General features: G+C 39.2%; 1 protein-coding gene across 1 annotated transcript; it reads right to left on the bottom strand.

The window, feature by feature from the left end:
* Positions 1-10,836: 10,836 nt before the first annotated feature.
* LOC131072465 (membrin-11) lies at positions 10,837-125,181 on the bottom strand. The gene is made up of 4 exons (XM_058008632.2): positions 124,742-125,181; positions 101,697-101,817; positions 53,365-53,514; positions 10,837-11,212 (listed from the first exon to the last, which is right to left on the bottom strand). Exons 1-4 carry the CDS (start codon positions 125,005-125,007, stop codon positions 11,051-11,053), a joined length of 699 nt encoding a protein of 232 aa, XP_057864615.1. The 5' UTR covers positions 125,008-125,181; the 3' UTR covers positions 10,837-11,050.
* Positions 125,182-131,046: the final 5,865 nt, after the last annotated feature.

Raw genomic sequence — 131,046 nt, 5'->3', positions numbered from 1 at the left:
TGGGTGTGTGTATGGGTGTGTGTATGCGTGTATGGGCGTATGCACATGCGCGTACACATACATGTGTGTATGCATACATGTGTGTGTATGTGTACATGTACATGTACGTATGCATGCATGTGTATGTGTGTATGGGTGTGTATGTGTGTATGGGTGCAAGTATGTGTACAGTTTAGGGTGTAGGGTGTGCGTATGTGTGTGTATGGGTGTATGTGTGTGTAGGGTTTAGGGTTTATGGGTGCATGCATATGTGTGTATGGGTGTGTGTATGTGTGTATGGGCATATGTGCACATGTGTGTATGGGTGTATGTGTGTATGTTTAGGGTTTCTAGGGTATGTGTGTATGGGTGTATGTGTGTCTAGGGTATGTGTGTATGGGTGTATGTTTAATTTTGGTAAGTTTGATTTCGATGTATATGTGTGTATGGTGTTTTATGTGTCTATGTGTCTATGTGTCTATATTTTTTTAATTATAACTACACTAGCAAAAAAAAAAAAACAATAAATAAATTAATATTTTAAATTATATCTACAAATTAAAAAAATTTAAAACAATAAATTAATTGATTTTTTAAATTATATCTACAAAAAAAAAAAAAAAAAAAAGCCTACTTGGCAAGAAGGGGGCTAGAGTTAAGCTCTTCTTGTGTTCGGTTGAACTCCCAAGCAGCTCACAGTGCAAACAAGGGGGGTCGACCAAATTTTGGGTTGATAAAGACTTTTGTCCGACCGAACTCAATTCGGCCGAACTAAGTTTGGCCAAACAAAAGGGGCCACACAGTGACACGTGGGTGCCACGCAACGCCCAAGGAGTTCGGCCAAACTGAGTTTGGTCGGACATGCCCGAGTTGGCCCCAGGTGTAACAAACCTTTGTGCTTCGACCCAGTTAGATTCATGTTAATGTTAATATGCAATGAATATGTTAATGAGCTCAAGTTAGCATCATACTATAAAGTTGAAAAAAAAAAAGTTTTTTGTTATACTAATTCACCACCCCCCCCCCCCCCCCCCCCCCCCGCACCCCTCTCAGTATAACCGTGTTCTCAATAATTGGTATCAGAGCGAGTTTCTTTGAAAAAATCTAACCACTTGAAGGTAGATCAAGAGAACACTATGGGAAAGAAAAAAGGTAATAAAGGAAAAAGTGCCAAGAAAGGTATTGTTAATAAAGCACCTATCACAAGTGTTGAAGGGATAGAATATTAATGTCATCTTGTGAGTAAAGAAGAGGAGTCGAAACAATTTGATGAGAATAATGACATGAATCTTGAAAGTGATGATGAAGATAGCTTGGAAGAGGAGCTATATCATGCCATAGATGAAACAGAGATACTTAGGAACAAGGTTCTAAAATACAAGCACATGTTTCAAGAAGAATTCAGTAAGACCAAATCTTTTGAAGAAGTAGAAAAGGAGATCAACAAATTAAAAATTAAAATTGAAGAGGGAAAAGGATTGAAGAAGAAATTAAATCTCAATTAAAGATAAAAGAGGAAACTTGTAAACAACTTGAATCTGAGGTAGCTTCTCTAAGAAATGAATTAGATAAAACAACCATAAAAATGAATAAATTTGAGAAAAGATCCAAAAGCTTGAAAGATATTATTAACAACCAGAGAAAATCATCTAACAAAACAAGGCTAGGATATGGAGAAAATTCAAAACGCTATGTTGATACACTCAAAAGTCCCATCAAAAGAGAAATTAGCAAAATGAGAGAGCCATATAAGAAATCAAAAGAGGAAACAGAAAAATATGTTGAAGTCATGATAAAGCCTATCAAGAATAAAGAAACCAAGAAGAGTCAAGTTCCACAAAACTCAAGAAGTTCTTCAAAGGACAAATATTTTGTTATAAAAATATATACTAATTCAAAATATTTGTAAAGATAAGATTATAAATGATTTTTTGGTTTTAGAATATTTTAAATATTATCTTAAATATTTTTAATTTCAATATAGAGAGTTATTTTCAATTTAATAGCAAATTTAAGATTTTATGTATTGTGTGCAAGTATTTTATGTTTATCATTTTATCATATTTATTAGAGAAATACATACTAATTTAAGACTATGGTTTTCATCCTTTAACAATATTTTAAATATTAGATCATGAATATATTTTAATATTTTAATTACATACTATTTTTTTCAATTTAATTGTAAATTAAGATATTCCTTTTGTGTGCAATTTTTTATATCATTTTATCATATTTATTATCTAAAAAACCCATACTAAATTGCAATATTTTAAAGATAATATTACAATGTTTTTTCCTTTTTAAAGATTAGATTTTGAATATTTTTTTATATTACTTTAAAAACTTATCGAAATGATCTAATGACAATCATCTTGCAAGTCTAGATTTTTTATTTTGTGTAAGTATTTTATGTTTATTATTTTATCGTATTTATTAGAGAAATGCATTCTAATTCAAGACTATGTTTTTTGTCCTTTTATGATATTTTAAATATTAGATCATAAATATGTTTTAATATCAATTTAGAAACTTATTTTTAAAATGATCCAACTTTAATGTAAATATATATATATATATATATATATATATATATATATATATATATTTTAATTTAATAGTAAATTAAGATTTTTGTTTTGTGTGCAAGTTTTTTCATATCATTTTATCGTATTTATGGAAAAATACATACTAAATTACAATATTTTAAAGATAAGATTCCCTTTTAAAATATTTTAAAAATTAGATCTTGGATATTTTTTAATATCAATTTAGAAACTTATTGAAATGATCCAATGACTCTAAACATTGCAATCATCTTGCAAACATGGACCATTGATCATAGAAATTAAAGGATTTAATTCATAGAGATAACGCTTTCGATATAAGTATCAATTTGTTATGCAAACAATAAGAAATCAATTTTATTTAACTTAACCGCAACTATCAAATGATAACCACTTTACAAAATGATAATTTACAAAATGATAATCTAATTTGATAATACTATGAAGAACAATAACAACTTAACAACTTAATACTATGAAATATGAAAATAAGATGTAGCTATGGTTGAACAAAAGTAATGCACAAGAATAACCAAAGAATCAATGGCCCCTCATGGCCATAGCTATGAGACTTTGACTTAATAGAAAAAAATAGATTGGCATCTCATTATCTTAATCCATACTATAACGTGAACATGTCCGTGTCAATATATAATCTAAAGTGAGTCCTATGAACGCATAATGTAAATGGAAATCTTTAACTTGTCCGATATAGTCCTGATAGTCATGCACGCGACAAATTGTGGAAGAAAAAAGGAATGAGGTCTCAAGGATTGCATTTATAGCGGTATATGAACAAAACGGATTTGCTGGAAAAGGGGTTTAGAAACTTTCATGCAAATGTAATTGGTAAGTAAAAACTGATTGATTCAGACTTCCTACACAAATATCCTCTCATAGAGAAGCCATGCAAATCGTTTGACAGAATGCTTCAAACAGAAAATGCCTCATCAGTGCAGTGATCGCACGAAATGCACAAAATGGATTTAAGAAACTTTCCCTCGTCCATGGTGAATTGGAAGCTTTTGAACAGAAAATGAACATCCATGAAAGGAATTCCGACAACGTATTTACAATTACCTTGTTGAAATCTTTCTCCCATCCTCAATTGGCGTTTTCAGTGTCTGCCCGACCTCCTCTTTTGGCACCTAAACTCTGGTGAATAAAGAAATGCAACACAATGCAAATACCCGTGATTTCTTCTGAAAGCAAACACATCTCACTTCTCCAGTGTATCGATTCCAAAGACATGAAACATTTCTTCTCGCTTAATAGGGCATTTATTCCACTCCTTTTAACTATTTTATCCTCTGCCTCATGCACCATAATGGCCTCTCCGCTATCTTGCAACCATTACAATAGAATAACGAAATGCATATGAAGATTATAGATGAATTAAAGAAAAAAATAGTTAGGGTTGTGACACATTTGATCAAAAGAGTGTATGGAGAAGACGGTATCGTTAGTTTTGCACATAAACCATCTTAAAGACATCCAATTGCAACGATGAACATGAAATCTATAATAAAGATTACTTCAAGCTGACAACTTTTTAGATCTAAGCTTTTGGAATAAAAGAAGTGCCTGGTGAAAATTTAGATGATGGTAATGTCATCATTTGAAGAGTTGTAATTTTTTTATCTATTTTAAAGATAATTTGGTCATCGGCTGATCAATCCCTCTTCTTCGGACATCCAGCTTTTCATTGGAAAGGTTCCGGGTAGGTATGGATTGGATGAACACTCAACTGGACGTAAAAGGCTTGATTCTATTCCTTTCCATCCACCGAGAACCAACTCAACACCCTACCATTCGGCTGGGCTATTGATTCTGGCACCTTAGAATAGTAGGGCCACCCTTTCATCAGAATAATGGCTTACTCCCCCCTACCCCCTAGAATTGTAGGGGGTTGGGGGTTCCTCCCCCTAACATTCTATGGCAGTGCATTCGTAGGGCTAGGTAGTTGGCACCCGCCGATCTCTTTGAGAATCGACGCTCACGGATCGACAACTAGTTCCTTTCTCTCATGGTGGGTCGACCTCTCGTATCTGAATGCGATCCGTCGAAGCACCGGATGCCCAGGTGGATGACCCCCTTAAACTCCAAACCTGGGGAGATCCAGTTTATACTCATATAGTAGCTGGGCTCGCCGGTTCCGTTGAACCCAACCCACCACAGATACCCCCTAGAATAGTAGGGTCATCCCATCCCACTCCATATAGAATAGAGGGTATGATATATTATATATGTAATACAATAGTCGGACTGCTTGCTGACCTTTGACCCTTCACTGAAACCTCTACTCGACGGCCCCGCGTCCCTTACCTGAATGAAATGAAGGTAAGCGATAACCTACGCAGACTTCGATGCCTATTCTGATGCGGAGGGATCGCCCGCTTCGTCCGACCCATCAGGCAAAGCAACTTCCTTCTGGTCTTGACTTCGATGATGACACGATCTTTATTATCAAATTATTTGGTGACAAAATCTGTGGGGTTCCCATTCCTGTAGTTAAGGGAGGAGGGTGAACCCCACTCTCCTTCTCTATCCTGAACTGCTGGAGCTAATACCCGGCCACCCTTCGACGAATATTGATTGTTCGGTTCCTCCTCCTATAGAATGGTAGGGCACCCTCGGTAGTAGAAATGTTATCTCCTCCAGGTTGGTATGGTCGCCCGCAACTCCTGGTATGATCCTGCAATTCCTCCTGGTTGGTATGGTTTCTTCCGTTCTCATAATAGGGGCCGGCACCCTACCTTTAGTTGATCAAAAGTCTGGCTCATATGACTGTACCCGCCCCGGGAGGTGGATTATCCGACCCCCCAGCCGAATTGTAGGCAGCGGCCCCCTATCGGAAGATGAGTTGCCGGGGAATAATAGAATAAGCTGTCGAGGGGCTATGGTTAATAGATTCTATTCGTAACATGTGTGGGCCCCTCTCTTTATGCCATTTAGGGTGGGCCCATACACTTTTAAGGATATTACTTAATTATGTGAATTCAACAAGATAATTATAATTGCAACCTTGGAGGAGGGGCAGGAGTGATAGAATATTTATTTTGAAGGACTATATCGGGAAGGGAGACAAGATATTCTTTTTTATGGAAGGACAAGTTGGAGAAGATTAATTATTATTGAAGGCTCCCTGGAACAAGGGGGGCGCGAAACAAGGGTGGGATATTCTTAGCGGATTACTAGAATCACTAAGCACCGAGTCCCCGGGTCACAACATGGGGGGAAACACCACGGGTTGAGATACTCTTTATGAACCTAGTTACATTCCCAAGCCCCCCGGTGAGAGATGGCTATCATCATATTGGATGATAAAAGTTCGCCAGTGTATTACGTTATAGATTAGTTGGTCACCTATCGTATGGGTTCGAATCCCATGTAATCTCAATAGGCTCTCCAGAGCGCCCTTTTTTATATAGTTGACTCCAAGGAGAGGTGGGAACGCCCACCCAAGGATAGTTCTATGTCGGTCTTTCTAGGTAGCAGCTTCCCGCTCAGGATAGTAACGGGAAGTGGTTATCGGTTATCACCTAGAACAATTCCGCTACACCTAGGCATGCCCGGCTGCTAGTATAGGGGGGGGGCTACTATTCTAAAGGACGGTTGATGGCACCGCTGCGTGGGTCAAATAGCTAACATTGAAGAGGGGGTCAAAGCCCTCATTTATCTAATAACCCATCTAATGTTAGGGGTCTCCTTCTGCATGCACGACTATGCCCCCCACAATTAATCTACCTCTTTTGTGCATGCATGCAAGGGGGGTTGGGGCCCTCCCAATGCACCGATGGAGTGCTGGGTGAGTGGGAGGCCCCTACGATAATATACCTCCTGGGGGGCGGCTGGCCCTTACAATTCTATGGTAGTTCATATGGTCAAGTGGATGATCATGATAGGCACTGACGGGGCAGCATGGAGCTGAGTCCAATGCTCCTAAAATCTCTGCGAGATAAGAGGATGGGCTGGCGAAGGGTCAGGGACTTGACAGGCCCGGGGTTCATCAAGACAGAGGTGTTGAATGCCAGCACGGAATCAGATCAATGCTCAGATAAGCAGCCCTCCACCTACCCTTAAAATAGTGGGGGAGCGGCCCAGTACCGAATGGAATGTAGCTGGATCGCACGAGAACGACATTGGGCTATGAACCAACCGCACCCATCGAATTCTCTCTGCATTGAGGAGCGTACGAACAAGGGAACACTCTCACTACATACTTGCCTAGGAGCGAGAGAGGTGAGACGGGACGCTCCAGAAGGAGGAGTTGGGAACCCGACCTCATAGCGAAACATAATTCCCACTGTAAATTAATAAACCTGCTAGAATAATTAATCAGTGCCTTACTATTCTAAGGATCCGTGAATTAATAAGTGAATTAATCCGGCAAATTAATTAGTGCCCTACTATTCTATGGATGCGGCCCCCATAGAATTGTGGGGGTAAATTAATAAACCTGCTAGAATGACGCTATTATAAGGGCTAGAATCAAGCTAGATTAAGCAATTATAGTTGCTAGAAAACTCCGAGCTAGAATAAGCTAGAATAAGCATGCATCCCATCATGAGGAGATGGAACTTACTTCTATGATCCCAAAATTAGGAAGAGATGTCACTGACTTCTATCCATCATGAGGAGGAGGAGGAGATGTTACTTCCTTCTATCCATAATGAGTAGGAGTCATTACTTCCCCCGATGCTTAACTAACCTGCTATGCAGAAGTTTCTAGTGGTGTACACAAAGATGAAAATGTTAAAACTTATGACATTCCTCATCTTCATATAAGTCATCATCCCCTCTTCCTCTCTCGCAGTGAGCAACGTTCTCTTTCCAAAGAGCCTCCATTGGTGTAGAACCCCCCTTCTCTTTGGTAGGCTCCTCCTCCACTATGGTAACCTCTTATTTCTAAAACTCCATCTCCTACACCTCAAGAATATCCAAGGATTCCACCTCAAAAATCTCTTTTGACTCCATCCAAAAGGTAAGATCTTTTGTTATTACCAATACTCAAGACATAAGCTATGTTGAAATTGATACTCCCTTTGTGATAAGAAGAAATGCAAATATCTAATTATCAAGTCACGAAAGTGACACTCAAGAAGAAAACAAGTGTAAAATATGGTATAGACATAATGACACAAAAGATAGATAAGGATAAAAAACTAAAGAGCAACTAAAAGAAAAGGTAAATTAATTGACATCTTGGTTGCAATATTTAGTGGGCCCTCTTTAATCTTGATCTACAATGTCGAATCCATTTATTGATGTTGCGCGTAAGAATATGCCTCCTATTGGCAATATCTATAATATAGAAATGCTACTACATCTTGGACTAGAAACTTGATTTCACGAATCCAAACTTATTGATAAGGTTTTTATTTTATATCATCGTATCCAAGATGTTTAAATTCTACAAATGATTGGAAGCAATATTCAATGATGAGTTGCAAACATATAACAAATATTTCCTTAAATCCTATTGATAGACAGAGTTGATTTTGATGTTGTCAAGGAAATTTTTGATGGTGTCATATTAGAAAAAAAAATTGATTGGACAAATCTTTCCCTACATATTAAATGGAAGGAAACTATTCAATAGAGAATATAAATTTTATGCAAATGAATTTGAATTCAAAGGGGCTAATAATTTGGCTTATAAATCTTTTAAGGATATTAGGGTCTTACTAAAAAAATAATCATGCAATTTCTACAATAAACTAAATTCCACCAACTTGACAAATGGCTTGAAAGAACAGCTAGAAGAAAACTTATTAAATAAGAATCATCCAAAGAATCCAATTGCTAACGTGTGTTGACCTATAAACTCATTAAATTGAAAATATCGTGTGAAAACTTGAGAACGAACAAAATATTTTTTACAAAATGCCTCGTATGATGCAAGATATTTATATATCTGATGACATGTTACAATTAATTAATTTTGATGGACCAAACTTTAAAGTGGTTGAGTTAGTGCTAGACAAATTCAATTCATATCAACAAAACGAAGGGCAAAAAAAAAGGATTATTACTATTGAAAATATCCTAGAAGGCATTCATGGATGAAAGATTGAGATTTCTAAATGAACGTCGAGTTTTTGTGGAACGAAGATTTTGACATAAAATTACTTTATAATGAGCCACAAATGTATCTTTCATATTTTTTATCTTTATTTTTTGTCAAGTTCAATGTGAATAGTTAGCCGGTTACTAGAATGGTTAATGGATTTCACCTATTTATTGTAGAGCTCAAACAATGTACAAAACTTTTGAAGAAGAAAAATACTAGAGTTTGTACAAAAAAACAAATGACATCCAAGAAATCAATAGAATTATTTGAGAACTTTGCATTTTGGATGCTTCATGTGGATATAAAACATTCTTGTGTCTACTGTGAATCTGCATTTTCCAATCATTCCTTTTAAAATCTACAAGAAATGTTCATATGTCGACTTCACAAAACCTTACTTTTTCCTTTCATTGAATTAAATTAATCTGTATTCTTTTTTATTTATTCACACATTCTTTCTCAACATTTTGAAATATAGGTTTCCATATTTATTTTTAGTATTGCATACCCTAGAAACCTCCTTAACGATTTGTTAAGTGTAGATGTACGTTTTCTGCAATTTTAACTTTTAATAAGACAGTCTCACCATACCCGAATAACTGTTGGTAAATTGATTAGTGTCAATTTGCATAGAAACAAATCTCATATTTGATTTTGTCATCACTGTCCTTTTTCTAACCCAAGTGGTTTGACCTCTGCTTTTTGTAAAAATTTATTGCCTCCACTAAAAGATTACAAATTTTAATTATAAATCGACAACTTCACTACTACTGTTGCATATTTGACTCTACTGTGATAGTTTACGGTCTTTAAGCTCTTTGTTTCAATCCATTTTCTTCTTTGTTAGGCTGAATCCTTATTCATTGTCAAATTGATCCTATTCTAGCTACACAGTGAAGGTGTTGAAATAAGGGAAGAGGAGGCTCAAATAGCTCTTGAATACAACTGACCCAAGAAGTATGAATCTCCCCATCCTAATTAAATTATTGGTGATGACCTATTCGTGGAGATCCTAATTCACCCTGACCATCTTACTTATTCTCGATCAATCCATTAATGATCACCCCATCATGAACAGATTGATCCGCTATATGCTTGATCTCTCCCTCCTCCCCGTTCTTCTCTTTGGATTCCCAATGATGAGGGAAAGGAAGAGGCTCACAAATAGGAATGGAACCACGGTGGCATGTTATAGGCCCCACCCAGACCGTGTTAAACATGATACAAGAAAGCATCAGAAAGCCCCTTTCAATGAAAAGTTTAACACTCCAAATTTTAAAGTATACCCTCTCCTTCCAAAGATAATCCAATGTCTATTATTTTCTCTCCTCTTAGATGTAGGAAACCTTCTCCACCTAGAATCGAATGAAGACACTCACCTCCTAGAGATCACTCGGTGGCCCCATGAAAGATTGCATTGATAGAGATGTCACTATCATATTGGAAGATTTATCCCTTCTTCCAATCCATTACTATTTCTACCTATGAAGATTAACATGTTTACTATGATAGACACAAGAAGCATAGAGATATTGACTATGTCGATCATTGGCGTATTGATGAGCAGAAAAGACCATCTCCTAGAATGCCTCCCTCCAGAAGACCTCTTAGACATCTTAGAGGAGTGTCCTCCACTTCACCATAGAATCTATAGAGATGAAACTTCTTATCATATATCTGCTAGGGATAATCTCCTTTATCATGAGAATGTGGATAGGAATTCCCCTTTTAGAAGCCCCAATCCTCAGTATTACTACCCTAAGGGTGAATATGATAATTCATACAGCCACTCACTATCATCAGCAATATGACAACTTACCTCAAGGGGATGGCGTATGCCATTGATCCAAATGATAGGTGTTATATTGATATCAACTAACCTTGGGATGATTTCACAAAAATCACTTGGCTCCTCACATTAAGGATATACCTCCCTTCTGTTTCCCTCCCAAACTTCCAAAGGTCAATAACAGTCCTAGAAAGAGGCCTTCCAATCAAATAAATGCCTTCATGATGATGGATTGAGAGCGTGATGATAAACTATTGCTTAAAATATCTGCTCTAAGATGCTCTCATCATAGTGGTTGCCTATATTTTCATAAGACAAGTACAACAAACAGTATATTCAAACCTGGATCACAATATTAGGATACAAATTTCAAAATAGTTTATTATATCAAGAAGCCAAAAGTCTAGTGAACTTAAGAAAGGGGGAAATAAGTTAAGCATAGATTGCAAATTTATTACCTAGGAAACATAGTAAGATTCAGATCACTATCCACAATAAGTAGTATATTTGAAAAAACTTTAGATTATTTAGTTAACATTTTCACAATAACATGTCATTGTCAATTCTACTGCTTCTGCTTTATGCACTTTTGCTGCCCTGCAAGTGCTTCAGTGATCAAAGTCACAGCATTTAGCTGCATCACTAGTGGGTCCATCTCCAAACAATTACAATAATTACAACTGTAAGGAACATGCCAATATATATTATCCACTTATCCATTTGATGTCGTCTTTCAATTATTTTCAGCATGGAATTAGACAAGCCAACAGTATTAATGATATCCAAAGCCTTGCGCTGTGCTTGCTGCATCAATCAAACGAAAGAACCAAGTTAGCAATAACGCATAAGAGCATAGATAGTTAACTGCATGGGCTGGACAAAAATTTGGTAATATTGAGTCTCCAAAAAAATTACTTGTGAAAATTCAGACAATGAACATGGAAACTAAAAAACATTTTGAATGCCAGTGAACCATAAAATTTAACCAGTGAGATTTCAGACATGAACTCAGTGAACTATAAACTTTAACTGTTACCATAAGAGCATATAAACTTAGCATTTGTATACACAGCACCAAGTTATACCTAATGATGTAGCATTTCAATAGGTATGACTCCTTTCAAGGCACTCTACAGTTATGATGCTATCTCATTCGTGGATTTGATTCTTCCAGATAGTAGAGTCCTTGGAGCTAGAAATTCAATTCAAGAAAGCCTAGATATTGTGCATGCACTCAAAGATAATCTATAGTAGTCCCAAAACCAGCAAAAGATGTATGTTGATCGTCATCGAACAGAGGGTTTTTGAGGTGGGAGAAATGGTTTTCTTGAGGTTGCATCCCTATAGACTCTCTTCCCTCAAATGAAGTGCTGCTGAGAAGTTGAAGCCACGGTTTTACAGACCTTACAAGATCATAAGGAGGATTGATGAGGTTGCATATGAGTTGGAACTACCAAAGAACAAAAGGATACACAACATTTTTCATGTGTCATGGCTTAAGGATGACCTTGGACAATGGGCTATTACTTCATTAGAGATGCCACCACTAGATGTGAAGGGAAATTGATTTTGGAACTGGGAGCCATCATTGATATGAGGGAAAAGAAGCTCAGAAATAAGGTCATACCAAAATATTTGGTGAAATGGAAGAATTTGCCTCGAGGACACCACGTGGGAAGGAGCTGAGATCTTTGATCATCTGAATATGAAATTGCTCAAGGATAAGCAATATATTGGGCGGGAGGACTGTCATATCCCCTGCACTCCAATGCCATGATACTGTTTATTTTTAATAATAAAGTGTTTTTAAACACTGTCATGATAATAATTTTAATAATATTGATTATTTTAATAAATTATAATAACAAGTCATTTTTTGGGCTGACCTAATTTTGTATTTTGTTTGGTGCCAACTTCCTTTCATTTGTCAAAGTTCGCTTGGTTTTGCATGGGCACAATCACATATAAATGCAACTTGTGTAATTCAAGGAGATCGAGGAGATTTGACATTTTAAAAAACTACAAGCTGCTGTTTGCAAACTGAACTAACAAGGATGAAAAGCCCCTTGACTTCACCCAGGTGAGACAAAACCCTTACCTAGTCTATTGTTCTACGATCATAGTTGTTTGTTTAAGCATGAGCCTACGTCATTGTTTGTTCAAGCATGAGTCTATTGTTCTGGGTCGTTGAAACCCAAATGATCGTTGAAGCCCAGCTGTCATCATGTTTGTTTGTCTATTGTTCTATGATCATTGAGATATGTGATTTGATTATGATTATCTCATTCTGCACCATGTGTAATATTGATTATCGATGTCTCCATTTATGTTCTAGACAAGGTGGCTCAGAATGATTATTAGATGATGAAATTTATTGATGTTAATTCCTTTATATTATATTATATCACATTGGTTTTTTATAATGTGCTTCAACTATCTTGTATGGAGCAAGTATGTTTGATGTTTTAATGAGTGTGCAGGGACAGGTTTTAGCCCCAACCATGATTATTTGGAGATTATTCAATTTTAATAACTATGTTGTGTATATTCTCCATCTCACTTGATTGAGTTATGGGATGTATCTTGTGATACTTGTGACACCAACATTTGAATTGATGGCAATTCTAAATCCACATGTTGTGAAAAAGCGAGTAATGTGTGTGTTCTCATTGCATGTGTTTTGTTGGGAATGGTAAAAAATGGTAGGTTTAGGGTTTTGTTTTGTCCTCTAAACCCTTTTAGAACCTTGGTGGTTTCCTCCTTTGGCTTGTGTTCTAATTTGTCAATGATTTGTGATCATTGGTTGCAGGTTGTCTTAATCGCAACTTAGGGGTTCTTATACTGTTTGTGTGACTAGCCCCATGTGTTAGCATTTCAAGTTTTATTCAGTCATTACCTCTTGTGTGTGCGCTATGGTCCTTTAAACCCTTTATGTTCCTAATCCACAACCCTTTCCCCCCCTCAAGTCCTTAGTGAGGACCAAGTGTCCACATGTGTAAAAGTTTCCTTTAAGTCTTGGGCCTCGTCGGTGGAGCTTCCACTGTCGTTGGGCGCCCTTTCGGCTCCTAGCAACCTGAAAACATAAGGCTCTCAGGTCATGTGGAGGGGGAACCTTAGCAGCTTTCGTTGGAGACATAACTATTGTTGGGCGCATTTTTTGGCCCTAGCGACCCAATGACCATGAGGTAGGCAGCAAAGGATGTTCATGTGGGCCCGGCTTTCAATGAGAGTTAGATTGTCACTAGGAACCCTTTCGAGTCCCAACGATGTGATATTTTTGGTGGGCCCGAATGAAGTAACAACAAGGCAGTGACGTGGCAGCAGATGTGTTTGTAGGCCCCTACTATCATTGAGGTTGTAACTGTCATTGGAACCTCATTTAGGTTTCAACAACCTATAGATAAAGAGAGAAATAATGACAACTGGGCTTACGTGCCAGCTCGTGTGGACGGTGAGTGAAGATTGAATGGTCAACTCGAACAAGGTGTTGACTGCCAAGGCATCAGTGGAACGTTTATGCATCATTGGGAGCTCTTTCAAGCCCAAGCAACCTAGCAAGCTATTTATGAGGAAAAGCCACATCGATGAGAAACTTCAAACCTAGCCAACAACTGTTGATTCTTCTTGATCGACGGTGGAAAGTCAAACTTGGCAACAACCCCACTACCAAATTTGAAGTTCGCATAGTTGAGCATTAATGCATGTTGATAGGTGTTTTATGAGAAAACTTATCAAATTGTGCTATAAAACAGTTGTGAATTATTCATAGCCCTCGAGAAAAGCAGTAGAGAGATAAAAAGCTTCCTATGTGATGTAAGGCAAATTTCAAGGTAGTTTTTGTTGGTTCCCAAACCAACAGTCTCCGAGTTCTAGAGGAATTGCCACTAACTCATCAACAAACTCGGAGAAGGATTTGGTAAACGAATGAGATTCAATCACAATGACTGAGATCTCCTGCACTTTTGGCTCTGCGAGACCAAGGCGGGTGAACCTATGCAATGTCAGAACAACTAACACCTTCAAAATACTCAGGACATTACATTTTCAGCAGATCGTTTTAATGAAAATGTACTAAGGAAGATGGGTGAACTCCCGATTTTGGCTTTAACCTTAGTTTTTAAGCATATATGCACTTCATTGAGGGGGGTTTCTACACTAATCCTACTCCTAATGAAGAAAGGAAAGCAGAAATGAAAAAGCTTTGAATAAGAAAAATGATTCTAAAAACTGAAAACAACAACCATGACCAGTGCCTTGTATGGGCAGCAGAGTCAACTTCACAATATGCAGATTTGGTATCCAAACAGGATAACATGCAACCATTGAGCTTGGAATGCTAATGCATTACACCAACATTCTCCCTTCTAGTTTCATCAACAACGATGCCTGAGGGTCTCACATACACAACACTATTTCTCTACCTTGTAATAAGCAAATTAATCTCTTCCTTGAAGAGAAGCAAACAACAAAGTAAACAGCTGACTTGTAGAGACACAACAAAAAAACCCTTGGTCATTTCATTCCATAAAATAGTGTATGCATAAGAGAGACATCTACAAATGAAACCTTTAAATCTATTTGTATTCAAATTACAAACTGTTTGGAACACCAAAAACTACAAACTGAAAGAAAACTAACTCTAGTTGTTATAAAAAACATACACTCTATACATGGAAGTCGTGCTTCCGGAATGATGAAAAATTAAATTCAAAATCCCTTTAAACTGAGAAGAAGAAAAAAGATATACATTCAAGAAGAAAACCTAGAAGAAACCCTAAAGGCATCTTGAGAATTGACTTGTCTTCATCTTGAGATCTGGAACTTTGAAATCTGCACCCTCCTACCAAAATTGCCAAAAATTTGCACTTGCATCCCTGCTAGAAAAGTTAAAAAATCTGAAAATACCATCTCTAGGCACATGTCAAGTCAAAATTCTGCACTTTGCCAGTGTTTGCTATATTAGCTCACTGTCCACCTCTGACTGAAGAAGTTCACTTTTCCCTCTTTGATCTGAAAACTGAAAAATGCCACAATGGTGAAAGTCAAAAACTGACTCTCAGCTGCACTTCTCTTATCTGACCGAAAATAGCAAAACTCTCCTTTGACTGAAAATGCCCTGTCATATCACCCTTCTAACTGCAAAAGCTCACTTTCTGAACATTTTTTCCTCCTCAGATGAAAAACACACCTCCAATATAATAACCATATTCTCCATAAGGTAAGAGCAACTATAACTTCATTATCATCCTTGGACTGAGAATAATACTTTACTTGAACCCATTAAAACATTTCATCTAAAGTGAAAATCATGCCTCCTAGCAGAAGATGATAAGTTACTGCATATCATTGGTTTTCAAAAATAATTACCAATGCATCCAATTGCAGCCAATACTTCACTATATGCAAGAAAATATTATTACCTTTGAAGAAATAATAATACTTTCCCGTTACTGCACTCACCTCACCTTTTACCCTTTCACTCACATATCCGGTAAAACAATTTCAATCAATGGGTTATCCTGGTACTACATCATTGTCCGAGTATGAGGTCTTAGTGAGAGATAATTAATTTAGTCCCATATACCATCTTCATACCATATGGGAATATTTGTGTGCAACATTTCTCTATCTAAATTCAATACCCTGCCTTTGTGGTCTACAAACACCTTACATGGGATATCTCACCTTTACTAACTGTACTGCATCTAAAATCCTTTTAATCATTCCCTCCAATCCAGTACCTTCTGTGAACAACCCTGTTAGAATACAATCATAACCACAACGTTATTATTCAAATGGAAGATTGCCCATGAAGGATTAGCTATTTGCACCGTGACAAGCTCTCCCACACATACTATCCCTCATAGGAGAGCTTTTGACTTGAAGCTGCAACCCATAATGGATATTTATTCATTCCTAGTATCAGTAGAGCTCATCCCATTTAGATGCTACCCATATATTCTCTGATCTATATAAACACCACTGGCCATATACTATGCAATCTTGCACTTCATTTGATGATCACAAATAGTGGTATGAGCACCCCTCATCATGTCGCAAGATTTAAGTGAATGCTACGAATAAAACTGACATCTCGATATTGAGACATCCAGAGGCTCTGCCCATCAGTCGACTCATTCATCGGCTCTTCCATGTCAACAGTTGACATCACTGCGTGGAAGCTAATACCCTCCAATGCTTTCTATCGTGCTTGCAAAACAACTGCAATTACAAGATTTGGCGAAATTCCTCTGTCTTTCAAGATTTTATGAATGTCGATTTCCTATCACTAGGCTCCCATGTTGGCAGAGAAAGGTGTGAAACTTGGGTTTTGAACCTGCCAGACATTTTGCAAAAATCCCTTTATGCTTCGGTGGATGTCGCTGGAAACAGAGCTAGCCACGCCCTCAAAACCTTGGTGGATGCCCATATCCTGCGTATGAACTCTCCTCATACAGCGCAAAAATGCTAGAAAAGGATGCGGAATCTATTCTAATGCCTGCCAAATCCATCTGCACGACCCATATCATGAAAATGTGTCTTCAGCACAACAGGTCCCCTCCGCGCCTCTGAACACTGTTGATGCAATACCCACAAATATGGATATGATTTGTGAGGAAGTCTCATCGAAACATTGTGACTTCCGCCCTTATGCCCGTTCACTACACCATGTTCCTATGAAACTATTATCAAACTTGCAGATGCCAAAGATTTGCAACTTCACAGGGAAGCCACGTTTGAGAGTAATTCCTCTGACCATTCATGGATGATCTCGTTTATCCCTCAACATTCAATCATCTAGGTGTCGTTCAAATACCTTTCCTTTAAAGAGAATTCAAGCCCTAAAATCTCATTAATTTCTGAAAACATTTTTGCCCTAATTCCCCTTTGCTTCACCCGCTTTGTCTTATTTCCATGCGCTTGAACTTTATCCCACATGAGTTTTATACTTCCCTACGCGCTTCACAGGATGGCGGGAATGTTCTATCTTCCTCACATTATCGCACATCGCCTTCCCCACAGGTCTTCCTATGCGACCATGTTCCTCGTGCGAGTTGGCGAGGAAGTCAAACTTCCCTCCACTCTGCCCTTCCCATGCCGCTGCTCAACCGACTTTATACACTGTGCAACTTGGTGGGGAGGCTAAGGCTCCCGCTAGCCCGCACCTCCTTCTGTACTGTCGTGGATGATGCACGAGATAAAAGGAGAGAGGATAATTTTCTCCTTCCCGCTATCTCGCGGGCTGTCCCTTTGAACTGAAAAGGGCCCACAGGTGGCTTGACAAAAAAAATGAAATCTATAAAGTAATAAATTACTTTACCCCACTTTATTTAAATCATTTGAAATGCTCTCTCACATAATCAGTTATTTGGGTAAATAAAATGATTTACCAATCTTCATTTCGCCCCTCAAAACCAAATGAACCTTGCTGCAATTTTATTTAAATCAAATTGGTTTAAATAATATACCTTTTCCTTCAACGGATCTTAGCTAGTCGAACTGGGTATCAGCCTTAGTCGAGCCCCAAAGTGGGCCCGGCTAAAAAAAAATTCGTTTCTGGACATCTGAACCTGGGGGAATGCTCAGACACACTGATTGAAGGTGTTGTGAACCTGAGAAACTGGCTAAGCAGTCATTAATTTTGAGATTTCACAACTTTGAACTTTTGCCAAGAACACCTAAGTAGCCTCTAAAACAGGCTTTGAAAACTGAGCAAAACATCTGATTTAGGGCCTGAAACCTGGCACGTTGATAGACTATTGTACATAAAATCCAGGGCATCAAACGGATCGTCATTACGACATCCGAGGCAAAAGTTATTAATCCGCAAAGCTACTTACTCAAGCTTCTCTGAAAAATCTGAACATGCTGCTCATGAAACCCTGCAAAAGTGTGTTTGGAATGGGTCTTGAAAACTGATCATATGACGAGTTGGGGGGCTACAAACTGGGGATCTGGCAGATAATTCTATAGAGAATCACGGGGTACACTTGATTTGAATTGCAGATCAACTGGGCGTGAAATAAAAATACACAAAGAGGGCACCAAACTGCTGTTTGACACAGTCCAGTTTGCAGAACTGAACTTTTTGCAAATGAATTTAACTTTGAAAACCTGTCAAACGAATTCATGGGGCTAAGCCACTTGGCATGGGGCTTCAAAAATTGCAGGGAATCACAAGAAACTTTCCATTCGGCTTGATCTTCAACTGGCAAAAAGATACAACTGCTCAAAAAGGGCTACTCAGAAAAGTGCAGAAGGTGCAAATCAGCAACCTGTTGACGTGTATTTTATACACCATCATACACAGAATAAAATACCAATAGGCATCTTATCCTCTCTTGAGAAAATAGTCTCTAACTGCTGAAGATCTGCATAAAGGATCAGTTAGGTAGACTCCAAGGTTCTTTTAGTAGGGTCTCTACGTGTGGACAAGCTTTTTAGTGGTATGATGTGATTTGTTGTTTCCTCCAAGGGGCCTTACGTATTCCAAAAGTTCAAAAATTTTCTAAACTAAAGAAACTTTCAAAAATAGCAAAAGGAGTAGGGTTTAAAAGAGGTCTAATCTAGCCTAACCCTATGAATGACTTAGTATGGATGAGACTTGGCAAGATTCAACCAACTTCAATTTTGCCATAAGATAACAACTCAATTGAAATTAGTGCGATCTTCTAAGGTAATAAAATGATACTCAATACATCAAAGATCAAGGACACTACTACGAAGGTACATATCCAAGATACAATAATGATTGAAGATTAAAGGACTCAATGTATTCTCCAGTCGACCACGCAAGGCGTTCCTACAATCAGCAAGAAGCTAGTGGTTTGGATTACGAATCCTACCAAATATCAAATCTCACACTTAGTCTTTCAAATTAACAAACTACTTTGATTGAGCACGATTCAAGTAGATCAAACAACCATGAAGATAACTCAAGAAATTTGCAACAAAACACCATAACTTCAATATTTTATTGATTTCCAAGTCATCATATACAACAATTGCTTGAATTTCTTTCTTCAAAACTCAATCTTGCTACAAAATAAAATTACTTCTAACTCTAATCTCTCTTACATCAACTATTGACTATTACTCTATTCCTCTATTACACTATTATCCAATGAAATGAAAAATGGGGGTATAAATAGCATCCCCGATTACAATGAAAGGTCCAGATTGAAAGTAAATCAACGGACAAGATCATGACACCTAAACCCTAATTAGGGTTTGTTACAAATGACCTCCCTTTTACTGAACAATATTAAATACATAGCCAAATATTAAATTTGGCACAAAAACCTAGGAGGTATCAACCAATGAGAAATAAGATGTCATGTCATCTGTAACAACCTTTCATCTAGAATCTTATTCCCTTTCCAATTCTCTTTCTTAGCATATGCAATGAATTTTGTCACGATTCCTTCGATTTCTGTGATTGGAATCTCGAGAAGATTCTTCATACTCTCTTCTAAGTGGATGACCTGATCGAATGCATCTAGAAGAGTTGCGTCCCATGAAGGTTCAAGTTCCTTCGTTCTGTCAATCAGGAGCATGGTGGAAAACATCTGATCATACTGCTCATCTGTAACATCTGCGTCCTTGCAAAAGATGATCTTGATTCTATCCTCAAATTCCTGCATATCCACATCTGTCTCGACCTCGATCCTTCTGCCAAGAATGGTACGAAGTACCTCAAATACTCTGTCCTGGATCGGATTAATCACCTCCTCAACTTGGCCACATCTAACACTGATGTCTTCAAAGAAAACATTCTTCATATGGAGTAAGGTTGACCACTGAAACAAACTGTGAGAATCACCTTCCAAGATCTTCTCCTGCGCTAAAATTCTCCTCGATGTATGTCTTATAACTTTCAAGACAGGAATGATAACGTCCTTGGTATGGGCAAATGCAGCTACTGTTATCATCAATTTGTGGATTATCTCAAGAACTTGGATGGCCTGATGAATGATCTTCATCATCCTTGTAACAAACTCTATAGCCACTGTATGAGATCTATCCATCCAACTACATGTACGTTGAACCAGGTTCCTGAATCTTTCTGCTTCGTTGATTGATTGAAGTGGCAATGCTTGTACTGGTGATCTAACTGGATCTTGACGTCCCAAAGGTTCATTGATGTGACTGAAATACGTCCTCCATGCACCGACCTCTCTCTCAAGCTTTCTATTTTTTTCTACTTCTTCTCTAAGCTTGTCCTTCAATGCCTCAAATGTGTCGGTGGCATCATCCATTGTCTGCTCTGCAGTGGATGGTCCTAACTCAATTGTCTGAATATCATAATCCTCTGCTAGGATCTCACCCTCATATTTGTCTGCTGCCGGTGTAGCTATCTGCAGTTTTCTGGATCCAGTCTCATCTCGAATCATCTTGGACATCTTTGTAGCCTTCTTCTTCCCTGTTACTTCATGTGAACATCCAACAAGGCTCTCTAAATCAATTGCGTTGTCTTAGTCCTCTACTACGATCACCTTAGTCAATCTTTCCTTCAACCAATCTGGGATATTCGATCTTGTCTCTTGAACTTGAATCTCTTTATGTACCATTTCTTCTTCTCTGGGAGGAGATGTCATTTCATTATCTTCTTCTAACTCATAGTCCTAGAGAGATCCATCTGACGAACCATGCTGTGCCTATCCTTCTTCCTGCCTGTCATTTTGTACCATAGACTCCATGGACTCTTCCACTTGAATTGTTCTATTCTCTGGTCTAGAAGAAGTACCTGGTGTTCGATCTTTGTTGGCACCTTGCTTTTTCTTGGAAGACTCTTTCTTTTCTGACCTTTCTTTTCTCTTCGAACCTCTTGGATGGAGATTGCCTTCACTGGCACATCGAAGGTTACCTTCACCTGAATTCCTAGGATTAGGATTGCCTTCACTCACACTAGCTCCACCTTCGGCTGATTTCTCTTCCAAAGTAAAAGACATAGCTATGCCTTGCTCTCCCAACTTCTGATGCTGAACGTCTACCCATCTGCGAGTACAAGACAAGACTGGTGCCATCAAAGCATCTAAATCCACGACCTCAGGCTCATTCCAATCCAACCTTATTGTTTTGCTTTCTCTATCATAGGAAGACTGGATATGTTTGCCATTGTCCTGAGCTTGGTCGGCCACTCTGTAAATCCTGCATTTCCTGATGAAATCCAAAGGCAATCTAGAATGCATCTTTCGCTTCACTTCAAGATCATCTAGGAGGTTCATCATAAAATCTTCAATCTGGTGCTCATGTCTAAATCTTCTGCCGACTGTCTCCTCTAAATGTCCATGTGGATCAAAGCTTTCTCTCCAAGCAAAAGATGAAAAAGAATACAAGGCTAACTCCTTCTCTGCGTCATCCATGGTTAAAACATTAGGACATACCTCAACTGAATTACCCAAAATAATAGGTACTTGGACTCCATTCTGATGTCTGTGTCTGAATGCCTTCGCATATGCTGCTAACTGCCTTGTTACTTCAAGTAACACAATTCTGTCTGTCATATACCTCGGCAACATGTATGGAGGTAAAGGACATCCATGCACTCTAATGTAAGTGAACTTGGGAAACTGAATGAACCAAGCACCGTACCTCTTGATGAATTCCTGGGCATCCTAGGATAATCTGTTGTGAATTCCACCTTGCAACGTCCTCGTGATGTTCATCGTGAAGGTATCATTAACTAACTTGTAGTTTTTCCCTGGCGGATGATGCAAGTAGGCATAAGAATCACAAGCTCTGACCTCGCCGGGTCCTCTTCCAATCACTCCTCTGTGAGGTAGTCCTGCGTACTCAACACTCCTGATCAAAGCATAGATGACATATGAACTCATGTGGAAGGACTTAGTAGCCCTGAGTCTCCTCAACTGTACGTCTAAACAATGGCTAATCATCCTAGCCCAATGTATCGTACCTTTACCCTGAACAATCACCTGGATGAAGTAAAACATCCACTTCTCAAAATAGAAGGCATGAGGTGCTCCTGTAACTCGGTTGAGCATGGTAATCAAATCTCTGTACTCCTCCTGGAAATCAATCCTGTGCGGTGTGTTCGGGATCTTGCTTAAACGGGGACGACTCTTGAGTAGCCAGTTCTTGTTGATTATGCTTAGGCAAGCATCTGGATCATCATCGTACATTGATCTGGCTCCTTCTATGCTCTTGTATATCATGTCCCTGTGCTCTGGAAGATGGAAAGCTTCACTTATAGCTTCCTCTGAAAGGTACGCCAAAGTGTTTCCCTCATTGGACACGATCGTCCTGGACTGTGGATTATAGTGACGGGCACACTCGATCATCAACTCGTGGCACTGAACAGCTGGAGGAAAACCGGCCGCCTTAATGATGCCACTCTCTATTATTCTCCGGGCGACAGGTGATGGCTTGCCGATGTAAGGGACCTCTCGAAACTTCTTTGTGCTAAAGTTCCCCAAGTTGGTATCTCCAATGTTGCTCCACTTTGACACGATCTTGGTCTCCACTTCTTCGGTCTTCTGATCTTCTTTCATGAGAGCTGAGCGACTGGTGGATGCTCCCGCCTTTGGGGTCGCCATACCTACACAACATTTCATTATGAGAATAGATTTTGCAATGAATAACATAGATTAGAGAGATAAATTTTTAGGAAACCTTATGATAAGTCTCTAGAGTTATCATTTCCTAAAAATAACGATTGAGCTAAGAAAATTCAAAATTCAAAATTCAAAATATGACGATCAACAAATAAAGCAATAAAAATCAAATCGCCATACCTCAATAGAGAGCTAACTCTAGAAAAAAGAATAAAATTGCCTAGGCAAAATTGAGGTATAAATGATCTTCAACGTTATCTCCTCAAGAAATCAATTTCGCCACCTTTGTCTTCAACGTGATCTTTCAAGTTCGCCTTTGGCGTGACCCTCAAGTCTTGGCAAATTCGCTCTAATGAAGATCTTCAAATATCGCACCACCTTGGAAGTATTAGCGCCACCTTTGGATTGAATGGAAATTCGCACTTCTTCAAACACACTTCGCACTTTCTTCGTCTTCCTCAATATCGCATGTAAGATAAGTAAAATGATTATGTGAAAATGACAATTTCACCCTCCATATATAGCGCTTGCACCTCTCCATTTATCAAGGCCGACTTGGAAAATATAGCAATTTTAAAATGATTTTTTAATTAAATAATAAGACCGACCTCCATATCAAAGCGCCCCAATCGATTTTTTTTTTTTTTTATGATTAATTAATAATTAATTAAATGCCTTTCGTTTTTTAATTAATAAATTTCGATTTTTAAACCAAGGCAAAATAATTAATAAATGCAAAACGCCATATTAAATGCCAATTAAATAGGATTTTAAATTTTATCGAACTTCAGCATTAAAATGAATTCAAAGAGGTTAATTTGGCGCCAAAATTTTGAAAATGAAGTGGACGTACCTCATCGCCCTGGTCCCTTGGAGAGGGACAGGAGCGATTCACCATTTTTGTCATGATTCTTGCGTTTTCAACGTTCAACTCCTTCATTTCCACGTTCAAAATCGATCATCTTGTTGGGTTCTTCAAATTAGATTGCCTTGCATGTGTGCATGAGTGTCTTTAGATGTATCATCGCCCTTGTCCCTTGGAGAGGGACAGGAGCGATCCTAAGGTTTTCGCTTGAAATTCTCCATTTTGATACGATTCTTTCCTTGTATCATCTTCCAAATGCCATTTAAAACCTTGTGCGTCTTTGTCTTAACGTGATTTTCAAAGAATATCATGTGTTTTGTCTAACATCGCCCTAGTCCCTTGGAGAGGGACAGGAGCGATCTCCATGTTTTCACGTTCATCTTGCATCTTTGATCTTCGAACTTCCATTGCTAGGCGAATAACATCGTTGCTAGTCCATTCCACGCACGTCCCACTTGCTTTCATGAGGTGTTTGGATGTTATAAGGATCATCGCCCTTGTCCCTTGGAGAGGGACAGGAGCGGTCCATGTTTTTTCTCCGTTTTGAGCTCAAGTTGGTAACATTTAACCTTTGTTCATCGTTTATTGCCTTCGAAATAACGTCTTTTATCTCGTCCATCCTCGCCTTGCCTTGACTTTGAAGGAGTATAGAGTGTTGTTGATGAAATCGCTTTGGTCCTTGTCCAAAGGACAGGAGCGATATGGACTCCTTAGCTTGATTGATAACGTTTGGACGTTCAAAACTCTTGCATGTCATTCTCAAAAGACGTCTTGAACCCTTTACAACCTTGTGAAGCCTTGACTTGGCATGAACTTGAAGCAAAATGAAGAGTCTTAAGTAAATCGCCCTGGTCCCTTGGAGAGGGACAGGAGCGATATGGTCTCTGTGTTCAATTTGATGATCATTTTACGTTCGAAATCCTTGTATATCACCCTCCGATCATACCATGGACCCTCTACGATCTTACAAAACCTTGACCCTACGTGATTCTTGCATGAGTTGGCCAATATACCTAATATCGCTCTGGTCCCTTCCTGGAGGACAGGAGCGAACTGGGTCTTAGAGTGCAAATTTCTTCAATGTGATGACCTTGGTAACTTGTGCTCGATGAAGATGCCTTGAAACGTTCTTGCCACCCTTCGTCTTGACTTGGATCGGTTTTAAACTTGAGTGAGAAGCAATATAACCACTGTATCGCCCTGGTCCCTTGGAGAGGGACAGGAGCGATCTTGCTCTTGTGGTCTTCATTCCACTTCGTTAGCTTCCAAATTTATATTCAACGGATTAGTCATGCTCCACTCCATTCATTCATGCCCTGGGATCGATTGAAACTGGACAAGAAAATCATTTATAACAAAAATCGCTCTGGTCCCTTGGAGAGGGACAGGAGCGAACTAGGCGTTTCGGGACCCTTATGGACATTTCAAAATCTTCAATTTATATTCAATGAGTTCATTTCACTGTCTTCCTTGCCACCAAACATGAACTTGACTTGATCTTGGCCTGGATTTTGCCCAATGAAGAATATCGCTCTGGTCCCTGGGAGAGGGACGGGAGCTATAACATACTTCGCCCTGGTCCCTTCCTGGAGGACAGGAGCGATTTTAGCATTCTGGGTCATTCTTCTTCATATTTGCACTTCAAATTATATTCATCTGATAAAACATCTCCCTTTGGACCTCTTCAAATCGTCAAGTCGTCGAAATCTCGCAAGGACAAAGCAAAATTGGGTTTGTAGCTCCGGTCCTTCACTGAGGGACAGGAGCGATTTTGCTCCTACAGGCCAAAATAACATGATCTTTCACATTTTAACACTTCACAAGGCGAAAACAAATCATTTCCAATGCTTAGGATCAAAATCAAAAAGGGTCAAAATTTGGCCAAAAATATTCAATCAGAGAAAAATTCACATTTCATCTTCAACACTTAGACAAATTAAAGCTCTGCATCAACATTCCAATTGAAAATTAGACCATTCTGGCGAATTCATTGCATTCAAAATTTGCATCCTTCAAAAGGAAGCTCAAAAAGCTCTCAAAACGACTGGATTTTGGCCTAAAAAGACAGAAGTTAAAACCCTAAGGCTCGACCCTAAATCCAGACGACTGACTGACTAACAAAATCCTAAAAACAAAAGCGAAAACAAACGAAAAACGAGCAAAAAGAGGGGGTCCCCATTTGCGATGGGGCGATGTGTGAAATGGTCACAACACAACCCTAACCTCAAGACCTCCAAAGGAGACTTCACAAACGCATCATAATTGATCCAGGAAAGCTGCAAACAGGTACATAGCATCTCTACAAGGTGTATAACAATCCCCCAAAGGGATTTTGCATGACAATTCTCCGTTTTAAAAATACGAGCTCATCAACTGAGCTACTCAAGCCTATTCTAAAAGGCAATTCTAAATGCAATCTACAAAATTTTGAACCTGGGACCTCAAATTTGGACAAAAATTTTGAAGTCCCAACAGTTTTAAAGCAAAGTTGTGGCACATATTAAGCAATTTGTTACCTTCAAGCTTGCTTTATTGTTTTTCTTGGTTTATTGCTTCCCTCAAAGAATATTGGTGTTGCAAATTACGGTTTGTGATAGCGTATGCTTGTCAAAGTTTGAGCCTTAGTTGTTGTAGATTCATATAGGTTAAGAGTGAAGACAAGAAAGCATACTCCTTTTGTGCTAGATAGAATCCTCTATGCTCTGCTGAGTTTCTTGAAACCCTAGTACAAATGGCTAGCTTTTCCCAACCTAAGCCCAAGAGGCAAAAGAAAAAAAAAGATGCCAACCAAGACCTGATCGAACGAATGCTTGACTCAATCTCAAGGCCAAAGCAATCACAAGGGATTAACACTCATTTGGAATGGTTTGATGACATTCAAAAGGGACTCAGAGACCCTTGGACTCCGGACCGAGGGTACCTGTTGCGACGTTTTCACACATCGCCCCATTGCAAATGGGGACCCCTACTTTTTTGCTTTCTAGGGTTTGTTTTCTAGGTCTTTTAGGGTTTTGTCAGTTAGCCTTTGCAAGATGAGTGCTGTCGGGGAGATCAATAGGATAGCAGGTCCTGCTAGAGTGAAGTCCTGATCCTGAAATTTGGCTAAGTCTGGAATGTCCTGATCCTGAAATTTGACTAAGTCTGGAAACTGAAAATCCTCAAAAAACTAGATTTTGCAATATAACTCCTAGAGGTCTGAAACCACTCTCAAACACCCTGAAAGTATATATGGAATATAACTTAAAGTATAATCCTTCTTCTTTCTTATACTTAAATGTTATATTCCATAAAATTATCCTAATAGAGAGTTCAAAAAGTCAAATTTCGCTCCTGACCCTCAAAGAGGGCCCACAGCGAAAAATCACTCCTAACCCTCAGAGAGGGTCCACAGCGATATTTTGATTTCCTTCGTTTTGCAATGGAAAAGAACTAAGTTTTGAGCATGAAAGGGAAATGAATGACTTTCTCCACCCACCTGAAGAAGTTCTGGCTAGAAATGATGAAGGACCTTGTTGAAAACGGAAAAATCGCTCCAGACCCTCAGAGAGGGCCCACAGCGAGAAATCTTATAAGGGTCATTGCTAGCCTTATTTGGTTGATTTGAGGGGTCAAAAGCATGATGAAGGATAGAATGAACATAATGAAGTATCTAGACTTGATCAAAGATGACAAATTGAAGGAGTTTTGCCCAGGAAAGGAAAAATCGCTCCTGACCCTCAGAGAGGGCCCACAGCGATTTTCTTTGTGTGCACATTTTTGGACCTTTCTTGGACATGAATTTTTATTCATAGCAAAGAACAAGATGATATCTTCCTTGGCAAAGTGATTTTTAGATGAAAAGTGAAACATTTTGGTCTAGGAAGCAAAAATCGCTCCTGACCCTCAGAGAGGGTCCACAGCGAGATTTTCAAAAATGCATTATTCTTGCAAGATCAAAGTGATTTTATGATTGGAGGGGATGAAGGAAAGCATGTTCTATCCATTGAATATAATTTGGAGGATCAACACAAGAAGAAATCAACCCAAAATGAAAAAGTTGCTCCGGAACCTCAGAGAAGGTCCACAGCGAAAAATCGCTCCGGACCCTCAGAGAAGGCCCACAGCGAGAAACCTAAAATGGGAATTTTTCATCCAAGTTTGAGGAAAGATAAGGTTAGGCATGGGTTTGAAACGATGTTTGAAAAGCCTTGAAGTGAAAAGAAATCGTTGAGAATCAAAATTTTGAAGGCAATTACAAAAGTCGCTCCGGACCCTCAGAGAGGGCCCATAGCGATTTTCCAGTTTTCTCTCCTTTGTTTGAAGAATTGAGATAAAATCTTGCTTGGACAGGAGGAGAACGTGATGTGTTATGCCTTGGAGGTGATTTGAAGATTAAAAGATAAAGGAATTTGCCTAAAACCAAAAAATCGCTCCGGACCCTCACTGAAGGCCCACAGCGAGATTTTCAAAAAATGCATGTTTTCTTCAAAATGGTGCTAAGGCAAGGTTTGGACAAGGAGAAAAGACCTCTAAGAGCAGGATGAATATTATTTTGCATTTAAAACTTGATGATTTTGGTCAAAAAATGAAAAATCGCTCCTGACCCTCAGTGAAGGCCCACAGCGAAAAATCGCTACGGACCCTCAGAGAGGGCCCATAGCGATATTGTTGAAAATCCTCGTTTTACCTTACAACAACAAAGAGAATTTGGTTGGAGTGGATTAAGGGAAGGCATAGCCAAATGATGAATGAAGTTTTAATGAAAAATGATGAAGAATCAAGCCTAAATTGCAAAAATCGCTACGGACCCTCAGAGAGGGCCCACAGCGAGAAACTTCAAAATCACGCCTTTTCTCCAAAATTGGATTGAGCTAAGTTTGCAATTTAGTGAAAGGACCTAGTTGAAATGTCTTGAAGAAATTTTGGAGGTAGAAAAGTGCTAAATTTGAGCAAGAAATGAAAAATCGCCCCTGACCATCAGAGAGGGTCCAAGGCGAAATCCTCAGGAAGTTTCATTAAACCTTGTTTTAAAAATTAATATTCTCCAAATTGCATTAGATCGCCAAAATTGCTAATTTTGAGGCATTTGAAAAAATTAAAATTAAATTGGCATTAAATAAAAGACATTTTGGCATTTAATAAATTAATTTTAAGCCATAAAAAAAATCGAACTTCTATCTTGTAGGCATTTAAAATTAATTTTTATTAAATTAAAATTAAATATAAAGCGCTTAAGGCCTTATTTTCATTTATTTTGCCAAGTCGGCCCCCCTTTTTTGGAATTTTTTTTTTTTTTTTTAACCTCTTTTTGCCAAGTCGGCCTCGAGGGAGCAAAGGGGTGAGTGCTCTATATATTGGAGGTGTTTTTTCACAATTCAAATCATTCAATCATTGCTTCAAGTGCGAATTTGGAAGGCTAATTGAAGGTGCGAAATCTGGTTTGCTTGGAGCGAATTTATTTCAAGTGTTAGAGACTAGAAGGAAGTGAAGTTGATTCTTATGAAGGCTAAAGGAGGCGCATTTTATCCAAGGGAGAGCTTTGATCTACATTTTGCTTAGCGAAATTCATCTATTTTTGCATCATTTCTTAGAGTTAATACTCAAGAGGAGGTATGGCGAAACTATCCTAGCATCCTTGTTCAAAGTTTGATTTTTGGACATTTGTTTTGGAAAATCTAAGTATTGCATGGTTAATTAGGAAATGATAACTCAAGATTTATCATGAGGTTTCCTAATTAAAATCTTAAATCTTCCTTTTAAGTTTAATTTCTAGACTTCAAGATATATTACTAATTTTGAAATGTTGTGTAGGTATCAAGATGGCGACTCCAAAGCCCGGAGGATCTACAAGTCGGCAGGTTCTCATCAAGGACGATCAAGCAAGGATAAGAGCGACCTCCTCTAGTCTAGCATCAACAAGGACGGCCTTCTTCGGTCAAGCATCATCAGGAATAACTTCTTCCAATCCAGCATTCCAAGGCGAGGTACATCATCATCCTGCACATCAAAGATAAAAGAAGTTAGAGCAAGGGTTCGTTGAAGAAGCCGATAATTTCAGAAGAGTTAATTAAAGCTAGCTTCTCAACAACATCAAATTGAATATCTACCAAGTTGCAAGTGTTAGACGAGGTGGCATCATAGTCATCACTCCTCCAGTTGGTGTGGTCCACCTCAACATGTCCAGATTCAATGTACCTAACTTATGGGAGGTGGCACAAACTTCGATGTACCTACCCCAGCTATCTATTGGTCGAATTTTCCAGAGAAGACATGTGTCCTTAAAATGTAATTTTATCATTGGTCAAGCATTAAATGTTATGTAATGGTTATAACAAACCCTAATTAGGGTTTTCATTGTTGAAACTTGGCCATTGATCTCAAATTGATCTTAGCCATCGAATTGTATTAAGGGCACTATATAAGCCCCGACTCTTTATTTTGTAAAGAGAGTTAGAATAGAAAATAGGAGATAGAGAGTAGTTAGAAGGTGATTAGCTAGTTGATAGAATAACAATTAGAGTAGAGTAGAGAGAGAAGGCAAAGATTGTTGCCAAGATGTTGTTGTAAAAGACTTGTAACTTCATTGAAGAAATGGTGAAATTTATGGGTCGATTCGACAATTTGCATGGTCTCTATACTTCTCATATTTGATTTCATGTTATTAGATGAGTGGAAGAAATGTGCTTGATTGATGGTGAAATTCGTATATCCATACTACTAGCAGTTTGTTGATTGCAGACTTGCCTTGTGTAGTCAACTGGAATCATTCAGCTTAAGCTTAACTTCAATTGTCGCTTCTTCATTGATATGCATCAGCCTGATGGTGTCTATGCCGGTAGTGGTGATTTGAACATCATAAAGCTTTCCTTCGAAGATCGCACTAACCTTGTGGAGATGTTCCTATGATGTCAAAACAAAACTTAGTTAGAATTTCATCAAAGATCATTCATTGCTCCTACATTCTTAGTATTAGGATTAGATCCTTTCCTCGCCCTCATCTTTTTTCCTTTTTTTCAAATCTAAGCCGGTGAAAACTTGTGATTCCAGCAAATCAGACGTTCAGTCATCAAGTGTAAGTCCCCTTGTGATTCCAGCAAATCACATCATACCACTGGTGCTTATCCACACGTAGAGATCCTACAGCAAAGAACCTTGAAGTCATCCCGATTGATCCTTTTCGCGACATCTTCAGCATTCGGAGGCTTTATTCAAGAGAGGATAAGGTACCCTTTAGGTATTTTATTCTGTGTTTGGCTGTGTACAAAATACACGTCAACAGTACCATTACAAAAAGATGTTCAGAGACATCCCGATCTGCAACCCGTGGAGACTAGGCCTAGGGAAGCTAGTGGTACCAATGTGTTTGTTAATGTCGAATTGATGAGGGTAATAGCTAGCAAGTATGTGCCTGAGAGGAAGACTATCCGTAATTCAATTGGGGAGGACTTCATAGTTATCGATCGAGACTACATATGCCAAGTCTTTACCTTGGACACCAATTGTGACATGAAGCTTAATTAAGGCACACTCTAGGAAGAATATAACAGGCTAGAGAATGACTACAAGAGGAAGTGGTTGCCTCATCATAGGCCCAAGTTGGATGGTAAATTGCGATAGTTTGTTGATAATGACAAGCCCCTATTCAATGTAAAATTGTTTGAAGATTATTTTGAGAAAATGTACTATTCAATTTGTCAAATCCTGGGTGTCGATGCTTCTGTAAACATGGATATAAAACAATGATTCTCATAGCTGATATTCAAAGCTCTGATGCGAGACATTTTGATTATGCAGAAGATCTTGATGATGAGATTAATAAAGGCTTAGCTTCTATCAGGAATAACAATGAAATCATTGCTTTTAAACACTTCATTATTGATGCATCTAATTTTGTATAGAGGTTGCAAATATGAGATGTGGAAAGACTCTTTTGTCCTGAAACCACATTATGATGATGGTGACCTATGTCCAACCAAATGTGGACTGCTATGTGGGACAGTAGGTGTGAGAAACCCCATTATTTGTTTTTTGAAGAATTCTTTGTGAAATAGATTTATATGGAAGTGCGCCACCCTTGTGATTATAGATTCTCCAACAATCATGAAATTCTTGAGGCCTCAAGGCTGTGAAGCCAGAGTGATGATTGGCCACAATTGGGGTGATTTCTATGCTTTTGAATATTGCACCAAGATCAGAGTTTGTGGATTTGAAGGAGTGCCAAATTTACTGCCAAGGACTGTTCCAAATAGTGTGCCATTTTTGGAGATAGTAAGACAAATAGCAGAATGAAACTATATGCATTTCATGGTGGCACAGTAAGCAATCATTTTTACCTGCCACTTTGCAATTTGGTGGTTTCAAAGACACAACATTTGAAGGGTACTCTCTTCTAGCAGAAAAGATCAAATATTACAAGCTGCCAATTGACAAGCCTTGAAGAGGATTTGATCCTGAACACTTTATCAGCAATGCCAAGGTTAAACAGGGCTTGAGTGCATACATGCATAGATATGACTTACAAGATGATCTAGTCAGGAATATAGACAACGAAGATTATCTGCTAAGGAGGATTTCTATCTACAATAAGATCATGGCAGCTAAGAGATGGAGGATGAGACGAAATCCTTCCTATAGAGGTGCCTGTCTGGATCAAGAACCTGATGAGATTACAAGAATTGAAAAGTTGTTTCAGCATGAGTCTGAGCTCTTAGCAAATGTGCAACATCATGTCTTTAAGGAACCTAGTGATAATGTACTAGGAGAGCAAATGGTTCAACCAACAGGAGTAGAAAAGGCAACACCTGTGAGGCAAAGATCTCCTCAACCTACCCTTGAAACTAGTTTCTTTATTGAAATTACTGATTTTGAAGATGAAGAAGATGAGGAGAGTGATGAGGAAGAAGATGATGAAGGGTATCAGGAGATACAACAAACAGTGACTAAAAAATATGTTCATCCAGATGACATAAAACACATTGTTAGAGCCACCTGATCATTGTCTAATGATGTCACACATTTGGCTGGTAATCAATTCATTTTTTATGATAATTTTATTAAGTCAACTGAGATTTGAGCCTTCATTCTAGAGTTAAGGGAAGGCAAACTAGAGAAAGGGTAAAGAATATTAGGCCTCATATGCACCCATAGATTTTCAAAGAATTATGGATTAAGTAGATTAGGAAATTAAAAATATGACTCCAAAGAAGGGAAGAAGACTGCTGTAGGAGGTAGGGGTGATGATTTTACCCAGATGGGATATTAGCTCAGCTGGTTTTTTTTATAACTTAGGGCCAATCAGAATATAAAGGTCAAACTAAGCATAGAAGCAGCTGACAGGATATACACTAGATCAAGGTTTAATCCTGACAATGTTTCTCTATCTACTTGGGCATTGTACCTATTGACTCTAAATTTCACCTTAAATGTGAACGACCTTATGGGAAATTCAGTGATGGGGGACCTATTGCGCAAAACTCACTAAATGACCTCCGGGTTTAAGAAGTCGACTCTTCATTATAATTGGGGAGGAAAAGGGAAGGAGGAGACTTAAAGCAAAATGGTCTATACTATTTAGGCGATGCGCCAGAACATTTGGAGCATTAACAGCATATAAAACCTAAAAACATCCGGTTTTAAAGCCCATTCAACAATCTACCTGCCCAGACCCATTCAAGAGAATAATCCAACATAACACTCATTCAACATAAGATGATATTAACTATTCATTCAACAGATAACAAGTCTCAAAACATAGTTTAATTCGCGAAGTCTCACAGCAAATATCACAGAAGTTATTGAACTTGAAAACAGCACAGAAGTCAATATATATTAAGTTTCAAATAAAACCATCACAGAGGCCATAGGCACAATATGATGTCTATCATTCACTAAATTAAATCAACATAAAGGCTTCTTCCAATGAGCCAAAAGTCTAAAAACTCTCTGAAAGTTTGAACCCCTAAAATAAGGAAAACATAAGCATAAATAGAGCCCTCAGCTCAGCTAACAGCTCGCGGCATCAGCAACCTTCCAGCAACCGCACCTAGCCCAAAAACCTAACGTGGCATCCTGCGAGATCATACCTAGCAAAATCACCCCCGAAGTTGTTATTTCCACCATATCGTGGCGATCTCCATACCTGCTCAACAAGAAAATCTTGACGCGAACCACATCTTGACTCACGAACCACCATGGAAGACACGCGGCAGCTCTGAGGACATCTGAAAAAGAGTGCAGAAACATAAACAAATCGGGCAGTGCGGAGGCACCAAGTGTCCTTATCCTCGCACGATGAATGGTGGGGCCGAGAGGAATGCCATGTCATAAAAACTTGAGCCACTTGGCAACTCCGCGTTCCTCCAAACTCCGAATGGAAAAAGCAAGCGATCAGAAACAACGTCGAGACGACATCTGACTCGGATGTTTTGTACGGGGAGCATAGTTGGAAAATCAAAAAGAACGATCGCCACCCGATCAAAAATGCCGCCCACGGACTACTCCGAAATAATGTTAACATTTCTTGGCGACTAAATGGGGGGATTTTGCCTGCGGAATGCCAGAACCCAAAATTGTTGGTTCGAAGACCAGACTTCATGTCAGAACAGGGCGGAGCAGATCGAAGACCTTTCGATCTGCTGCAATGGAAACCATTCTTCCTCGGAGGGCAACACTTGCGCTTCCAGATTCTGGTAGTGTCGATCCAAACAAATTATCTCATCAAATGGCAAGCTTGCCGGTTCATCCTGGACCAGTTTTAAGAGCGTGTAGAGCTGAGCCAGGGGATGCAAGAGACGCTCGACCTCTTCCGCCAAAATGGGATTGTTTAGGCGTTGTAGGAAGGTCCTATCTTGCTGCAAATGCTCAACCTGGTTTAACACTTGTTCAATTCCTAGTACAGAACCATCCGTGGGAAACGAAGAAGGCAGACCTAATGAAAAAAACCTCTCTATACACGGTTGATGTCCAGGACTGAAATCTGTAATGGCTCAAGCGCCGCTGATGCATGCATAATCACTCTATGTTGGTTGATGAAGATATTGGTCTTCCTGATCAATTGAATGCAGTCTGCTATCTCTTTCTCTCTCAAATCTTCATCTTGAGCTGCATACAGCATCTGGATTAAGTCATACAGCATCTGGATTAAGTCCTGGGCCACGGGGAGCTTGGGACCAATGGCAAGCATAGAGTTGTTGATGAGGGCACCCGCCTCGGCACAGAGGGATTGCGCTTCTTTGAGGAATCTCATCATAGGTTGCAGCAAAGGGCTATACTACTTAATTCTTTCCCAATGGGAGGCATATAACTCCACCAGGATCAGAGAAAAATCTTGAGAGACCTCCACGGAGGGAGGAATATTTAACAACCGTGAGACTTCCTCGTCCTTTGCTGTTATTTCATGTTGCAGCTTTCTGCACCTGTCTTGTTCAAGAACCACTTGATTCTCCAGAGCGAGGATTCTGACACTTCCATCCTGAATGGTTTGTTGGAGTCACGACACGAGATCTCATTCCTGCTGCAATAAAACTTCCGTGTCTAGGAATTTCCTCTCGACTTGCTCTAGGCTACTCTCTTTTCCACGCAACTCTGTTTCAAACTCTTCTTTCTCTTCCGAAAGCATGACCTGTGCGTCACTTAGTTGTCGAGCGTACCCTTCTTTTAGGCGGATCTCTTCACGTAGTTGTGCATGCATTTGGGTTGCATCTCTAGAAGCTGCCTTGAGCTGCTGAATTTCTTGGTCTTTCTCCTGCAATTCTTTTAAGGCCACACTTCTTGTTGCTTCCTGGCCTTTCAACTGAGAACTCACATTGTTAAGGGCGGACTGCAACTTTCCCTTTTCCGAGTTAGCCTGCGTCAACAATCCCTACAAGCGATTGATTTCAGCATTCTGAGCTTTGTCTTCTTTTCTCTGTTGGGCCAGAGATTCTCGGAGGTTCACATTCTCCGCTTGCATCTTCTCCAGACGACGACTCTTTTTGATGAAATCTGAAGACACGGCCTTCGAAGTTTCTTCCATCATTTCAACCTTGTCGAACGTCGTAGCATTCAGGAGGTTGACACCGATAGCATGCAAAGTGTAATCATTGGGTCTCATTTGGGCTTCTGGCTTGTCAACCTTGGGGAACATGGTTGCGAAGAAAAGACTATCCTTCTCCTCACTGAAGTGTGTCTGCAAGTGCGGACGGGCTGGCCTCGCACCATCTTTTTCCTTTCGTTTACCAGTCTTGGAATAAGTAACTTGTTGTTGATAATCATCTGGGTTGGCAATAGCTTGGCCTGCAAACGCTGCACCAGGAGGAATTGCAAAGGGGAATTGGGAAATAGGGCCACCAAAAGAGGTCTGAATAGGGCATGCAAGCGTGGCTAGAGAAAACAATGGGACGAAGGGAGAGGCTCCTGAGGAAAATGGATCAACGGACGCTACTCCAACATTTGGGGGAGGAGTGGACTCTCCAAAAGCCTACGCGAGACAGTAGCTGCTTCAGGCATCTGCGAGCAAAATGTTGCGGGAATAAAATTGGGGGCTGGGATTGAAATGGAGACCTGCGGAAATGCTTCTTGAGGGTCAACCAGTGTCCCGGTGGGCGCTAACGTAAGGGTGGTGGGAATCTGGGTATGCATAGCTACGAAATGGGTAGCAATAGAAGAAACAACTTGAGCAGAGGGAAAAGACAAAGAAGGGCATACCTGAACCGTGTAAGTCACCGGCCGTTGAGGAGCTGAGGGAACCTCTGGAACTCGAGAAGACGAACCTTTCTTTGCAGAACCCAGATATTCCTTCTTACTGGGAGGGGAGTCAGGCGCCTGCTTCTCAGCGAAAGAAGGCGCTCAATGACGAGCGGCCATTTGCACGTATGCCAATTCATTTTACAGTCGCAATTAATCTTGAGGAGGACGAGCGCCGCCATCTACAATTCCCAGGAGAAAACTTGCTCAGCCTGTCGTTAATCGAAGCCACTTGAGACGATTTGCTTGTCCGGACGGATCTCCCCCTTAATGGAGCATATTAGTAGCCAGTAGGGCTCGCACAAGTTAAGACATCTTGCAGGGATTGTGGTTTAAACGCGATGTACCTACACATACGCGTGGCATCTGAGGACATCGCCTCTTTCTTCGAGGTACCGAGCAGGACATTTGCCAACTCCAAACCAGACTTCGCCTACTTGTACGAATTGATGAGGAATGACAGGTGCATCAGAATTCGAGAGCACTGGTGTTTTAACCAATTGTCACTTGGAGTTGAGAATTAGTTATAAGTATGTCTTTTCAGACATTCCTTTACACAGTATCGGCTTCAACGATGGAGATTCTTCAGGAAATGATACCCTCATTAGGCTCATCAGCAATAAGGCTCAAGTCGCTTTCCTCGAAAATATTTTTGACCAAAGGCTGTAGAGGATGACAAGGCGGAAAAATCCCCTGATCATCCCTGCTATCAAATGGGTGCTCAATGAGGACTTTATAGACAACATGGACCAATACCGTGTAAACACGGACATTTGTTCGCATTTCATGGCTTCACTGCTAGATTCTAGAATGACTGGGCTTCTGACATTGGAGCTCTCTAAAGCACTCCTCTCCCGGGATTATTTGGGGGGGTTGGAGAATGTCGTGGCATACCACGTCCCTTTCAGAGGCCTACCTCTGGCATCGGATTTGAGGCATTTCATCACTTCTGGTGAGGAGGTGACCTAGCACCCGCTTATTCGGCGGTCTGAGAACAATGACGTTGTCATCTCATCGCTTTCAAGCGAAGCTCGCTGTAGAGTTTCTCCTCTGAATCCACCTGATAGTTCTTGTTCCGAATGGCACCGAATGGTACACTGACTTCAGGGATTACATATTCCCACGGGTCCTGACGCCGCACGACCAACCGAATCTGGTCGTCGTGTCCATAGCCGAGGAGCCTAGTGGCGATTCTGACCATGAGTGTCAAAGGGAGAGGATGCTGCAGACAATGCTAGAGACTCTGATTTCAAGATGGAGGATGATGAGGATGAAGAGGATCCTTGAAGAAATGGCAGCCTGTCTTCGAAAACTTCATCTTGCTTCTTTTTGTTAAAATTAGGCTGGAGGCCTACCAATGAATTATAAAAAATACTCATAATATAATGATTTTCTTTTTGCTTAATTATGGCGTATCTCGTGACTTTCACTTTGCTTTGGGAGAGCATGAAGGAACATAACTAAATAAATAAGGCACACAAAAGCACTATTTACATTATGTACTTTTAGAGAAACACCGCTAATGAAAAGGCTTAAGGTGGAAACCGTTGACCGGGATCCTGAGAGAGTCTCCTTGCTTATCATCAAGATCAAAAGAATTGAACCCTTTGCAACCTATGATGCGGAAGGGTCCCTCCCATAACCCATCAAACATGGCATGTTGACCGGGCTTGGCCACCCTTTCGTTGTACTTCAAAACAAGGTCACCTTGTTTGAATTCTGGGTCAGAACTCTTTTTATTGTCGAACCACTTCTTGATGGTTTGCTGACGGTTCTAAAGAGACGTGAATGCAGCTTCCCTCACCTCTTCTAGTCCCATAATTTCCGTCAACCTTACGTCCATGGGACCATTCTCTGCCACTTCGATAAACTTAAGTAATTGCAAGGTTGGGATTTCCAAAGACACAGGAAACAGTGCATCTTTACCATAGACCATCTTATATGGGGAATTCTTTAAGACCTGCTTGGGCGTTATCCGGTCGGCCCATAACGCGCTCCTTAAGTGGTGATGCCACTCCCTTTTGTGCTTTGAGCCTATCCTTTTAATGAGTCTGATGAGATTCTTGTTGGTGGACTCGGCGAGTCCATTTCCTTGTGGATAGTAGTTTGAGGAGGTTTTTAGATAAATACCTTTGAGGGCAAATTGGGTGATTCGTGATCCTACGAATGCACGTGCGTTATCTGATATTATGGTCTTTGGTGGACCATATCGGCACACTAGATACTCCAGGAACATCAATATCTCGGTCTCTTACGAATTCTTCAGGGGAACAACTTCAGATCATCTGGTGAATTAGTCAGTAGCGGTTAAGATCCACTTGTGCCCAGCCGAGCTTGGGGGATTGATCATCCCTATGAAGTCGAGTTCCCATTGAGCAAAGGGTTCCTCCACCATTATAGGCCTGAGCGACATCGCTGCTTTTCTACACCTACCACTGGAATACTGGCATTCTTTGCACTCCCTCACCAAGGTGTGCACATCTTTGAACATAGAGGGCCAGAAATATCCGGCACGGGTGATCTTGATGATGGTAGTTTGTGCTGAAAAGTGACCTCCTGATGAACCATAGTGAAATTCATGTAAAATCTTGCTAGCCTGGCTTTGGCTCACGCAGCGGAGTAGGATTCCATCGAAATTTCTTTTGAAAAGTACGCCATCCACCAAGCAAAAACTGTTGTTCTGCAGTCTATAGAATCTCCTCTTTTCGAGGGGGAGGCCTTCAGGAAAACTCCCCATCTTCATGAAATGTTTCCGAGCCTCCATCCAACATGCCTCTATTGGTTTGGAGGGGACCATTACAACTTCTTTTGTGGCCATCTCGGGTTTCTCGGGATCCGAACTCCTTGGCTATGCATTCGCACAAACCTTTGCTGCGGATTATCTTGGTGGGCCTGACATCAATGTCGTACCCCAAGATTTTGGTAATCCAGTTCGCCCTCTTCTCTATGATGTCGCCTTCCACGATATATTCTCTAACTGAAGGATGAGCAACATGCACGGTAGTCTTATTACAGGCGATGAAGTGTCTAAATTTTTTAAGGCTCTTGACTATGGCCAAAGATTGCTTTTCAACGAAATTATACTTAGCCTCATATACCTTTAGAGTCTTGGAATGGAAAGCTATAGGGTGCTCACCCCCTTTTTCTGCGTCTTTCTGAGTTACGACCACAACAATGCTATAGTGGCTAGAGAAAACATACATTATGAAATCCTTAGACATATTGGGGTTGGATAGCACGAGGGCTGAGCAAGTAGCATCTTTGATTTTCTCGAAAGCCTCTTTAGCTTCGGGAGTCCATTTGAAATGTGTCTCCTTCTTAAGCATCGGGGTGATAGGCCTCACCATCCCTGCAAAGTTTGAAATAAAGCGACTAACGAAGCTAACCTTACCTAGGAAAGACTAGACCCCCTTTTTATTGACAGGAAGGGGAAGCTCTTTTATTGCCTTAACTCAATTAGGATCGATAGAGACTCCTTCCTTTGACACTATGTGCTCTAGTAGTTTTCCTTGCGGGACTCCGAAAATACATTTCTTTGGGTTCAAAGAGATCCCAAATTCTAGACACTTTTGGAACACCAGCTCAAGATGATCGAAACGATCTTCTTTGTGCTTTGAAAACACGGTTAAGTCATCCAAATATATAAGGATGATTTTTTTGATAATCTCTTTGAAGGCCAGGTCCATAGCTCTTTGAAAAGTCGCACCGGCATTCGACAACCCAAACGGCATTTTTTGATAAGTGAATGCTCCCCATTTGGTCGTGAAGGTTGTCTTATGTTGATCCTCCGGCCTCACCAATACTTGATTATAACCCGAGAAACCATCTAACATGGAGAACATCTCTGACCCTGCCACCGTGCTTAACAATTGTTCCATTGGTAGCAAAGGATAATGGTCTTTTAGAGACGCTTGATTTAAGTCCCTGAAATCCACGCAAAGCCCGGATGTCTCCATTCTTTTTCCTAACTGGCACCAGATTGGATACCCATGTACTGTGCTTGATGGGGTAAATGATTTTTGATTCTATCAGCTTTTTCAACTCCTGGGCCATAAGGGACTCAATTTTCGGATTGACAGGTCTCTGCTTCTGTCGGACCAGTTTGGCTTCATCAATAAGCTCAATGGTGTGCTGAATGATGTTGGGCTTGCACCCTTTCAAATCTTCATAGGACCATGCTAGTACACCTACATATTCATCACAATATCGGGCCAATCTTTTTCGGTCTTCTGAAGGAACCTCCTTTCCGACCTTGAGTATTCTCCCACCGCCTACCGACATTTCGGTATAGTCCCCTTTATCAGTTGTAAGCTTTCGCCTGTCATTCTTGGCATCACATTGGTCGAACAAATTTTCCAAGGTGATTAGTCCGTTAAGAAGCTTGTTGGATTTCAGCTGAATGATTTGATCCCGGTAAGCCTGTTTTACCTTAGGTTGTAGTTGATCTGCAAACTCCCCTGAGTTTTGAATGAACAAGGCGATCTGCTCATCGCTTTCAAAAACTTGCCAATGGGTGTTATTGTCAGGAATAGCTGGCCGAACAACCACACAGACTGTCTAGGAGTTGGCGAGCAGGTCCGCAACAGGGTCAAATTGTGATCCAATTGTAGCCATCTGATCAGCAACAGCATTTGTTTTTCGAGGAATTCTCTGGATATTGAAAGCATCAAAGCTTTCGATGAGATCCCATGTCCTATGACAGTAGGATCTCATACAGACATGTTTGGCGCTAGAGATTCTTTGAACCTGGTGCACAACCAGCTCAGAATCGCCCAGAACTTTCAATTGCTTTATGCCCATCCTCTCTGTGAAGCTCAAGCCTTGGATCAGTCCTTCATAATCTGCTTCATTGTTAGAGCATGCAAATTGTAGACAAAAAGACTTCAGGATCCATTCACCCGAATGTGAAGTGAGGAAAATCCTAGCCCCTGAACCTACTTTGCATCTTGCACCATCAAAGTGTAGGGTCCAGAGTGCAGAAGACAACTCTTCTTCAGTCAATGGTTTTTTGGTAAGTTTCAGAATGACCTGGTTTTCGTCAAAAATACAGTAAGTACCTAGACCTGTGGCATGGTAGTTGGAGTATGGGTCAGAGTCTATGAATTCATTGAGAAAAAACTCCTGATTGGGTAGAATATCCCCAATCACTTCCTCATCCTCCAAAAGCTCTACGGTTTTCCTTTCCTCGTTGGAGATAGAGGTGTGAGTGGATTCAAAATTGAACATGGCTTGATCTGCTACGTGTTCAACGTGGAGGGGCTCTGAAAGGATTTTGAGTTTGGCACCACGTTGAGTTCGAAGGATAAGGTGGGACCAATCTAAGGACAAGTAACCTCCTATTTTGGCAGTAAAATCTCGGGAAAGGTAGAGCCCAAAAACAGGCAGGATGTTGATAACTACCACTTCTTGAGGCACGGTAACACTAGGACACGCGAACAATGTCAGCGGAAGGTTCTTGATAAGACCCACGGTCTGGACTTTATTTCCGTCTAACTGCATAACACCCCTATTTAAAGGCTCGTACTTGATATTCAAAACCTCAACGATTTGCTTAGGCATGACGGTGGTGCTAGCACCAGAATCTATCATAGAATTGTGCAAAAGTTTATCCCCAACTATGAGAGTCAAATAGAAAGGATTTGGTTTGGGCTTACCTTCCGTTTGAGATTTAGGAGGCGTGGCTTCATTTGTCAACACGGTTGGTGAGCATGATCTGTCCGCGGAGGGCTGAAACCTTTCTTCACTGATTTGCGGAGCTTTAGCGGCATTTCTGATTGCATTTTTCCCCATCTCGGACAGGGCTCAGCCGATTCTTTTGTTCTGGGATACCAAGGAGATCCCATAAAGAGATGTTGGTCGGGGGCTTTCTTTAGCTGTTCCACCACGTCCAGTATTGTCGGCACCGACGCCTTTGGCTCTCTTGGCTTATAGGGGATAAACTCCTTTCTTGGGTAGGTGATAGCAACTGTGGGTTGTTCAAGAGCTTTATCTGCGGCCACTCTCCCCGGTGTGTTTATATTCTCCCCAGTGAAGTGCCTTTTCGAGCGGAGGTTATAATCTGATTGCACTTGGGGAGCCCCCAAGTTTGATGTGGCTGCATCGTTGGTGAGCACGGCATCTTCGTCCTCCATCCAAGAGAATAGTGCGTGGTCCGGAGCTATCTCCGCCTCTTGTTGTATTGACATACCCTACATCTAGGCAATGAGAGATGCATTATCCATGCCTAGTGATGCGTAAACCGAATCATCTGGTACCACGCCTAGGCTCCGTTGCTCTGCAATTTTTTGTTGCAAATTGCCTCTCGGACAATTTCTTGGAGCGTGGGCATTGTTACACAAAAAACACCAAGAATTAGTATCGTCCGCTAGATTATTTTGCCCCACTATCAACTCCTTACCGTTGTTAGGGTAGACAATCTGCAAAGGATTGGGTACCAGAACTATTTGGCCACTTGGCTGGCTTGGGGGAGTTCGGTTGTTTGCATACTGGTTCTGCTGATATGCAGGTCTATTCCCTTGGAAATTTTGTTGGAAAGGGGCTCTAGCAGGTGGGATTTGAGACCTTTTCAGATTGATGATCTCGTTTGAGAAGGTTCTCAACAAATTTTTCATATCGCTGACCTCCGCGGCCAAAGATGATTGTGGAGGTGAATATGCTTGTTGAGGACCGGGGTACATGTACATAGATTGAGGAGCGGATGTGTTGGGCACAACCTCTTCAGAGGCCTGATTTGATAGCTCGAGGAAGACCGGCATGAGTGGTTGTGGCGCAAGCTTCGCAGCATCGATCAGATTATTTTCTGCTTGGACTACTATTTCAAACGCCTACGGGAGGGTATTGCCCCCTAGAGATTGAATCATTACTGATATGTTGGAGTTGAAGGCTTTCGTATAAAAGACGAACGCCATATCTGCAAGAGGGCGGGCGGACACCGGTATTCTTTGCCAGGTCCTCTGGAATCTTAAGTTGAATTCCATCACTGCTTCCTGAGGGGCTCTTTTTATCATAATCAATTGGTGCATCAAAGATGACCTATCGGCCTTGTCGGAGAATCTCTGAAAGAAGCGGTCGCCCAGCTGATCCCAGTCCGCTATAGTATTTAGACCCAAGGATCTGTACCAATCTAGAGCTCTTCCTTTAAAAGATGCCACGAGCAATCTCAAGGCTACATTTTGCTCGGTGATACCATGGACAGTGCAGACATTGGCTATATCTTGTAGATGTTCCCCAGGGGTCTTGTGACATTCTCTGAAAAATTTAGGGACGGCCTTTAGTGCGACAGAGGGGATCGGTCCCCAAACTACAGGTGGAGTGGGGGGAATGAGAGGGCTTCCGTTATTCCATGTCACAAAATTTCTAGGAGGAACCTACGCCATTATCGTAGGAGCGGCTACAGGGAAGATAGGTAAGCTCTGAAAAGAAGAGCATGCAGCCAAATGGACGTTTACCAGGGGTGGAAGGAGTAAACTGGGATTTAGGGTTGTTTGACTCCTGGTAACGAGCCTGTGACTTATAAACTAGCTTAAGCTTATTCAAAATTTGAAAAGTCCCACCGGGCGTGCCAGAAAAAGAACTGTTGACTCTAAATTTTACCTTAAATGTGAACAACCTTACGGGAAATTCAGTGATGGGGGACCTATTGCGCAAAACTCACTGAATGACCTACGGGTTTAAGAAGTCGACTCTTCATTATAATTGGGGAGGAAAAGGGAAGGAGGAAACTTAAAGCAAAATGGTCTATACTATTTAGGCAATGCGCCAGAACATTTTGGAAAAGCATTAACAACATATAAAACCTGGAAACATCTGGTTTTAAAGCCCATTCAACAATCTACCTGCCCAGACCCATTCAAGAGAATAATCCAACATAACACTCATTCAACATAAGATGATATTAACCATTCATTCAACAGATAACAAGTCTCAAAACATAGTTTAATCCGCGAAGTCTCACAGCAAATATCACAGAAGTTATTGAACTTGAAAACAGCACAGAAGTCAATATATATTGTTTCAAATAAAACCATCACATAGGCCGTAGGCACAATATGATTTGTCTATCATTCACTAAATTAAATCAACATAAAGGCTTCTTCAAATGAGCCAAAAGTCTAAAAACTCTCTGAAAGTCTGAACCCCTAAAACAAGGAAAACATAAGCATAAATAGAGCCCTCGGCTCAGCTAACAACTCGCGGCATCAGCAACCGCATCTAGCCAGAAAACCTATCGTGGCACCCTGCGAGATCATACCAACAAAATCACCCCCGAAGTTGTTATTTCCACCATATCGTGGCGATCTCCATACCTGCTCAACAAGAAAATCTTGACGCGAACCGCATCCTGACTCACGAACCACCATGGAAGACACACGGCAGCTCTGAGGACATCTGAAAAAGAGTGCAGAAACAGAAACAAATCGGGTAGCGCGGAGGCACCAAGTGTCCTTATCCTCGCACGATGAATGGTGGGGCCGAGAGGAATGCCATGTCATAAAAACTCGAGCCACTTGGCAACTCCGCATTCCTCCAAACTCCAAATGGAAAAAGCAAGTGATCAGAAACTACGCCGAGACGACATCTGACTCGGGTGTTTTGTACGAGGAGCATAGCTAGAAAATCAAAAAGAATGGGCGCCACCCGATCAAAAATGCCGCCTACGGACTACTCCGAAATAATGTTAACAGTACCCTCCAAGTAAAAGGCCACTTAAATTTGAGGACCTGAGTAAGTTTTATGGACAACTTGTCCACGGGCTTGAGCAAACTGACCCAATACAAGCTGTAGATTTACTATCAATGCAGCTAGGTTCACTAAAGCTCATGTAGAGAAATTGGTCAAAGGAAGTAATCAGGTGAAACAAGAAAATGAATACTTGGGGCAGGAAAATGCAAAGCTAAGGGAAAGAATAGGTTCTTCCTCAAGTTTTGTTCAATTATCAATAATGCAAACTGCATCGGAATTTGAGACGTAATTGATTGAGGTATCCACTAAGAGAACATAGTGGAAAAGAGACTTAGAAAAGTCCAAGGAAAAGTAAAAACAATTGATCATGGAATTAAAGGCCACCAAGTTTACAATGGCTACTGGGTTGCTAAATAAATGGTTTAAAAGAATTCTTAAGCATGTTGATAAGTTTTGGTCAATATTCACTGCAACCCACAAGGCTTTTGGTGAGCATAGGAGATTGGAAGGAAGGTTGTGATGCATGAAAAAAGAATTGGAGTCAAGGATGAAGCCATCAAGTGTTTTATGTATCTTGAGGAAAAATAAAAACAGTTATGATAAAGAAGCATTTGATAAGATCATGGAAATCAATGGCAATAGTATTGAGTTTAATGACTATCTGGATGAGGGAGCATAAGAGATTTCATGACAAGCTTTTCAAAGAGCTCAAGAGGTATGATCAAATGAAAGACACCCCTATTCCCTCCTTTTTCAAGAATATTGATGGACAAATAAAAGATAGAGAAGAATGGAAGAGAGAAATCATATAAATGTTACCACAAGCTACCAGTGTTGTTAATAGTGATGAAGAAAGGGTTATAGATAACACAAGTGATCGATTGAATAAAATATATTCACTTGAATATGGGATGGATCACATCAACATTGTGAATATCACTTATGCTAGTCAAGACCAAATTAATCATTTTTCTCAACTCCATTTGTTTATCAGTTGTTATATGTGATTGCAAGGAATGGAAAATGCCATTGAATTTATACCTTGCAAAATATAGAACCTTGCCAAACCCAGAGGTTGCAAGTGTCTATGGAGCATCAATGAAGTCGGAGTATTTTCAATTTGGCATTCTTATCACTTTTCTCTATTTTTCAGATTTAGATTCTCTATGCTTCATTTCATGTTGTTAATTGTTACCCAAAAGCACTCCTCCTTCAACCACGAAGGGAAAAGATAAAGTTGAAGAATTATGTCACACTTCAGTTATCAGAGATGAGACCTTGCCAGATTAACCAGATCATGAGTACTCCAATGATTATTAATAGAAACTGAGTGTACAAAATCTGTATATTAATGAACCATCAACAGATTTTAGTGCCTTGGTTTCCAACTATTCACTGCCACCTGCCGACTTGATTCCTTGTAATATTCTCTTGAAAATTTTCAGTTCGAAGATCCTCCACATCATCTGAGCAGTTAAAGAGAGAATGAATCATCAACAAAGTTTGTGCCTCAAAACCTCAAAGTGATTCTCCTCCAACCAATTTCAGTTAGTGATGGCATAGCATCGGCCTTGGGATTTGTACTCTTCATGCGTTTATGAATTTCTTCTTTGGTTTCTTCAAGCAGTGCTTCTATTTTTGTTTGTCATGGCCAGCAAAGATACCTTTGGATATATTCTTCTTTTGTAAATGTTTGTCAAATGAAAAAGTGGCATGTGTTCAATGATCTAAAGCTTATTTTGCTCCCTTGTTTCTATAAAAGGGAATTCAAGATCATTTGCACTAGTTCTGAAATTTTGATGTAAGCGGGTAGACATAGTTGATGTTTAGCTTTGAGCCTTAGAAAATAGTTGCAAAAATTAGTGTGCTTATGTGATAGCTTTAGTCATTTTGAATAGATGGATATACTACAAAGTTGTCTCCAAATTGTATTCACATTTCTCATATGAATCAATATATCAAGCATATATTGATTTGTCGTTTCAATTTCTTTGTTACTGTTTAATGTGTTCATGGGTTTCTTTTAATGAAAGAATTAAATTTTGTCAACACATTATTGTGGTTTTGTGAAAACAATTAGGATCGGTAAGTAGAATTTTGTGGATGAAAATGCAAATACATTTATGTAATGCATAAATGTAAAGGGTCAAATGATTTGAGTTAAGGCTATTGTGTGGGTATGTTGCTAATTTGCATTTGGACTCAATTTCCCAAGAATCTAGGCACCGATCATGTTTAGAAGTTGATTTCATGTTCATAAACATTCAAAATCAAAATACCTTATAATTTTCTGCTTGTATGAGTAAGTTTAGCTAAGAACTTGTTTCCAATTGCTGAAAAAATGTTGATAAACCAAAAATGTAACCAGATTTGAAGTTGATCAAACTTTCCTTAGTATATTTTCGTTGGAAGTTATCTGCTATAAAAAAACAATGTTTGTGCATAACTAGAATTAGATTTTAAGGCATTGTATAGGGAGACCCACCTTGGTTCTACAAAGCCTAAAGTGCAGAGGATGCCAACATATAGTTGAATCCCTCTCATTGGCCACTACCCTTAGAACCTCTAGATTGAAAGATTTGTCAATTCATAGGTGTTCTGGGACAATCAGTTAGAATAACCAATATGTTTATTTCCTTTCCTGGTTTCCCTTTGCATTTAATCATTTTTTGCATTTGCTTGTTGTGAAATGTTTGTGATTTACCTATATGATTAATTTTGAAGTTGAATATTTTAATTATCATAATGGAATGATCTTATGCATTTAATATTGTGATATTTCAAAATGTGTCTAAAATTGTAAGATTGTTTAGACTTTATGCCTTGGCCAAACTAATTAGATATATGTGTGTTGTAACGTATTCACGCATCGCCCCATTGCAAATGGGGACCCCTACTTTTTTTGCTTTCTGGGGTTTGCTTTCTAGGTTTTTAGGGTTTTGTCTATTAGCCTTTGCATTTTGAGTGTTGACAAAGGAATCACTAGGATGGCAGGCTCTGCTTGAGTCAAGGGGAGTCAGCAGGTGCTCCAGGTTAGGGTTTCTTTGAAAGTCTCCCTTAGGCCTAGTTTTGCTCTTGTTGCTAATAGTGTCTTGTTTGAGTTTCAGGAGGTCAATGAAGCTTGGTGAGTGAATATCATCTTTGAAGATCTGATTTAGGTCAAATTGGTGAGTGATGAAGTCTGGAATGTCATCCTGATCTTCAAATGTCCTGAAATTTGGCTAAGTCTGGAATGTCATCCTGATCCTGAAATTTGACTAAGTCTGGAAAATTGAAGAATCCTCCAAAAACTAGATTTTGCATTATAACTCCTGGAGGTCCGAAACCACTCTCAAACATCCTGACAGTATATATGGAATATAACTTAAAGTATAAGTTTCTTATACTTAAATGTTATATTCCATATATGAATCCTGACGGAGAGACCAAAATGTCAAATTTCGCTCCTGACCCTTCCAAAAGGGTCCAAAGCGAATTTCAATTTCGCTCCTGACCCTTCCAAAGGGTCCAGAGCGAATTCCTCTATAGGACATTCTACTTTGATCCAAACTTAGAACTAACTCATTCCCAGGCATTGTTGAGGGCAAAACAGTTATTTGGAGTGAAGAAATATGAAAATGAAGTCAGGATTTGAGCATAAGGAGGAATTTCGCTCCTGACCCTTCCAAAGGGTCCAGAGCGAAATTCATATGAGACCCTTTTTTCTTCACAAAACCTTGAAGTGAATGCTAACTTGGATTGGAGGATGATCAGGAGAGGCCTAATAAGTTATATCCAAGCTAAAGAAGGGAGGAAAAAGGTGAAAATGAGCCTAAAATGAGAATTTCACTCTTGACCCTTCCAAAGGGTCCAGAGCGAAATTCACTTTTCCTCTATTTTGCTCTTTGATATGGCCAAGTTTTGGATTTTTGAGGCATGGTTGAGGAGACTTTGATGCATATTTGCCTTTGAGAAGAGGTTTGAGGCGATGAAGTGGTAGAAATCAACCCAAAAGGAGAATTTCGCTCCTGACCCTTCCAAAGGGTCCAGAGCGAAATTCCCTATAGGTCCTGTCCTTGGCCTAGGTCCAGAGCAAAATTCCTCAAACCACCTATTTTCTCCTTGTGTGAAGCCAAAACATTGATTCCTATGGCATGGTTGACGGTGGAGTAATGTATTTTTGCCTTGTAAGATGAATTGAAGTGAAGGAAATGAAGGATCAAGTCTAAAACTTGAATTTCACTCCTGACCCTTCCAAAGGGTCCAGAGCGAAATTCTCAATTCCACCTAATTTGCCCATGATGAAGGTCAAGTTGTGAATTCCTAAGCTTTGGTGGAGAGAAGGCTACCATGTGCTTGTCTTAGGGGGCATTTTGGAGTAGAAAAATGATAGAATTTGAGACTAATCAAGAATTTCACTCCTGACCCTTCCAAAGGGTCCAGAGCGAATTCCTTAAAAACTCTATTTTGCTCCAATTTTGCATCAAACCTAGTGTTGATTGAGATTAAGGGCATCCTTAGGCATGCCTTTGAGCAAGTATGGTCACCAAATGAAAAGAATTTGAGCCAAGAATGCAAATTTCGCTCCTGACCCTTCCAAAGGGTCCAAAGCGAAATTCTAAATAGGTCTTGTCCTTGGCCTAGATCCAAAGCGAAATCCTCTTTTGGTCTTTTTGAGGGTCAAATCAATGATATCTTCATGAGAAAGCAATTCAGAGGTCAAGAGAAGTTCAAGGCAAGGAGATGGTGAAATTTGAGCTAAAATGCAAATTTCGCTCCTGACCCTTCCAAAGGGTCCAGAGCAAAAATTTTATAGGGCCTATCCCTGGGAAAGATTTTGAGCAAGCTTCATTTTGATGTCTTCTTGTTGATGTTTTAAGGTAGAAAATGCTATGTTGAATGAATTTATTATGTGTCCTTAATCACCTTTTGGTTTGTTTTGCAGATGTAAGAAGATCAAGACAAGGACGACTTGTTCTAGTCCATCATCATCAAGGACATTCCAAAGGCATAAAGGTGGACTACATGTGTTCTAGGAGTTGCCAGCTACCTCCAAAACCTTCACTTCGCCACACTAAGGAACCACAAGATGACAAAGAAAGGCTTCGCCAGCACTTCAAGGCAAGGTATGCTACCGGAGAAAGAAGACTTGACAGTAAGGAAGCCTCATCAAGCACATAGAGAATCAAGGAATACATCATTCATCAAATTGAAACAGAAAAGAGATCAACTAAGACACAGACGTCAGACAAGGTGGCATCCCAATCACTTTTCCTCCAGTCGGATTGGTCCACCTCAGCATGTCTAGATTCAATGTACCTGACTCATCGGAGGCGGCACAAACTTCGGTGTACCTACCCTTGCTTCCTATTGGTCCACACTCCTGGAATGTAATTTTCTCATTGGCTAAGGAAGTTTGTTATAACAAACCCTAATTAGGGTTTCGATCTTGTACCCCTAGCCATTGATTCTAAGTCCATCAGAGTCGTCAATCTGTAAAGGACTCTCTATATAAAGCCCTGGGTCCTCATTTGTAAAGGTTAATAGTTAATAGTTAGAGAATAGGAAACAGTTAGAGAGAATAGTCAATAATTCGTAGCATTTTAGAGTAGAGTAGAAAGAGAAGGCAAACGTTGTTGCCAAGACATTGTTGCAAAAGACTTGTAAACTTCATTGAAGAAATGGTGAATTCTATGTGTCGATTCAACAATTTGCATGGTCTCTATACTTCTCAAATTTGATTTCATGTTATTAGATGAGTGGAAGAAATGTGTATGATCGATGGTGAAATTTGTATATCCATACTACTAGCAGTTTGTTGATTGCAAACTTGCCTTGTGTAGTCAACTGGAATCATTCAACTTAAGCTTAACTTCAATTATTGCTTCTTCATTGATATGCATCAACCTGACGGTATCTATGCTTGTAGCGGTGATCTAAACATCATAAAGCCATCCTTAGAAGATCGCACTAACCTTGTGGAGATGATCCTAGCATGTCAAAGCAAGACTTAGTTAGAGTTTCATCAAAGGTCATCCATTGCTCTTACATTCTTAGTGTTAGAAATAGAACTCGTTTCAACCCTTATCCTTTTTTCCTTTTTCAAAATCAAGGGCCAGTGAAATTCCATGTTCCAGTAATATCCAAAGCAAATCAGACACTCAGGTCATCGAGTGTAAGTTCCCTTGTGATTCCAGCAAAATCACATCATACCGCGAGAAGCTTATCCACACGTAGAGACCCTACATACAAGAACCTTGGAGTTACTCTGATTGATCCTTCAGCAAGATCTTCAGCAGTCAGGAAACTTTGTTCAAGAGAGGATAAGATACCTTGGTATTTTATTCTGTGTTCACATGTGCATGAAAAACACATCAACAATGTGTTAGTTCATTTGGGAGAGAATTAACTTGTATAGTAATATTGGCATTTTTCCTAAGATTGTTTTCTTATTTGGGAAAATATCTTCAGAGAAAAGTATCTAATATGAAATTATCTATTGGAAATTACTACTTGTGAGTTATTTGTTAGTGGGAAACGAAAAGAAAAGTCTAATAACAGTTTAGGGATTTTTGAAAGTTAGAAAGGAAAGAAAGAGCTCATTTTATCATTTTCTTTTCCTTTTGCTTGAAAATTCTCCCCCTCGCTTTGGATTGTACTTGATTTGGAAGTGGCTTTGGGATAGCTTGTAAATTGCTGCACAATCGAAGAAGAAAGATTTGGGATCGTTTGTCTATTGTGTGGGTGGAAGCAAATAGAATATCTTCAAGAATCGTGTTTAAAATTGCATTCAATATTAAGGTATTCATCTATTTAGAATTGGAATTATGTGTATTGTTTGTGCACTCTACCATGCCCACCTTATGTGGATAGCATATGTTAATCTCTTCTTAGGGTTCAATGGAAATTTGGATCTAGAGTAGATCTAATTCATTGATTTTATATCACGTTATTTCATTTTCTGAAAAATCCATTTTGCAAACATTATGTTGGCACAATTTCTCTTATTTCTTATGTGATGCAAAAAGAGTGATGTTGAGCATAGTAGGATCATAAGAGTATAATTGGTTTGTAGACATTTTGAGATTTTATTTTTAGAAAATTCCTATGTTACTCCGAGTTTCCGAGACGGGGACGGCAGGGGACAGGGGTATGCGTTTCTGGGACGGTGATTTTTTTTGCCAATTTTGGGGACAGCTATATAAAATAAGGAAATTTAAAATATTCATATGAAAACATGGCACATATACATTATAGAACCTTAAAATATAAGAACTAGCAGAGTTCTTATGCCAAATTTGTGTTAAATTGAGAGTCCGTCAAATTGCTTATAGAATTCATTTTCAAAATTCACGACTGATATCGAATCGAGGGGATGTATTTGTGATGGATGCAATTTCCAAGGTTTTGAATGACGTATTTACTGTTCTGAATCACTCCAATGGGTTTTAAATGGGGTATTCATTGTTCTAGATTGCTCCCATGGATTTCAAATGAAATAGATTGTGAAAAACTCAAAAAAAATTATTCGAAAATGCATTTTTAAAATATATTTTAATAAAAACCTTCAACCTTTTTTCCGTACAAATTTGGAGCAAACTTAAATGATTTTTTAAGATTTTCATGAAGTTTGCCAGATTTTGAATTTTTTCCTTAAAATTCAGAAAACCCTGTGACTAAGAGTAAAACCTAAACTTTGCAGTAAAGATCACTAAAATAACTTACTGTGGTTGCAGTAAAAAGAATTGCATTTTAATTTTTTTAGGTTTGAACATTAATGGTCCTTTGATAGTGCTATAATATTCAACTAGTCCATTTGTTAGTATCATTCATAACAGAAACAAATCTGTTGTTGCTAAGTTCATCTATAGAAGTATAGCTAGACTGTTATTGCCATGAGATATAAGAGATAACCTGTGGTAGCTGTAATTATAACTCTCACTTGTCCATTGCCATGAGTACAGAGCAAACAGAATGCAATACATAATCCTATTCTAGAGTATGCTGATCAAAAAGAGTGAACATTATCCTATGCTAAGAGTGCAAGACTTTACATACAAAGTACTTAATCACCCAAGTAAAGCAGGTCGTTAACTTTCCTATAAAGACAGAGTCCACTAGAAATTTTCAAAAATAAATACACTACGAATTACCTTCAAGCGGTCTCTTTGTTCCGCATACTTAGATAGAACAGCTATCCCTGTAGAATATGCTTCATCAAGCATGGATGATGAATTTTGAGCCGATTGCATGGCTTGTGCTTCCTCATCAAAAATTTGCAATACATGAGCAGAGTCCCCATTCTACTAAACAGATGAAGCACTATATCAGAATATATAAAATCTGACTTAGAAGGGGAAAATTATCAGATGTATTCAATGCCAAAGTCTATCCGTCTATATTATTTCTTTCTAGATATTCATTCATATTATCTAGAATTTACAAATGGGTCAGTCAAATCAATTTAATGCATGAAAGTGTGTATGGAATGAATGGGGAATGTAAGATAGAATTAAGTTTTTCTTATTACAGGAGTGAAAATGTGTTCAAGAATCTTCTCCCTTTGCCGCAATTAAAAGGCAACAAGGTCATTGCATTAATTTTGCATGGTATTTTACAAATCTACCTTGAACATATTCAAAAAACCTTTCCTACCGGACTAGATTAGATCAAATCAGTAGCCTGGGAAGTAGTTAAATGGATAAGTATGACAATAGGCCTACTTTAAGATTCTATATTTCAATATTAATACACGAGATCAATAATATTCAAAAGGAAGTAAAATATGAAAAGAAATGAATATTAGATGGAGCAACAGTCAACAATGAAAAAGAAAAGTATTTCCAGTCACTTCAAAGTTTAAACCCAATCACCATGACATTTAGTAAAAGTTTAGAAATCAATCAAACAGGGTTGTTCTGCACCTGCTGCATGCAACCTCCCCATTGGATTTATGCATAATCCTCCACATTCTGTGCTCACAAAATCTGTACTATTCCATGTTTATATAATTTCCATATTTTCACAATTCTATGAACCTCAAAAACCTAGATAAACCTGGTTAAAACTACATCAGTAGGTTTCATGTCACTGTTAAGTTGTTAACCCAAAGAGGATCATGCTGCTAGGCCTCTGAACCATAAAATTAATCATAGCTGCCAAGAGCAAATGTAAATCTCTGGGTAAGAATCATTTTTACTAACAACCAACCATATCAGCCATGGTGAGAAGCTTCGTTGGTATGACTGTCTGATTACATTGGTTACACCATTAAGGATTGTGACAACAAAATACAAAATATCGTTCTAACATGTATGCCCATCAGAATAGTGGCATACCATTCAGGTCTTCCATGGAGATGATCTGTTGGGTATTTCTTTCCATTGCTATTTTTAATGATTTTAAGCATTTTTTTCATTTATCAAAAATTAACGTGTTCAAATTCAGTCCAAAACAGTTCAGCTGACCTGAAAAGCTCAGATTCTGATCGAATCTGCAGCAAGTGCTGCTAAACCTGCTAACTATAATCTCAAGCCAGAAAGCTGAATCTCAGACAGAAACAGAACTTTTCCCAAAACTTCTCAAGCAGCACACAAGAATAACTCTTATATTTTTTAAGATTCTCAAATGATCTAGGCATACAAGGATGGCCACACAAATGCCTTAAGGAAGACTTAACTCTTATCTTTTTCACTGTACATCTTCTAACCTATTGTTTCATCCTCAAACTATAGGATTAAAACAAAGCCAATGACATGCCCTTTTTTGTTAATTTTGTGTTTCATTTTTTACTAGGCCATAGGGGATGACTAACCGTCCCCTTCCATTCCCTAAAAAAAGAACATCCCAAAGATGTTTCCTAGAGTTTATGCAAAGAGACAATTGGAGGAGCATTCAATACAAAGTTCCCAGACTTGGACTCGGCAAGGCTGACTCAGCTCGGACTCGGCAATGACTCGGCAAAATAAGAAAACACTTGAAATTTCGAGATTTTTAACGATTTAAAACTTGTTTCATACACCCATTATTGAATTAAGCTTAAAGACACTTAACATCATCAAATAGAAGCTAATTTGATCACATACATAAACATACATCCATCATATGCATAGAAATGTAAATTGTAGCTGAAGGAATTAGAAAACATAGATATATAGAGTTATAAATGTTGTCCAATGTATATAAAATCCATGACTTCAAATGTTCCCAAACATATATGTAACTGTAAAGTGTAAACAAAAACAAGTCTATGGCTCAGGCTTTGGCTCAGCCTCGTCTATCTGCCTCCTAGAAAGGCGTCTAAGGTAGGTCCTGGATGACTGAGTAGCCATAGTCTCTGCCTATGATGTGCCAGTCTGAGTAGCCATAGGTGTTGTGTCTGATCGTGCTCTATCCTCCTCCTCTGCCATAGCCACAACCTCAACCTCTGTGTCTTCCTGGCCAATCCCTTTTAGGGTTATAAGAAAGGGAAATGGCAAAAGAAATCATTAAGAAATGTTATGTTTTTTTTTGTTTTTTTTACTGCACTTTTTTAAGTGACGTCGGCCAGGTCACGACCCTCAGACTCGGCGAGTCAGGGAGTGACTTGCTGACTTGACGAGTCGGGCGAGTCAAGCCCCTTGACCCATCCAAGCCCGGGTCAGGGTCACCGTGACCCGGCAGGGGTCACCCGGCCCACTGACTCGCGTGACTCGCCGCGAGTCACGAAACTCTGATTCAACACATCCCCAAAGACCTGAAAGGTACCCTATAGTGTATAGGGTCTAAAAATGTCGGGGACACATCCCTGAGGTACATAGTTAATTTCTTAAAAAAACTCAATACATAAAATAATTGGAAGAATTGCAAACACACCACTCTTCTACACGATTCTCAAACTCAATTTAGAAATACACAATCTACACCTTTCTTAACTTAAAGACTTTCTAATAGAACTCTCTTGCAAGCTTCAGAAACTCACTTCCTTTCAAGATTTCCTCTATTGGCAACTTCACTCTTCCGAATTCCAAAAATCCCTCTCTCTACTTCTAGACCAAGTATTTATCTTCATAGATCTTGTCTATCACGAGAGGAAAAAATAATTGATGCAAAAGATGAAAAGATTCACCTTCCAATAGCTACAAGATTTTAGATGCTGAAATGAAACATCCCAAAATATACAACTATTGATAGATGAAATGAACAATTCTAATTTGGCATCTTGACAGGTGTCCAAGCATCAATATGCAACACATGACATACTCTTACAACTAGAAACGACCATTCTAAATTGCTCATTAAATGGTTCTTATGAGGAGTAGTAGTTAAGAACACATCATGATTATCAGCTTGACAAATGTCGATCCCTCAAACCAATGCTTTGAACATGGTGTTGCTACCACTATATATCAACATAGTCATTATATCAACCATCTAATGTCTTCTAGGTTGAATCATAACTTGAATCTACAAAAGTAATATTTTTCTATAACATATATAGACCCACATGTTATCTCATGCACTTTACCACAAAATTGTTTGCATAAAGATGTCACCATAGTGACACCTCAAAATCATCTCCCTAGGCATCTTAACAACTTCCACATGATGTCATAGCTTGTAATGTCCCTACTAGTTAGAGATCATTAACCTGCAAAACAGATTGTTAGAACACAACAAACATATATATATATATATATATATATATATATATATATATATATATATATATATATATATATATATATATATATATATATATATATATAAATAAGTAATCTAATTTGCAATCTAACTTTAATACTTAATCAACATAATCATAATTTTTATCTAATAAAAAGGATACAAATGTCATACGAAAGTATGTCCTTAGGCGGCTGTGAAGCTCGCCCTCTTGGTACCCCTTGGTCCCAAGCCCTCCAGGAAACGAAAATGAGTTTGAATCCTATCCTCTTACACCCAAGCCATCCAAGGAAGACCCTTGTCTATTCCTTGCCTTAGGTGATGCCTCCATCATCCAAGTCCTTAGAGGGGACCGGCCAGATCCGTCAAGTCATGTCTTGGGTGTAACCTCTTACATCCAAGCCATCCAAGGAAGACCCTTGTCTATTCCTTGTCTTGGGTGATGCCTCCATCATCCAAGTCCTCGAAGGGAATCGGTCAGATCCGTCTCTTCTTGGTTGAGTTTAATCAACCAAACCATACATATGCATATCAGTGTTCAGTATATATACTGCCCTAGGGATTATCATAATCCCTCCATTAGGCATAGGGAGTTTCCTCCCTATAGCCTCCATCATATAATCACATTTATAATACATTTTTGCATTTTTATTACTATTTTCCATTCCATAATCCACATTTACATATTCCTGATTTACATGTATTCCCTAACATATATTCATAAAACATTCATTATCATATACTCACATTTATTTATTAACGTGTATTCCTAACTATTCATTAATATATTTCCCCATATTCATTAACATACGTTTACATATTCCTTAACACCTAAAAACCCTTCATTAACATAGATATAAAAAAATTTATATCCATTACGTATATATTAAATATGCCTTAATTATATTTATTAACATATACATATTAAAATATTCCTTTATTAACCTATATATTTAAATATGCATTTAATTATATTTATTAACATACATATTAAAATATTCATTTATTAACCTATATATTAAAATATGCATTTAATTATATTTATTAATATACATATTAAAATATTCATTTATTAACCTATATATTAAAATATGCATTTAATTATATTTATTAATATATATATATATATTTATTATATATATATTAAAATATTCATTTATTAACATATGCATTTAATTATATATATATATAATAAAATATTCATTTATTAACAGATGCATTTAATTATATTTATTAATATATATATATATATATTAAAATATTTATTTATTACTTACCTCTTTTCCCCGAGCACCTTCCCTTCTTCCTTACCTCTTTTTACTAAATGAGTTCCTTCCTTGTATAGAAATCATACCTTTTTTTCCCCCTTTTCTTGTTCCATGTGTTCTTATTAAATATATCCCCTCCTCAATGGGCAAACGGTCATACCTTTTTCAAACAGTTGCTGCCTTTGATAAATTATTTTTTAATTCACAACCTTTCAGTTGCTTCCCCGAAAACTCTTAATTTAATTTAATTTTTAATTAAACTCATTTGTTTTATGAATAACTTTTATCTTTATTAACTCTTGATTGTTTAAAATGATTTTCATAGGGCTGCGATGTTTGTGATAGAGAAATACACGGTTACTAATTTTCGATACTTATTTATTATCGTATCTTGTTGTTTATTGATATTTGTTACCACATTGGCTGATTCTAGTCTTCCCTTAATGCATTGATACCTTAATGTTAATTGATACTTATGATTTAGAGAATGTTAATTGTTGATTGTGATAATATGCTTGATGTTTGTTGTTAATACATCGATACCGTCTATTAATTGATATGTATTTTATTTCTATTATAATCTCTCTTGTATGATAGATATTATAAATTAATGTAAGAGCTATTTATTAACTTAGTTGATTGCATACCCTTATATCTTTATTCCTTGATTGTGAGGTGTTGAAGTTATATAGCTGCGAATATTATATCTTACTATTACCTATTTTTTTATATTATTATTATTTATTATTGATTGTGTAAATTATATCTTATAATATAATATTATTTTATTTTATTTTAATTAGTAATAAATATATAAATAAATTTCAAATAGTCATTCTTTGGTAATTATTATATTAATTAATAATAATCGTTTCATTTAGGATATATATATATATATATAAATATATAATGATCAAGGAGGGGACATGACATAGCTTATACAAGGAATTTAAATCTATCATTAGGTCCCTCTTGGAAAACATATGAAAGTAAAAAAAAAAAACGCTTTACTTGGATTCTATCTGCAAGATATCATTGGCACACTAACTTTGGGTTCCTCTAGAAAAATTATACAATTTAAACAAAACACTTGATTTTCAGTCATTAAAAAAAATTACAATCATGGTATTGCCTAGCTGATATCTCCCCTCATCTCAATTCGAATGGTACCATCATATTATCTAGCAAAATTACTTGATTTAACTTAATGGGACTCAAATTCAAGTACATACAAGGAAGGGACAGCCTTGACAAGCCTTGGTTCTTTAACCAGAAAATGACCTCTAACCGTCATCTTTGTTTTGCAATGTCTGACTAGATTCTCGGATCCATCTCCCATGAACTAAATCTATTCTACCTTTCTAGTGCTCACTGGTAGACTAACCATGGTTTATCCTTGATGAGAATTCAGTGACTAGAACCCTCTCCTCAAGAAGCTCTAATTCAAATGTTTTCATGGTCTCTTGAAACTCCTGGACACATAAGAAAGCTCAAACCTTCTGGAGACTTCAATGCTCCACACTAATATCACCCTTGGGTTCTCTCTTTTCAACTTCAATCCTTTCCCTTGGTGTTTTAGGCTTGATTTCTTCTTCAACCAACAACCCTTTAATATCACTAAGATTGCTTTTGTATACTTCCCTCTCTCCATCTCACAACAACGACTTTCCTCATAGAAGGCTCTATCTATTCCTTTGACCAAACTTGATTTACAAGATCCACACATGCTTCATCTCGAACAGGAAAATGTTTGATGATAATGAGCCACTCTTCCTCCATATAATGCAGGTTGTTGTTCATTGGTCAGTTGGATGTTATGACATCTACAGCCCCAACTACAACTCTGACTTATGCTTCAACTCGGACCTCTACTTCAGCTTTCCCTTTGGACTAATGGATTTTTGGAGTTTGTTCCTATCCACAACCTCCTCCTTCATTCTTGTTGTTTCATTAATCAAAAGGATTGTCTAACTTCAGGATATTCCCTTTGATTACGCTTTGGTCTTCTCTTGCTTTTATTCAATCTTAATGGGATTAATTTCATCAATCTTTGATGTGGTTGTCAATATTGATCAATGTTGGTTCTTGAAGAATTGGACCCTATTTTGTTATGAGCAATGGCCTTGATGTTTACATATCTAGGATGGTTTAACACTTACACTTCTCCCTGAGAAGATTTACAATACCATCTTACATTGCCCGCAGAGGATGGTTAACACTTACACTTCTCCCTGAGAAGATTTACAATACCATCTTACATTGCCCGCAGAGGATGGCTAATAATTACACTTCTCCTTGAGAAGTTTACAATACCACCTTACATTGCCCGCAAAGGGTGGTTTGATACAACACAATGTATCACTGAGATTGAGACTCCCTCTCAATTAGGGTTTCATTTTCCACAATACCAAGTCTGTCCCTGAAGTACACAAACTTCACTTTGGATAGAGGCTTGGTAAGAATATCTGCAACCTGCTCATCAGTGCTGACATACTTTAGCTGAATAGCACCTCTTTGCACCATATCCTGAATGAAATGATAGTGGGTTTCCACATGTTTTGACCTGTCATGAAATACTGGATTGATAGACATTTTAATACAACTCTGGTTATCACAGTGAATAACTGTAGGATCCCAAGGCTGACCAAACAGCCCAGCAAGAAGCTTACGAAGCCACACTGCTTCTCTGGAAGCTACACTTGCTGCAATATACTCAACTTCAGCAGTACTCAATGCCACTGAGGATTGTTTTTTGCAAGCCCAAGAGATCACTGCGGATCCCAAGCTAAAACAAATACCGAAGGTGCTTTTCCTGTCTTTGACGCTTCCAGCCCAGTCTGCATCTGAATAACCTTCCAAGGTTATTGAAGTGTAAAGGGATACTTCAGCCCAAAACCAACTGTGCCTCGCAAGTATCTTAGGATGTGCTTGGCCGCAACAACATGAACATGTTTGGGCATGCTCATAAACTGGATGAGAGCATTCACAGCAAAACATATGTCTGGTCTAGTGTTAACTAGATACATCAGTGATCCAATCAACTGTCAGTACTTTGATGGATCTGCAAAATCAGAGTTAGCTGCAAAAACACTTAACTTTTTTAAGTTAGATTTCATAGGAATAGACATGGGTTTACAATCTATCATTCTAAATCTTTTCAAAATGTCAATAGTATACTTTCCTTGACTTAGAAAAATTTTGTTAGATCTTTGCCATACTTCTAGACCTAGAAAATAATGCATTAGACCTAAGTCTTTCATTTCAAATCCTGAAGCTAGTTCTTTCTTGCATCTAATAATAAGTTCATCTTTACCAGTAAGGAATAAGTCATCCACATATAGAACTAGAATTAGCATTTCATCATTGGCTACCTTAAAGTATATGTTAGAGTCAGCATCATTTTTACAAAAACCTAGACTTAGCAATTATTTATCAATTCTTTCATACCAAGCACGAGGAGCTTGTTTAAGGCCATACAAAGCTTTCTTCAACCTGCACACATGAGTTAATCTATCCTGAATCTCATAACCCTCAGGTTGCTCAATATAGACCTCTTCCTCAATGACACCATTAAGGAAGGCAGTCTTAACATCCATCTGATGTAGTTTCCAACCCCTAGCAGCAGCAATAGTTATTATCGTTCTAATAGAAGTATATCTAGCAACAGGAGCAAATGTTTCTTCATAGTCTATGCCTTCCTTTTGAAAAAAACCACGAGCTACAAATCTAGCCTTATATTTTTCAATACTACCATCAGCAATATGTTTAATTTTAAATAACCATTTAGAGGAAACAACAGATTTACCTTTGGGTCTGGGCACAATATCCCACACATCATTCTTGATGATTGACTAATACTCTTCATCCATAGCAAGCTTCCAAGCATGATGAATCAAGGCTTCTTCAACATTGCAAGGTTCAGTTTCAATGAGATTGCACATCAATGCAACGTAGTTGGAGAATACCTGAGGTCTCTTAGTTTCACGGAAGGTGTCACTGGGAGCAGCAAATCTTTCGGCTTCTTGAATGGTGTTTCTTACCCAAAGAGGCCTCTTTTTGGTAATGACAATGTCACTAGGAATATCAGTGGGATTCATGGGCTCTAGTGGATCATTATGTTCTTCTTGAGGTGGAGGTTCAACCAGCTCCCTCTGAATCTCAGGGTTAGTATCAACATTTATATCTTGATTGTCATTAGCTTCATCAATAACACAAGAACCTTTCGATTTCTTAAAAGCAATGTCTTCTTCAAATGTAACATCCCTACTTACCTCAACATACCTTTGACCCGGGATGTATATCCTGAATGCCTTGGAGGATTCACTGTAGCCGACTAGCATGCTTTTCTTACCGGAGGGTTCCAACTTTGATCGCTTTTCCTTGGGCACATGAACATAAACGGGACTTCCAAAAATTCTAAGGTGACTGATGTCTGGTTTGGATCCTGTGAAGGCTTCTTCAAGGGTCATGTTCTTTAGAACACGGTGTGGACATCTATTTTGGATATACATTGTTGTTCTAGAAGCCTCAACCCATAGGAAGGTCTGCAAGTCTTGATCGTGAATCATAGCCTTTGCAGCCTCAACAATAGTCCTATTCTTTCTTTCAGCAACACCATTTTGTTGAGGATTGTATGGAACACAAAACTCCCTCTTAATTCCTCACTCAACACAAAAATCATAAAAGCTACCGGAGGTGTACTCACCTCCATTGTCAGATCTTAGACATTTAATTCTTTTACCAGAGGAGTTTTCAGTTAATGCTTTAAACTCTTTAAATTTACTTAAGACTTCATCAGATTCTTTAGATTTCAAGAAATAGATCCAAGTTTTCCTAGAGAAATCATCTATGAAGATTACGTAATAAAGAAATCCACTAGGAGATGCTATCGACATAGGACCACATAAATCAGAGTGAACAAGTTCTAGTTTGTCTTTAGCTCTATTTTCACTTTTATGAAAAGGACTTTTAACATTTTTACCTATAGCACAACCTTTACAAGTATTATCATGAATTTGACTGAGTTTAGGCATACCTTTGACTAACTTTTCAAAGGAAGGAAGATCTTGATAATGCAAGTGTCCAAGTCTTCGATGCCATAGCTCACAGGATTCAGGAGCCTCATTAATGAGGGCTTGAATAGGGTTAGTAGAGAGCTTATAAAGACTATCATATCTATGACCAATTATAAGAGAAGATTTAAAACTAGATTTCTTAGGCCAAGCAAGAACTTTTCCCTCAGAAAATGCAATTTGATAACCTTTATCTTCTAGAGCAGAAATGGAAATTAGGTTTCTTTTAATTCCAGGAACAAACAAGATATCACTGAGGTGCAGAGAAATACCAGTCTAAATTTAGAGAAGTAGAGCCAGAACCTCTTACCGAACAACGAGCGTCATCACCAATTACCACGTGAAGCCTGGTATCCTTTTCTACTAAGTCTGAAAGATGATCACGGTAGCCTGTGATGTGTCTGGAAGCACCACTGTCAATCAACCATGTATTACTATTTGAAGGGACACTGCTAGATAGAGCGGAGATGAATAAGAAATCATCATTTTGTTCTGAGACTTCATTTAGGTTGGCTTCACTTTGGGTAGGGTTATTCTGACATTCTTTAGCATAGTGACCAAATTTGTCACATCTAAAGCATCGGACACGCGAGGTATCTCTTGGTTTCTTCCAAGGGTGTTGGGAACTAAATGGTCTGAATTCCCTATTTCTTTTTGGATAAGGCTTCTTCCAATTTCCCCCTTTCTTGCATTGGGATGCAAGCATGTGATGATCATCTACATGGGGACTTTTGGTTTGCCTTCTTGTGATGAGGCGAGACTCTTCTTGGATGCAATCATTTTTAAGGCAATCAAGGGTAGGTAACTCAGTCCTGCCACTTATGGTTTGGATAAATGACTCCCATGAGTGAGGTAGACCATTTAGGGCAATCATAACAAGATCTTTGTCTTCCATGTTATGACCAATTAAACCTAGCTGATTCTTTAGTTCTGAAATTCTCATAAAGTAGGAAATAACAGAATCTTCTTTTGCCATTTTGATAATAAGTAGTTGTTGTCTTAAAGTAATTGCCCTACTGAGATTGTTAACTTCATATGTACCTTGTAGATGGCTGAACATTTCCCTTGCAGTGGTAAATGAGGCAATAGAGGTGACTAGGCGGTCTTTGACTGAATCAATGAGAATCTTCCTGGCCTTGACAGCATCCTTTTTGAATTGTTTTAGCTCGGCTACATCCGTAGGTTCAGTTAGCTCTTTCATTTCTATGAATTGGAGAAGATCTTCCTCTAGTGCCAACTTGATTTGAACCTTCCATGCAGTAAAATTGAGATTCCCATCAAACCTATCTTCAACTTTCAGCCCCATTGACCTGACCTGCAAATGCGACAACAATTTGGAAATAAAGGAGTACTGAATTCTAAAATCTGAAAGTTGATCTAGCCTATAGCTCTGATACCATGTTATTTTTAGTACTTTCAGATTAAATAATACTCAGAAAATCAGAATTTGTTTCTAACAAGGTTAATTAGATTTACTGTTTTCCAGATTTAAGCATAGTAAAGAAAATGAATGCATAAAGACAAGGCACAGTTACCCTGGGAAAACCTCCTAGGAGGAAAAACCCAACCAGAAAAGATCCTCAGATCTGATTATGGTTTTGGATTCAAATGATAATTACACACTTATCTGGAGTATAGATGTTGCACTCACAAGGAAGATGACATAGAAGTCTACACGATTAGCTTACTGACAAAGATCACGATTTGCAGTCCTTCTAATCTGACTACTTGTGCATAACAAGGGTTAGCTGCACCTTTCAACTAGTTCGCAATCCTTCTATAGGGTTTGCTCGAGCCTTCAATGGAGTTCACTATCTTTTAATGATGATCTGCTGCCTTTAATGAAGTTCATTGTCTCCTACTGATGATCTGCTGCCTTGTATGTGTATTTCGCTTCCTCAAGATATATTTCGCATCTACTTGAAAATTGAATAGTTTGATTATTATGTGAAGTATATGCTTATTTATAGGAGGAGCAATACTTCTAACCATGTCGGCTTGCCTTGCAAATTAAACCTTTTAATTCATTTAATTTCTTTTATGCGAAATGGATAGGGTTGGCCCTATCATGGTGGCGTGTTGGATTTGAGTGTAGCGTGGAGACTTTTTAGGAGAAGCCGAGAGGTATAGGGCCTGGCCCTATATGTTGGAGAAGGGGTTGGCCCCCTTAGGCGGATTCCAATGTTGCCCAAGGCAATTGGAATCCGCCAGCCCTAGTTACAAATAACAAGTGTGCTTATCTCAAGTTGTTGTTCAACCAGCAAGTTAGCAGATCTGGATTCCTCTTATATGATACTGGAGATTTCAGCCCTTATCATCAGCATCTAATTCGCACAAGGCGAGTCTTCATTAACTTTGCAAGATCTCGATAGCATCACCTAACAGCCAGCCTTCACACAATGGATGAGGAGCAAGTTTGCACAAGAGAGAGGGAGAGAGATCGCCAAATATTGGAGAGCAGATTACAAGTGTTGATGATGATGACAATAACTTCATTTGTTGTTGATTTTATATCCAACCTTTGGCGCTTAATACATCAAGTCAGCTTGCTTGTTTATTTATTTAAATTGCATTGATATTTTACAAGTTACATTTTACTTGCCTCCACGTTACATGTTTGGGTCCAGCCCAAATTGCCTCCACATTACATGATTGGGTCCAACCCAATAGTTCAAATTACATGAGAGATAATAAATTTGACTTTAACAATATTAAAGTGCCATAGTCAGGTATACGAACTAGCTATTATTTTCAACACTCCCTCTTAGCTAGAGAGGATAACTACCACTTGTCATGATCCATTCATGACTTTCATCTTGCATTGCCCGCAAGGATGAATGTATAAGCTTCATAGGGTATACCTACAATAAAACACATAAATATCATGAACTCATTTCATGATGTCCATCTTGCATTGCCCGTAGAGGATGGATCCCCCTTGCATTACCCGCAGAGGATGGAAGAGGTCTTACACCTCAGCCTTCTCCCAGAGAAGGATACAATGTCACCTTGCATTGCCCACAGAGGGTGACTCCACCTTACATTGCCCGCAGAGGGTGGAGGATGCAAACTAAATTGCATCACTAAGATTGAGACTCCCTCTCAATCAATGTTGAGTTCTCCACAATTCCAAGCTTCTCTCTGAAGTACTCAAACTTCACTCGAGCTAGAGGCTTGGTGAGAACATCTGAAACCTGTTCATCAGTGCTGATATATTTCAGTGGGATGGCACCTCTTTGTGTCATATCACGAACATAATGATAATGAGTTTCCACATGTTTTGACCTGTCATGAAACACGGGATTATTAGACATTTTAATACAACTCTGATTATCACAATAAATAACAGTGGATTCCCAAGGTTGTCCAAACAACCCACAGGAAGCTTGCGAAGCCAAACTGCTTCTCTAGTTGCCACACTTGAAGCAATGTATTCATCTTCTGCAGTACTTAATGCAACTGAGGACTGTTTCCTACTGACCCAAGAGATCATAGTGGAACCCAAGCTGAAACATATTTCTGAAGTGCTTTTCCTGTCAGTAACACTTCCGGCCCAATCAGAATCAGAGTAGCCTTCCAAATTGATTATTGTGTTGATTGGATACTTCAGTTCATGGACAACTGTTCCATGCAAGTATCTCAGGATGTGCTTGGCTGCCACCAAGTGAACATGCTTTGGCTGGTTCATGAATTGGCTAAGCGCACTCACTGCATAGCAAATATCTAGTCTAGTGTTGACTAGATACATCAAGGATCCAATCAACTACCTGTACTCTGAAGGATCTGCAAAGTCAGAGTTAGCTGCAAAAATACTCAACTTCTTCAAGTTAGTTTTCATAGGAGTAGACATAGGTTTACAATCCATCATACCAAATCTTTTCGATATATCAATAGTATATTTACCTTGACTTAGAATAATTTCATTAGGTCTTTGCCACACTTCTAACCCTAGAAAGCAATGCATTAGACCTAGATCCTTCATTTCAAATTTAGTAGCTAATTCTTTCTTACACCTAATGATGAGACTATCTTCATCAGTTAGAAATAAATCATCCACATAAATAAATCATCCACATATAAAACCACAATTAGCATTTCACCATTAAATACTTTAAAGTAAATGTTAGGATCAGCATCATTCTTATAAAACCCTAAACTAACTAAGTACTTATCAATTCTTTCATACCAAGCTCTAGGAGCTTGCTTGAGGCCGTAGAGAGCTTTCTTCAGTCTGCACACATGAGTTTCTCTATTATGAATCTCATAACCTTCAGATTGTTCAATATAGACTTCTTCCTCAATAGCACCATTAAGGAAAGCAGTCTTTACATCCATCTGATGTAACTTCCAACCTTTGGCTGCAGCAATAGCTATAATAGTTCTAATGGAAGTATATCTAGCAATAGGAGCAAAAGTTTCTTCATAATCTATGCCTTTCTTTTGAGAAAAACCACGACCTACAAATCTACCTTTATATTTCTCTATACTACCATCAGCAACGTGTTTAATTTTAAACAACAATTTGCAAGAAACAACAGACTTACCTTTAGGTCTGGGCACAATATCCTAGACATCATTCTTGATGATGGATTGATACTCTTCGTCCATAGCTAACTTCCATGCTTGCTGGCTCACAACTTCTTCTATGCTGGATGGTTTAGCCTAAATGATGTTACACATCATTGCAACATAGTTGGACAGCTTCTAAGGTCTCTTTATCTGAAAGTGCCACTAGGAGCTGCAAACTTTTCTGCATCTTGAATTGTGCTTCTAACTGTTGTGACGTATTCACACATCGCCCCATTGCAAATAGGGACCCCTACTTTTTTGCTTTCTGGGGTTTGTTTCTAGGTCTTTTAGGGTTTTGTCTATTAGCCTTTGCATGCTGAGTGTTGCCAGAGGGATCACTAAGAGAGCAGGCTATGTTTTAGCTAAAGATGAGTCAGTGGATGCTCCGGGTTAGGGTCATCTTTGAAAGTCTTCCTTAGGACAAGGTTTTTCTCTTGTTGCTAATTGTGTCTTGTTTGAGTTTGAGGAGGTCAATGAAGCTTGGTGAGTGAATATCATCTTTGAAGGTCTAAGTTAGGTCAAATTGGTGAGTGATAAAGTCTGGAATATCATCCTGATCTTCCAATGTCCTGAAATTTGGCTAAGTCTGGAATGTCATCCTAATCCGGAAATTTGACTAAGTCTGGAAAATTGAAGAATCCTCCAAAGACTAGATTTTGCATTATAACTCCTGGAGGTCCGAAACCACTCTCAAACATCCTGACAGTATATATGGAATATAACTTAAAGTATAAGAAAGAAGAAAGATATAAGGAAATGTCACTTATACTTAAATGCTATATTCCACATATGAATCCTAACGGAGAGACCAAAATGTCAAATTTCGCTCCTGACCCTTCCAAAGGGTCTAGAGCGAATTTCTCCATAAGACATTCTACTTTGACCCAAACTTAAAACTAACTCATTCCCAAGCATTATTGAGGCAAAACACTTTTGGATGAAGAAATGTGAGAACTGAAGTCAAGATTTGAGCCTAAATGTGAATTTCGCTGCTGACCCTTCCAAAGGGTCCAGAGCGAAATTCTCCCTAGACATTATTTTCTCCCTTGTTTGGGCTAACATCCTTGTTCCTTGGACATGGTGGGGGTAGATTGATATGTTCTTGCCTCAGGAAGTGATTGAAAGCATTGAGGAATGAAGATTTTGAACTGAGACATGGATTTCGCTCCTCACCCTTCCAAAGGGTCCAGAGCGAAATTAATATTTCCTCTATTTTGTTCTTTAACTTGACCAAGTTTGGAACTTCTAAGGCATGGTTTGGAGGACTTGGACACATATTTGCCTTGGAGAGGAGGTTTGAGGCGATGAAATGATGGAAATCAACCTGGAAGGAGAATTTCGCTCCTGACCCTTCCAAAGGGTCCAGAGCGAAATTCTTCATTAACCTCATTTGCTTCCTTGCTTAGGCTACCAACCTTGTTCCTTGGGCGTAGAATGATGTATTTTTGCCTTACAAAGAAGATTGGAGTTGAAAAGATGAAATATCAAGCCTAGAGTGTGAATTTCGCTCCTGACCCTTCCAAAGGGTCCAGAGCGAAATTCCCCAAAACCTCTCATTTCTCTCAAATTTATGTCAAGACAAGTGTGGGTCAGGGTGAACTAGGATTGGAGATGTCTTTGGGCATGACTTTGAGTTGCTAGTAATCCACAAATGTGAAGTAATTGAGCAAAACTAGGATTTCACTCCTGACCCTTCCAAAGGGTCTAGAGTGAAATTCCTAAGATCACCTATTTCCCCTTCAAAACAAGTCAAAATTTTGGTTTTTATGGCCTAGAGAGGAATGGGGTAACGTTTCCTTGACCTTTGAGGTGAATTGAAGTGGAAGAATGAAGGAATGAGCTCAAGAACAAAGGTTTCGCTCCTGACCCTTCCAAAGGGTCCAGAGCGAAAATCCTAAAACCTATTCTATCCTCCAAAATTTGCGTCAAGTCAAGCCTAGACCAAGGTGAGAGAAGTTGGGAGATGCCCCTAGGATTGTCCTGGAATGGGTTTTGGCCATCAAAAATGAAGATTTTAGGCTAGGACAAGAATTTTCGCTCCTGACCCTTCCAAAGGGTCCAGAGCGAAATCCTAGATAGGTCCTGTCCCTGGCCATGTTTTTTAGCGAATTTCTCCTAGCAAGCCATTTTGAGGTCAAACAAATTGTTGCATACATGGGAGAAGGATCCAAAGGGAGAGTCAAGGTAGAACAAAGTGAGAAGAATGGAGCTAAGTAAGAGAACAAGCAAAGAAAGAATTTCGCTCCTGACCCTTCCAAAACACCTATTTTCTCCTTGTGTGAAGTCAAAACTTTGATTCCTATGGCATGGTTGAAGGTGGAGTGAGGTATTCTTGCCTTGTAAGGTGAATTGGAATGAAGAAAATGAAGGATCAAGTCTAAAACTTGAATTTCGCTCCTGAACCTTCCAAAGGGTCCAAAGCGAAATTCCCAAAATCACCTAGTTTGCCCATGATGAAGGTCAAGGTATGAATTCCTAAGCCTTGGTGGAGAGAAGGCTAGCATGTGCTTGTCTTGGGAGGCATTTTGGAGTGGAGAAATGATGGAATTTGAGCTTAGTCAAGAATTTCGCTCCTGACCCTTCCAAAGGGTCCAGAGCGAAATCCTTAAAAACTCTATTTTGTTCCAATTTTGTATGAAACCTAGTGTTGATTGAGATTAGAAACATCTCTAGGCTTGCATTTGAACAAGTTGTGGTCACAAAATGTGAAGATTTTGTCCTAGAATGCAAATTTCGCTCCTGACCCTTCCAAAGGGTCCAGAGCGAAATTCCCTATAGGTCCTGTCCTTGGCCTAGGTCCAGAGCGTAATCCTCTTTTTGGTCTTTTTGGGGGTCAAATCAATGATGTCTTCAGGAGAAGGCGATTCAAAGGTCAAGAGAAGTTCAAGGCAAGGAAATGATGAAATTTGAGCTAAAATGCAAATTTCGCTCCTAACCCTTCCAAAGGGTCCAGAGCGAAATTCTAATAGGGCCTGTCCCTAGAGAGGATATTGAGTGAAATTCCATTTTGATGTCTTCTCATTAATGATTTAAGGTGGAAAATGCTATGTTGAAATGAATATGTCATATGTACTTAATCATCCTTTGATTTATTTTGCAGATAGGAGGAGACCAAGCCAAGACAAGGACGACCTATTCCAGTCCATCATCATCAAGGACATTCCACATGCATAAAGGTGGACTCAAGGTGTTTTGAAGCATTGGAAGACTAGAGGTGTTCAAGGAGTTGACAGCTACCTCCAAAGCCTTCACTTCACCACGCTAAGGAACCACAAGATGACAAAGAAAGGCTTCGCCAACACTTCAAGGCGAGATATGCTACTAGAGAAGGAAGAATTGACAATAAGGAAGCCTAGTCAAGCAAAGGAAGTACATCATTCATCATATCAAAGACAGAGGAGGATCAACCAAGTCACAAGCATTAGACAAGGTGGCATCCCAGTCACTTTTCCTCCAGTCGGATTGGTCCACCTCAGCGTGTCCAGATTCAATGTACCTGACTCATGGGGACAACACAAACTTCGAGGCACCTACCACTGCTTCCTATTGATCCTTGCTTCGGGAATGTAATTTTCTAATTGGCTAAGGAAGTTTGTTGTAACAAACCCTAATTAGGGTTTCTATCTTGTAATCCTAGCCATTGGTTCTAAATCAATCAGAGCCATCAATCTGTAAAGGGCTCTCTATATAAAGCCTTGGCTCCTCATTTGTAAAGGTTAATGGTTAGCTAATAGTTAATAGTCAGAGAGTAAGAAATAGTTAGAGTAGAGTAGAAAGAGAAGGCAAAGATTGTTGCCAAGATATTGTTGCAAAAGACTTGTAAACTTCATTGAAGAAATGGTGAATTCTACGGATTGATTCAACAATTTGCATGGTCTCTATACTTCTCAAATTTGATTTCATGTTATTAGGTGAATGGAAGAAATTTGTATGATCAACGGTGAAATTCGTATATCCATACTACTAGCGGTTTGTTGATTGCAGACTTGCCTTGCGTAGTCAACTGGAATCATTCAACTTAAGCTTAACTTCAATTATCGCTTCTTCGTTGATATACATCAACCTGACGGTGTCCATGCTTGTAGCGGTGATCTAAACATCATAAAGCTTTCCTCAAAAGATCGCACTAATCTTGTGGAGATGATCCTAGGATGTCAAAAAAAGACTTAGTTAGAATTTCATCAAAGGTCATTCATTGCTCTTACGTTCTTAGTGTTAGAAATAGATTTCGTTTCAACCCTTATCCTTTTTTCCTTTCTTCAAAATCAAGGGCCAGTGAAATTCCGCGTTCCAGTAATATCCAAAGCAAATCTGACGCTCAGATCATCAACATAAGTCCCCTTGTGATTCCAGCAAAATCACATCATACCGCAAGAGCTTATCCACACGTAGAGAACCTACATATCAAAACCTTGGAGTTGCTCCGACTGATCCTTCGGCGAGATCTTCAGCAGTCGGGAAACTTTGTTCAAGAGAGGATAAGGTACCTTTAGGTACTTTATTTTGTGATTGGTCGTGTACAAAAGACACATCAACACTAACCCAAAGTGGTCTTTTCTTGCTAACTGCAATATCTCTAGGTCCATCAGTTGGAACCAGAGGCTGAGGAGAATCATCATGCTCAATAGGTTCAGGAGGCTCTATAGACTCCCTCTGAATCTCAGGGTTAGTATCAATATCCATATTTTGATTATCATTGACTTCTTTATCATTATCAATAAGAGAACCTTTAGATTTCTTGAAAGCAATATTTTCTTCAAAGGTAACATCCCTACTTACCTCAATATACCTTTGGCCGGGAATGTAGATGCCAAATGCCTTGGAAGATTCACTATAGCCAACAAGGATACCCTTCTTCCCGTAAGGCTCTAACTTAGTCCTCTTTTCCTTTGGTACATGAACATAGACAGGACTTCCAAAGATCCTTAGGTGGCTAATATCTGGTTTGAATCCAGTGAAAGCTTCCTCGGGAGTTATATTCTTCAGGACACGATGAGGGCATCTATTCTGAATGTACGTTGCAGTCTTGGATGCTTCATCCCATAAGAAGGTCTGCAGGTCCTGATCGTGAATCATAGCTTTGGCAGCTTTAACAATGGCTCTATTCTTTCGTTCGGCTACACCATTTTGTTGAGGATTGTAGGGAAAGCAGAACTCCCTCTTAATTCATGTTTCTACACAAAAGTCATTGAAGCCACTTGAAGTGTATTCACCTCCATTGTCAAATCTTAACACTTTAATCCTTTTACCAGACATATTTTCAGCTAGAGCTTTAAATTCTTTAAACCTACTTAACACTTCATCAAATTCTTTAGATTTTAGAAAGTAAATCCAAGTCTTTCTAGAAAAATCATCTATAAATGTAACATAGTATAGAAATCCACTAGGTGAAGGAACAGACATGGGTCCACATAGATCAGAATGAAGAAGTGCTAATTTTTCCTTAGCTCTACTTTCATTTTTATGAAATGGACTTTTAGTGTTCTTACCTAATGGACTTCTAGTGTTCTTACCTAATGCACAACCTTTGCAAGCATCATCATGAAATTGATTAAGTTTAGGTATACCTTTAACCATCTTTTCAAGTGAAGGAAGTGCCTGATAGTGAAGATGGACGAGCCTTCTATGCCATAGCTTGCTAGATTCAGGAGCTTCATGAATGAGTGCTCGAATAGGGTTAGCTGAAAGCTTATACAAACTATCATATCTATTTCCAATAACACGAGCAGATTTAATAATAGATTTCTTAGGCCATGCAAGTACTTTACCCTCAGAAAATGCTATTTGATAACCTTTATCTTCTAGGGCAAAAATAGAAATTAAATTCCTCTTAATTCCAGGAACAAATAGAATATCACTAAGATGCAAGGACATGCCAGATTCTAAATTTAAAGAAGTGCTACCAAAACCTCTTACCGAATACTGAGCATCATCACCAATTACCACATGAAGGTTGGACTCTTTCTCCATCAAGTCTGAGAGATGCTCTCGATATCTCGTGATGTGTCTAGATGCACCACTGTCTATCAACCAAGTGTTACTATCAATAGGCACATTGTTGGACAAGGCAGAAATAAAGAGATAATTTTCATTATCCTCTGAGTTTGCAACTTCATTCAGGTTGGCCTCTCCTTGCATGTGCGGATTCTGACATTCTTTGGCATAATGTCCAAACTTGTCGCATCTGAAGCAACAGACACGTGAAAGATCCCTTGGCTTCTTCCTTGAATCGTAAGCAGGAGGTCTGAAGTCTCTATCTCTTTTGAAGTTGTTCTTCTTCCAATGGCCTCCCTTTCTTCTAACATGTTGAGATGCAAGCACATGTTGATCTCCTCCATGAGTGCCTTTATGCATTCCTCTGGCAGCAAGGCATGACTCCTCTTGAATGCAATCTGACCGGAGGCGATCGAAGGAAGGGAATTCAGCTCTTCCACTTATGCTTTGAATGAAAGGATCCCATGAGTCAGGAAGACCATTCAAGGCAATCATGACAATATCCTTGTCCACTACTTCACTTCCAATGGCACTGAGTTGGTCCTTCAATTCTGAAATCTTCATGAAGAAGGACATGACTGAATCTCCTTTGCTCATTTTGACTTGAAGAAGTTGTTGCCTCAATGTAAGTGTCCGACTGATGTTGTTGATCTCATATATCCTTTCAAGATGTTTACACATCTCTCGGGTTGTCTTCAGTTTGGAGATAACTGGAACAAGATGATCCTTCACGGAATCAATAAGGAACTTCTTTGCCTCGAGAGTATTCTTCTTGAATTGCTTTAGTTCTTCCAGATCCGAAGGTTCAGTTAGATCCTTGTCTTCCACAAACTGCAACAGCTCTAATTCTTCAAGAGCAAGGAGGACACGAACCTTCCATGATGTAAAATTGAGGGCACCTTCAAGTCTGTCCTCTACTTTCAAACCTATAACCATCTGGCAAAACTAAAACAGCAAACTGAAAGTGAAGGACAACTAATAATCTGATTATTTTGAATGAACCTAAAGCTCTGATACCATGTTAATTTTAAGCAATCAGATATTAATTTGAATAATCAAGTTATAACAAAACAGTAACAGCAATAAAAACTCAAGACAAGACACACCAATACCCTGGGAAAACCTCCCTCTTGGAGGTGAAAAACCCAGCCACAAAGTACAATATGTATCATCTCAAATGTAGGCAATTACAAGGCAAGTGTGCTTATCTCAGGTTGTTGTTCAACCAGCAAGTTAGCAGATCTGAATTCCTCTTATATGATAATGGAGATTGCAGCCCTTATCAACAGCATCTAATTCGCACAAGGCAAGTCTTCATTAACTTCGCAAGATCTTGATAGCATCACCAAACAGCCCAGCCTTCACACAATGGATGAGGAGCAAGTTCGCACAAGAGAGAGGGAGAGAGATCGCCAAATATTGGAGAGCAGATTACAAGTGTTGATGATGATGACAATAACTTCATTTGTTGTTGGTTTTATATCCAACCTTTGGCGCTTAATACATCAAGTCGGCTTGCTTGTTTATTTATTTAAATTGCATTGATATTTTACAAGTTACATTTTACTTGCCTCCATGTTACATGTTTGGGTCCAGCCCAAAATTGCCTCCACGTTACATGATTGGGTCCAGCCCAATAGTTCGAATTATATGAGAGATAATACATTTGACTTTAACAATATTAAAGTGCCATAGTCAGGTATCCGAACTAGCTATTTATTTCAACAACAAACAGCTCCACAACTAACAAAACATTACAAAGTTATTTTACGCTAATTACAATCTCAAGATGAATTCAAACATGGTCCTCTCAAAATACAACAAAATGATTTTCACAAAGATGTCACCTCTACGAGACAAGATTATGATTCCAAACATGCAAAATCACATTGCTTTCCAAGGATGCTCCTTACATCACACACACCTAAAAAGTTTGATCATGACAACATTGCTCACAATTTTGTATCTAAGAAATAAAATATGGCCAACAATCTTGACCATGTGCAAACTTGATTACCAAGTAATTAATTTTGATCTTTTGGCCTCCCATCGTCAAGTTTTTAGTCAAGCCTTCTATCCAATGCCTTCAACTTCTCACTTTGCTTTCTTTAACTTCTTTTCCAAAATTCTTGCGGCTTGACATCATCTTTAGAGTCTTTACCTTTATAAGGGCAAACCTCTAGCTACTCTACCCTTGTTATTCATCTTAACAATCGACTCATTTGTTCTCATACTGATGAAATCCCAATCTTTAAATCAAATTACTACACAATTTTTCCTTTATATGCTCTCAAATCACCCTCCTTTCTCTCTTATAACTGGTCCTTCAACACTTATGCATCTCCAACATGTTCCTCACTAACATTTCACATTCCACATTTTTCTTCCCTTTTCTCAACATGCCTCTATTGTTTATTCCACTAAATGCATCATGATGCACTTCTTCATCACTCTTCTAGTTAAGCCATTCCAAAACAGTATTGCAATTCTTTACACGTCCATGTCAAAATAAGGGCAATGTTCAATTCTTCTTATATCTCAGTCACAACTCTATCTATAAATTCTCACACTTTCACATTTGCACTCTAATGCATTTAATCCTAGAAAGGAATCAATTTCTACTAGAGACCATCTCTACGTCTAGACTCCTCTTCATTGTGAATTACCTTTAATCTTTCAAAATCCTATGTGTACTCATTTGTTGAAAATAACATCAATTTGCTATTTTCTCCCACTTAATTCATGGGAAACAACTTGAACCTTTTCCCAACCTTACGAAAATTTGCAACTGTTTTTTCTCCCATGCTACTCTGCACTTTAGTCATGCTGCCAACATCTACGAAACAACATGTGGCATGCACACTTGTTTATAACAACACACAATACTTCATCCAAGTAATTGCCAATGTGGAAATTTGTGTTACACTACTCACTAACAACTTCTTGATGAGTTTTTTGCATCCATGTAAACCGATATGGGTTTGGGTGTGCATTAGATTTCAAAACCAGCTAATAGTACCACTACAATTAATAATCATCTTGCAACACTTACCTCCTCCTTTGCACTTGATTTTTTAAATTATTTTCCTATACAATGGTCCTTTGTCCTTTATAGGCTTCATCAACACTCTATGTAACATCAAATTTTCACCATCCCCAATTTCAACTAAAGCATCTTCTTCTGAGCTACCTAAGCTCTTTCACCTTTAATAATTTCTTTCTAATCTTATGGATATTCAAATACTTGATGACCACACTGAACATATTTAAAAAATAACATCAAATCATTTGCCATTGCTTCTTCCTCTACATCATCTTCCTTATGAGAATGATAATATGATCTCTTGAACATTATCACAGAGTTTAAATCAGCTTCTTCATTTTCTTGTTCCCTAAACTCATTATCATTGCCAACAACTCTCATTTCACAAATATAGCCTCTTCCTCTTACACTAATGTCTTCTTGACAACTTCTCTTCTACTCTCAATACTCATTGATATGCTTCTCCTACAATATGCAGCTAAGCCATGCCATATTGCTCTTAAATGGAAATTCCAAGGTCATTCACATACCTTAACAATTTCTCTGTAATCTTCTAAATAACCTACTCTTATGGTTGTATTATAAAACTCATTATTGTAATCTTTTACTCTCATCACTATTTGGTTCAGGTTTTGTAACTACTTTAACAAACTCAAATGATAATCAGAAAGCAAAAGAGCTTCATTCAACTCTGAAAACGTCTTCTCACAAGTCTTATTTATTTCTTTTCCCATTCTAACCCTTTCTATAGGCATATGAACCCACTAGAGAAATGCATGTCCCTTCAAACTTAGTGCACGCAAATTTTACTCTCTTTGGGTCATCTATTTGCTCGTAATTAAAATGAATTTTTAACTTTTAACCCAACCTATCAACTCCTTAGGATTCAAACTCACGAAATTTAAGGGATATCAATATTTTAATTTGCCTCTTAGTTTTGAAATGGCTTTGATTGTATTTTATTTAGGTCCATGCTCTTCTTCAAATTCTAGTGAGTAAAGTGTGCATTCCTCCTTATCCTCACTTTCTTCATTCTTTTTTACAACTCCTCTTCAATGTATTGTCTCCATGGTCCTCAAGATGATTTCACACATGATCCCTTCAAAAGACAGCAAAATGGTTTTAACAAAGATGATTAACCCTGAGAGACCATAGAATGGTCTCATACAAGTAGGATTGTGATATTTTCCAGAGATGACCCTGCATTACATCTGCCATGAAATACACTTAAGGAGTCATATTTTGACTAGATAGACCCTTGAAACATTGATAATAGCCTTTGAAAACATTACTTGGCAAACGATTGTGGTGGAATTTTGACATTTTGAATTAGCTTTACCTATAACTTCTTGAGAATATATTTCTACACCCAAAATATTTGCTTTAATGCCAAGAGTTATATAGCACTCATTTTGACATATGACTAGCACAAACACACATAAATCTGTGTCTCATAATACTGACAGTCTTTGTTGGGTCCTTTCTTCTACATGTTAAAATAGCTGGTAAGGGCCATTGGTGCACTTAAAACCATACTAGCATTACTCACAATTATCATTAATCGTGACCTGTCATGCTTGGCATGGCACTTCATACATTTTTGTTGACTCTTTTCTAAAAGCAACTCTGAGATACAGAGCACAGTAGGCTGAAAATATTTAGTTTAGCTTTATGACTAGGGCACTTAAGTTTCTTCTTTACTTTGGATAGATTGGTTTTAGAAATTGAATTTCAAATCCTAATGAGCGTTCTTTAAGAAACACAGGTCGTTCCTGAAAAAGTACTGTAACATCCCTCTCTGTGGGACTCGAGTAATTCTGGACATGCTTCTTTTGGCTTAAAAAAAATGTTATCATATTATGATATTTTGGAACATGTTGATATTATTTTGATGATATTATTTTTTGGGAACACTTACTGCTAGGCTATGTTGATGACTATCAAAGTTGTTAATTTGATTTAATGCTGTAATTGTTGTATATATGATTATGATCCTTTGCATCTATTGGTAGCACTGATGTCACTTTGTTCGGGATCAGCAGGAGCAAAGGGATGGAGTTCAATTTAGATATGGTTGCATCAGTCCTGACTCCTAACCTTATTCCTGCAGGGACTAGGAGGAAGAAGTCAACTTGATACACATCTGATTTGGGTTTTGAACAATGCCTCCATGATTGTCTTAACTCTTGCTAGAATCAGACAGTTTATATACTGGTTTGGCTTGGGGATGTCAGTTTCTTACATGTATTTTCTATGTGTCTCAGTCCTAGTATTGCACCATGGAGGTTGTTACACCTCACCTTACGTCTTAGGACTACAAACTAAGGGACCCATGTTGTATGTGTTCACCTTGCAAATGAAAGGTAAGTTCAAAAGTTTATTTTTTGTATCTATTATCCTACAAGCCTAAATACGGTGAGAGGATCTGTGCAGGGAAACTTATTGGCATTTTTTCTTTGCATTTAAGATGACTTAAATGGTGGTGTGTAAACTGGTCACTGCTGGTAGTCTTTGCTAAGTTTTAATTTTTTATTACTTTGTTTTCATTTTCCATGGAATACTTTGCTGGGCTGCCAAACATGGCATAGCCCTGGCAATTTTTGGAGGGAGCTGTTTGTAACTACCTTGGAATTGATGGTTCTGAGTAGTGGGCTTCAAGGAGAGTGAGAGGCAGTGAGAGACATGTATTCAATGCGTGCATTATCCTGCTGGTTTAAGACTGGCTTTTTCGAGACCTTTGGGGGATTGGTTGTGTATATTTTGGCAAATTTGTTGTGTGATTTTCTCTAGTTATGATTTCAAGTGGCACTGCATACAAAGATTGCTGGGTTGAAGATTCAAAGGGAGTTAGGTACTTGGGTGTGTTATGTTTTCTCTTTACGCAGTAAGAGACTTTTGAGTTTCTCTGTGAGCTATGTTCATATCTCTGCTTGCTTTGATAATAGTTGGATACAAATCCTAGAGGATTTTGGAATAGAAGGATAAATCTGTGTATTGCTCATTGGATGTTTGCTTCAAATAAAAAGGTTAAGCTTTGATTGGCCTGTTTTGGTTGAGTTCTCTGTGAACATGTAAAAGAAGTGTGAGTGATTTTGAAACCCTAAGCAATGTGCTTACGTACTCTTGATAGCCTTGGTATTCTAGGATGCACTGTAAGAAGACTTCGGCAGACTGTAGTATAGTTTTGAAGTCTTTTGGTTCTCTTGGATTGTATTAGAACCCTAGTATGTGGTCAGAGTTTTATATCAAACCCTAACCAGTGATTTTGAAACTTGACTACTAAGTGTTTACCCTCTGGGTGAACAGTTTAGAACATACAGATAGAACACTCAATGCAGAATAATAATGCAATAGATATCAGATAAAACATAAGAGATGCTATTCCATTCATAATCATGTGTCTTTACAAGTTACCTTCCAAGGTATATAAAGGTACCGAGGCGGTGCGAGGGCCAACCGTCGCACCCGTAACTACCATCTCTCGGTTACCGAACTAACAAAGACAAATACAACTTAATTAACTCGTTTTATTCTCGTACAATATTCTCGCCAACATCATCCCCCCAAAAAAAGAAAGGTCGTCTCCAGACGACTTACAACAAAATGGGGAATACATTGCTACTTCAGAACCCAAAATAAAAAACTAAGGGGGTGTAGAGGGCGTCCCTGATGAAGAAGGCGCCAGTGGTGGTGTAGTGGTGGAAGCCAATCGCCCACACAGCTCGTACACCTGCTCGGTCCTCCTCTTCAGATCCCGTTCTACCACCATCTGCCTCTCCATTGCAGTCTTAACCATATAGGCTGCCTCCAACACCTCCTTATCCTTCTTGTCCACGCTCTCCAGTGCACTGACCAATCGAGTCTCTAACCGAGCTTTGGCTGCCCTTTCCTCTTCCAGCTGCATAACCAAGGCAGACTTATCTCCTACCAGAATGTCCATTGTTGTCCGAGTCTATGCCACTGTAGCCTCAACCTCCTGAAACCTGGCAGTCAGCTCCTCCCGAGCCGTCACTGCTGCTACGCGCAAAGCCTCAGCTGTGGATGCCATATGTTGTGTCCTTCGGAGCTCAAGATAGCCTTCTCAGAAGGCCTGCTCTACTTCTCTCAATAAGGACTGCATCCGGGTCTCGCCAACCCCCTCAGTGAGGCACCAAGCCTCCAGCATCCCCAGGTTCTCCGTCTCAAGCCACCCGGCGGACTCAAAACACCTCACAAACTCTTCTCTGCATCCGGTGCGGACAAAAGTCAACAAACTCTTCTCTGCATCCGGTGCGGACAAAAGTCAACAACCTCTCCATCCGCTCGACCATGGTGGCATCCTCCTGGAGTCTCGCAGAGGTCACAAGCCACTGCGCTCCTAGAGTCATCTCGGCAATGAACTGCTCAAACTCTCCCACACCCTGCTGCACTCCCACAGGCACCCCCTCCTCTCTGTAAGGACTGGTTACTACATCCGCCGAGGGTGAAGCAGCCCTCTGAAGTGCCCTACTACTGGGAGAACTCCCTCCCTCAAGATCAATGATATCCAGAGAATGCATCTCCCTGCCTGGAGATAGAGCAGCCTCCCCTACAGGTGCCACAGGTGTGAGCTGGTAACGGCTCAACCAGGCACTGAGGTCATCCTGGAGAGCGCCTGCTTCCATCATTACCTCTTGCATATAACCTGGCACACCCGGCACATCCTGCTCCATGGAAGCCCCCGCACTCGCCAAGATACCCGGCCCATCCTGCTGAACTGAGGCCACCCCAGAGTCGATCACTGTTGTAGTCTCGACCCTCGGTGGTGTCATAGCGATCATCACCTGAGGCTGCCCAAAGCTAGGTACTGGCACCGTGGTGACTACGCTGACTGTCCTGAATGACCGTGGCACCGCCAACTGACAAGTCTCCGGTAAGCGTGCTGGTGTAAACTGGACCCGAGCCGAATGCGATGCTAGAGCAGTACTGGCTGGGGCGAACCCTTCTATGCCTACAGATTCCATTGCCTCCTCTTCGGGCAACTGGTCACCCCCTCTACCTGCCAACCGGAAAGTCCCTCCGCTCGGATTCCTCCCTACCGCTATCAGCATCCTCCTCCTCTGCATCACACTCTTCTGTGTCGGACTCCGTTTCTGACATGGCGGGCTTCTTCCTTTTAGTGCACAGACGTGCCTCAGCGCCATGTGCCAAGACATCCAAATGCGACCAGTAAAATATAGGCGGCTGGTCTAGTGCAACACGACCCTGTGGCTCCAATGGCTATGAGCTTGGGGTGATCTGTGTTGTTCTCGATTTCTGATCTCCTTATTTCCTCTATAAGAATTTTAAGCCTCTGTCGCATATGGAGAGAACAAGAAAATGGAAGTCCAAGACAACATTTAACAAGATTTATACAAAAACCTTCTACACTTCAAGGTTGCACTAAGCTTAGGTGGGTATACCATTTGTAAACACTTTTCACAATTATGACAGGAGATTCACAAAAGACCAGTGTCAACTTCTGCAAACTCTTATCACCTTAAACATAACTGAACATAAAGGAAAGATTCATATTCATTTTTTTTAAGTTTTGATCTCCAAGAAAGATAGAAAACTCAACAAATGATATCAGTGCCTTATCCGAGCTACAAAGTCACCTAAGACTAGATAAAATTTCTGAATAGGATATTCATATACATTTCATCACTTCGGCTTCATCAACTTCATATACGCCTGACATATATAAGTTTTTCCTTTTATGCTAAACCCAATTATCAAATTCGAGCAGAACTATTGATTTACTAACAGAAAGATTTTAAGTATACTTAATCCCCCTCCTTGAGAGAAAAACCTATAACATCTCTGTAAAATTGCCTTGCAACTCATTCAATCACATAACCCTAGATTATCTGACTGAACTAGTAAATAAATCATGCATACAAGAAGACAACAGGAATTTAGGCTCGAAATACTTTGATCATATAATTCTTCTTCAAAATCATACATAACTTAGGATGATTTCTGAAAAAACAGAAAACTCTAAATATATTTTGCCAGAGTTTCTTTACTCTTGTGATCATCGTTTTCCTAGTCCTGGTATCCATTTATAATGATATGGATGCGACAAGCTTCGGACTTTCCTAGAAATAGTTTGTTATAACCATAATTCCCTCCCAAAAGAGGTTACAATCGTTTTCACTCCTAACTCCCTGAGGGTTGTTACAATGTTGTAGCATCAATTGATTATTCTTGAGCCTTCGCTTCTTGCACCATATATTTGTCTTTCCATTCTTTAAACACGTCATCATTAGGCCAAGAGTAACTAATAATTTTCTTCTTCAACTTATTTAATCTTTTCCAAGTGTTCCTCAACTGCTAAACTCTAGTTTCCAGAAAACCATAGTGTGACTTTATATTTTCAATATCTTCAATTGTTCTAATGAATAAAGATGTATCATCTGAATTGATGACATCATTTATCCGTTGAGATAAGTTATGGCCTAACTCGCCAAGCCATACTTCCTCATCCTTTAGCTTGTTGGCACTAACAAAACCTCCAGGAAATAATTCAAACTTCTGGTCAGCATACTCTTTTCTGTACAGGTTTGCCTTTCTTTCTAAACTGGATCTTTCCTCTACCAACCTCGAAATGCCCTTTACCAACTCACAAGTGGACTTAATAGTGGCATCAGCGTTTGCCTCTTCATGAGATGAGCACATAAGTTCCAAATCCACCTCCCTAACCATCCATTTATTGAAAATTGGCTCCAGGGTAGCCTTGTCCTCCTTTAAAGACATCAACATGCTCAAAACTCTTTTCATATATATATACACGATAGAAGCCCCCACTGTGTCAACAAACTTCAAAATTGTGCCCCTAATCTTTTCCTCATATTTACTTGCAAACATGGCTTGAGCCTGCTTCAATTTTTCCATTTCATCTTGGATAGACTCAGTAGATTGGAAACCGGAAGTTATAGGGGACAAGGGAAACTCAATGATTGGACTAGCAAATGGAGGTTTAGCTGGAGAAGAGGCAATCATCAAGGTAGAAGATTCACCTCTCTGATGTTGCCCTACTATTTGATTCTTCAATTTTGCAATTGTACTATCCTTCTAAGCTATTTCAACTTTAGCTTCATTATAAGCTTTTAGGATTAACTCCAACTTAACCTGGAGATCAGCCTTTTCCTTGGCCTCTTTCTCAGCTACAACCATATTGAATTTTGCTGATTCCAAAATTGTGCTAGCAGCCTCCACTACCCCCGTGTCCTTCACTCTCTTCACAATCATGCCTCCGAGATAGCTAGACTCTGAGGTGTCCTTCCTCTTTTTGCTCTACTCCCTCCTTAGTGACCACATGACTAGGGCAGCATGATCATTACTATAAGTCACTCCTTCCAGGGGCTTTGTTTCCTTCCTTACTGCCTCAAGCACTAATGCATCTGCTATGTCCCATTCAGGGAGAATCCTACTTCTGCAATCATCTTCCTTCCTTGCTTTGGGGTAACAGTCCCAAATTCTGTCAACATTTCTTGCTTTACATCTACCTCAACTGCAGATGTATCTTTGTGAGGACATTCATTTTTTCTTTTCTCACATCTTGCCTTGAACTAGTCTAAATTTTTTCTCCAAACAAATTGCAAAAAGGACCCTGTTTTGATAAAACTATCATCTGCCAAAAACTCCTCACTGGCCTGCTTAATGACAGGGTCCAGTTCTTTGCCTATAAATTCCTCTGTAGTTAAGTCCATTTGGGCACTTGTTGGTTCTTCAGGCATTCCTTCTTGCAACTCCTCATAAGTGAGAGCAATTTCCCCAAGACTTCCTAATTGCAACAGTTGCTCTGCTACTACATATTCATCCCCTATATGTGTTGGGGATTGGGGGGGAGAATACAAGGGCTCACCTGTCTCCACTTCTGCCCCCACTTTCTGCCTTTTAGGGGAGTCTGGAATCTCAACCACATCTTCTAATGCCCTTTTTCCTTTTGAAGTAGAAGGCTCCTCCCTTATTGGCATCAGTACACTGTACTTTGACCTTTTCTGCACTGCATATTTTCCTGGGGAGATCACCTTGGCAGAGGAAGGGTTAGCTAAAACCAGTTTGGCCTTTTCAGGATTGGCTTTCGTCACAACCTCCTTCTCCTTCAAAGTTTGCATTAAATCCTCAAAGTAATCTACCAAAAACTTAATATTTTCCTGAAAAGGATGAAAACTAACCAAAGGATCATAACTACTGTCAAAATAATGAATGAAATCCAAAGTCTTCTTAAAAGCTAGCCATTTTTCCTTCCTAATTTCTTGCTCAGCCAAATTGAACTCGTTCCTTATTAAATCCTCAGGGAAGTGAAACTGGTGTGCTTTACCTTTACATACGGCCCTCTTCTTGAACATACCATTAAAGAAATCCTCCGGATCAGCAAACCTTGCCACTCCAGTAGACAACCTGTATGGCTGAAAGAAATCATCAAAATGTGTCCAACCACCCTTGGTGATTACAAACTGATGTGCTACGGTAACAGTTGGGAAAATTGTTCCTTTCCCCCTATTTGTCAATTCTGCTTCTTGCAAACCTCCAATTTGCCTCAAGATCTCAGCAATTCCTATCTTCAATGGGACTTGATGGGGGAGCAAATATGGAGTTCCTTTAAAACCATACTTTGAATACAGTAGAGACAGGGTACAAATATATATCACCCCAGTTGTGCACAATTTTGATGCCTTTAGCAAATTCTTTAGGCCTAAGGAATTCAAGGAGAGTTTTAGGAATCCTAGGGTTCTGTGGGCACAAGAGGATTCTAAGCCTAGATGCAAAACATCTATCAAACTTCAAGTAACTTGCATCTTCCCTATCCCAAGACAGAATTGTGCTCCATAATTGAACAAGCATCTCCTCTCCATCCTTTTCCTTGAGCAGGTCCATTTCATTAGCAAAATATTCAGCACCTTTAAATAAAAGCATGTGCATAAGGAGAGAATACCATCCAAAAGGTCTGTCCACCTTAGCATTCTTTATCCCTATCAATCCCTCATGAATGGCATCAGTGAGATAAGGTGCAAAATCAAAAGTCACTACCAGAGATGGGTTCAAAATTTGTGCTATCATGAGCATATAGTGGGTTGGCATAGTAGTTTCTGCATCTTCCCCAAGAATCTGACATAAGGACCAATACATCCCTTTAGCCCTCAAAGTAAATAGGTTTAAAGAGAAGAGTTCCATGGTGCTAGGGCCTACAACTGTCAGTCCTCCTATTTTGGCGAAGAATTCTTTCAAGGGGCCATTTCTGAGGTGATCTCTCTGTGCCTCATAGACCTTTGCCAGTGTTTCAAAATTGATGGGCTCTAAATAATTTGATACCTCACTAAGTCTGAAAACTCTCCTGAACTCATCATCATTTATTTCAATTAGAGACCCACCATTTACATTCTTCACAGTCCTGGTATCGAGATCATAATTATTTGCAATTTGGGTTAGTAGGTCCACGTCCATGAAAACCCCAGGGACTATGAGCTTCCCAACATCTAATTCCCATATACTATTCATTGGAGCAGGGGAATTTCTCTTGCTGAACCCCACTTTGAAGAGTGCCGAGCCTGATATTCCTATCTGGGGATCCCTCAACCAATTCCCTTTATCATATAAACCATTGCCAATTCTCAAGCGGGAAGCTTTAGGCACCAATTCCTTTACTTTAGCTGAAGCATTAGTGGACCTAGATAATTGCTCTAAAAAGTCGTCACAAATGGCTCTCTCCTGGTAATTAACCTTCCCCCTGAATTCCCTTCGTGGTGCCATCTCAAAATTATAATTATTTCAATTAAATCTCAGACAAATTCTTTGAGAAATCAAACACCCAGTGATACCAATCAAACTGTAATTGATAAACAATTTGCAGAAACTTACTTGTTGCTTGAGAAAATTCACTTTGTGCACTGGTTCCTCTGCAAGATTCCTTGAACTCACGCCAAAGCTTCAACTCATGTAAAGATTATTACGGCAACCGAGCATTGATTAGAATCAATTAAGCCACATGCTTCGGCAATTAATTCGTAATCGAATTCGAAAAATGGCTCCAACGGACAACAAAATTTCTCTAAGTGTTTTACCTTTTCGCTGTTTCGCGAAGAGTAAACTTCATGCATCTTTGCATTGCGAAACAGCGCGCATCATTAGATCATGCAAAACGTGCACGTTCTTTACCTTACCTGAGTCATCCTCCTTTAGAAACGGGCCCCATCATCCTTTCGTTGTTTCATGAAGAGTAAACTTCGTGCACCTTCGCATTGCGAAACAGCGCACGGCGTCCAATCAACAACTAACTGCTCGACCTTTATCCTTCACCATGACTGTTTGTCTTTATAACCGTGTGTAACCGCCACCGCTAGTGGTTTTTCGCTATTTCGCGAAGGGTAACCACCGGGCACCTTCGCATTGCGAAACAGCGCGCGGCGTACGATCAAGAACTAGATGCTCGGTCTTTAGCTACTTTAGCCTTCAAAGTGGGCCCTTTGTGCAAATTCACTCATCTGCAAACTTCCGACAAATATCTCCACGTGCCCATCACTTATTAGCTCAAGAACTTTGTCGGGCTCCACCTTCTAACCGCCACGTGTCTTACCGAACCATGGATTTCATCAACACTGCCACTTTATCGAACGAACCAACTGAAAATCCATTCAGAGCCACGCGTCCTATTGACAGATCACCCTCTGCTTCATCCACATATCTAGCTCTCTTGCCACCTAATCCGCCACGTAACAGCCAGCTCCTTTTCGCTGTTTCGTGGAGGGTAACCACCGTGCACCTTCGCATTGTGAAACAGCGCCTGTCGTTAGATCATCTTGGAGATGCTCAATCTTTACCTCGGGAGCCGCTTACCTACCAGGCCCACCACCTTTTCGCTATTTCGCGAAGGGTAACCATCGTGCTTCTTCACTTTGCAAAACAGCGTTCGTCATCCGATCACCTTGGAGATGCTCGGTCTTTAGCTTGCCTTTCCCATACGTACCCTTTTCGCTGCTTCACGAAGGGTAACCATCTTGAACCTTCGCATTGCGAAACAGCGCGTGTCGTTGGATCAACCGCAAGATGCTCGGCCTTTACCTCGAGTGTCGCTTACTTGCTCGGGCCCACCACCTTTTCGCTGCTTCGTGAAAGATAACTCTCGTGCTTCTTTGCATTGCGAAGCAGTGCGCATCATTGGATCAACCGGAACTTGCACGATCGACGAAACCCGGCAGACAAATAAAAGCAAAATAAAGCTTAGGAAAAGGGGGATAAGACAAATAAAATGTTATAACCCACCTAAGCAAAGATCTTAAAAAGGGACCCCCTTTCTAACGACGAACCGACCCTTCCACTTAAGTGAAAAAAGGTAACGAGGAAACATAAACGCAAGGCTTACAAGATAAAAAATTGAAATTGCAAAACCCTAAACCCTTAGAAAAATAACCCTCAGAGGCAAATGAAACACTGAAACCTTGCTGACTGAAACAAATTGAAAGGAGAAAATCCCACCACTCAAAATACTGACAACAATCTACGTGTGGACTGCATCTAGAAATAACCCAATGGCATGATGTGGCATGTAAAATTTCTTATACTGGAGAGTCATGAATTCGTCCATCCTGTCGGCCAGCAGTGATGCCCAATCATACACCACTCCATTGTGCAGCCCATTCATCAACACAATTTGTGCGATAGCTATATCAAACGCGCGGCTGGCACCTGTAAGGCGACTCTTTACTACGGACAACAAGCATCGCCATACTCCCTTCGCCAAAATTGTTTTCTTGACCCCCCTACTCTTACCAGCACTTTTGAGGCTATCTTTTTCTGCCTGTGTGAGGTTATCCCGCAACATCGACTGTAGCAAGGTGGCACGGTTTTCTAGAGTGATTTTCTGCTAAGTATCAATTTTTTTTCCTTTCAACCCAAGTATGCCAAACACCCTGCTGAACTTGCTTGTAGTGAAAGAAACAGTTATCTGCTGACGTTGGTAGTCAAATACAGACTGGTGGCGGTGTCTATCATAGGTGCCAATCATGGCACGCAAAACTACCTGAAAATCTTTTATGCAAAAAATCAATCCAATGTACCTATGCCTAGCGAAGATTTTTCTTTATTCGGTCGTCGTGAGGTGTCTTCGCCCACCAATTCCTGCAGTCTATTCCATTAAGACCCTCGAACACAATATTGTCCGTTGTTACCTCTTCCTTGTCCTTTGTCGACTGGATTTTTGGACAATGCTTCTTGCTTTTCTAAAGGCTCATCCTGAGGCTGCCTGCAATACGCACACCAGATGGCAAAACTCGCTTGCCTGTGTCCTTACTGGATTTCGATGTTCTTTGCCCTCCCTGTAACTTGTCTTCTAACGGTTGAAACCGTTTTCTCCAATCCGCCTTATTCCTATTCGTGTCCATTGATTCCCGATTAATTCCCTTAATCTGCTTTTATAGCGTTTTTAACCTTCTTGCACGTGCCACTCCCTTCCTTCCAAATGTCAGCGTACGGTGTACGGCATGTGTGGGTGATCTTCGGCTCTCCTTCCGCGATTTCTTTCATGCCGTACGGTTGTGCGGGGTCTGTAAAAAGTCCTTTTTGTAATTCTCCATAGATGCTGGTAACGGGTTTCGAAGTTAAGTTTTTCTGAGCGTCGCGGGTATATATGGGCGTGCGGCACCTGCCTCACCGCACGGTGGGCACGCAAGCTCCATCACACGGTGGACGCGTGGCCCCACCGTTCCATGAGTGCCCCCGTACGACCTCTCCACCGTATGGCGAACCTCTCCTTTTTTCTTTTTTTATATCAATTTTTTTTTTTTGCCGTGCAGACTCGTACGATCGTATGGTGTTTTTTTTTTGGTTTGTTTTTTAAATTTTTTAATGATTATTTCTTCGGGAGGATTTGGGATCGGTCGCCCGTCTCTGTTCGTGATACTGTTTTAATTTCGACCCATTGACGGCATCTAGCATCTCCTTCCCGTCGAGCGTCCACAACTTAATCGCCCAGTTGGCATTGACCTCATGTACCTTGAAGGGGCCCATCCATCGTACTTTAAATTTTTCGGGTTTGATTTCGTTCCTCCCATTGAATTTCAACACTAATTGCCTCGAAGTAAACTTCATTCGCCTAAGGTGCTTGTCGTGCCAGACCTTCCGTCTTTGTTGCACTGCCTCTGTGGCCCATTGTGCCATCATTCTTTTTTCATCCAGCTTGCTCAAGGCATACAATCTCTCCCTCAGGCTCTCCATATCCCCGAGTCTGTTCTCCACTGCAATGCAAAGGCTTGGCACCATGAATTCCGCTGGCACGACAGCTTCCTGCCCGTACATGAGTTGGAACGGAGTCTGGCCGGTGGTCACCTTGTAGGTTGTGTGGTAGGCCCACAAGACCGAAGGTAATTTTTCTTCCCAGTCTTCTCCCTCGACACCGCACGACTTGTAGATTACGCCCACGAGAATCTTGTTGGTAGCCTCGGCCTGTCCATTGGCTCGCAGGTAATAGGGGCTAGACAGTGAATGGAAAATCTTAAATTCCGTAGTGAGGAGTTTAATAACGTGGTTCACAAAATGTCCACCTCTGTCACTCGTCAACTACATAGGGATCCCATACCGTGTAATAATTTGCTCATAGATGAATCTTGTTGTACTTACGGTCGAGTTGTCAGGTAGGGCCCGTGCTTCAACCCACTTGGTTAAATATTTCGTGGCTACCACAATGTAGCGACACGTCCTAGCGCGGCTCGCCTTGAGTGGCCCAATAAAATCCAGCCCCCAGCGCTCGAATAGTTCTTGAGCATGCGAAGGGTTGAGGGGCATGAAATCCCTTTTCAACGGCCTCCTCGCTCTCTGACACGTATCACAACCTACTACCCATTCTCTCTCATCATTATACAATGTGGGCCACCAGAGGCCTGCTAGCAACACCTTCCTTGTCGTAGTGTCCAATCCCATATAGCCTCCCACGGGCCCCTCATGTGCCTCCCTCATGATGCTTGGCACCTCTTCCTCCATCACACACCGACGTAACACCTCGTCGGGCCCCATTTTATACAATAAACCATTAATTAGTTGGAACGTGTGGCTTCTCAACACAAGTTTTCTTCGTTCTCCCGGTGGCATGCCTTGGGGGAATACGGAGGTGGAGAGATATTCCCCAATGGCAGTATACCATAGTGGTAGTACTGCGATCATTTACCCCTTCTAGCAGCTCTCCGGACCTGATCCAGGACAATTGGTCAACAATGACATGGCTCTTGCCTAGCTGTACAATTATTGTGAACGTGAACTCCTGAAGTAGCAGTAGCCACCTGCTTTTCCTGCCTTGGATGATGGGTTTGTTTACCAAGTACATCAAGGCCTGATGGTCCACATAGAAGGTGAAGGGTGTCGCCAGCAAGTAGTGTCGAAATTTTTGTACGGCATAGACCATTCCGAGGGCCTCCCTCTCGTTGGTATTGTAGTTCTTCTCAGCTTTCGACATCAACCTACTCGCAAAATAGATGGGGTGATCCAACCCGTGTGCCCCTTCTTGAGCCAGCGTAGCCCCAATGGCATAGTTTGAGGCGTCCACGTGTACGTGGAATTCTCGGTCCTAGTTTAGATAGGCCAGAATGGGTGCTGCCACCAGTCTCATCTTGAGTTCCTCGAATGCTTCCCCTTGTGCAGATTCCCATATGTATGGTTCGCCCTTTCTAGTTAGTTTGTTGAGTGGGAATGAAAGTTGGGCAAAGTTCTTGATGAACTTCCGGTAATATCCAATGTGCCCCAGAACGGACTTGACTCCCGTCACATCAATGGGCGACTCCATTTCCACAATTACCCGTACCTTATCCGGGTCAGTTTTCAATCCATCTTTACAAACGATATGGCCCAGCAACTTCCCTTGTGGTACCATAAATCGGCATTTCCGTGGATTTAAGGCGAGCCTGGCCCTTCAGCATCGCTCCATGCATTCTCTCAGCGCCACCAAGTGAGCGTCTTCGCTACTGAAAAATCGACCAGTCATCCAAAAAGGCTTTAAAATTTCCCACCGACATCTTGTCGAAGATGTGAAGGACTATCCTCTGGAAGGTTGCGGGAGCATTGCACAACCCGAATGGCATCCGGTTGTACGCATAGACTCCATCTTCCACCACAAAGGTGGTCTTCAACTTGTCCTCCTCAGCTATCGAAATCTGGTTGTGTCCTGAGAAGCCGTCGAGAAATGAGTACATTTCATGGCCAGCCACCTCCTCCAAGATACTATCTGTGAAGGGTATAGGAAATGGGTCCTTGATGGTGACTGCGTTGAGGCACCGAAAATCCACGCAGATGCGGATCTGGTTGGCCTCCTTGAGTGAGTCACAATCGGCGAGGCCCACTCACTTGTCTCCACCCAAAAGATGATGTCGGCCTCCAGCATCCGTTCGATCTCCTTGTTCACCTTGGCAGCATAGTTTTTATTCCTTCGGTACGGCCTCTTTCGTACTGGTTGGGCTCCCAAGACCAATGGTATCCGATGGACACACATTTCTAGCGGGACCCCCTTCAGATCCTTGTAGAACCACGCGAATACGTCCTTGTATTCAAGGAAGATTTTGAATGTTGCAGCCTTCAACACCGGGCTCCAATCGTCGCCTACCCAGATATTTCGAGGGTTGGCAGTGTCTCCCAAGTTTGTCTCCTTCATGGTGGGGTCTTCGTACTGCATTGGCCTATCCTTTGAAAATTCGTACGCCGGAACATCATTTACTTTGGTGTCTCCCTCCTTGTACTCCGTGTATTCTGGCGGAAACTCCTCCTTCTCGCCTGGCTCATCCTCAATCTATAGCATGTGACAAGCAGGGTGAAACACTTCATAGTCTTCCATTTGCCAGTGGAAGAGTCCATTCAATGAGGAAGTGTCATCTTCTGAACATCCACCAAGTTCAAGCACTCCTTCCTCGTTTGGTTCCCTCTCATCTTTACCTTCATAGGAGTCCCACTCCCATCTATTTGAATCCTCCGAATCCGAGTCAGATGACGCAAGTTCCTCGCCGACAACCTGGGTCCTCAAATCAATGGTGTACTTCTGCCCCCCTTTCTCCATGGAAAGGGTTCTTCTTCCAGTCATGGTTCACCTTTGTTGTAACTAGCCACCCTCTCCCTAAGATGGCGTCGTACCCCTTCTTCTTGAGTGGGATTACCACAAAATCTAGTAGGAAGGGTTGTGTGCCGATGGTCACCGGCTGGGCCATCAGGGTGCCGAGTGGCCTGATGTCGTGTTGGTCTGCACCTACCAAGTTGAACGTGGGTGGCCATAGTGTTGGTTTCCCGAGCTTCTTCCACGTATCCTTTGGCAATACATTCACCCCCGAGCCTCCGTCCACAATGGTGTCTTCGAGGATAGCCCCGAGAATTCCCATCTTTACTACCGCAGGATGCCAACCACTATTTAAGGCCAACAACATTGGGTCAGCCGAGGGGCTGACCGGAACTTCCGCTCATGTCGCACGCGAAGGTGCCTGCGCAATGGTTTGTATGGAACTAAAAATGGTGGTTCTCAACTGTGGCATTGTCTCTAGAAGGTCCTTTACCCTTATAGGCACTTCCATCTGCAGTACTTGCCCAATTATGTTATTTTCAGCTTCTGTACAGGATGATGTACTCACCACCTCTTTGTTCCGTTGTTCGACCGTCATCTCACTCTCAATATTGGCTTTTGCCTCCCGTAATCTCTCCTTCTCCATATGGGGGTTGGGATAAGTAGCCTTTTTGGTCTGAGCACGGGTGATTGCCAGTACTTCTTTCTCACCAGCCTTCTCAATGTTGAGGAGGTTAACCCCTGGCTTGGGGCAATTTGTCTCATCGTGGTCTCTAGGACCACACCATCTGCACGTGTTGCGATGCCTCCTCTTTCTGGCAGTCCCGCGCAAAGTGTCCCCACTGGTTGCATGCCTGACACTGAATCATCGGCCGTCCCTTGGCATCATACTGCATTCGACTCCGATTATTGCTATTATTATCGTTGCCTCTTCCTCCCCTTTGGTTACCTCTGTAACCGCCAGATGATGTCGTGGTGTTGGCTTGGGGCTGCGATGTGCCTGTTGTCACTAACGGCTACTCCTGGGTGAAGAGCACTTGGTTCCCGCATGTCTTCATGTTGTAGGGACATTCTTTGGTAGAATATGTAAGGAAGCAAAGGTGTGCGGAAACGCTTCCTACGCTAATCTTGAGAGGACGATTTTGCAAATTTCAACTTAACTATCACAGAGATCACAAGAAGCAAATAGAGTAGAAATAAAACAAGAAACACATAACACAGTGATTATCGTGGGGAAAACCCATACGGGTGAAAAACCCCCACACTCTAAAACCTGCATAGTATATTAACACATCAACAAGAGATTACAATACACTTGCAATGCAAGTTCTTACAAGAGCATCACCTCAACTCAAGCTCAAAGAGACTTCACTAGCATCCTTCTAGCACCCAGCCTTGCAAACCAAACTCCATCATGCAAACTCCTCTCCAAGCCCTCATTAAATAGGAATTTTACAACCTGGAAACCATTTGTGGTTTTACAATACCATGGGCAAAACCTCCATGACACGTGTTGCCCACCCTTGACATTTGTTTTTCCAAGATAAGAAAACCAAGTTAAATATAGTTACTCACGTCCAAACTCTTATCCCCTATTTTTGACCCTCATAACTAACATGAAATGTGTCATATAATCTCTAAAAAAGGCCCTCCTATATTATACTATGGACAGGGCATCTTTTGACAACTCATATACCTTTTTCCAAGGCACCGACACATGGAAAACCTCCCAACTACATTTGGAACAATTTACTAAAAATTGCAAGGTTGAGACACATGTATCTCAACAGAATGTCCCAACACTTGGCAAATATCGCAGAAGGCCTTTTTTGGACAAGAGCCTTTTGTGTGACCTTCCTCCTTACATTTTGCGCACCATACTTCCTCATTTTTGCTGGTGCTTCCCTTCATGCTCTTGAATTCCTTCATCATGCGGTGCATATCTTTTTGAAGGGCTTGCACCTTTTTACTCGACCCCTCGTCGTTGCTACTTCCGTCGGAGGAGTCCTCCTCTTCAAAGGATCTGTCTTTCTTTTTCCTGGATGTCTTCCCTTCACTCTTCAGGTCCATTGCCCGGTTAAAGGCATCGTCGTAGGATGTGGGGGGTACAATTTTCATTTTTCTTCTGAGTGATGATTTTAGGCCCTCCACAAACCATATTCTCTTCAACCCATCTCCGGGCTGATTATCCATTCTCCCCAACAATTCCTTGAGGCGTCGGCTATATGCGCGGATGGTCTCACTTTTCCCTTGCTTGGTGCTCAGGATTTCTGCTACAATTTCATTATCATCTCTGAGGAGTCGAAACTCCTTTTCGAAGGCTTTGTGCAATGCATCCCAAGTTGTCAATTGGGTTTTGTCAACATCCGAGTACCAATCGATGGCTACTCCTCGTAGGGTGGCGGGAAATTGCACCACCCATTCGGCCCTGTCGGCTGCACCATTGGCCGACCAAATTGTCTCACATGTACGACAGTGCTGTACAGGGTCTTTTTTCCCATCTTCGGTGAACTTCAATAATTTTTGCCGATTCGCCATTACGTTTCTTGGCGGCGGCCCGATCTGCCCTCCGGAACTCAAATTTAACCCTCCAGGAACTCCTCCTCCAGGCACTTGTCCTCTCGAAGGTACTCCGTCGAGATTTGGTCTGTTGGGTCCCACCAAGTTGCTCTGACTACCAGGGTTTGATGAGCCTGCCCCGAACAGATTGCTTCTACTACCGTGACCTTGTGTCCTCCCGACACCTTCGCTCGCACCGGTATCCTCGGCCTCTTTGTCTCGTCTTCCCTCCTAGTTTCAGCACCTCTGTATGGCGTGTACGGCTCTACCGTACTCCCGTCACCGATCTCCTCCAATGTTAGGGAAAGGTCCCCCAACCGTTTCCTGGTGGTTTCTATTAGTGTGGAAACGTGGCTCTTGCCAGAGCCATTGCTGCCATTTTCGCCACTTCATTCCTCGGCAATCCTCTTAAATCTTCTTCTTCATTCTACTTGTTGTTCGAGAATTAATGCTCGTTGGGCGGTTTCAGAGTCCCCAATGTATTCCTTCTTATTTTTGTCCTTATTTAGCAAATTGGGCGTTAATTCTAAATTCTCTTTATGCAATAGAACAAGGCATCATATTGACAAGAACACTTTTATTAATTCATCCCTAGTATACATTGTATGTCACTACAGTGGGGGTGTTCTTGTTTTATTCTTCTTCGCCTGTACACTTTCACAGATTATTCATCCCTCGATCGGTTTTATTGCGCTCCTCTTGGCGCTCGTGAAACTCCCGTAGGATTTGCTGGCGTCGGTTCTCCCGATAGGTCTCTTCCCTGCAGCTTTGGAGAGCCAAAAATGTCTGTGCCAGAAGGTTGGGCAAATTGCTCATCAACTGATTTACCGCTGGGCTTACACCAAGCGTACTCCACACAGCGTCCTCTGGAACATCCTCGGTGGTGGCTTCCCTTCGTACGTGTGTTTCAATCGCCACCTGGAGGATACAGGAGAAATCCTTCGTGAGTGCTAGTTCTCCGTTGAATAGTTCTTCGAGTTCTTCGTCCGGGTTACTGCTCGTCCCTTCGGCCAATGGTTGTCCCATTATCCATGTGCCATGTGGTATACTCCCGTGCTCCAATTAAATTTTGGCAACGGCGCCAAATGTTTACCCTCTGGGTGAATAGTTTAGAACATACAGGTAGAACACTCAATGCAGAATAATAATGCCATAGATATCAGATAAAACATAAGAGATGCTATTCCATTCATAATCATGTGTCTTTACAAGTTACCTTCCAAGGTATATAAAGGTACCGAGGGGGTGCGAGGGCCAACTGTCGCACCCGTAACTACCATCCCTCGGTTACCGAACTAACAAAGACAAATACAACTTAATTAACTAGTTTTATTCTCGTACAATATTGCCGCCAACACTAAGGTGATCATTAAAACTCCAGAGTTTTGTCTGACATTTTATAGAATCAGATTATGTTGAAACCCTAGCAACTCATACACTTGTTTTGTTGGTGTTGCTTAAGACCCAGGATCTTTTGTGAATTCTTTTGTTTGAGTATTTTGAGATACCTGTGTCCATTGAATAGGCTCACATTACCCTAGCTATGTTATAGGAAGCCCAGGTTGTTTTACCCTAAAGGTACTAGGATTTTGGTGTTTGCTTATTGCTTTTGGGATCCTTCCTCTGTCTATGAATGACCAAATGGTTCCCATAGAGTTCTGAAGCTTCTTGAGACTGTATGCTAGTTGATTATTTGTTGCAATCTAGCTTTATGATGATGGGTGATTAAGGAGTTGTATCAAGTCTTATCTCTGTGCAAACTTTGCTATTTTCAACTTACTAAGATAAGTTATCATGTGGAATGTGTGCACTATATAAGAGTCTTGGCATTGGGGTTGACTTAGCCATGGTCAGTTCGGACCCATCCTTGTAATGGGTTGCCTGGGTTGAATACCATGTATTGCATTCATGTCTTGAAAGAATCAGTTGAGCTCACATGTTAATCTGAATAGTGGAGTTCAGGTACTTAACCTTGTGTTGCCAAATCTGTGGTTAAGTAAGATGAGATTAAAAATCAGTATTACTCTTGACTGTGTATCTATAACGGTATTGAGGGAAGTCTTCTTTAGCAGAAGAGCAATCATCTGAAGGCTAACAATAGACTTTGATGGATTATTTAATTCTACTTACACTGTCTTCTAGACATCCCATCTGTAATTGAATCTGAGTATTGTTCTTAGTTTAGACTGAGTAGATTCCTCTGACACTTGTAGGACATTTTTAGAGATTACTATTAACCTCGTTAAACTTCTATGTTGGATCTACTCTGTGTGATTAGAATCCAGAGGTGGTGAAACTTGAATGCAGATTGATTTGTCTGAGTTCTATGAGGATTGTAGTGTGACAGTGACTTAACAAAGAATGATCTTGAACTTGGTTGACTTTGGTAAGTCAGGAATCCCATCCTTGTTAGTTGTGATGGACTTTTTGACATTTTGATATTGCTGATGTTGTCATGTGAACTCTAATGATACTAAGTGAGTTGTATGTGATAGAGGCAAGAATAGAATTGAGACTAGTCTTGTGCTTGCCAAATATTGACACTAGTATTATTCCTCCTATGCATCTAGAGAGGTGACATTTGGTCATTGTAAGCAGGTGCAAAGGGGAAGCAGCTAAACCCTATATTAGTACAGTGAGGAAGTCCAATGCTCCATGTGAATAGGGCAATGATGACATTGTTCAATATTTAGTAGTTAGCCACAAAGGTCACCTAGGAATTTATCAATGCTTAGAATCCAGTTCCTAGGGACTGTGGGCTAATTGGGTGATGACAATCTTTTGTTGTTTCTCAAGAAGTCTATTGTGGCTTGGCTCTTGACACTAAACAGCATAAGATGTCTAGGTTACACTAAAGCAAGAGTTGCATCAATGTTCCCTAAGCCTTAGAGTCCTTAAAAGATCTACATGAGCCTGATTTCAACAGTGCCAGGGATATGTAGACATTAAGCAGATGACTCAGCTCATGAGGCATTATGTGCTGTTTTCTTCTCCTTGGAACTAAATCTCAGACTGCCTTGTGGAATGTGATCTTATATCATCCTTGAACAAAATGTATTGGACTCTAACAGTTCTGTTGCATTGGTGTATTGTAACACTTAATTGCAATAAAGTAGAAAGTTGTATATGTTGGCATTGAGTTGTCATTGATGTCAACTGGTATTGTAGGCTACCGGTAGGGTATGTCAACCTAGTATGAAGAAGAATTGAACCCGCATAAGGAAGATTAACATGAAGGCTTGGCAATCGGTATGGTGGAAGACACAACCAGTATGAAGGAGTGGAAGACAAGCAGGTATTGAGACTGTCAGTGACATCACCGGTAAGAGGTGATATGATGTTGTGTGTTGGCATGACGAGTTGTAACCGGTATGAAGGTTGGCTATTTGTTTGTGATAATGTTTGTGATAAAGAGGCAGAGTGACAAAGAGATCACAAACCACCGGAGGTAAAGTTGAGCTACCGGTGTAGTGTATGCTGTCGGATAGCAGCAGGAGAAGGTTTTACCGGTAAGGGCTTGTGCCGGTATGAGGATTTGTTGAATGTTCAAGTTTAAACCAACCCTGTGTCGGTGAGCTGAGTGTATGTCGATGTGATGCCATGTGGAGCTGAGGTGGCGAGCATGTAGAGGTCGGTGAAGTTTCCATCGACATGGTTGTTGGAGCAGTTAGTCGACATTAAATGAAACAACCACAAATCACGGGTCAATGACAAATTGATGCGGCTCGAGAAAGAATGAACGACAGAGAAAGATCAGGGAGTTGTTGGTGCTTGGATTGAAGCAAGGAAATCAGATTGCAAGAGGACCTCGAGAAAGAAACAGCTGGGTCATAAATGAGTCAACAGATTGCAAGGCCGGAAATCATAGTCGGGGTTGCTATTTTTGGCAAACATACTTTAGACAGATGGAAAACGCGTGATGGTTCATTCCTCCAATGCAGGTGTGCGATCCAAGGCGGATCGGATCAGATTGGATGCAGATTTGGTCAATAGAAGGAAACCCTAGCTACCCTCTGTTTGAATTGGTTTTTGGCGAGAAAGCTTCAGTTATGGCGACCTACGACAGATAGAAAAGCTGCTGAAGTGTGAAGGAGAGGGTGAAATTGTTGTCTGAGAGCCGAAGAGATAAAGACTTGAAGTTTTTGTGAGTGAAGATTGTACCGGTAAGGAGAAGCAGGGTAAACCGGTGTAAGGAACAAACCGGCAGAGTGAGCATAGAATGCAGAGGTGACAAACTGAAAGAAGCAGTACCTGATAGAGAGTGACCAAGTGTAATTTGAATTCAGCATAACAGAGGTAGAGAAGATTAAGCAGAGTTAGAACCAGAAAAAAGGCTAAGTTGCAATGTGTGTTGAATTGATACAAACCGGTAAGATAGAAACCAGTAGTGCAAAGCTTTGAAGGGTTGCAAAACTTCATTTGCAGCAAGGATCTCATTTGTATATCTGAGTTTTCATATTGTTTTCATTGAGTAGGTGCTTAGTGCAGGGGTTGTAGCTCCTTTAGGTTGTAGCCTATAAATTGTGTAGGGGTTGGTGCTCCTTTGAGCTGGTGCTCATAAATCAAGGGTTGGTGCTCCTTGGGTTGGTGCCCTAAAATTTGTAATCAGATCTTTTCATTGTGAGGCTGGATTGGAGCAGAAGATTTTCAGCAACTATTCTTACCGAGGTTTTTCCCACATTGGGTTTTCATCGTACATCTGGTGTTGTGTGTTGCATCTTCATGTGTGTATTGTATTAATCTTTTAGATATTTCTCCTACACACCTTGTTTGCATTGCTTTGGTAACCGGTCTGCATTTTGTTTATTTCATATTGAACCGGTATAGCTCCGATTAAGTAAAAATTGTTTAAATCACTAATTCACCTCCCTCTCAGTGATCCATTGTGTCCAACAGTATATGCTTTGTAATGAGGTTTTAAGAAAAATTTCCTTTTTCCTAGCAGCAAAGTTCAATTATCAGTATTATTGACATGAAGGGTTTATAATGACATAAGTTGAAGTTTTGTTAATTGACAGATTGATTCCTACAGATAAAGGAGTTCTTATTGGAGATTACTTCTGTTGGCAATTGTGCCTGTGACTGGAATGGTTACTGTTGACTATTTTCTGGATTCTGTTATAACTGTGATCATGTTAGTATTGTTGAATTGGATAACGCATTCCCCTTATGGTATAAATATGTGCTTGAATGATAATAAAGGAAATTTTAAGTCGTACCTCATTTACCATTAACCATAAGGGACATATAATGCGATGTATGATCTTGGAAAAATGTTTAGACCCTTGTTGATTCCATTTAAATTTATGTTAAAATGAGAATCAAGAATGAGGCAATGGAATGGTTAAGATGCTATCAGGCACTAAGAATGTTATTGCCTTGTGTTTCCAAACTTTGTAAAGGTACTCATTGCTCTCGAGAATATGGTTCTAGAGATTCGGACAGATAAGTCAAGAGAAACAATCTAATATAAGATTCTTATGGTTTAGATTCCAATAATGAGCTAAGGAGATACGTCTTCCTCAAAGGGATTGTGTGATTGGATTGTCATTGCTGATCCTTGGTTGTCAGCTACAGAATTGCTTGATGCTTAGGCAATATACATTTAGTGCACCTGATAACGAGGACAGCAATGTTGAGGGAACCTTCAATGGAAGAAGGATCTTTAGTAGCTATCTAGTTTATGAATAATTATTATCTACTGAGTTTTGTCAATAATAATGATGTTGTGGTTAAGAAAATTATTATGATGCTTTGTTACCAATAACAAAGAAATTCAAAGCCACTTGAATAGTTAAGTAACTGTTGTGTTGTAAACTTAATTCCAGTGTTGTTAAAGTATTTAGGAATGCAACCAACTAGTTTGGTACCATTAAAAACAAAAAAAATGGTCTAAAAAATGGACTTTTACAAGTATGCCATGGTCCATAATGGCATGGCCTACTAATTTAGGGCCAGCCCCTTATTTTTCAAAATAAAACCCTCTAAGGTAAATGTAAAAATTATTTGTTCAAAACCTTTTTCTGTAATGGACTTCTTTTTGTGGCATGTTTTGTAATCTCTATACACCATGTTTGACGAGAAATAACAAAATCAATTTTTTCCAATACTCTTACAAATTTGACATGGTTTTTCAGTTTCTGAGATTTTGAAAGTCTTCAGTTTTATACCCAAGTAATTGAATTCCATTCACACTTTTTCCCATTTCATATCAATGTTGTGTAAATGGAAAGCTTTAGAAGAATTTCTTTTAGCTAGAGTACAAATAACCAGAGAGATAAGTCTAACTCACCACTCTTTGCAAGAGCTCCGCCCTTTCCTTTGCTTCCATCTGACGTCTGTGACGCCGAGAAAGATAATTATCTAGAGCAAACTTCAAAGAGTCAACTTCTTCTGCTACCTGCTCCAACTTTCTGCACAGACAAGACAATTCATGTAAAATGTCTACGTGTCTAGGTCATAACTGTGCTTTAAATGTTTTGTCCTCATAAAAACGAACTCAACTAGCTCTGCTATCAAAAAGGATTTGTATGGCATTCTAGACATTGTGATGGAGTATCAACGGCATCAGTATATTATATGGAAATGTTTAAAATGGGTTGGCAAGGCCTTAGTTATTGAAATGTTATGTGCTACCCAAATGGACTATTTATTTCACAGCTCTACCAGAATGGATAAGAAATGTGGCCAATAGACATTTCAACGTAAAAGTGATACAATTTGAAGTAGATAGGGGACTTATTTTTTAGTTCATTAGAATCAACATAAGGGATAGCATATTTTGGTATTGAAGGAACCAGATATGCCACAGAGATGCAAGATATGAGGCAAAGGATGGTACAAAAAAACATTATGAAAATTAGACCTGGCAAAAATAAAAATTCTGGCATATCAAAATTGAAGGAAATAATAAAGGGTACATAAGATGTGAAATGAAACAATAATGCACGAAAATTATGAAATTCAAGAAATGGTAATTAAAAGACAGAATAAAGGAAAGTAGAATACTAAGACAAAACAGCAGCAATACAGATTTAATTTTATCAATCACTTCGACAAAGCTGTCAATAGATCTGTAAATTAATCCTCACCTGAAGAAAAACCAAAATGGTGTTTCACATTCCCTGCATATGTGGGGCAAACATTTGCAGGAAGACAACAGCCAAGTGAACTTGAATATATACCTGAAATGAGGTAAGCATGGACACAATTTCACAGCTATAAACTATATTAAGCCTCGAATGTAATATCCCCTTCTTTTAATTTGTAGCCAAGTGAGTAAAAAATAGTTGTGTGATGCCCCTAACTCAGATTGCAACCTCTATTAATAGTAATGGTAGTGATTTGCGAAGTAAAGGGCCGACTAGGGCAAAAGGAAGGGCCAACCAGGTGTCATACTCCAACCAAAGCATAAATTGCAGCCTTTTCCAAGAAAATAATAATAGCATAAAGAAGGCTGGCTAAGATTGGGAAATTAACAGAGGCGACCATAATAAAATGGAGTATAATTATTATTATTAAGAGGGCCAACAAAGAACTGGAAATCAGTAAAGGCAGCGATAACATCTTAATTAAACTACCCTTATTAATGGACAGCATTAAGCAGGCACTTAGAGAGCCATGTTTCTTAGGAAAAAAAAATCCATTCGAAGGGGTCCATCACTTCACTTGGATATAGAGAAATAGAAAGGAAGATCTATTCAATTGGAAAAAGGGCAACCTGGAAGGATCAAAAAGGGAATGATCAACGAAAATAAGCAGAAACAGAATTGAACTCAGAACTGAACCAATATTAGCAGCAGTGCTAATTAATCAATAAAGCTGATAGATGAGTAGAAATATAGATCTATGCATATGTGTCCACGCAATAGAGATACTTGCAGAAATTTTTGAGTGATCTTAATGCTCTTTCTAATATAAACATGAAATGGAAGATTTGTATGATACTCCCTTCCGAATTTAGAGAAACAGATTGCAAAACAGGAAGGCCGATCAACCTTTTGAGTTCACAAGAGGTGAAGACCCAACATACCCACCATCAAGTATGCCACCCATAGGGGGTTAAGCTTCGTGGGCTGGGAGGCATATGTGTTCTCCCAGGCTTGATGAAGGGAGGTAGTCTTCATACTCTTATCAAGCATGCCACCCTTCGGGGGTTAAGCCTCATGGGCTGGGAGGCTGATTAGTGCTCCTAGGCTTGATCAAGGAGGATGGAGCACCTCCAAGGTGGACTGAGGGATGGAAGGGTGGCCCACCTTCCATGCCCTTGCAGTACAAGGGTGACCAACCTTGAGACTCTGGTTTGTAAACATTTCAACGAATTCCTAATGAGACTATTATAGGAATCTACTTTGAAAATGGTTATTGCTTAGTTGGATTTCAATATGAATGATGTTTATGGGTATCATAATGTTAACTAATGATAATCAAGATATATGTTATCATGGCTTATGATTTAATGTCAACTTCCAGTGACTAACATTGTGCGCTCCTAGACCAAGATTCTCTTATAGAAGGCTTTTCAATCGGTAAATTTGTAATTTTAAATGTTCTATATTTCTTATTCTAATTGGAATTGTGGTTTTAGAGCAAGTTATAGTAATATCCCCAAAAGGGACATTACATTATATCAGAAGTTACTTTCAGTTTTCAGTTGGGAACGTCTCTGTTTGGAATAAGGCAGCCATATCTGTGTGTTTGCCAGCCATGCAGTGACTGAGTCTTTCATTTGAGTGGCTGAGTATTCTATCAACAGTTAGATAGGGTCAGTATTCTGTTAGTCGAAGTATAGGATTGAGAATAAGGTGACCGTAGTTACTTCAGTTTGGGAGTGGCTGTCTTTGTGATTTTCAGTGAGGTGATAGACAAGACTTATAGTTCCTATCAATTCTTCCAGCAGTGTGCAGTTAGTCAACCCTTCAGCAGCTTTTGTGAACACCAGTGATTGAGGATGAACATTTCACTTAGCTGCCACCGAGTTAGGAGTGATTGAAACTGATCTAGGATCACATGAAAAGGAGTATAGGAAGTACTGGGAGATGAGAAAAGATATATTTCAAAAATTACAAATCAAAATTCCATTTTGTTACAGGGAAGTGGCGTTGCTACAGCAGCTTGGCACTTGGGACAAAAGCCTCAGGTGTATCAGTTTGTTCTCTTAAGGATGGAAAGCCTCAGAAAATAGTCAGTGTTGCAGGGCAACAAAAGGATTGAGCTGAATGTTCAGGATCGACAGGTAGTCAGATGGCATGCCACAGAAAGCTTTAGGTGCTTCAAAGGAGTCAGATATAAAAATGTGCATATATGTGTGTGTGTGTGTATGTATGTATGTATATCTGTTGTGAGAATCTTTTTTGTGTATTGTTTCTAGGTGTATTTGAACTAGATTGTTACATCAAACCAAAGAGTATCTATCTGGATTAAAACAGTGAGATTCATCTCTGTGGAAGATGATCTGCCTAAAGATCATAGTATATCTCAATAATATTAGTAAATATGCCATAATTATAACAAGGTAAAAGAATTACAACCTGTCTAGCATCCAGACCTCTAATCATAAAACAGATTAATTGTAAAGACCTCCATATTATTAAAATATTAAATTACATAATTAAGAAAACTCTTTATCAATTTATCCATTATTGCTCGATATATAAAAAGTAGATACATGATATTACATAATGCTACAACTTGACACATTGTTCAATATAACTCAACACAATAATTATTACATGAGCCAAGAGATTTGCATAACATAAGAAAATTACTTTAGTTACAAGAGACCATAAGGTCGATTTACAATGAAAATACAATACAAAACTTAGTATTATCCTGACAGGGACTCCCAGCATCTATCTCCCACGCTTAACCCATGGGCAAGAACACTGCCAGAGCGCTTTACCGCCCAACCACAAAGCATTTACTCTTCCCTGGAGTTCTTCCTGACATGAAAAACCGCCGACCCTGCATGAAGAAGTCTAGCAACTTGAAACTGGCAGGGGATGGAATCTGGTGCAGCATGAATACATCTAACTACATATCACCTATGACTCTGCAGTTCCTATATTCATGATATGGCAGGAGGTAAGAAAGAAACAACAATAGTAACTGTTGTAATTACTTTGGCCAAAGATTTTGTTGACTATCGGCAAGTAAACCAGGTGTCAAGGTTTACCCTCCCCTGTTATTCCATATTCGGCACCCGTCCAATACACACATGATATAAAATGAACACACAACCATGCATTTAAAGGCTCAAGCAAACATAAGCTACAAATGCTTAAGTGCATGCAAAGGCATACCTGAGAACATAAATACATACAAAAGTATATAGATAATACAAGAGCTTATACAAGTTTGCATGAACATATATAAACATAGAAGAGCAATCAAGTGCATTCATGAGCATTTCAAAACCTGATAGTGCATACTAATGCATAGTCAAGCTCGTAAAGCATACGAGTACAACAGTATATAAGAGCATACAAATTCAATATTCTAGGCATGACCCCAAGTCAACAAAAGAACTCCTTGACTGACTAAAGCATCTCATTCCATGCACTCATGTCATATGAAAGTTTAAAATACTTGGTTGATATGCATCCACATATGCTCATGTCCTGCATATACCTAAATCTTGATTTTTACTTCATGATTATTGCTTGCAAGTGCCTCGTACATACATTAAATATCCAGGTTTTTAGTGATAACTCAAATATTCACAAATTTATGAGATGAATTTAACCATTAATTTAAATTCAATGCAAGATAATGTAGTAAATTAACTTAGGAATAATTCCATAACTTGATATGTGTGGTGTAAGTTTTAGAACCATTTTTAAACTTAACTAAGGTGATCAATATGAATAACTATTTTTGGTCACTATTTCTCAATTGTTAAAAGTCTTTTATCTAAACTTAGAACAAAATTCAACTATTAGCTGCCCTGACCTTATCCTCAATATCCTCTTTACACTACCATGAGGAAGATAGGGATGCTTTGGATTAATTTATTATATTTTACTTCATTCCTATAGCTTACTAACAATATGTTATCAAACAATTATTATATCAAGGTGTGTATTCATCTACTCCCCATCTAATTCTTGCACTATTCTTCCCTTGATTAATGAGAATCTTATATGCATAATCATAAAGCAAATGTTTTCTTAATGATTTTAACTAGTTGATAATCTCTATAATTTCCCAACACAACAACTAACATTCAAAACAACTAATATACATGCATTGCTCGACAAATAAAACAATACATTTAAACCAATAAATCTTCTATAAAATAAGATAATTTTGAAAATTATCTATTTTATACTAAAAATACTAGCTTCCTCACATATAAAATATTAATTCCTTATTCACAATTAGCATTTTCTTTCTTAAGAAATATGGGTAAAATAACTAACTCTTATAAGAGAAAGTTAAGTTCTAGAAAATTAGATTTCTCCTATATAAATTCTGTGTGGGCCCTACTCCCCTCAGCTTAAGTTTTAAACTTGTTTCTTTATTTGCTTTCTATGTTTCTTCTTGTTTCATAATCCTTAGCTGACACATTAAGGATTTTATCCTTTTACATATCTAACCAACTAATCTAAAAGTTCTCCTAGTAATCCTCACAATAGTAAGTCCTTTTATTTTCCTAATTTCAAAATACACGTCATTGGTTACTGAAGCATACTAATGAAAGAAACAGATAAAAGGATATTAAGAGAAAATCAGATTTGATATGATCCTTTGTATCCAAAAGAAGGTAAGTTGTTTTTCATAGCTAATCTAATAATAATGCAAGGATGAACGGATTTGCATAAAGTGGAATATAAAAGAAAAAGAGTGTCATGTAAGCGATATTAAGACTGACATGAAACTTCAGGGATTTCCAAGAGGGAGGTAAGAGTGGAATTTTATTGAATGACACGAATTTGGTAGTAGCATTGGGTGATCTAGAAGGATCTGGAAGTCATATGATAACAATAACATAGTCCAAATTTTAAGATACCACATGAAGTATTGATCGAGGGAAAAGTTGAGAATTTCAGTATGCTCTGGTAAAAAGTACATTAAAGTCGATCTTCAAGATGAGCAAGGCAAATGATGGAAATGTTATGGTGATCTACTGTATATATATATATATATTGGCAAAGGCTAAATGTTCTCAGCAAAACATAGTCTGGCATCATAAGGAACCAGGAAGCACAAACAAGACATACACGGTTAAGAAGCTTTGAACATAAGTGAGGCCAACATGAATAAAGCTTATCACATCCTGTGTGTGTAATTCGAGTTGGAAGATATTTATAACAATTGCAGAGAATAAGGCTAGTATAATATGATTGGTGCACTCTATTACCTATGCGAGTTTCAACAAAAATTATTGATTGAAATAGTAAGTATTCTCATCAAAGATCTCTATTTAATAAGGGTTCATATAACCCATAGCTTAGACTCTTATCACCATGGCAATATAAAAATACATGAAACCACCAAATGGAGCATTGCAAACATATTCGAAAGATGAGTTTTTATTTTATTTTATTTTACTGGTCTATTATTAGTGTAAGTAGAATGCGCTATCTACTGAATTAATCATTTTGTAGGACATGCAGCATATAAAATAGAAACCCAACAGAGAGCATGTAGAGATTTACAGGAAAATTCTACAGTAGTAATGAAGTGCGAAAAAACTCACTCCTTACGCAATCAGAGATTACTGACTTATCTAGCATTAGCATTCAGTAGTATGAAGCCAACATCAAGAAACATACCTCCATCACTGCAAAAGAATTACTGCACTAAGATGACAAAAATCGATTCCTTATCTTGGCATTGTTGTTACGATTACATACCTTCTCCTTTCTGCAGGCCCCCTCCCCGCTTTCCTACCTTGACGATCTGTCGTTTTGAGGCTCAAAATGATCATGTATCGCCACCCTCATCCTTTTTGCAAGTAATGCCAGGAAGCCAGATAGGGCCGGTAAGCCTAGAGTCCTCCCCAGAAAAGTTTTCCTCATCCTGATAAGACATGCGTATATTTTTCCTAATCTAGCATATTTCCCCGTTTCTTTTTTTAAACTGAATTTGTTCTTACCGTGATTCCAGATGCATGGGAGTTAGGTGGCCTTATTTTCTTTCTGTTTCCCTTTAAACTTGCACCCACTACGGTAATTCAAAACAAACAAGAACTGCAACTGCTACTTTTTAATTTTTAAAATAATTAACATATATATGCTGCTATTATTTTATTATTTTATTTTGGTATATTTATTATTTAATGAAAATAAGTAACTTCATCTAATCCAGCATTAATGCAAAGGCAATTAAATAATTAAATAAATAAATGTGGCTAAATTTGGGGTCGTGACATTAATACTCATGCTAGAATGCCACCATAATGTATAGCATCTACAGAAGAAACGGTGAATAGTATCCAATTGTTAATCATCAAAGCTCCATTCTTGCTATGATATCAATTGGTGAGATACAAAGCTTACTACAATATGAAAATCTCAAAATTGTATGCAAATCTTTAATTAAGTTGCCTTAATATGGAATTACCATGTAGAGTTTCAATCTCTTAATATGCTTAATACAACCACTTTAAATGAACTTAAAACAACCATAAAAGGAAGATAACATCACCATAAGAAAGCAGCTACAAAGAAGCGCAAACCAGTAGCATAAGAATGTAAGAAACTCCAGAAGATCTAACAACATATAATTTATATGGAGAAACCCTTTCGAGAAAAAATTCCACCAAGAAGAGAGGCGAAACATGTATTATCTTTAGCTTTTTAAGAATAGAAATTACATACAATCCTTCAATCTTCACTCCTTCAGCACTTGCAAATAGAGTTTTCACTGTAGCTCATAATGTTGCATTTCTACCACCATTACCCCTATTTATATAGCATCTTCACCCTGTAAATGGGACAACCAAGTTGGTTATCATATCTGAACACCTCCCTTGGTTAAATCCAAGCATTTCGTGCATAAAACAATATTGGTTGCACCTCCATTACTCACCTCTTACACATGGACAACTAATTTGTGCTTATGAACACCTAATTTGTCCTATCTTGCAAGATGGTTATCATCTTCACATGGACATGTTATGACCATCCCAAACAACCTCATGGGAGTTGAGCATCCAAAACAACCTCATGGGAGTTGAACGTCCAAAACAACCTTAACCTTCAAGATTCTCTTCTGGTAAATGGGAATTTACTACCAGTAAAAAATTAGTTACAGACGCCCAATAATAATTTATTACCGTACCAGTAAAAACCTAACAGTAAAAGATAATTACTGCTGATGGTGAATCCCTCATCCCTTATGAATAATTTACAAATAATATTAGGAATAATTAAATACATAGTATTCACAAGGTTGATGGCGCCTTAATCCTAACAAATCTAAGATGAGAATAAACTCATTTTTATCCAGTGTTCCACATGGTCGTGACGACCACATCTGCTGGCACGTGATGTTTGGACATAGAATCAGGTCCTTGTAAATGGGGAGAGCCAGGTGCTCTTATTCTATAATGGCAGGGTCAACTGCTCCCATTACTGACCAGAAAGACACCAAATTCTCCTTTAGGGGCTTCAACCGCAATATAGGTAGAAGAAGATTGTATGGAATAACTCTTCGTTAGATGTACACTTCCCATATCTTATTGGGCCATTGCAAACTGTTGTGACCATTTCACACATCGCCCCATTGCAAATGGGGACCCCTGCTTTTTTGCTTTCTAGGGTTTGTTTTTAGGTCTTTTAGGGTTTTGTCTGTTAGCCTTTGCGTTTTGAGTGTCGCCAAGGGGATCACCTGGATAGCAGGTTTTGCTTGAGTTAGGTCAAGTTGATAAGTGATGAAGTCTGGAAAGTCCTGATCCTGAAATTTGGCTAAGTCTGAAAGTCCTGATCCTGAAATTTGGCTAAGTCTGGAAACTGAAAAACCTCCAAAAACTAGATTTTGCAATATAACTCCTGGAGGTCTGAAACCACTCTCAAACATCCTGAAAGTATATATGGAATATAACTTAAAGTATGTTTCTTATACTTAAATGTTATATTCCATAAAAATTATCTTGACGGAGAGTTCAAAAAGTCAAATTTCGCTCCTAACCCTTGCTGAGGATCCAGAGCGAATTTCGCTCCTGACCCTCTCAAGAGGTCCAAAGCGAATTCGCTCATGTCCCTCTCCAAGGATCCAGGGCGAAAATCAACCTAGGACTCATTCTTGGCCTTATTCGACCAAATTTTGATTTGCAAAGCATTTTGTTTGGACTTTGGAATTGATTGAACACCTTGAAGAAAATGATGAATTTTGGCCAAGATTGGGAATTTCGCTCCTGACCCTTGCTAAGGATCCAGAGCGAAATTCATTGTAGATTTCGTTTGCCAACTCGCTTGAATTTGAAACCTTGTTCCTGGCCTTGAAAATGATCTTACCTTGCCCTGTGAAGTGGTTTGAAACTAAAAGATTAAGCAATTTAGCCTAGATTGTAAATTTCACTCCTATCCCTTGCTGAAGGTCCAGGGCGAAAATGTTGTTCAAGTTTATTTCTCGCTAATTTTGGCTAACTTGTTTTGTGCAGGGTTTCCCGGAGAGAAGATTGGACGTTACTGGATGCGTTTGAAAGTTTGAAAGTTTGAAAATTGTTGAATTTTGGGCAACAAAGATAATTTCGCCCCTGTCCCTCACTGAAGGTCCAGAGCGATTTTCTAAAAGTGCAATTTTCTTGCAAAGACAAAACAAGTTTTGTGATCGAAATGAATGGAAGAAGGTGTGTTTCACCCGTTGAAGATAATTTGGAAGACTAACAAAGGACGGATAAGCTTGGATTTGCAAAATCGCTCCTGTCCCTCACCAAGGGACCAAGACGAAAAACCTAATATCCACCCTTTCTCTCCAAGTTTGGACAAATCTAGGCCAAGGCGCAAGTGTGGAATGATGTTTAAAATGCCTTGAGGTGGAATTGAGATGCAAGATTTACAAATTTTGATGACAATGGGGAAAATCGCTCCTGTCCCTCTCCAAGGGTCCAGGGCGAAATTTCTAAGTATGCCCATTTACCTTACATTTTGAGATGCTATTTTTATTTTCAAGACTCAGGAGGGAGTGGGGAATGATGTTCTATGCCTTAGAGTAATTTGAAGATCGAAGCAATCAAGAATTTGTACAAAGGACTCAAAAGCGCTCCTGTCCCTCACTAAAGGACCAGGGCGATTTTTATAAAATCAACAAATTCCCTCCAAGATTACGCTAAGGAAGGGTTGTGCAAGATGGAAAGGCCTTCTAAAAACATGGTGAACAAGGATTTGACTTCAAAGTTTGATAATCCTAGGCTAAAATGCAAAAGTCGCCCCTGTCCCTCACTGGACGACCAAGGCGAAAATCTTTAAAACACCTATTTTGCCTTGCAAAAAGCAAACTAAACGTGCATAGAACGGATGAAGGAGATCATTACTTACCCCACAATGAGAGTTGGCGATTAAAAGGGTGAAGGATTAAGACCAAAAGTGAAAAATCGCTCCTGTCCCTCTCCAAGGGTCCAGGGTGAAAAAGTCCTAAAGGCACTTTCCTCCTAGAGATCAAGTGAAATTAAACTCAAGACTCCAATTAAAAATGCCATTTTCATGCCTAGATGAAGTTTTGGCAATTAAAAATGAAGAATGCAAGAGCAAAATTGCAAGTTCACTCCTGTCCCTCTCCAAGGGTCCAGGGCGAAGTTAGTGGTGTTCTTCATTTTTTACCATATTTTAAACATTAATATCCTCCAAATCGCATGAGATGCCAAAATTGCCAACTTCGAAATATTTGAAAAAATTAATTAAATTGGCATTTAATAGAAGACACATTGGCATTTAATAAATTAATTTTGAGCCTCAAAAAATCGAATTCCTATTATAAAGGCATTTAAAATTAATTTTTGTGAAATTAGAATTAAAAATGGAGCGCTTGAAGGCTTATTTTTATTATTTTATCAAGTCGGCTTCTCCTTTTTGTAATTTTATTTATTTTTTAGGCCTATTTTGACAAGTCGGCCTAGGGGGAGCAAGGTGGTGAGCGCTCTATATATTGGAGCTGGGGTGGAGCGAATTTCTACTAAGTGCGGAAACTAAGGAGGGCAAAATTCATCTTGAAGGCTATTGGAGAGGCATATTTCTTGCTAGTTTGGAGGATAATTTCCAGATTTTTTGAAGACATTTGAAGGCGAATTTCCAGATCTTGAAGAAGCTAGTGGAAGGTGGAGTTCTTTTCCAAGCTAAAGGAGGTGCATTTTATCCAAGGGAGAGCTTTGATCTACACTTTGCCTAGCAAAATTCATCTATTTTTACATCATTTCTTAGAGTTTAATACTCAAGAGGAGGTATGGCGAAATCATCTTAACACCCTTTTTAGACATTTTTTAGAAAAGTCTAAGTATTGCATGGTTAATTAGGAAATGATAACTCAAGATTTATCATGAAGTTTCCTAATTAAAATCTTAAATCTTTCTTTTAAGTTTAATTTCTACACTTCAAGATATATTATTAATTGTGAAACGCTGTGTAGGTATCAAGATGGTGACTCCCAAGCTCGAAGGATCTACAGGTCGGAAGGCTCTCCTCAAGGAAGATCAAGCAAGGAGAAGGGCGACTTCCTCCAGCCTAGCATCGACAAGGACGACCTTCTTCGATCCAGCATCATCAGGATAAGGGCGACCTCTTCCAGTCCAGTATTCCAAGGCGAGGTACATCAATCATCCTGCACATCAAAGACAAACTAAGTCAGAGCAAGGGTTCGTTGAAGAAGCAGATAGTTCCAGAAGAATTAATTAAAGCTAGCTTCTCAACAACATCAAATCGAATATCTACCAAGTTACAAGTGTCAGACGAGGTGGCATCCTAGTCATCACTTCTCCAGTCAATGTGGTCCACCTCAGCATGTCCAGATTCAATGTACCTAACTCATGGGTGATGGCACAAACTTCTATGTACCTACCCCAGCTATCCATTGGTTGAATTTTCCAGAGAAGACATGTGTCCTAAAGATATAATTTTATCATTGGTCAAGCATTAAATGTTATGTAATGGTTGTAACAAACCCTAATTAGGGTTTTCATTATTGAATCTTGGCCATTGATCTCAAATTAATCTCAGCCATCGAATTGTATTATGGGCACTATATAAGCCCCGACTCTTCATTTTGTAAAGGCAGTAAGTTAGAGAGTTAGAAAGGAGTTAGTGAATAGAGAGTAGTTAGAAGGTGATTAGAATAGCAATTAGAGTAGAGTAGAGAGAGAAGGCAAAGATTGTTGCCAAGATGTTGTTGTAAAAGACATGTAACTTCATTGAAGAAATGGTGAAATTTATGGGTCGATTCGACAATTTGCATGGTCTCTATACTTCTCATATTTGATTTCGTGTTATTAGATGAGTGGAAGAAATGTGCTTGATTGATGGTGAAATTCGTATATCCATACTACTAGCAGTTTGTTGATTGCAGACTTGCCTTGTGTAGTCAACTGGAATCATTCAGCTTAAGCTTAACTTCAATTGTCGCTTCTTCATTGATATGCATCAGCCTGATGGTGTCTATGCCTGCAGTGATGATTTGAACATCATAAAGCTTTCCTTCGAAGATCGTACTAACCTTGTGGAGATGGTCCTGAGATGTCAAAACAAGACTTAGTTAGAATTTCATCAAAGATCATTCATTGCTCCTACATTCTTAGTATTAGAATTAGATCCTTTCCTCACCCTCATCTTTTTTCCTTTTTTTTTTCCAATCAAAGCTAGTAAGAGCCTGTGTTCCAGCAATATTCAAAGCAAATCAAAAGTTCAGTCATCAAGTGTAAGTCCCCTTGTGATTCCAGCAAATCACATCATACCACAAAGAGCTTATCCACACGTAGAGATCCTACAGCGAAGAACCTTGAAGTCACCCTAATTGATCCTTTTCGCGATATCTTCAGCATTCAGAGGCTTTACTCAAGAGAGGATAAGGTACCCTTAGGTATTTTATTCTGTGTTTGATAGTGTACAAAAAACACGTCAACACAAACATCATAGATGTGAAGGGAATGTCCATCCCACATCTCCATATTTTATGCTTGTTTTCCTTACATCCCTGAGGCATAAGGGTACTTGAGGACATCCTACCATCCCTGGGATATCAAGGGACATACTCAACATCGCCAATTGTCTTAAAAAATAGAAAAATGACTGTCAAATTAAAAACAAAAAACATGGGGAGGAATTATCAAAAAGTTATTTTATGTTCATCAATAATATAACAATTGGATATTCAAGTTTACAATTTCAGAATCGTACTTTGGTGGCACTCAATTTTCGAGTTCAATTCCATGGTCAATCTTCAATGTTCAATGTCAATGATGCTAATGTTATTTGAACTTCAGCATGTTTGAAGTATGTTTTTTTTAATTATAAAATTGAAAAGCTATTATATATGTTTCTAAGAAATATCTTATACATATAGATATGTAAAATGTCAACCCCTGGCCATCCTTCAAACATCCCCAAAAGCCAGGAAAATTTTTGCATCCCAGAAACTCAGAGGAACATAATTTTTATGATTATCTAACTCCTATTCTAATTCTGATGTGTCTTAAACTTCGTGATCAGAGGCAATGATAATCTTGCTAAAGGGTGCTTTAAAATGCATTAATAAGAAAACATGAATGAATAAACAAGTGTCTGCTATTGTGGTGTAATTCCACAAACAAGAAAAGGTGAACAGACGAACATCAGAAGTTCCTGATAGCTGAAACTAAGTTAAAACACTGTTCAAAAACGAAAACAGGAAACAATGGTGTCAATAACACAGAGCAGCTAAGCTAGGTCTAACATCCTGTTGTGACATATTCACACATCACCCCATTTCAAATGGGGACCCCTACCTTTTACTTTCTAGGGTTAGTTTTCTTGGTCTTCTAGGTTCTTGTCTATTGACCTTTTGCATTTGGAGGGTTGCCAGGGGGCTCATTAGGATAGGAGGCTCTACTTGAGTCAAGTGGATCTACTCAAGAGGTCAGGTCAATTGAGTGATTAGGGGTAATTTGGATCATTCCTAGGATGTTTTTTGTGTACTATCTGGTCGCACTTCAAGTTGCTAAATCAAACCTTGGTTGAATGCATAATGTCCTCCTAGGTCCCATCCCTTACATCAAGGACAAAGCGAATTCTCCTTCAGGAGTCTAGAATGTCATCCTGATCCTCAAATGTCCTAAAATTTGGCTAAGTCTAGAATGTCATCCTGATCCTAAAATTTGACTAAGTCTGGAAAATTGAAGAATCCTCCAAAAACTAGATTTTGCATTATAACTCCTAGAGGTCTGAAACCACTCTCAAACATCCTGACAATATATATGGAATATAACTTAAAGTATAGGTCTCTTATACTTAAATGCTATATTCCATATATGAATTCTGACGGAGAGGCTAAAATGTCAAATTTCGCTCCTGACCCTTCCAAAGGGTCCAGAGCGAAATTTCACAAAGGACCTAAGATTTCACCTAAGTCAATGAGTGGTTGAGCGAATTTGCAAAGTTATGAAAGGAAATGCATCAAAGGGTTGAGTCTAAGGCAAAGTCAAGTCGAATCCAAGGTAAATTGAGTCTAGAATAGGAATTTCGCTCCTGACCCTTCCAAAGGGTCCAGAGCGAATTCCTCTATTAAACACTCTACATTGATCAAAACTATGAACTAATCCATGTCCCAGGTATTATTGAAGGCAATTCACTTGTTTGAATGAAGAAATGTGAAAATGAAGTCAGGATTTGAGCCAAAGGGTGAATTTCACTCCTGACCCTTCCAAAGGGTCCAGAGCGAAATTCTTGTATGACCCTATTTCTTCACAAAACCTTGAACTAAATGCCAACTTGAGGAGCAAATTCACTTGATCATGATGGAAGGAGGCTTGAGAAGTTATGTCCAAGGCATGGGAAGGAGAAAGGAAATGAGAAATTAGCTCAAAATATGAATTTCGCTCCTGACCCTTCCAAAGGGTCCAGAGCGAAATCCTCAATTTGACCCCCTATTTGGCCTAAGGCATTGAAAAGTGAGGATTTTGAGCTAAAAAGATGGCAAATAGACTTGATGGTGGTAAGGAGAGGTGAGTGTGATCAAGTTTGAAGGTGGATTGGATCAAAGAAGTGTGAAATCAACCTAAAATGTGAATTTCGCTCCTGACCCTTCCAAAGGGTCCAGAGCAAAATTCTCCATAAACCTCATTTCCTTCCTTGTTTTGGCCAACATCTTAGTTCCTTGGGCATATTTGGAAGTGGATTGACATGTCTTTGCCTTAGGAAGTGATTAGAAGTGGAGGAGTGAAGGATTTTGTCCTAAATCCTGAATTTCGCTCCTGACCCTTCCAAAGGGTCCAGAGCGAAATTCTTGAAAACACCTATTTCCCCCTTAGATGAGGTCAAGACTTTGGTTCTTATGGCGTGGATCGAAGTGAAGTGATGTGTCCTTTCCTTTTGAGGTGGATTGGAGTTGAAAAAATGAAGAAATGAGCTTAAGACATGAATTTCGCTCCTGACCCTTCCAAAGGGTCCAGAGCGAAATTCCCAAAATCTCCTTTTTCTCTCAATTTTGTGTAAAGCCAAGTGTGGATCAGGGTGAATTAAGATTGAAGATGTCCTTAAGCATACCTTTGAATAGCTTGTGACCATCAAATATGAAGGAATTGAGCTAAAACTTGAATTTCGCTCCTGACCCTTCCAAAGAGTCCACACCGAAATTCTCAAAATCACCTAGTTTGCTCATGATTGAGATCAAGACATGGATTCCTAGGCCTTGGTGGAGAGAAGACTAGTGTATGCTTGCCTTGGAAGGCATTTTGGAGTAGAGAAATGATAGAATTTGAGCCTAAGGAAGAATTTCGCTTCTGACCCTTCCAAAGGGTCCAGAGCGAAATTCTTAAAACCTCTATTTTGCTCCCAATTGTGCATCAAGTCTAGTATTGATTGAGATTAGAAACATCCTTAGGCATGCATTTGAGCAAGTTGTGGTCACAAAATGTGAAGATTTTGTCATAAAATGCAAATTTCGCTCCTGACCCTTCCAGAGGGTCTAGGGCGAAATCCTTTGAAACTCCTATTTTTCACCTTGTTTGAGTTAGGCAAAGGGCTAGTTGTGAGATTATGATGAGAAGAGGTTTGAAGGGTAGGCCTAAGATTATGAAATGAGGAAATGAGGTCTAAATTGAGCAAAATAGCAAATTTCGCTCCTGACCCTTCCAAAGGGTCCAGAGCGAAAATCTTATAGGGCTTGTCCCTGGAGAGGATCCTAAAGCAAATTCCATTTTGATCCCTTTTGTTAATGATTTAAGGTAAAAGTGCTATGACCAGGATAAATATATCATGTGTGCTTAATCATCTTTTGGTTTGTTTTGCCCATCATCATCAAGGACGTTCCAAAGGCATGGCGGAGGACTAAGGATGCTTCTAAAGCGTTGGAAGGCTACAAGTGTTCAAGGAGTTCCAGGCTATCCTCAAAAAACTCCATTCTACCACACAAAAGACCCACATGATGATAGAGAAGAATGACCTTACCAACACTTCAAGGCGAGGTATGCTACCGGAGAAAGAAGAACTTGACAGTAAGGAAGCCTCATCAAGCACATAGAGAATCAAGGAGTGCATCATTCATCGCATCAAGGACAGAGGAGGATCAACCAAGATACAAACGTCAGACAAGGTGGCATCCCAATCACTTTTCCTCTAGTCGGATTGGTCCACCTCAGCATGTCCAAATTCAATGTACCTAATTTATCAGGGATGGCACAAACTTCGATGTACCTACCCCTACTTCCTATTGGTCCACACTCATTGAATGTAATTTTCTCATTGGCTAAGGAAGTTTGTTATAAGAAACCCTAATTAGGGTTTCTATCTTGTAATCCTAGCCATTGATTCTAAGTCGATCAGAGCCATCAATTTGTAAAGGGCTCTCTATATAAAGCCCTGGGTCTTCATTTGTAAAGGTTAATAGTCGGTGAATAGTTAGAGATAGTCAATAATCAGTAGTGGTAGTTCAAGAGCAATTAGCTTTTAGGATAGAGTAGAAAAAGAAGGCAAAGATTTTTGTCAAAACATTGTTGCAAAAGACATGTAAACTTCATTGAAGAAATGGTGAATTCTATGTGTTGATTCGCCAATTTGCATGGTCTCTATACTTCTCAAATTTGATTTTCATGTTATTAGATGAATGGAAGGAATTTGTATGATCAATGGTGAAATTTGTATATCCATACTACTAGCGGTTTGTTGATTGCAAACTTGCCTTGCATAGTCAACTGGAATCATTCAACTTAAGCTTAACTTCAATTATCGCTTCTTCATTGATATGCATCAACCTGATGGTGTCTATGCTTGTAGCGGTGATCTGAACATCATAAAGCTATCCTTAGAAGATCGCACTAACCTTGTGGAGATGATCATAGCATGTCAAAGCAAGACTTAGTTAGAGTTTCATCAAAGGTCATCCATTGCTCCTACATTCTTAGCATTAGAATTAGATTCCTCTCCAACCCTTATCCTTTTTTCCCTTTTTTAAAAATCAAGGATCAGTAAAGACCCACGTTCCAGTGATATCCAAAGTAAATCAGACGCTCGGGTCATCAAAGTAAGTCCCCTTGTGATTCCAGCATAATCACATCATACCACAAGAGCTTATCCACAAGTAGAGAACCTAAATATTAGAACCTTGGAACTGCTCTGATTGATCCTTAGGCGAAATCTTCAGCATTCGGGGAAACTTTGTTCAAGAGAGGATAAAATACCTTGGTATTTTATTCTGTGTTCGCATGTGCATAAAAAACACATCAACACATCCAAATACCAATTTCAATAAAACAAAGAAAGTGTGCATTCCATTAATTAAAAGAGGCATAAACATAGTTTTGAATGTCAATAAACTACAACCACTATCATTGTTAAAACTATTACAATCCAAAAATTGAAGACATGAATGAGAGACTCCTAGAGGCTGTGCCCACTAACAGGTCCTCTAACTAAAATTTACCCTACAAGACTAAGCATTCTAGATGCAGCTATGCAAACTCATTCTGGATTGGCTAGCCACAGGAATAGTGAAAACCTAATCAAGAAAATGGAGGCAGACTGAGGAGAATGAAATGAAGAGAAATCACAAAAGGAACCCGAGAGAAAACACGTGCTGAACTTTACTACAAGAAATGAAGAATGGCCAGAAAGATCCAGTACACATAAGCGAAACTTCCTTGTAGCTGCTTTCAAGACTTTGAGACTGACAAAGGTGCATGATGATAATGAAATCAATTATAACTACCCCCTATGGGATTGACCTTAACATAACAGTAAGTAGAGTTTCTCATTCTTCCTCAGACATTATATGGATGCTCTGAATATTTGCTTTGGCGATCTCAAAGCTCAGGAATGGACTGAAGGAGTACACTATGTGATCCAGATAAAATTTCTCCACTCACTTATAAACCATGAATCTATCAATCACTATTTTCTTTATCTTGCCTGCAGCAAGTGTGTTGAGTTCTTATAAGTGCTCAACCACTCTATTTCTTCACCTTTGACTTCAAAAATATACATGCCATCCTTAGTAAGATTTCCTACTTCAAACCCAGGTGTGGGTAACCCATCCTTTCTGATATCAGTTGAGCAAGCACAAGTTCTACTCCTTTTGACACATAGGTTAAGGCTTTGTCATTGTAAGTACATGCATCTGTCCAATGATGTACAGCACTTATCAGTTCAACCATTAGCTCCTTGAGGAGCAACTTAAGGTTGACCAATCCTGATGGATCATCTACATATTGTAATATCCCTTGCTGTTGTATGACTGAAAATGTTTAATTTGACTTCAAGGAATATTGTCAAACAGTTGTCCTTCAACTCTTAAACCTGCTGTTGCTAAAATCTGATTGCTTTTTTGTGATTGCTTTGATGCCAAATGAGGTTTGTTTATGGAATTTGAACATATATATGCAAAGTTTTTAGTTGAGGGTAGATTGACTAGGCTACATGAAGAGAATACATATATAATGCAAGTGAAAATCATCATATACAGCTAATTGACATTTTGTCAAACAATTGTCATGCATCTCGTAAGCTGGAAAATAAGGCTTATTGCATCACACATATGACACCAAATCTGAGCACCTTTATTGAATGCAAAATGCCAATCATTTTGGTTTACAACATATATGCATATCGGCCTATATATGACCACTTACAGCAGCATTACTGAGAATCTAAATTGGCATTGTAATAAAATACAAATCATATTAGGAACCTGATTTAATATAGCCCAAATGGTAGTTTGAAGAAGCAAGCAATATCCGACGGAAAGAGTCTTCCTTAAGCTCAAATCAAACCCTTCCTCCAGCCGCCCCTGTTCTGAAGTGATCAGCCAATAACAAATTATTTGCAGCTTCAACGTGCTATCTTAAGCACCAAATATCATTGCCATGCCCTCACAAGAAGAGCGCTCCAGCTAGATGATGGAATCAATGCACCAATAGGCCCTTATAAGCAAAATCGCGGTCTTTCCCTTGGCTGGTGTAAGTCTGAAGATGACTGAGATTAAAAATCAGAAAATTGGAAGGTGTAATCAGCTCTTATGTAGCGAAATCGATGAAGACTCCCAGCACCAAAAAGGTCTCCAATGATCTCCAAATCAACCCTGTCAAAATTTGGCCCTTGGCCACCAATTAAGCTCCAAGTTGAACTCCTAAGGTAGAGCCCACAACCAGCGATAATTAGGAAGATATTTCACAACCTCAAAATCACATTACCAATTGAGAGTTTTCGTTCCCAATGGCTGAAGATAAACTGCAGAAACCCTTGGCTCCACAAGCTATCAAACAAAGAAGTTGTCAAAAAACATTCGACGCCAAAACAATGAGCCTCATCCCCTATTTATTCTTTTTCTCACATGGATCAGTCCCCTTCTAGAAGATTCTCTTTTAATAAAATAATATTTAATTGCACTTTAAAATAATATTTAATTGCACTTTAGATAATATTAAAATATCATTATAATATAAAGAGCAATTGACTTCGTACGTGACACCATGTGAGAATACATTATCTCACCAAAAATCCTATAAAAATAAAGTGTGAAGCCACAAGCAACTGCCCAAGCGACCCTCTTATCAACTCCTTGGCCTACGAGGGTCAAGTAATAGGCCAAACCCCTCTGCGAACTGATCCTAATGAAAATGGGGACATTACACATATGGTGATTTTGGTGAATGATGAGCTGTATTTTCATTTAACTGAGTTCATGTCTCAACTATTCATGAGTTAGCTCTCGATGTTCTTTTAACACTTCCAGAAACTGAGAAGTGCATCCACAGTTGTCCTGCTAGCTTCTTATCTTCTTAGGCCCATTATAAAAGCTATGGATACAGAGAGTTGTGCTTCAGCAACTTTGGAACATCATGCGCTACTTGTTCCTTCAATTTTTTCTGAGATATGGATTAACGGATGTAACCCGCTCAGGTATCTTCATCTTTCTTGAAAATATTGCCGCCATTTCATCCTTTTGTTTGTTTTAACACATCAACCTCCGATTCTCTTTTCAATTCTTCTACTCTCTTACAAATTAAATATACTGATCATTGAGGAACATCAGTGTCTGTGCCCTAATTGCTTAGTGTTTTGTATATCTACACTATCTGCTTCTGCTTCCCCAGCACTTGCCTGAAGGAATTATCATCTGCTCAATGTTAGACATGTATCCTTCCTTCTGTAACTTTGTAAAAGTGCCACCCAGATCTCATTCTTGTCATGGAGAGCAACCCCTACCATAGATATGTTAGAATGAGAGCATTCCCTAGACTATATATTGTAAGACCCAGGCATCTAAAGCAGGGAAATAAAGACTGATAACAGATCAACTTTACTATACTTTTACCTCTTCTTTGCCCTGGGCCAAGACCCTATACCCTTTGAAATTTCAAGATGTGGTTTCCCATTGTTGTCAAATCTCCATAGTACCCACTGTCCTGAGGGTCCTTGAGTATCTCCAGCAGACTCACTGCAACAATAAGTTCAAGAGCAGTGATGTGTTAAGACTTTCACTCTGTAAAACAACTAAAATTTTGGAGGCATTAAACCCTACATATTCAGCTGCCTCATGCAAGTGACCTCTCTTCTGAGTAAGCCACTGGAGTTGCATATTTCCCTCTGCTGAGCTGCTTGACTCAAGCAGGTTGTTCCAAGTGCTTCTATTTACTTGGAGGATTGAACAATATCATGATGAGGTTCATCCATAGCAATACTCTTTGGCAGGATATCGATTGTCCAATCTGCACAAGCAGATCTTGCAGTTGTAGATTGTCCTTCAGCGAAAAACTGTTATCAAGTATTAACTCTCTCTTGATGCTAGTCATCCAAAACTTCATGTATTGTATCAAAATTTTCAGAAAAATCACTTTCTTCATCCCAAACTGATCCATATTTTTTCATAATCAAATAAACAAAAGACTAAATTATTGGAGTGCAGATGTATTATAAGCAGAAGCAACTAATTGCAGCAATTATAGCGTAGAGATAATTATAGCTTAGTAGCTAATAAGCCAGTGGTCTTCAAGTTTCAGGGACGGAGATGTGGAGACAGGGACATGTTTCAAGGATGGCAAACAAACTTCCAGATTTTTGAGATGATGGGGCATGGTTGTTATTATAATATATAAAATTAGTATTTCAATTTTCAAGATACAAATAAATCAAAAATACCTAAAAATAAAATAAACAAACCAACAGAAGCTGAAATTTTGAAGCGTAAAGTACAATAACAATTCATTGATTCCATAATCCATCTAATAATCTGATAATTTGAAGCATGATTTATAATGAGAGACGGCAAAAACAAAAATGCTGCATCTTGTATAGTACATGCAAGCATTGAGTAACGAGTTCAATAATTAGTCATCATCCAATTGATATCTCGGAAAATGCTCATCTTGCTCTTCCTCTTCTCTTTTCCTCATTCCCTCTTCTTCTATTGTTCTCTTCTCTTTTGGTGAATGCAAAACAGCAATAAGCATGGGTTTGAAAGTTGTTTTCTTTGAGGGGGCCTACCAAGCACTCTCCTCCTGACCCTTTTAGGGTTTATTTTGTCATCTCCCCTTTTTCCATAATCTATGTTGTTGTCAAAAATGCCCATGTCCTATCACCAGTGTTCTCTTTGATCAAAATTTGTGTACAGGTTCTTTCCCTTCATTCCCCATGCATCTGCTTAAGATCCCCAAAACTTCTTAGTATGGAGCATGGCCAATTTTCTAAGTCAATCTAAGCTGTCGAAGTTGCCCTATTTCCCTCCCTGGCATGAATTTTGGATTTCCTCCCAAGTACACTTTCTTCTATACTTCCATTGAGGTTTTGAAATTTCCCATTCAAGCATACTTCACGAACACCCCCCACCTTCATTCCCTTCTCCTATCAAGCTATCAAACTTGTCCATTCCATCATACCTCTTTGCCAAACCCCATCCCCTCACAAACCTTTGTCAAAGAGTTGAACTTCCTCTCACCAACATGCCTCCCTTCCAAACACCAATCCCTCACTTGTGGTCGTTATGATCCTAATATCATATATTCCTTAGTATCTAATAAGTGAAACACTTGTGGCATACTTAACCCCAACATAAATATTAGTTTATACATTAATCCATCTTATTTAGGATGAAAGGTATGTTCCCACATAGTTAAGCCTATAAATAAAGATGAGAACTCTCTCCCTTATCATCTATTATTGAATCCATAAATTAAAATTATTATCTAATTATTGGAGTTCACCTCTTGAAATGGTTTGCTATATTTCTTATTTTTTTATTTAATTTTCAAGAATATCATAACAAGTGGTATGAAGACTACAATTTGGACCAACATTTTTGTTTTAATCATAACTTCCAAACCATGGTGAATTTTGATTGTTTTGTTTTTTTGTTTTGTTTTAATTAAGGTATGTATTAGATAAGCTCTCAAGAAAAAATACAGACTTCGAAGGTACTTTTTATGAAAGGTATTGAAATTTTATTGTTTTTCATAAATCTGCTTTATATTTTCAAACATGGATATGAATCTGGGTTGATGAAAGGAAATTATGCGAAAGTTGCATACCATTACGTCTGAATATCATACACATAACAATTTATATTTAAAATATCAAACACATGGATATTTATATGGGATAATTTACAGCAATCACCAATGAATTGGGTACCATTTGTTTTTGAGGGTGTGTATATGTACCCTGCAAATAGACATGCAAGTAGGGTGTTCTCTGGGCATTGAAAAATGAATAGGGTCCTAACCGTTTCCACAGATCCCGCTGAGACTTGGGCATTTGTGAGCGCCAGAGCCTGTCCATGTCGGCACAGTATGTCTGGAGCTGAGATAGGTCGCGCTTGAGAGTTTGGGCAAGGTCAGGGGCAGAGTCATCATGTGACCATCCGCTTGCTCTGGGAGATGAAATCGATGAGTGAGATTCCAAGCGCTCCAGCCTCTCCAATCCATCCCTGACCTCTAATAGCAAACGCCTCGCCTGCTGATACAAATCTGATAAACTTCCTCCCCCCATTCACAAAATTACACGAGTGTATCTCAAACAAACTGCCTGCCTTCTTGCTGAGAACAAGAATTATAATTGAAGATACGTATCAATGGTTCAACCTGCAAATGGTGCTAAGCCAAGAGACTTTCTTTCAGTTCATAAAGAAATAGCTAGTGCTTGCATCTAGATGAGGTGTAATGTAATGGGTAAAGTCGATAGTCATTTATATTATTTTGGTTGTAATTTATGAAGAAAATACAAAATAAGTTAACATGTTTTCAATTGTTTGTTTTCTTTTTGCCACTGTTATCTATTAATAAAATATTTAATTGCACCGAATAGATTTTAAATGCAAATGTAATGATGCAAGTATGTTGTCTTTATCTGAAGACCACCATGGACAAGCCATCTCGGATATTCTAATCTAATACTGCAATTAGTTTCAGCTTTTGCTCTATAGCAAATTGAAACACAAATGCTTACATTAACAACACATGACAATTAGAATGTTGTGCAAACACAATATCTTTTGAGACTGTTTATCTTTGGAGAAATTTACCACCATTAGTAATTCATTTATCTCGCTTTAGCAATTACCAAAAGATCCCAATAAAACTTCCAAAAAATAGGGACACTGAATTCTGAATTTTAAAACACATGTATACTATGGTTTAAAATATTTGGTAAAAAGGCTTTAGAAACTTTCAAGCAAATACAAATGAAAAACCAAATTCTACAACCTTTGCCAACATCCTCCTGAACGATCTACACATGGCTTCTGGATTTTAGTTGTCATAGTTGTCATAAAGCTATTTGTTGTTCAGTGGATAATGCGGGTTGTGAAGTAGATAGGTTGTTTAATTCGAGTGATCTGACTTGTATTTTGATGACTCATTGAATTTTAGTTTAGGGCATGCATTGTCCAAGAAGGCTATAATGTGTTTCATATAAGCGAATTATTAAGTCCTACAGAAACAAAAAAAATGCTAATCAATAATTTTCATAAAAAATCCCAAACAGGATAAGGAAAAATTCAAATTGATAATTTATGGGCACGTGGACATTCTTACATAGCTACAAGATGACAAATGCACAGACATAACGAAGTGATGGCTCTCCAAATGGAAGGAATGTTGCTAGTGGATCAGAGACCGATGATCACTCTGAGTGAACTGCTCCAAACGCATAAAATCAATATGAAAGCACATTGACGCCATGAGAGAGCTTAGCCACTATTTGAGGGATTGTTATGGCGTGAAAATGATATGGACAGGCATTCTATCAAAAAAGGTTTATAAAACATGATTTTATATTCCACTGCAGAAAGATCTTACTGTATGTGGGTATTGTACATAGATATTGGATCTGTCTTATATAGTTTAGCAAAATGAGTAGTCAACCTTTGTTTTCAGTAAAATATCAAGGACAAACTAAATATTTAGCAAAAAGATCTAATATTGTTTGTTTTGTCAATAGTGGACATGATGTTTTCATATTCACTGTGGCCGGTTAAAAGTGGTTATGCGCAGATTATGTCTCTGCACCCGACTCCTAATTTCCTCCTATCGAAGAAGCCTTTTTACAACCCTGCACAAACAAAAACAAATGGCAAATACCTAGAGACCATCGTTCACATTAAAACAATGAAATGGCAATGAAAAGTTAGTTTTTTGTCTTCCTTAAAGTAAGAATTATGTTTTTAATCAGTTAGTGTTAAGTTTCAACCTACTCCCAACATGCAACTTTTCAATCTAAAACTTTGGTCAACATATTGCCTATCACCAAGTTTTGAGAGCATCAAGGCCTCTCTTCTTTTTATTTTGGAGATCCCAATCTTATTCAAGGTCATATACCACTCATTCATTGACACGAGACTATTATTTTTAACAACATCAATCAAGTCTCTATATTTGAGTGTGGAAATCACCATACTTTTCCATATCTTGTGGTTTTCAGCATTAAAATTTTGAGGCTTAGAAAAAAAGAGGTAGTCAAGGTTGACATCTTTTGTAGGTTTGTCTATTAAAAAATAATGGGTTCTCTTCGGAAAATTTTTTGACAAAGAACTTTTTGATAAAGAAAATTTTGACGATGGAAACAAAGGAGTAGAACTATCACTATAAGCACTAAATAGAAAAATGTCTCGGTTGCCTCTGTTTCTTCATAACAGTTTCTATATCATACAAATTTAGTATTTGAGTTCAAATCTGGACCTTCTATCTAACAAAGCCCCAAAATGGCTTACAGTGGGCTATATGGCTATAAGCTCAGAAATTGAAGGACCTTTGAATCAATTTGGAATTCCTGCAAAAACATAACTATATGTTTAGGCTTCAAGAATTTGTTTCTATGTTGTTGTTTGAGTACATTCACAAGCCCGCAGAGATCATTTTTCTTTGTTACACCACATCTATGTGTCCTCAGACATCACTAAGACTCTAATCTCAGGCTTAGAAATGTATACCCAAAGATCGATGCCATAAAGGAAGAATATAATGGAAAAATAGAGGTTGTAAAGAGAAGTGAATTTTTCTTCATTAAGTGGATTTGAAGCAGTCAATTGTGTATGTTTTGTCTGTTGGTATTTTGATGATGTTTTGATTGTCATTGATGGACACACACTTTCTTGATGATGGACACACACTTTCTTGATGTATGAGTTATGCTTAACCGGTAATTATTCCAACCAGTATTATGTATTATTGAATGTATAGTCTTTAGACTATCGGTATTTTGCAGAAGATGTTTACTGGTCACAGATTGACTGAAGAGCTCAAGCGGTATGGAGACCTCAAGCGGTTCGAGGATCTCAAGCGGTACGAAGGACCCAAGCGGTAGTTAGCTTTTGATCGGAACACTACGATCTACCAGTCTTCATTTTTGACAACCGATAATCGGTATATTGTATTAACCGGTATTACTCTGTGATGAGTTACCAACTGGTATTTCTGTAACGTGTGATGAGTTATCATCCACTGACACTTTGGCAGTGATTTTGTGTCGTGTTACCAAATGTGTCTAGATGCACTGAACCTATGAACTTGTAGTCTAATCCTATTGGACCGACATGAAATCAGTTTCCTTTATAAGGACATCATGTTTAGGGTTTGCATGTATGAGAGAGAGTATGAAAGATAGAATAGTAAAGGTTATGTGCGATCAAAGTAGAGAAGATTAGGTTTGTGTGAAGAGACATAGTGTGGAGATATTGAAGACTGAAGTAATGTTGAAATGCCAAAATAATGAGTTGTCAAGGATCTAACTAAGCATACTATGATATTATCTAGATCATTCACTTGTTGATTACTAATATCTTCAACAAGTCTAAAACCCTTAACCGGGTAGGCCTAGCAAAGCCTTTGTAAATCCTCTAACAAGGTGGTTCACAACTGTGGATCTAAAATCCTTTAACAAGGTAGTCTTTAACAGGACTTATCTCCTAACAGAGATCTAGATTCCTAACAGGATCTATTCTGGTGAAGAACATTGTATGACCTTAACCAAATTGACCTTAACCGGTATGGTTTCTATTCTGCAGATAGTTACTTGTGAGTTTCTGCTCACCGTGGTTTTTCCCATTTGGGTTTCCACGTCAAATATCTTGTGTTATGGTGATTGTGCTCTTGTGGGTGAATGCTTTATTTTCTATTTGGTTTGCATTTATCTTAATCGATTTATTAGTGAATCTATTGTACTGGTTATCTGCTAAACTATTTAAGAGTTTGTTTACAGTAATTTTTGTTATACTAATTCACCCCCCCCCCCCTCTTAGTATTCATCAATTGGTATGAGAGCCAACCTTTCTATAAGTCTAACCACTTGGAAGGAGATATGGGGGAATACAGTGTGAGGGAACTTACTCATCGTCTCACTCAGATTGAGAGAGCCTATGATGAACTCAAAGTCAAGTATAAAGCCTCTTTGGCCAAAAGAAGAGAGCATGCTGAAAAACTGATGGAACTTACTGAAAATAACTCTTCTGATGAAGCTGACATGGATGCCCTAGTTGAAGAAGTTGAAAAACTGAATGAATCTAAAGCCAATCTGAGAAAAGAGTTGGAAGGACAGACTATCAGAATGTGTCAAGAGCTTGAGAATAGAAGGAAAGTTGAAGATTTGGTAAAAGACAAAGATCATGAGATCTCCAAGCTGAAGCAAGAAATCAACACCCTTACCACTCATCTCCAAGAGAGTAAAGTGGAAAAAGAAGAAATGCAAGGTGAACTAAACATGGCTATTTCTGAGAATGCAACCTTGATGGAATGCAATGCTGCTATTTCCAAGGAACTTACTGAGTTAAAGGAGATACTTTCCAAATTCAATAAGAGTACTGTTAAGCTAGAGAAAAAGCTAGAATCGGCAAAGCTAGTAAAGAATACCATTGGACTTGGTTTCTCTGGGTATGAGGAAGGTGAGACCTCTGGAACAAAAGCTGAAGCATCAAAGAAGCAACCGACATCCAAGGATAAAGGTAAGCAAAAATTTAAACCTGATTGCTTTTATTGTCTCAAAGAAGGACATACTGCCAATGTGTGTAGAAGCAAGGCCTACAACAATTTTCCTTATTTTCTAAACAATAATCCTAGATCCAATAGATTCAATGAAAATCGTTATGCATGCAACAAGTTTGGGCATAAAGCATTTGAATGCAGGTCAGTTTTGCACAACACTGGGAGACATCCTCCAAGGACTCAAGGAGTTATCTCGAAACCTTCTTTGAACCGGAATCCCAACCGGTACAATACCTATGACCATCGGTCAAGTGGTTATCAAGTGACAACTAGTTGGAGAGCAACTTGTTTGATCTGTCGTGGTAGCGGTCACACTGCTGCAACATGCAGAAGGAAGAATGGAAGTATAAATAATGGACCATGGAGAACACCTGGAATGGTATGCTATCATTGCAACAAACCGAGACACACTGCCAGAACTTGCAGATTGAGAAAGAACCTATCAGATGATATACTGATCACTCCAGAAGGGAAGATTGATGTTGAAACCGTTTAGGTGAAAATGAATAAAACTTGGAAAAAGAAATCAGAAGAAGTGTCACAGGATGAACCAATTTCTGCACCTAGTGTGGAAGTCTCTAAACCGGCAAACTGAGCTTCAAAAAAGCTTAGGGGGAACACATCGGTGAAATATTTCGAACCCCTGGATTATATCGGCAAAGACCTTAACCGGTATATGTTACCTGTCAATCGGCAGAAGATTTGAAGCGGTAAAAGGCAAAATTAGGGTTTGTGCCCTAGCGGTGATGCATTTATTATGGTAGGTGAGAAGTTGTTTAAAAGGGATTTTCGTCGTCATTATTACTTATCAGTTTTCGAGAGAAGAATTTTCAAGAGCATAGCAACAAAGAGCGATTCATCTAGCGATTCAAAGTGAATACAAAAATCTTGCAGAGGAATCCAAAGATCTTTTTCAATCTATCAATGAAGAACACTAAGCGGTAATCTAGCAACCGAAGTGGTGTATTGTGGGCGACATTGGGAAACCCTAAATTTTGGATTGTGAAGGTATTTCTTGAAATTCTCTCTTATCATGGCTTCTGCATCGCACTCTAGTTCTAGTGCACCTGTAGATTCAACCGAATTTCTTCAAAAGAAAATGAAATACAATGCCCTATCTCAAATACCCGCCGGAGTTATTATCGAGGAAGACATTTCACGGTATATAGACTATAAGTTGGAAGACCTAGGAGCCCTAGTAATCCATTCTCAGCTAAGTCTATTCTGTGGGGATGACAAGAAGATCAAACTTGAGTATAGTATCCTTGAAAAGATGAAATTGCACAATGCGGTATATTTTCTGGAAGAGTTCACAGAAGATCATATTCGCATCATCCTTAGCAGAGTGCACAGTGACAAGATGTATCTCGAGCGGACGCATGACATCACACCGGAAGCAATTTATGTCGTCACCAGTTTCCACAAAACTGGAGAGGTACTAGCTTTACGAAAGGTCACCAAAACTGAAATGACAAAGCTCGCCGGTTTTGTGAGTGGCCAACAAGCGATGACCATCAACACCATTAAAGATGATCTGGTGAAATATGCTTGCACG

The sequence above is a fragment of the Cryptomeria japonica genome, chromosome 6 (genome assembly GCF_030272615.1).
Source record: "Cryptomeria japonica chromosome 6, Sugi_1.0, whole genome shotgun sequence".
Taxonomy (NCBI): Eukaryota; Viridiplantae; Streptophyta; class Pinopsida; order Cupressales; family Cupressaceae; genus Cryptomeria; species Cryptomeria japonica.
Note: the sequence above shows the minus strand (reverse complement) of the source record. Positions and strands in the feature narration are given on the sequence as shown.

What these genes read in the sequence shown, in the direction of transcription:
- LOC131072465 (XM_058008632.2), bottom strand. Translation starts at nt 125,007, where the DNA reads ATGGGGGGAGGAAGTTTATCAGATTTGTATCAGCAGGCGAGGCGTTTG. An exon ending in CAGCGGGATCTGTGGAAACG is followed by an intron (nt 101,818 to 124,741) that starts GTTAGGACCCTA and finishes TTGTCTGTGCAG; the next exon opens with AAAGTTGGAGCAGGTAGCAG. An exon ending in AACAAAGAGACCGCTTGAAG is followed by an intron (nt 11,213 to 53,364) that starts GTAATTCGTAGT and finishes TGATTGATGCAG; the next exon opens with CAAGCACAGCGCAAGGCTTT.